This window comes from Sycon ciliatum, chromosome 5, assembly GCF_964019385.1.
Source record: "Sycon ciliatum chromosome 5, ocSycCili1.1, whole genome shotgun sequence".
NCBI classification, from domain to species: Eukaryota; Metazoa; Porifera; class Calcarea; order Leucosolenida; family Sycettidae; genus Sycon; species Sycon ciliatum.
Genome location: NC_088647.1, coordinates 2,476,510 through 2,611,492, shown reverse-complemented (window position 1 = coordinate 2,611,492; position 134,983 = coordinate 2,476,510). Strand labels below are relative to the sequence as shown.

Here is a 134,983-nt window from a genome sequence, read left to right as displayed (position 1 = left end):
CCAGCACCGGGAGCAGTCACAGTCGACGACAAATCAGATGCTCAGGTACATGTAACTCCGTGTAGAAGGATGTTCTTGCCTGATGATTGCACACAGTGGCATGGTGCTCAGAGTTTCAAACCGCTACACGTGATCCATTGTTATTGACATGCCTCTACCTATATTATTATGTATGTGCAACCCCCCCCCCCCTCCTCTCCCTCTGACACACCCAGCAGCTAGGATGTAGGCGTATCCTTTACAACATTCCGCTCCGTTCCTTAATTCATACGTAACCATGTTTGCTGAGCCGTTGATCAGCGGGCTTGTACATGTACTAATGTTATACAGTACTGCCGGGTGCTGAAGAACAGCCAGGCTCAGTAGGATTTCACCAAGCACAGCATACCAATGTAAACACGGTGATCCACTGTTGTACTTGAAAATTAGAAAGGCCTAGGCTAGGAGGCTACCTCCCCCCCCCCCCCCCCCCCCAGTCCTTCGGCGACCGACCATACTGTCCTGAAATTCTACAGTGCACTAGTTGTGGTACCGTACAAACAATGTCCAGTTTTCCGGAATATCCGTCTGTCGTGTATGCTCTCTCCAGCGACGACGCGCCCATCCGGAGAAGCCGCGTATCAAGTACGTGGCCAGGCCCACCGCGCCTAGCATCCCGGCTGGAAAGCAAGCACAGGGTTTCGTCGAGTCTGCCAACGGACAGCTGCAGCCGCACAGGTTTCCTGAGGAGGCCCATGATCCGACCATTGGACCAGCGTACTATCAAATACCCGATGTGAGTGGAATAGAACGGAGATAAGTTACATACATGGCTAGATGGTACAGTGTGCATGGATGCGATGTGAGTGGAATAGAATTTACACAAAGAGTTGGTGGACAAACGATTGGTTAGCCGCTCTTATTGTAGAATCAAGTCCATTTTTAGACCAAGAGTGGTCTAAACAAAATAGAAACAAAGGACTGGAACTTACAAACATGCATGCTGGTCAGATGGCACAGTGTGCAGGGATTCAGACCCGGGCAGACACCGGTTAGATTCACGGAGCATGTAGTTGTTCGACAGGAAATAGAAGCTGCGTCGGTCATGGTTCGAGGGTGCAGTGTCAAGAGCTAGGCATGCTTGATCCACAGAGCGTGCAGCGGTGCATCTGGACGATTTACCGACAAATTCCACCATGATCCAATGTCTTGTTGATTCATCATCTCACTACCTGTCACTTTTTGTTTCGAAAAAAGCAGTCGGTAACCCCGGATTACCCCTTAGGGGCTATCCACAATTATCACCATTTATTGCAACCGTGCAAACGTAGACCTTTTGACTCTTTTGAGATCCCCCCCCCCTCCCCCCTAAGGGGCCCCTCCCTTCTCCCCTCCCCTCCCTCCCCAGGACAGCATGTGTATAGTGATTTCATTATAACAACCCTGTACGATAGGTGGCGGTTTCGGCCTGTTCGCATACGCATCGCGGTACCTCTCCGGCACTCCTGCACCCTCAAACAGCATACATTGAGTACGATCATGATGAATGGCGACAATTATGAACGGCCCCGTGTGTTGTATTTCTGCATTATTGTTCACTGCAGGAAGAAGCTGAGCCGACAAAGAGGTACAAGGGTGCACATTTCTCTAAGCGCACGGCACCGAGATTCCCTAACCGTAAGGACTGCTCTGAGCATACCGATACTCCTCTTTTAGCGAATAAACTAATGTTTTAAATTAAAAGTTTTAATTCCCAGAGCGCCATGTGCAGTTTGTAATACGAAACAAACCAATGGTAACCCAGCCCAACCGCCCTTTCATCGGTGGTGCCAGTGACGGAGCTACATGTACGTTGATATTGTAAGTATTTGGGCTTTTATACGCCGGGTTAATGCTTCAAGTATGTGTCTGCTGTCCACTGTCTGCTATATCTGCGACTTGATCCTTGGCCGGGCAGTGGTGTTGCTGCGGATGAGGACAATTCCGCCTGACTGAGTCCCGCTCAAATTGTGACATATTTGTGGGTTTGAATTTTCTTCTGGCTGTCTACTGTTTTGTACTCGTATTGTGTATTGTGCAGAGAAGCCCAGCAATGCACCACCACCAGGCCACTACAATGTAGAGCCTCGTAAGCCCAGGGTAAGTAAGCGTAGACGTACATGTACATTGCACCCGTGTGCACTGCACTGCTATAGATGACTAGTGTTGCGCACACAATACGGAGAGAGAGAGAGAGAGAGAGAGAGACAGAGAGAGACAGAGACAGAGAGAGAGACACACACACACACGCACGCACGCGCGCGCGCGCACACACACACACAAGGGGGGGGGGCTGTGCTGAAACTCAGAGTTTTGCTTTAGTTCCCGCACACCAGGCGCCTGCGTTTATATCAAGTTTCAACACAGCTCCACACAGCTCCACACAGCTCCACACAGCTCCACACAGCTCCACACAGCTCCACACAGCTCTTTACTGTGTGGAAAGGTATACCATATAGAGGCATTACGCAGTCTTGGGGTAATGGAACACCCTTTACTGGCCTTTAGACTTGCTTAGCCAGTGTTATGAATCATTGACGCAACAGTCTTTGTGGAACGGATGCTTTCTTCATGTTGTTGGTCCTGCCGCGAGGATGCACAGCATAGAGTGAGTACGTGCACTAGTGAGCTTTGACTGTCTCTTCCCTCTTTGCTTGCCGCTTGTAGCCGCAGACTGCACCACCACCGAAGGAAGAGGAGAGAGCCATGGTAAGAATGGGGAGGGATGTGAACCCACAAGAAGGATAACCGTTGTGTACATCGGGCTGAAAATGATGTATCATGTGGCATGCTTGTTCCAACTGGCAGGGCGTGGGGTTTGCTGTGTTTTCGGGCATCGTGCCATGCACAACACAATGACATGAAAACAGTTGGCATTTCTGTAAGTTGTGTGTGACCGCAAAAGAGAAGGAAGACACAATCCACTCACACCTGTCTTCAATGAAGAATTCCCGGCTCTATCACAAAGGCTGTGTGCGTGTTATGGTATGGCTCTGAGCAGGGTTCACCGCCATCATCCGACAATTACAAAATCATGTCATGTGTACAATCATGTAGTCTGCATTCCCGTATCGCGTTACTGTGACGTGTGACATCACGATTCACGATTCCTTTTTGCGCATGGGTCAGGGACGTTGGACACGCTGCGGTCACTACGGTATTGACCGTGCCACCATTTTTGGCCCCAGCCACACTGTGAATCAATAAAACTGGATTGATTTGGGCTCTACATTTCCGAATTTTTCAGCATAGCCCCTCACCCCTCCCTCCCGCTTCAGATGGTTGACCACACCACCCTAAAATACCTTCCGACACCCATGTGGGTGATCTTGTTGTTCTGGACTCCACTTTCCTTCTACGATCTAAGAACGTCTAGCTGTCTGGACTGAAGGACTGCTGTGTTTGTGATTACGGTACATTACGGTCGCACTGTGCATGCCGAGTAAGAAAGGGGTAGGAGATTACGGTTCATTTGTTTTCGCAGTGCACTTCGTAACCCCTTCGTTGCTTGGAGTTTGTAGTGTGTGTAATGGCTAGCGAGGGTAGCAACATGTCAGCTGAGAGCGCATGGAAGAGAAGAGGTGGAAAGCCTGTTGCTCTCAATACTCCCCTCTAATGTTGTCTGGTATTGTGCTTAGTACTGTGATTGGTAAGGTGTGTATCCGGCATGGATATGCTCTGACAAAGTCCGTGTGAAAAACCCCATGGTGATCTATTTGGCTTGTTGCATGCGTCCTTGTGCTCAGAATGTACGTTATCACGAGCTGTTGGAGAAGCAGGAAGCAAAGCGGGTAAGTTGAGCCAGGAGAGGTCCTGAGTCTCCTGACCCAACACTCCGTACATTGCACAGTCAGGGAGTGTCAGCATTTTGCGAGAACTGTGACAAGAACGTATATCATATGGGCTAGTGCAAAGGCAGATAACTATGTCTGTGCCTATAGTGAAGTAAAGTGAAGCTAAACAAACAACAAATAGTATACTAGTATTGCAACTTGAAATGGCTTGACTGAATAGTATTTGAATGCCTTTGAAGTTGATCTGCGGAGGTGACTGCGCTGGATTGTTACGCCACAGCTTCATGCACGGTTCGCGATTGCACCCACATAGTCACAAGGAATGTTTGTGTGTTTATGTGTGTGTGTGTGTGGGGGGGGGGGTCTGTGTGTGGATGTGTTTGGGGGGGGGAGGGGGTAGGCACCCATCATACTTCTTGGCACTGAATCAGCACAATGGGTTGTCCGTGCACATTAAAAACGGCATGCTCTCTGTTGCTCAACATCGTTGCAGGACATCCCTGGCCCAGGGCAGTACAATGTGGGCACGGAACTTGGCAAACCAGCTCCAGGAGGCAGTAATCACGCAGAGCCGGCAATCACTGTACCGTTCGGAGCACTGAGCACGGTATGTACTGTACATGACTGTATTGAATACTACAGTACTGCTGGGTGCCGGAGAACAAACAGGCTAGGATTTCACCAAGCACAGCATACACATGTGTACATGAACATAGTACATGCAAATTAGAACGGCGGTCTAGGCTAGGATGCTGCCTCCCCAGTTCTTCGGCGACCAACAGCACTGTATTGGTGTACAGAACTCTGAAATCACAGCACAGTAAGCAAGCATAGCACATAGCATAGCAGACATGTTTTAAAGGCACTTGGGCAGATGTTCATGACAGATTCTAACATGTCAGTGTGGCATGATCGTCAGTTTCACCGCTGATCTGTGTCACTTGGAGAGGGAGGTTGCCACTCTGCAGGCCAGTGTTGATTGCTGCCCGATTCCCTGGCCTTGCTCTCTGTGCCACCATGTACATGTACAGCGTTTTGTCGGACAGAAACCCCAGTGTCCGCCGGTCGGCACATATGATGACAACCGTACGTCGCTGCAGACAGTCAAACGGTAAGAACAAGGGAAACTATACATTTGTCACAGTGCTACCGGCCAACTGCGGTTGTGGGTGATGCTAGTAAAAAATTGCGGAAGACATCAGCCATAGACATTCCGTGGGGTAATGCGCTTCTGAGGTGCCAGCTTTGCCTTACAAAGAGATGCCATCAAGGAGTAGGGTTCTAGCCAGGTCAAAATAGTAGGGGCGGGGCAGGGGAAAAACCCATTTTTCCGTTTTTCAAAATTGTATTGCCATGTGAAACGCAACGTATGGGGCGAACCCCGGCCTCACCCCCCCCCCCCCCCCCTCGGCCTCACCCCAGACAAATGTGCCTTTATAAACCCTCTAGTAGTAGTGACTGTTGACTGCATTTCTCGTTGAATGGCATGAAAACACAAACTGACGACAAATGATTAGGGCGCCACTTTTTCACAGGGGGCACTCAATCAGAGTAGGAGGGCGCTGCACCCCCTGTCCTCCTTTGGCTAGAACTCGGATGGTATACACGAAGCTGGTAGGTCAACAACATCTCACTGACATTACTCACGGTGTAGGTCTCTCTCTCTATTTCTCTCCCTCTCCCTTCCCCCTCTATCTATTTATCTCCCTCTCCCTTCCCCCTCTATCTATTTATCTATCTATAATCTCCCCGTTTTGATCCTAGAGGGTGGTGGCGTTCCCACGGCGGATGCGGAAAACTCGGCTTCCAACCGAGTCTCACGCGAACCGTGAAATTTATTTATTAATTTAATCTCCCCGTGTCCCATTCTCCCCTGCTGGCTGTACAGGGTGACTGGGATGAATAAGAACCCGTTTGGACAGAGTACGGCGCGGTTCAAGCACGAGCGACCCAGCAGACTGCCTCCGGGTAAGTGTATGTATGGCGAAATCAATGTTAGAGTGGAAACTTCCTTTGTCTGGAAACCCTTTGTACAAACTAAGATTCAGATGGATTGTCATTGATTAGGACCGTGCAACATTTGAATTGATCTCAGTGGAAATGTCTGTCCACGTGTGTGTCAATCACACTGACCTGTGAATGTGTTTGTGATTCTGTGTAGCCCCATCAAAGTACAATACAGACCACGGCACATCCATCGTCGACAACTGCATCCGCAATGCACAGTAAGCAAGCATGTACTGCTTGTGCTGTCATGTAATGGTGGAATGATGTCATCGTGTACAAGAATAGTTTGATGAGGTCATGGTGACATCATACTGGGATCACTCCCAAGAGATTGGAATCATTGGGATGCTGTTTGGCTGTGACTTCAGTTCTCTCACAAAGCAGTGATCAAGAACAGATTGCATCAGTCACCCTGCACCATGCAGTGAAGTTTCTGAAATACTGCTTGAATGCTACTAGTACAAGTACATTACTGCTCGCTCGGTGGGATATCATTCCGTGTGTGTGTGTGTGTGTGTGTGTGTGTGTGTTTGTGTGAATATGTGATTTGTGCACACAGTGTGGGTCGGAACGGAGCATTCGGCACCTTGTCAAAGCGTGAAACAAAGCTTGGCGACAGCAAGAAGGCACCGTTACCAGGTACATGTAGTTACACATAGTACCTGTACTGGTGATGAACACGTTGATCAATGAATGAACGGATGTTTTCGGTATTGCTGGATTCTGAGGGATGACAAGCTAGGGGAAACGGGCCCTCCTTTTGATGGTTTACCTTAGGAGCAGTTGTGATATGGTAGCAGGAGACCCAGTGACTGAACCACCATGACACCCAGAGTTTTCTCTATGCAGCGGTGTACTGCTGAACTCGCAATATTTTGATAGACACGGCTCATCCAATCATAGCTCAGAAGTTGCGATGGACTCGACCATTTATCTGCTATTCATTCGTTGTCTTCCTCCACTGAGGAGCTCTCAATGAACGAAGCAGCTGTCTGGAGGATATGGAACATCTATCTAAGAACGAACTTCCTCGCTATGGTGTGTCGAATGTGGGCCAAAAGCGCAGTGTGGGGAGGTGGAGAGTTTCGAACGTACTAATCATGGCGCAGCAAATCTTGAATTCCCTCTCTGACACGTGCGTTGTAATCTGGATCTCTCTGTCCTCAGGCCCAGCTCACTATCATCCGACACAGAGCGGCACTGACGGTGGCGCAGGCATCACAGGGGATGGTGTCCATGTGACGGCGGTGAGAGTCAGAAAGCCCACGTCGCAGTTCATCAGCCACACTAAACGCCTGGACGAGCTGAATCGCAAAGGAAAGGTTAGCCAGAGCACAGATGCCCACATGTACACCTGTATGTACGCATGTGTGTTCCTGAATTCAGCCTTGACTCGACTCACTAGATCTGTATACCGGCCCCACTTCTGTGAATGGTAGACCGTCTGAACGTCTGAACAAGACGCTTGGAGGTCCTGTGAAGCATGATAGTTTTTTCTGGTTGTCCGTAAACTTTTTATAGTCTTCCCCAAACTCGCGAAAGAATGGTACCTCCAGCTAGTGGACTGTGCTGGTCTTATCACCTCCTATCCTGTGTTGGGAGAATATATGACCGGGTCTTCTGTGTTTATACATACACTCGTATCTCTCTTATGGGGATTCTGGGACCGGGCGCTGCCCATAACTTGGAAATGCCCATATCTTCGATGGGAAGGGCCAGAGATCTGGGTTATGACGTGGCTATTTCAACAAAACTTGGCAAACGAGTAGTAACCCTTCCACTAAACCTCACCCACGGGGTGCCGGGTGGACCGAGGTGCCCGTAACTTGGAGGTCCAGATAGGAGAGATACGAATCCACAAGACTTAATTGCGATTGACTGGAAGATTAGTCTCAGGCTTGGCTTGTACAGCAGCTAATGTGTACTTAACACTTTAGGGGTCATAGTACGGATTGATCCGTACGTTAGACATGCAGTGCTGCGATCGCCGATTTTCGTCGATTCTTTGACTTCTTCAATTGAATTTTTTGGAATTCTATTCTGAAGCCATTTTTCTACTCGAAACTCGTGTATTCCAGGTAGGTTGCCACTAAAAGTTTTGAGCTACAGGCTGGAAGAAAAAATATGAGCCTGTTGACTTCCTGCCTTAGCAATCATGAACACGAAGCGTGCAGGACAGTCTGCAGCGTTTATCAAGGCTTGTTTTACTGCTTTGTAATGCCAGATATCAGGCAATAGCTCAATGTTCCTCCAGCGATAGAGCATGTGGACAATCACGTACAATAGTACTGTGTTGTTGTTTTTGGCTTTGTCGTGCAGGAAGCACCACCTCCGGGATCGTATGAGGTTGCTCAGTCATTTGCAGCCATGCACAGTTAGTTTGTGTGTGTGTGTGTGTGTATGTGTGTGGTGTGTGGTGTGTGGGGGTGGGGGTATATGTGTGTGGTGTGTGGGTGTGCGTGTGTGTGGGTGTGTGTGTGGGGGGGGCTTAGGAGTTCTTTTGCTGGCGCAACAGCGGCAGTTTTTGCTTTATCACTGTTAATGCGACTGTGCTTGTGTTAGCATCATGTCCAACTGAGTCAGCCTGCACATTGTACACACGTTCTATCCATGTTGGATTTTTCTCGAATAACTCCATAGTGAACCCACAGTAGCTCTTGTGCAAGTCATGGCTCAAACTAATGCATGGACAGTAGCCTTTGAACTCTGATAAAACACACCCATGGACTTCAGGAAGGTGTTCTTAGCATCCAAGGTATTCTTAGTATCCAAGGTGTTCTTAGCATCCAAGGTGTTCTTAGTATCCAAGGTGTTCTTAGTATCCGAGGTACTTCTTATCCAAATGTCATACTTTACTATGGGTCAATAGACTCAATACCCCCCCCCCCCCTGCTCCAGACAATGTCTGTATTAACCAAGAATAGTGAGGTTCTGCCACACGGTATAACGTGCCAAAGTACGTATGGAAACTTCGCCGCGGTACGGGATTTAGTTTGATACGGATTTTTTCATACTGTTTTCCGTGTGAAGCGCGGTTCACACGGACCGGACTCCGTGTGAAAAGTGAGCGTACAGAGTACATGTGGCGGGGTGTTCGCGCATGGTTCGAGCATGCTACGTACAGCAGAACCGGTGCAACGTACGAAAAATCCGTGTCAAACTTCACTGCAGTTGACACGGCGTTTGGTACGTAGTTCCGTGTAGCAGAACCTCTCTAATATGCCTTGTCATTGTATGTTGTAAGTGAGCTCCACTATACTTTATAACCCGAATATCCTGATGGTCTTTGCCACTCCTTCACTTCCGCCCTGCCCAGCTCAGCAGAGCAAAGCCAAGCCTGTAACCATGGCAGCGCAGGCCAGGCAAACGTCCTTCCTCGCTGGTCAGAGTCGATTCTCCGAGGCGGGCATGGAGAAGAGAACCGGCGACCCCAAGAATCCAGGTAACATTGCTGGCATTCAGTATCTGCTCCAGAGCTGGGTCAGGCGGGTCAGCGACCCGGTTGGGGGTACTTGAACCCGTTTATAAAAGAATACCAGGTCACCTGTGACCCGGTTGGGGGTACTTGAACCCGTTTTGAAAAAGAATACCAGGTCACCTGTGACCCGATTGAGAATACATTACACATGTACATCAGGGAGTCCTGACATATTTACAACTCCCAGATGTACATGCAGCAGCCACACTTGAACGGACCTGGCTCCAACCCGGTTGCAAGGGTTGTGCCAGGTACACGTGTACCTGGTTGGTTTGAAATCCTATAGAGCAACACTGGGCATTGTAACACACACAGAGCTGTGGCCGGCAATGTACATGTGAAGAGCTGGAATGCGAACCCGCTAGATCCATTTCATCACTTTTCGGATAATGGCCAACAAGGGGTTCCTTTTATGTGCGGTTTGTATCTGAATCCATATTTGGGTTCCAGTTTTGAAATGGTTCTTGTCAGATTTTGGATATGAAATTTTGCCCGGTGTGGTGCCCTGAGACGTGTTGAGTGCACGGAACTGAAAATCGGCTTTTCTCAAATTTGGCGCTTTTCGGGTTCCGGATCTCAGCTCTTCATGCGTAGTGTGTTTCCAGCATATATTATGACATTGTACATGTCTGTACATATATATGCATAACCACTCTCGTGATTCATGTTGCGTGGCACACACGTTTGTGTTGTGTGAAGTTCCACCTTGTCTCTGGCTGTATGTGCTCATGCTCACAGCGCCGGGTCGTTACGGTACTGAGCAGTACCAGGCAGTCGGCAAGAACACTAAACTGAGTTTGATGGTGACCAAGACGGATCGGTTCAATAACCAAGTGAGCAACACCCCGGGACCGGGAGCTTATCAGGTAAGTGGCTGATGCTGTGCTGTGGGTGGATTGCAGCACGTGAACAGTCTTGTTGATTTACTCTTGCCGTTTATACCATTGTGTATGTGTGTGTGTATGTGTGTGTTCGTGTGTGTGTTCGTGTGTGTGTGTGTGTGTGTGTGTGTGTTCGTGTGTGTCACGGTGTCCGTGTGTGTGTGTTTGTGTGTGTAACTGTTCGCATGTGTATGTGTATGTGTGTGTGTGTGTATGTGTGCATGCATGTGTACGTGTGTCTGAGTTTGTGTGTGTGTGTATGTGTATCACATGGTGTCGTGGTATATGCAGTCCATTTCTGATCGAGAAGTTGTGGGTCCAACTCCCGATGATTGTAGTCACGCACGTCTCTCTCCTTTTTCTCAGTTTTCTCTTGACTTTCTTTTCATTCTCTTGAGGGACTACCAGCAGCCAGTGCATATCGGATTACGGTGTATGATGTGCGTACGGAGAAAAAGGAAAACCAAAAATTAGGGATTCACTGGCCAGAAATACCACTTCAAATCACTGTGCGATGTAGACCAGGCTGAATAGTGGCGGTCTTGCAAGCTGTTGAATGGTGCAATCCCAGCACAAGTTGTTGTGGCTTCTGCTGCAGCATCGCTATCATCGCCTCCAGCGATGGGCGTCAAAGGTCAATGTGTGCGTGCATGTATATATTTGGGTGGGTCGGTGTTGAGGACTGCAATGGCACAGAGAATAGCGGCAGGGGAGCATAGTGTCACTAGTTAGCACAGTCTGTCTGTCTTATGCTCTACAGACACTATGCACTTTACTGGTCAGACCCGATCTGATCAGCATAGTGCTTATCATCATCTTCAGTTGGCCAGTCCATGTTTACTAGGCCAGACCGTCATTAGTTGGCTGAAGCGGCTGTGAAGGGGTATCACACACCTGTGTATGCTGCTGTAACTGATAGCTTGTGTCGGCATTGCTTTATCTTTGAACTTGCGAATCAATTTCAAGTTAAGCTGACTTGTGCGAGAAACACTGCGGCCGATATGAATCCAACCAACAGTATTTTACTTTGCCAAAATCTACTTGTGTGCTGGTATGCCAACACTAATAATTCCATGCTCAAAATCACGGATTCCCCATCCACCACTCACTCTAAGTTGTTTCTTCCGTTTTGCCTGTTCTACCGTGTACTCCTTCAGCTTCCTTCGTCAGTGCAGCACACAGTACTGAAGGGAACTCATAACGCCACACTGAACAATCCGCTCATCTCAGCGGACGATGCCAGCAGCGGCACAGGGAGAGCGGGTCGCAAGGCCGGTGCCAAGGCAGCTAAGTTCAGCGTTGGACCCGTCTGAGGGCGTGGCACGCTTGCGTTTGTTGACCAACTGCGCATCGGAATACCCAACTGCCATCGCTGTCTCAAGTCGACGGAGCTGAGATTATCACGGCAAAGTAATCGCTCAGCATCACCCAAACCACCTTCCAAAACGTCCGCAAAAGCACAACAGCAGCCGTGGACCAGCATGCCAAAACAAGCAATACGGAAAAAGCCGAGAAAAACAGCCCTGAAGCGGTCGAAGCAGCAGCGCTCAGGTCACCGTCGTCAAGTGCATTTTGAGTTGAGACCCGTGAAGAAACCGTCTTCTACTCCTTCCACTTCCCAGGGTAGCAGGTCAGCGCCACCAGAACGAGCAACGTCTGCACCTGCGCAGTCCAAGTCTTGAAATGAACACAATCACGTCCGCTTTGTCTCTCTGATGTGCATGCATTTCACAGGTGAGAGGGCTTGTGCAGTCTGGCTGAGGAATCAGTTCTACATGTAGGTGGCTGACATGCTTACGTATTTTTACCCTGTGAGTGTCTGTTCGCAAGTGCTTACACGGGATTCTATAGGAAACTTCTGTTGCGGCCTTTTCAAGCCCCTAGTAGGTCTATTTCTGGTAAACGACTAGGTCTCCTATGACTGGAGACCTTGATTGAGTAGGTACATTCACATGTGGCGACGGAAAAGTTCAAATTGTCATGTCAATTTGAACTTTTCAAGTTGAAGTACGGGGTATAGTGTCACATCCGTTTTATTGTTAATGACTCAGGATCCGTTCCTTGCTTTGCACATGTCTCTTGCTAGGTCTTGATTCGTATTCGCTATTGATGTCCTGAACTTTCTATTCGAATCTCAGCGTAAGATTGACTGATTGCCTGGATGACAAAATTGATGTACTGGTCACATGTGCCTAACGTTAATCACCATTATCTCCATGGTGACAATTGTCCCTGGATCTCCCAGGATCCCTGGATGCCTGTTCAGAGTGCAGTGGGCAAGAAACTGATGACGTCGTCGTACAGTGTTGGACCAAGGTCCATCCATGATAATTATACATGTACAGGTACATGTATCATGCTGGACAAATCCAAGTACTGTATAAGCAGAAAATTTCGCTGGTCAATAATTTCGTCCAACTCCAAAGAAAGGGAGTTCGTCCGGTTGAAAATTTAGTTCATGGACCACAAGAGCGTATTGAAAAGCTGGACAAATCAACATTAGTCCGGAATTTAATTTAGTCCAAAAGATCCTTGGACGAAAAAGACGAAATTAATTTCCAGACGAATATTTTCTGCTTATACAGTACTGACATGATTGTAGAGTATACCAAGTACTGAAGTAGCCTGTCAAGGCGACCACTCGGAAAAGGTGACCACCTGTCCTTGAAGACTAATGAAACCAGGACCAAGAGATGCTATTTCCGGTCAAATGACCCTGGATAAGGAAACCACCTGGTAAACAGAGACCACGGTTTGAAGGTCACCCCTCAAAGGACCTTCACGCCTTGACGTCTTAGACAGATTTCATTGTATCCAAGCTGCCAAGTTGCGTTTACAGTGCTGCTCATTGAAATCCGATATGGTGTGATTCAAGGTTTATGTCTACAACGCGTAGGGCTTGCCACAAGCTCGGATTTCATCGGATTTCATCGGATTTCATCAACTGTGGCAGCACTGTCCATGCGTATCCTGCATGCTGCAAGATTCGTGATTGCAGTGTGAGAGCAATACCCTCATTATGGTCATTCGCATCCAGAACAGATACTACTAGTACAAGTAGTACATGTATAGATTTCTAATTTTATTCAAACCGGGAGGGAGGAGAGAAACAGATGGTACAGAAGAAAGGCTGAAACGGAAAAGTGAGGAGAAAGTTGCCATAGTGACTCAGAGAAAGGAAGCGGTGGTAACTGGTAACCACCACTTGTTTACCGGTGCAACAACACGTACAAAATGTACAATGTAACTTAGTGGCTAAAGTCGTAAAGACAGTAATGCCCTCTTGATTATTGTCTGCATCATGCGCACGCTACCCCCTCCCCCTCCCCCCCCCCCCCCCCTGTGTTATAAACTGCTAGCCAAATAAAGGTTGTCAGTTGGCAAACCTCCTTTTCTTCATAACACCGTTGCGTGATGTCCACAACTTACTTTCTTAGTGTTATCCAAATACACATGGTAAAAGCCATTCTAAGAAATGGTAAAAGCCAGAATAACAATTACTGCTGTAGTATGTAATCGTTAGCTTACAACAACAGCTTGTTAGCTGACAATAACTTTTTAGCTTTTGCAGTCGACCCTTGCTCTGAGTTCGTATAAAAAAGTACTTACAGTAAAACCTGTAACTAAAGACCACCGTGACTAGCGACCAGTCTGGTACTAAAGACCACCGTGACTAGCGACCAGTCTGGTACTAAAGACCACCGTGACTAGCGACCAGTCTGGTACTAAAGACCACCGTGACTAGCGACCAGTCTGGTACTAAAGACCACCGTGACTAGCGACCAGTCTGGTACTAAAGACCACCGTGACTAGCGACCAGTCTGGTACTAAAGACCACCGTGACTAGCGACCAGTCTGGTACTAAAGACCACCGTGACTAGCGACCAGTCTGGTACTAAAGACCACCGTGACTAGCGACCAGTCTGGTACTAAAGACCACTTCGTCAGGCACGGACGGTCTCGTTACGTACATGTACATGGTTGTGCGGTGCAAACCTCTAACCCCTTTCTCTGGCCCCAAGGCCCAAGGGGTGGTCGTTAGTCACAGGTTTTACTCTACATGTACACGGTCACATCATTTCCTGCACTGGCTACAGCCCGAAATAGTTAAACAAATCAATCATGCAATCGGTCGCCGTAGGTCTACGCGTAGCACATACCGGTAACCAGATACAGTGGTCCCTCTAAAATCCGGCACCATTTGTGCCACGGAAAATCTGCTGGATTAGGGAGGGTGCAGGATTAACAAATCGGATTTACTGCTGCAAGTGCATGAAGAGGACATTTTGGCTACTGAAAATTGTGCTGGTTTATCGAGGGTGCTGGTTTATAAAGTGCTGGATTAAAAAGGGTGCGACTGTAACAGTGTCATTCAGTGTTAGTGGCACTCTGTGAGGCAGTCCTGTCAGTGCAGTCCTGTCAGTGCAGTGCAGTCTGAGTAGAGCGACCCTGCGCCACGTGCCCACGACCATGGCATAAAGCCTGAAGCCTGATGACCACAGAGGTAGTGACCGAGCCAACAGGCTGCAGGCTGCCATTCATTATCATGCCATTCATGGTAGTCTACATGACACACGTAGCAAGAGTCCACTAGTCACTACCCAATGTGGCAATAAGGTTATCATGCTTAGAACTCTTACTGGTCGTGCATGGTAAGCATAAGCACCGTAACGACCATACAGCCCATAATAGGCATAACGGTCTGTAGTTGGTGCTGGTGCGCTGCGTGGGTTGAGTGGGTTGGCACACTGCACTCAGCTACTCGTACTCGTACCCTTACTGGCCTTACAAAATGTAGTCTTAGATCTACTCAACAGCTTTGTGTCACTGTCTCAGTGTCTGTCCACGTCGCTAGCCAGCCATGCAGAGATACAGCTCATTCTGTGCCGCTACTCTCCGGCAGATCACTTGATTAGTCACGAGTTGCTGACAGATGAACAAAGCACGGCGTGGTGGTGGAACAAAGCCTCTTTGACGAGCAAATGAAATAATGAATCATACACGTACTGCATGGGCATTGGATGTCTGCATGCTCTCTATATATTTTTAAATTATTATGATCTAGTCCTTCCAATTTCCATAGTTACAATCATATCAAACCCAGCCATGGTATGATAATCTAGTCAATTCGTCGTAAACAGTTAGGAGTCCCGTCCGCAAAATACCTCAGTGTGTACCATGGTGTACTGGTATGCCGTGTCCAGTTCCTTTCTACAATCAGTTCTGTGTTCAGGATCGAAGTTGAACGCTTGAAATTACACCGAGACAACCATCACACAGGGGATACGTGCCCACACGGCAGTGCACACTGTACACACACACACACACACACACACACACACACACACACACACACACACACACACACACACACACACACACACACACACACACACACACACACACACACACACACACACACACACACACACACACACACACACACACACACACACACACACACACACACACACACACACACACACACACACACACACACACACACACACACACACACACACACACACACACACACACACACACACACACACACACACACACACACACACACACACACACACACACACACACACACACACACACACACACACACACACACACACACACACACACACACACACACACACACACACACACACACACACACACACACACACACACACACACACACACACACACACACACACACACACACACACACACACACACACACACACACACACACACACACACACACACACACACACACACACACACACACACACACACACACACACACACACACACACACACACACACACACACACACACACACACACACACACACACACACACACACACACACACACACACACACACACACACACACACACACACACACACACACACACACACACACACACACACACACACACACACACACACACACACACACACACACACACACACACACACACACACACACACACACACACACACACACACACACACAGAATGGAACACAGTGGTAGTGATTTTTGCTTTCATTGGTTTTTTAATTTAAAAGAAAAAGAATACAACGGTACAAGCCGGCGCTTCGCGAATCCGTCTGTTCAACGATTCACAAACCGGGGAAAACTCAAAACCACGCTGAGTGTCGAAGGGGGGAAAAAGCGTGACTAGATTCAGGCAAGACAAATCAGCAACTGGTAGCAAGCAGAGTATTCAACTTTTACTATGTACATTGTACAAGCACCTGCGGTCGCATGATGGAGAAGGGGATTATACAAACATAAGAATCAGTGAAGGACATGCGACATGAATCATTTGTACAACAGGGTACGTCCGCAGGAATATTGCAGGAAAAAGTCAAGACAATCCAGCACCGCTTCTTGGCAAGCTACAGCCATGTAGGTCAATTGTACACGAGGATGAGGGGGTGATGCACAACAACAGGTACTGTTGGTCAAGCAGCATGTCACTGCTGTTCTGTAATGTTTGACGCAACACTACTATAATCACTGCATGATCAGACCACATGGTGTGGAGTCATGAGATGCAATCATACTCGCACTCTCACGCAGCACTCGTATCCAAGAAACACCTGCAGCTGCAGCCGCCACAGCGTTAGATCTTGGGCAGCTTGATCGCAGCAACGCGTGGATTGGCCTGCTTCAGTTCTCGGCGACCTTGTGTCTTGTAGTCAAACGTGCACGGGTGACATTCCGGGTTGCGATGCTTTGTGCACAGGAGCTGTCCACAGCGGCAGCTGAAGGTACCGGCGAGCGTCAGTTTCTTACCACACTGCGAACAGCGCTGACGAGGCGGTCGGCCGTCTTTCGTCTTGGCCTGGATGATGTCGACCTTGGGAAGTTTGGTGACGGACGACGAACTTGCCGTTACTTGCCCGGCCAGACTAGGGTGTATCGGTGGTAGCGATAGTGGCGTGTGATCGGCCTGGACTAGCCGAGTGTCTGTCTTGTCCTTGACTGCGCGTGCAGCGCCGGGCAGGGCTGTGCTGCGGTGTTTGTGAGGTGCAGTACGGGCGAGCATTGACGGCGGAACGGGCGCCGGATGCCAGGACGACTCCGACGGCAGCAGCTGTGTCGGCGGCGGTGGCGGTGGCATGGCCTCACTGTGTTCCTGTGTCAGCTTACTGTGGTGTACACGTTTGCAGGCAGACGACGGCGGCGGCGGGTTCTGACGCATGCTGCACGGTATTCTGCTTTCCCGCGCGGCGGCTGGAGCTTGATGGGAAACTCTCTCCCACTCTGCAATGTCCGTCAGCGTTCCGCCGCCAGTCGCCTTGCTTGTCTTCTTGGACTGAAGCAGGTTACTAAGGTGACGAGATGGGTTGGAACACGCTGCCGCCGTTGCTGCCGCTGCAGCACGGTTGCCAGGCTTCTGCTCCGTTGTCCTGGCAACACCTCTCATGGCCTTGTGTTCAGGGTTGGCTGCGTTGCTACTGGCAACGTAGTGGTCGATGGTGCTGCCGCGCCAGTAGTCTTGAGCGCTACCGGAGCTGGATTCCCACGGAGGACGGCGTTCGTGCGTTGCCGAGTGTTGTTGTGTGCGACGTGCAGTTGCTGCTGCCGCTGCCGTTGATGCAGCAGCAGGGTTGGACGGCGACGGGCCACCAGCGGGCATGGAGAGCGGTGACATGAGAGAATGACGACGTGCGGTCGTGCAGGCTGCAGCTGTCACACAGTGCGCGCCGGCGGAGTGATTGGCGGCCGCCGCGGTGGATGCGGGGTCGACGTGATGATCCAAACTACTGCCGGTGCCCGCACCGTACGATGCTCTCAACGGCGTGGGACCTTGCGCGCGTGTCGGCGCGTCTTCGCACGAATTGCGTCCGGTCAACGGGGACTGCGTGTCGCTCAGCACACCGAGCGGCGACAGAGAGTCAGAGTGCGTGGGACTGTGGATGTACACGTGGCCGCTGTCGTCTGCCTCAGCTGTCGTCGCCGTCGCCGTGGAATGCTTGATACTGCTACCCATGTTGCTGTGGATCTGCTTCAGCTTCTTGACGTGCGACATGTTGGCGCGGAGACGCTCGACTTTGACCTCCATCTCCTCTCGCTCCTCCTGGTCACGTCGTAGTTTCAAGCCGCTGTAAGACCGGGTGCGAGGTCTACTGGAGCACATGGGAGAGGAACACGACGGGTTGTCACCCTCACCGTCTCCGAACAGCGGTGAGTCCGCCGAGTCTGCCGCCAGGTGGCCGTAAAAGTCGTCAATGTCCATGTACGCCAGTCGTTGCATGTCCATGGCCACGTCGTCCTGCACGTACACGAAGAACGGCTTGCCGTCCGTGCCGGGAATCAGGTCGAATATCTCCTCGTCCAGCGTTATCGCACCGACTACGTCCGTACCGTCCAGCAGTTCCAGTACTATCTCCGTGTCCGGCTCGATGGATGACGCTGACGCGGCGCGGCGTGCGTTCAGCGGGCCGCCGCGTAACGTCACCACGAGCGTAAGCACGGCACCACTGTCGCGAATACCGTACTCTTGCAGCTCTTTATCGTCGTCGTCCAGCTGCTGGCGGCCGTACAGCAGGTTCTGCGTGCTGTACCGCAGTCCATGGCTGTCCTGTATGGTCATCTTCAGTGTGCGTACAGTGTCGCATGGCAGAATGCCCTCCACAACGAACTGTGTGCCCACCAACGTCTTCACGACCAGGTTTATGCCGGCCAGCGTGGGGTGGTACAGGTCATCCATTGTTCAAACGAAATTCTTCGCACTCTACACTCCGCACGCACGTATGCAGCACACTCGACCGTGTAGATTCCTGCTGAGAACCGTGATCACGCTGCTTCAGTCCTTGTCCGTCAGCCGCAGCGGCAATTACACAAGAACAAGACGTATTGCACGAGTTCGGGTGTCAAGAAGTCTCCTTTCCCGCGGAATGAGCGAGACGCAACGTGCTCCCAACGAGTTGCAACTGTTTGTGAGCGCGAACTAACAGGCAACTATTTCAATACTCTCCGGGAACAGTTTCTAAGGGAAAAGTAGAGAAGTAGTGTTGATGTAAGGGCTACAAGGAGGTGACTGGTTTTCGTTACGGTAGGATCAACGATGCACACAGCCAGCTCCGATGGCGAACAATGAACTCTGAGCTTGCACGACCGCACGGCCGGGCAGAAGTTTCGCCCAGCTCACACGCCACGATACGGCCTCCAGCGGAACGGTGGGCTCAGCTTGAAGTGGAGGGGCTACAACAGCGTACACCGTGTGGCGGCGAATGGCCTCAGCTCGCCAATGACTTCACACGTTTTTCTAGCTCGCCAAGCTCGCAAGCGCTGCTAGCGAGAGGTGCTCTCGACAATGACCCAAAATGTCAAGTGGTCGTGTAGCTATTCACCTTTAGCGATTGATCCGTGTACTGCTTGAACAGGCAAGGCCAGCCGGCTGCGCTGCTGCTCGTGCGACGACCTCACTGCACACTACTGTCTGCGCTGTTGCTCGTCCAGACGATGAGTCAAACTGCTCTTCCTAGTCAGCTACCTGGGTGCTGGATGGGGCACTAGCGCTGCATGCACTGCAACTGGCCCACGAAATCGCGGAAGCGTCAAGCGCGCTGCAAATAGAAATAGCTAGATAGCTGATTATCAAACGGTTGCAATGAATGTGACACTGCCCAAACCAAGCAAATCCTTTTTTTACTAGCAGGCGAACACTGCGGCCTGTCTAGATTAATGTCATTCACACAATTCCCCAAGCAAGTCGGCCTGAGCTGGAGGTAATGCCGCCGAGAGGGAGAGAAAGGCAAAGCGTCCTCGCGGAGCGCTGATTGATACACTGACTCAACGCCGATTGCGCCGTGCGTAATATCAGCTGAGTGTCACTGCTGCAACCATGGGTTGGCGTAAAGTCGTTCTGCTGAGTAAACTGAGCCAAGAGAGCGACTAGCACTAGTTGCAGGCTTGTTGAGACTTTGCATAAACTGTGCTGCGCTGCCTCTATGAGCTGACACTGCGATAGTGACGGACGATGTGCAAGACCGTAGAACACACGCGAACGCAGCAACAACACTGCTTCTAGATAACACTCAACAGGCTGATGCTGAACAGGATCAGTTCTAGAAGACAACAACCGTTGGGGAGCTCCCTTACGTTCGGCTGTGCGCTGTGGAGAGTAGGACTGGCGGCTGCTTGGGCGGCTGCTCCACTATCGCTGATCTCTAGCTTCTCGTGTGTCAAAGTTTGGGGTTGGGACTTGCGCCTAGACTCGGGAGGCTTACCAACTACAGACGAGTACTCTGAACTGCGTTCCACGGTCGGAAGGAGCTAGCTGTAAACAGTCCGGGACAGAGCAGCTCAGTCCTCCCTCTCGTCTAGATCTACAGGAAAAGGACGTGTGGATTTTCCTAGAGACTCCGATGCCATTTAGCTAGTCTCAGATTAGCTGCTTGTCAGGTGTTCACCGTCCATAGTGTTATTATTACTGTACGAGTGAGGCTATCTCTTGTCTCCGTGACATGGCCGGCCATGGGACTGCGGACTGACTCAGTGATGTTGTTGCCTTGTTGGCGTTGCAGCCGATCTGTACTCCCGGCCGCGTTGTCCGAGCTCGGACTGCATCATGTCACTATGTGTTGGCCTGCTTGGTGGTTGGCGGGGTTTTGTCTTGTCCCACGTGCAAGTCCGTACACATACATCATGACATACATTGACGTAGGGCGCATGTACATGTCCATTATGTATAATGTACATGGCCAATGCACTGGCCAGGTTGACAGTCTGAGTGTGTGCACCACATGCACACAGACAAAAATGACAAAAGTAAAAAAAGCCTTGGCTTGAGAAGAACGGCCTGTTTTTTAAAAGTGTTCTGGTTTACATGTATTACTAGTGTTGGCCACTGGAGCTACAGTAAAACCTGTCAAGGCGACCACTCTGATAAGGCGACCACCTGCCTCAGAAGACCACTGGAACCGGGGACCCAGGGATGCTATTCGCAGTCAAACAACCCTGGATAAGGAGACCACCTGGTAGCAGAGACCCCATTTTGAAGGTCCCTTGAGCGGTCGTCTTAGACAGGTTTCACTGTACATACATGTACATGATTGTAGTTCACTGTGGAAGTGCACACTAGCCCTTGCTTGGTGTGTGATCTGTAGTGTAGACTGGGGAGTGTAATAATTGGAAATGAGCTACAGTCATGTACATGTACATTGTATATTACTCAATCTGCGGACAGAACTGTTTCGTCCTTTGTGGACTCGTCAGCGCAGCACAGAGGAAATGAGGCCGAACCTGATAGCAATGGAAATAAAAATTTCCAATCATGTACATTATGTATGTTCACACCACCTGACAAATAATTGGCGGAATCTTGTACATGTACTTTTTCTGGTATTAAAACGTTAATGTTTCATGCATGTCACAGTATTGTTCGGTATGTGGATGAAGAAATGTAGCAGAATTCAAGAAAGTCCCTGCAGCCCTGCCATAAGCCGGGTTTGCATGGTTCTGCCATTTTCACTGCTTTTCCAGCAGAATCTGCCTATTCATTTTGTGAGCATTATCTGCCAAGAGGCTAGTGGCAGTAGTGCATAGGCAAGTGCACATACATGTACATGTAGAACTACATTGTACATGTAGAAGCAGATCTAACAATCATGACGCCTTGAACGTGAAGGCTTGGTGGCCGCGATGCACTGCAGCTGGTGACAGTCACACAGACACAAACTTTACAAAGAGATTATGGTGACTGGAAGCCGCGGGCTGAAAGTCCACTCAAAACTCCTGACACAATGTACATTTACACTACGTGTACATCCATGGCAAGGGCTCAGGACTCATTATCATACAGGTTAGTATCACTATCTGTCAGTAGTATGCTCTACAGTACGAACTCACATCTTTTTGTTGGCAGAGTGGATCATGGTGGACAGCGCCTTGCAGCAGTGGCCGGCTGTGTCAATATTATCAAGCATTCAAGACAACTCAGACATGTCGATCACCCAATGGCCAACCAGACTGCTGTGCCCAACCCTGCAGTGCACATGTGCCATACTGATACAATCATGACAGTGTACACAGTACATGTACATACAGTACATACAGTATCTACATCTACAAGGCACATCATCAGTACAATCATGGTGGTGGATGTACGACAAGAAGAAGGAGAGGGTGAAGACTGTGTTGTAGCTCCGAGTTTGACGCACCACCAGGTGATCATCAGACAACAGTAAGTACAATGTAGGGAGAAACTCCGAATACTTCCAAGGAACCTACATGTATACAAATTTGGCCGGCCAGGGCCTTACGTTTTTCATCCCAAACTCCCCCCCCCCCCAGTCAAGGCTAAGTGACTTTCCCGAGACCAGTTACCGTTACCATGGGAATTTGCTCCCGTAGCAGACAGGTTAGGACTCTTCTCCCTGGTAATGACCCTACATGTCTGTTTTATCCTAGCACAGATCCTACACCCACCATGACAGAGTACTTCGCACGTCATCGGAGTTTTAAGACCGCGAACAATGCAGTTGTGTTTCTTTGTCAGTCCCTACTCATCTGAAGGTCTTCTGCTGTGTCCCGATTACACTGTACTTGGACACTATCGTCCGTGAAGTTTACACCTTGAAAGGTGATGATTCTTTCGCGCACTAGATCCACGCAGAGCCGACAAGCAATAGGGATCTGCCAGCCGAGTGAAGAGAATGTTTGGCTGACACTGACAGTGACAGCCCAAAGCGGCGTTGGACTAAGACTAGTAAGAGGCTGCCCTCACTTCATTATTCAAGGTTCCTCTTCCTAAGGACCTAACCCAGACCATGGCAGCTCTGCACGGACGGTGGCAGTCGGGCTGTATGATTGGCTCGCTGTCCATAACAGTAACAGCGTGACCTAAGCATACAGTCATGTACATGTACAATACATGTAGACATGTTTATTTAGAAAGTAAAGTTCGCACGTCCGCGTTACAACTGAACCGGCTATGCAATTGTGTTGAGAAACGCAACCAGCTTAGGAAGTAATTTTCACTTCTGCCAGGCCACCACCATGCCTGAGATACTGGGGACACAATTATTACACGTGCATGCACTATTTGTGTGTCTAACTGTTATCTACAGCCGTGTGTGTGTGTGTGTGTGTGTGTGTGTGTGTGTGTGTGTGTGTTTGTGTGTGTGTGTCTATCTACAGCCTGTCCGTCACTGCCACCAGCTCGACCTGAGTACGGATCGGTGTCACCACTTTTTTAAACGTCTTTGAGCCAGGAATACATGTACAAAAGTAACTACACGTCTAGCGCATACTGCCTGCCTGGAACAGTCAGCAGTGGTCCAGACTTTGAGTTTGAGTGGCCACCGGTAGCAAACTGGATCATTGAGATCGGATATGGGGCGACTTCAACTTCAAAAGTGCTGCACAGCCTTCCTAAAAGTTAGTTTATTCCTGATGTACGATGCCCTTCGGCGTGGTCGGAACCAGCTCATCACCACCATGGATGGTATGGTTCCTGGCTTCTCTCACACTGCAAGGGGAAGTTTGGGTACTGCTGAAACGGTTAGAACTAGCGCACTATGCAATACATGTACTTACTGGAGCTGATGCGTGGCGGGTTGAGGAGTCATCTTAGTTCGATAAATGTTCACCTTGAGCTGCTGTTGAGGGCTATACAAAGCCATCTACTTGTAGAAGCATAACTCATTAATACTAAGAGTGATACAGTCATGTACACCATCGAGTATGAGCTACAAAGTACAATGGTGTTGACGTTTCTGCAAATCCACATGGCACAATGATGCGGACCATCTGAAGTAACGGCGTCGGCGGATTGACGTGATGCGCGGTCGATGGCCGTGTATTTGGCGGCACGTGGATTGAAGAGACACCCCTGGAAGCCATACACGCGGTAATGCACTATCGCAGTACTGCAGCAGGGACATCGGCCAGGATAGTGTATTGAGTCTATATCTTAGTCAGATATGTTAGAGTGAGATTACAATGACGCATTGGCGTATGATTCACAGGCAGCGGCAGCCACTTGGAGCAACAGGAAGCGAAAGCGCTGAAAGGCGTGCGTCTGCCCAGCCGATCAAGCACCATCTTCCCCATACCCCAGTCAGACTCGCCTGGCTAGGATTGGAATACGCATACACACGCACATACACACGCACACAAACACGCTCACGCACACTATGCGGTGACACAGACATGACTGCGTGAAGTGGAACAGACGCGTGGAGAAGAGCAGCGATGACTGCCGGGCGGACGGCGCGGGTCATTCTACGAGAAACATAGGGGTGGACAATCGCCGTGAAAGTGACATTGACAAACCTAGCTCAGCAAAGGATACCAACCGTGGTATATACTATAAGAACATGATAAAATTTTAATAGCGGTGCTGGTCTGAATGGAGATACGTGTAAGTGCTGTTACGAGTGCAATGAACGCCATGCCGATGTGAGAAGCGATAGACACGGCTCATTCGTACTCCCAACTACAGTCGCCAAACATGGCACCATGTCCCCACTCGTGACTCCGTAGGCTAGACTGTGGCCCTAGTGTGGGCGGATAATCCTGAAGTCTAAGTGAAGATATCAATATTATCATGGTAATCGTCCGCATCATGCATCAAACCTGTATTGCAGCTGTATAATGTATCAGTGTATGCAGAGACTGAGACTCGGTGAGAGTATCCACAAATGTCACGTGACAAAGACAAGGAAACACGACCAAGACTCAAAGCAAGAGCGGTGAGACTGAGGCATCCCATGGCACCACGCGTTCCGGGGATACTAGTAGTATGCAGTACAAGGATACATAACTGTAGATACAATGATTCCGTACATGTACATGTAGGTGCGACCAATGATCGATCTGTAATCACGTGATAAGCAGCAGGACGTCCGCTGACCACAATGAGCTAGAGCATAATTCAATTAATTGCCAATGCATCTATCCTGTCGTGCATTTAGATCTTCAGTTCAGCTACAGCTATTATAAATCTGAACAACGGCTATACCAGTACAGTAGCTAAGACTAGCCTAAGAGTATACCATAAATACGGATAGATTAGGTGCTACTCAATTGATCAAGTGACGCTCCACTACGCCCTCCCAAGCGCAGATGTTCGGCCCTAAGTCAAACAACAATCCCGATGGCGAAGTGTTCTGAATTGAACTCAGCAATGTGCGTGGTTGGTGATCTGCACAGGAAATGAGCTACGTTCACACCAGATGAACGCAGTGATAGGCGGACATTGCCAAGACGAACTGCTACAATCACGAAATGATCGGGCGACCGCTTTGTGAATAAAACATCCACCTGTGAGCGGTTCGCTGGCAAGCTGTGACAAATAACCTTTGCGTGCAGTGTCAGGCTGTCAGTATGGGTTGGACATTTCGTGTGGTGAGGGAAGTAGTTACCTTCCCTTCCTTCTCCGTTCTCACTTGTTGATTACCGTGATGAGCGCTAATATTAACGCTGTTCATGGGGTGTCGACCTCCCATCGCCTTTTCAAGTTGTGGAATACTCACGATGTGGGAAGCTGTGGCCCTTTGCAGCCATAGCCCATCATCGACAGCCGCGTTATCTGAAGTGAAGGACTGAAGCTTAGTCAGTGCAAATGCTGTGTTGTTTACCGTAATCTCAATGGTAGTCATCGCCATGATCACATATCCTGTGCCTAATGAAACGTTAGTGCTGGCGCTTCGATCTGTGCTTCTATTATTGGAGAGAGCTGTTCACAGATAAAGCATTGGTACATACACAGTTTCTGGGTGCTAAATGTGCTAGTACTAGTAGTAGTAGTGACGGCAGAACAACTCCTGCTGGCCCTTGCTGGGACTATCAGAACAAGGCAGTAGTGTTGTGTGATTAGTGAAGTTTGTAAACAGTCACCATCCGACTGGGACTTGACGCAAAACAAGGCATACATGTACAGTACCCTGTTTTCTTCTCCAGTGTTGACTGTTGTACATGTACACGTCGTACATGTATGTATTGCATTTTAATCCATTGGCATTGTGTTAGGTTTTGCCCGGAAAAGAGGTCTGCCTACATACATCACGGTATACATTGTCAATGTACATATACATGCATGACTGTATATTTGCTTGAAGATATTGCACAATACAGCTACGGTGCTGAGGAAGAGTGTGAGTGTTGTGACTCATTCTTCTTTAGAAATGCATACAACGTACATGGTAGGTCTGGCTTACATGTATGCTTAGCACCGTCGCTGTATTGTGCACATGAGTCACCGAGTGTTTGTTTTGTTCGCCATCTCTCTTTCTCTTTCCTCTACACACATTGTGTTGTATCACACTCACAGCTTTAGTGCTATGTTCACCACCATTGTTCTTTACTTTGTACATTCACTTTACACATGTATTTGCGAATGGGTTTATTCACCACGACACTTCTACAATGTACTTGAAGACTGCCTTTGCTATTCTTTGTTCACCACTCAGTACAACACTACATTACTGATGACCATCACAAGAAAACGTTATTTTAGAGGCTATTAGAGCAACAGACTGGTCCATGGATGACGTTTGCAGATGCATGCCTGTGTAGGATGACTGCGCATATTACTATTCAACTACAATCATCACAGTCATCACATTAGTTAGCCACTCTTACTTAGTACTATCCGGACCAGGGAGTCGTATAAACCGGGTTTATACGAGTCTTTGTGGTCCACTTCACAACAATAACACACACAGAAGTCTCTGCTGTGAGCACGGTGGCTCGGCAATCCCAAAATCGGTGCGATTTTGCATGAGCCCAAATGTTCAAGTTACCCACAAAGACACAAGCTTTCCAACTCTCTTTGGCCGTTGGAAAGCGTACCCTCTCTGGTACTATCCTAGATCTCCATGACCATGAGCTATGGTGACTAACTGGTTGATTGCTAATGAGTAATGATGGCGGCGCGGCCCACCTAGTACCTCCGGCTGCACGGTACTCGCCAGTGCACGGTACAGTCTATCACTGTTGCAGTGTACATGTAGTGCCAGTAGTGGGTCATGGCTTGGGTAGGATGGTAGCGAAGAGGTGAACTGGGGGACGACCAGGACGACGAAGGCGACTGCTTTCTGAATAGCTCACATGTGCAGTTTACACCTGTTGTCACCAGTTCGGGGGATACATCATGTTCATAACTTTGCATGGATTATCAGTAGACATCTGGGCCTTTACCTCGCGGCTGTAGACGATGTCGGGGCGGGCTTTGGCACAAGGGCAACACCTACCTTCACACGAGTGCACTATCTCGATCTGAAACCCACGTGGTACATGTACATGTATGCAGTCATGTACTACTGTACTACTACTTGATGGAACCTGCACTGAAAGACAAGCACGAAATGACCTAGGCTAGCTAGAGGTATTGAAGGAGTCTTGGTGGATTCGTGACAGGTTGTTGAGCCGAAAACTTGCTTTTCTTCACGCTGCCAGTTTATCAAAACCCCCTAAAGCGGTCATCATGCAGTTGCACTAAGGAAGTGTCAGTAGCTAATCTCACCTGTCATGCTGTGTGGTCCCTGTACACGTGGTGGCTTTCATCGCTCAGAGCATCAATGGTATGTGACGCAAAGCGACTGTAGGCTTAGCGGCATGCACTCACACTCGCAGCATCCATAAACCTAACACTAGTAACAGTTAGTGTCAAGTGGGCAATCATGGCAGATAACATCGCTGTGGGTGAATAGTGCTTGGTGATGCTAAGCATGTGTGTCCCACTGAATACTGAATACTGAATACTGAATACAATGTACATCATCGCCATGTACATGACTTTGTACATGTACTTGGAGAGACGCCTGCGATTGCCGCAGGGCCGTGATGAACCGCCCTGGTGGTACTGGTCGACATAGCATGATGATGGAAGTGGTTTCGGTTTCAATTCAGGTGGTTCCCCACTTCCCAGGTCTGGTAGGTATGGAACGTCCTGGAGGGAAAACGTGCTAAGCTGCTTCACTTAGATGCATGTATACCAGCGCTGCCTCTATTCCATCATCCTTGTCTGATGATTGGTTCAGCCATGAAACTCTGAGTCACAACGGAATTTGCCCAAGCCAAGGTCTTCATTGTGTGCCTTTGTGTAAGCTGCTTCAATAAGTGAGAAAATGGAATATCGGGGAAGGTAAGCGGGGTGATCGGTGCAAGATAGTGTAGGGTGTTTAGCACATGCCCCCAACTAACCCTTGGTGGACAATGTCGGCAGGAAAATTGACAGACCGGTTACTTTTACTTAGTAGTTGGTACTTTTGCTGGTACATGTACATGTATGTGTCAAGCGTGTTTGGTATGTGGATGAAGAAATGTAGCAGAAGAAAGTCCGTGCAGCTCTGCCATCAGCCGGGTTTGCATGGTTCTGCCGTTTTCACTGCTTTTCCAGCAGAGTCTGTCAATAAATATTTTGTGAGCATTGTCCGCCAAGGGCTACCCACGCCTACATTGTAAAAGTATACATGTAAATGTACAGTAGGTGGAAGATATCGTGAGAAAAACGAGCGGCTCTTCGCCGTCATACAGGTACACCGTACAGTACATGTTTGTACATTGTGCTGTCAGATGAAGGTGTCCAGAAGAACTGTTTCGACGGACTCGCATTTCACTTGCAAAAGGTCATCCAGAAATGTTCCTTCATCCCGATTTCCATACACTCTTACAGTACATTGTATGACATGTTGACATGTTCATGACTGTATTATGTACACAATGCACACAATATACATGTACATGTACATATAAATCCACGTGTGGATCCAAGTGTACATGATTGCATATTTGTAACAGGAACTTCTGAGAGATGTGTGTGACATTCACCATGAAGGACAAACACATGTGCTATGCGCAGCGTCACCGGACTACTATCACCGGAACCCAGGATATCTGGAGAATCACCAAAACCAGCCCGGGTACGTGGTTATGATCTACAGCCGGTCCGGTGTACTCAGTTGTTTTCTTGATTCGCTTCCGGCTTCGCTGCAAGTGTCCAACCACTGGGACAGTGGGGTACCGAGTGCCAGCTGTTGACCTCAGCCTGCTGGGAACACGTGCGGAAATTCTTGACGAAATAGGGATGCCTCCACCTCGGCCCGGAGCCACACCTACCGGAAGATGAAAATACTCAAAATACTAGTAGCCCCTGGACATGTACATGACATTCTACATGTACATGTAGATACTACAAGTGCGTGCAGCAGCAGTGCATGCAGCAGGGAGCTGAGTAGCCCTTGGCAGATAATGCCGGCAGAATTAGTTGGTACTTTGTCTGGTACATGTACATGGTATGTTTCATGCATGTTTGGTATGTGGATACAAAAACTGGAGCAGATTTCAAGGTAGTGCCTGCCATGAGGTTCGCACAGTTCTGCCAATTTCACAGCTTTTCGAGCAGAATCTGCCAGTTTTTCGAGCATTATCCGCGGTCGTGGGCTAGAGCTGAGTCGTGATCACGCTATACTACATGTACCGGCATAGTACTGACTGGGCACTTGGGAAGCAATTATTATTATTAGTTGGGTAAGTTGGGATATCGCAGCGTTCGGCAGGCAGACGTCTACACACAGTCATGTACGGGTACTACCACTATCAAGACTGAAGAGTCCATGACAAGAACATGGGGTCTGGGCTAAGAATCCATTACGGTAATTGTTATTTTGGACTCCTGAGTCTGTTGCTACATGTACATGTACATGTACCGGCGTACAATCATGTCCAAAACTCTCTCTTGTGTACATGACTACTACTCCATGTACATGTACATGTTGTTGATTTCTATTTTTACTTCGCAAGGCCAAACGGGCAGTGGTGCCCAATTCTATGGAAGCGAATCTCAAAGCAGGAGAGAGCGAGCGAGCGAGGGGAGAGAGAGAGAGAGAGAGGGGGGGGGGGGGGGAGGGGAGGGGGGAGAGAGAGAGAGGGGGGGGAGGGGAGGGGAGAGAGAGAGAGAGAGAGAGAGAGATACAGAGATACAGTCTACAGAGAGGGAAGTAGTGAGGTTAGGGGAATCGGGGAGACGGGCTAGTGCCGAGTGGTGCATGGTGGGCGCATCAACGTGTGGTTGGGGGTAGCAGCGAAGAACAAATTGCTATGTGATATAGTACGGGAGGTATGATAAGCAATTTTGCAGCGTCGACAGAGGGAACACAAAGAGTTCATAGGTGCCCAAGCACGGAGAGAGAAATACATGACTGAGTGTGTGGACAGTCAAAGTCAGAAGGTGTAGCCTACTACTAGGGGATGGAGGCGAGCTTAAAATGAGCAGCCTTGATCTCCCTTTCCTCCTTGGGAGTGCATTCCAGGCCAGGGCTGCCTGAAAGGCCAGCCGCGATCTGCCGATACGACTTCAGATTGCGCCCAGGGGACAGTGAGGCCCCTGGAAACCTGGTGTCGGGTGGTCCTACCATGTACCAGCTGATGGTGAGAATAGATCCTGGAGGACACTGCTGGCTTTCCCATTGACACAGCGCCACACCAGGACTAGTCGCTTCTGGGCGTAATACTCGCGAACTCTGTACAGGGACATCCGTTCGAGCAGAGGCTGGGGAGAGGCGTGAGGCGGCAAGCCGTATACCGCTCTCGCCGCTCGGTTCTGCAGGACCGGGACGGCGGGAGGCGATTAAGCGGTGAAGCCTTGAGGGAGGAGGGGAAGGCGTTAGATCCGTATATGAGGTCAGGCATGATGACTGACCTCACATACTGGATGCGACTACCCAGGCAGAGGCATCTGCGGACCGCCATAGTGCTCCAATCTTCTGCACAACTATGACTTAGGCCTCGCAATCGCGTCGACATGGTGGTCCCACTTCACAGCGGCATCAAGGGTCACGCCGAGGACATTGTAAGTACAATATGAATACAATGCACATGTATTTGATTGTACTACATGTATAAAAATACAATAATTCAATGTAGTCCTATTTCGGTACAGAAGTAACAGTTCAGTCAGTGTGGAACGGGCACTGTACCAGTGTATACGTGTGCTGTCTCGTTGTACAAGCAGTACATCACAATGATCACACGCGCCAGTGAGACCGTAAAAGAGAGAGAGGGGGAAAGCAGCAGCAATGGTACCCGTGCACATTGTAGCCGCGTATTGTAGTACATGTATTGCACAGTATGTTGGGATTTCAAGGCGTTCAAGCTACGACTCGAGTATGATTGTAAGTATTAGTGTTAGTTAGGCACGTCGCTAGTGTTCTCAGTGGGATTCTGGAGTGGATTCAAGTGGCCGTTGCGGAACGCTTGCCAGCTTTTGTCGGAAGGCCTGTGAGGCGTCATGCGCCAGTTGTACGGCCCCAAAAGAGACCATCGACCCCCATTGACTTTGCTGGCAGCCATTCTTATCTTCCTGTACTCTCCACAGTTACCCAATGACTATGTACAAGGACGAACATAATTGTATGCTATGCACGTGGACGCCAGAAAGTTATTTTTAAATCGGACTCCAGCTTCCCAGATCTAGCTGACAAGGATCTACGAGTACGACTCAGCAGATCAGACTCTGTAGATGCTGCTGGGCTCAGATCATGCCACACCACAGTACACCACAGTACACCACAGTACACCATGGCATGGCACACAGTACACCATGGCATGGCACACAGTACACCTGGTACACCATGGCATGGCACACCACAGTACACCATGGCATGGCACACAGTACAGTACACCATGGCATGGCACACAGTACACCATGGCATGGCACACCACAGTACACCATGGCATGGCACGCAGTGGAGGTAGCGACTTTTTTAAAAACTATTCTAAGTCTTGCTACACGTGTGTACATAAAGCATGCACGTGCAGCAAATCAGTGCAGGTACTCTGCTGTAAATAGGCTCATAAACCGGACGCACCACAACACTGCCAAACAGATAGTGTCTTAGCGAGACTGTATCATGTATGTTACTAGTACGTGTACATAAATAGGAGATCCCCCAGATAGGCTTTAGCCGTTGGGTAATCCTGAAATAAAGATTCTATTATTATTATTACATGACCGTACACCACAATTTTATCTGTTTAAAATACCGTACTACTGTTCAGTGGTCGTTTCTGGTCCTCGAATAGAAGATGCCCGTGGCATTCACACTGTTCCCTGGACACTGGGCACACGATTGTCTTCACTCAGTGTTCCTCTCAGCTGATGCTCGAAGCAGATAGGATGATTTCCTGCTAGCTCACTTCGGAACTGAGTGCAGCAGAACTTTACTTTCTTAGGAGTGTCTTCCGAAGGTATTGATTCAATGCGATACATGTAGTTTTGTGCCGACACTCGCTGTGTCATCATCCTTTCAAAGAAGACGAAATAATCGGCTCTGAAATGCTGCTACATTGTATTATTCACCCGTAGAACTAGAGGACAAAGAGGACAATCACACAGTCATTATGCCATACTCCTACGTTGAGTCCTTGGCAATGGCTGCGAGTTGCTACTGAGTGGATGCTCAAGTACACGCACATGTACAGACAGTACAGTCATGTCCATGTAGATCTACAACTGTAGTGTGGAGTGCGTGGGACTCAGTGATGATATCATTATCAGGCAATGGAAACCAGCTGTAAATCACCCTGAAGAAGGCGCCATGCCGGTACGGACGCCGGGCAAAGACAAGTATGGCCCTATCCGTGTGCATTGCCCTAAACCCAACTGTACCATTTGCATACCGGTACTGGATGTTCTGACTACCGTATTTTCCGGAGTATAGTGCGCACCTTTGTATAACGCGCACCCCCAATCTTCATTGGGGGTGCGCACTTCAATCTTCATTGAAGTACATGCATTTCATATTCGGAGCATAGTGCGCACCTGCGATTTAGGGCCTAAAATAGCACATCTAAAGTGCGCACTATACACCGGAAAATACGGAATGCCATGATCCGTCCAAGGAGAAGCCACCTGTGACTCAACTGTGTGAACCCAGATTCGTGGTCATGTGACAGGCTTCCTGATTAACTACACCTTGGACCTTGGACTTTGGACACGCTGCCATATTCTGGCTATGCGGAAACTACGGGTACCCAATGCCAGGGCTAATAATAATTATGATATTATACATGTAGGGTTGAAATCTCATTGCCCCGTGGCTTGTAATTATGCCAAACACTCATTTCGATATGTGCAAAAGTTGAATTCAGGTACTGAGCCAATAATCAGAGACTAAACGTGGGACCTCCAAACATAAATTGTATATATAATTATAACAGTTATTATCTTGTATAGAAGTTATGGCATGATGTACATGTATACTTGAAGGTGCCTGTGATGATGCAAGCAGTTTCCTTTTGAAATAATAATTGATTTGCAATTCTGATATTGTAACGTATAGAATAGCAGCAGTTTCGTAGACACACATGCACCAACATGCACACCCACATACATACATACACACACACACACACACACGCACACACACACACACGCACACATACACGCACGCTGTACGTAGCAAACCAGTTCCTACTAACTGTATATCAATAGATCAGCATGCTAAGCTTGTCATCTCAACAATAAATCTAACCGCCCAGTGTCCTCGCATAGGTCAGTAGATCAGTAGTGCTTCTCTAGAATAGCGTCGCTTCCATCTGCATTCTTCAATGTACCGTGCTTCTCGATGTACAGACGGCGGTACGACGCCTTGAACTTCAGAATGAAAATGCATGTCATGATGGAGGCCAGGCATGCTGAGAAAAGGACACCGTACACGGGATCATGGGGCGTGTGCTCCTTCGTCACGCTGCACTTGCTGATGCGAAGCTGTTCGGCGGACAAGTCTCTTTGGAAGACTGGCAGTTGGCTGACAACAACCAAAATGAAACCCATCAGCTGACTGCAAGGTGGCAAGAAACGCAAATTGCATGGACATGTAAAGAAATATGAATCTATAGTAGAATCGTGAGTGTTGTAAGGAGGTACGCACCGGCCCGTTTCGAATCCGGATTCATTCCGGTCAGACTCTCCCTAGATCTCAGGTTTGCAACCTCTCTCTATCTCTGTCTCTCTTTCTCTCTGTCTCTCTGTCTCTGTATGTCTGTCTCGGTCTGTCTCGGTCTGTCTGTCTCTCTTTGTCTCTATGTCTCTCTCTCTCTGGAGGGCTGTTGGTCTGTCTGTCTGTCTGTCTGTCTGTCTGTCTGTCTGTCTGTCTGTCTGTCTGTCTGTCTGTCTGTCTCTCTGTCTGTCTCTCTCTGTCTCTCTCTCTCTCTCTCTCTCTCTCTCTCTCTCTCTCTCTCTCTCTTTCGTTCACTGTGTGCCTTACTGATGAATCCAAGAGGATAAAGACGGTGCCCTTTGGAGATTGAGAGAACATTATTTGATGTAACGATGCAATGATGTAATGATGTAACGATGCAATGATAATGATAGAACGGTCTCCGTACTTACCCACACATCCACAGAATAGCGGCGGAGACACCAGTGTTGATTGGGTAGGTGACCTCCATTGCTAGCTCCATGAAGATGGGAAGAAGACCATAGCCGAAGAAACCAAACATGCTCAGAAATCCAACCACCGGGACGTTCATGTGCGGGTGAATCGACACCTGGAAGAGGCAGAAAACCGAACAGCAAGACCAGAGATACAGTGATGGTCCCGTTCAAGAGTGCACCAAAGTCCCAGTCCACCGACTCTAGCTCTTTCTGGACAGGACATTTTGTGGCCAGTGCATGCTTCAACATCATGACATTTCGCGTTCAGAGCCACATCTACATGTACCTAGTTTAGCAGATCCTTGCCTGTTGGCCTGTTGCCATGCACCTTGTGCATAGAGCTGTAGTATACAGTCATGTTCAACTGAGTACACGCACATGTACTTGTACATGCCAGTACATGTATTTCACGGATCTGTGAAGCACGGCTACGGGCTCTATGTGAATGATGATCACAGGAGACTTAGTCGGCAAATGAATCCGTTCGACTCCAAAGAAACACAGTTTTCCTGGTTGAAATCACAGTTTCATCTACGGTGGCTGAAGCTCACAGAAATGCTACACAATTCGACATTTAGGCCTGCAATAAATTCAGTCTGAAAGCTCCTTAAAAAAGGTGGCAGACCAGGTAATGACGAAACAATTCCCGGCAAATATTAGAATTTCTGCTTGTAGAGGTTGTAAAGTGCTACTTACCATGATGTAGCCATGGTAACCAGCCATGCTCAACAACACAGTGTTCACTTACCATGATGTAACCAGTCATGCTCAGCAACGCAAACACATAGCAGAACTTCAGTGTGCTGACAAACTTCTTTGTGCGGTCCAGGTAGATGCTCATGATAGCTGCACCGACCAGGCCTGTCAAGCTCATCGCCGCGCCGCACCAGCCGGTGAATTTCTGCAGCCAATTTGGATGCACACAATACCAATACAGAGTATGATATGTGTGTGTGGGGGGGGGGGGGCTAGAGAATGGAGGATGCGGGGGGGGGGGGGGGGGTTGGATGGCCATAAGTACCGGCAACCATTCCTACTGTAATTCGGAGCCGCATTGAAAAATCCCCCGAGAGAGCTTGGAAGCTCTGGGCCCTACGCTATGCTTTTTTGCCTAGCGAGTGTTAACTTTCTCTTCGCATTCGAGGGTAATACGACACCATCTACCACCTTGATGACCTAGGCAACAAAGCATAGGGATGTTATAAATTTTTCATTTCTCCAATTTTTTCAAGACATAACCTAGGATTCGAACCCGCACTATCGCCGTGCATGCATTCCCCCGATACACTCCGCATACATACTCATTCTTCCAAGTTGCTTCACGTTATGATCTTGCATTTGAAAGCCCTATTTGAATATTGTGGCCAACTGTCCTAGATGGTATGGTACACGACAGGTACGGGATAGCGCCAGGCATGCCGTTGGGAATTCCCTAGTAAAACAAGAATAAATAATAATAATAATAATGCCGACGGCACAAACACACAAACACGGAATTAAAGCTGTGTGGACCCTGGCTAGCGCCAGACGTTACCGAGGTAATGTCTTTTGCATAGCTACGGGAATTAAAGCTGAGTGGACCCTGGCTAGCGCCAGACGTTACTGAAGTAATGTCTTTTGCATAGCTACGCGAATAATACTGGTATTGTGTTACACCCTGGCTGTGCTGCATTACGACATAATCCACATTGACGGTCCAAAATCAGAGTGTATTTCCCAACAAAGGGGTATATTTTCGGACTCACTACAGGGCTTCATAAAGGGTTTAATCCATCAAACCTGGGGGAGGGTGTTCAGACCAACACATCCACGGCTTACTCACATCTGAATATCCGTACGGACAAAGCATCTGCTGAATCAGAGTTATGAACACGTTGAAGTTGCCAATACTGACACTCCACATAGCCATCATGAACAGGAAGGTCTTGTTGCGGAACAGCTACGCCAGGCATACAGCAAACATAAATACATTTACATGCATGGATGCACACAGATGAACACACACGTGCGCACGCGTATGCGCACACACATACCAATGTGTGTGCATGTGTATGGTCTCATGTACATATGCATATGCACATACACACACACACACACACACACACACACACACACACACACACACACACACACGCACACACACACACACACACACACACACACACACACACACACAAACACAAACACAAACACACACACACACACGCACACACACCGTAACTCAACACTAGCCAACAGCTGGGTGCAGACTCCTGCTCTGCTTGCATAAGTAACATAACAATAAACAATACACGTCCTACTTGCAATGTAGTAATTTGATAGGACATGCATGTGCCAATAATAGCCCTATGGGTCAGCATTGCACATCTACTGATCTATCTGTATTCCTTAACCCTGACAACCCCAACCAAGGATGGCGGAAGGTATTCTAGAATGGTACGATAAACCATCTGACGTTCTCCTCCAGGGCTAAATCTAGCTTCTCATTTCAAATTGCAGTGTGTGTACCACCTACCTGCGCTATGCCTTGCCTGAATGCCACCTTCACATTCCTCTTGGCGTCGCCGGAGGGAGATGGCGGTATATCGGGTCGGTTCTTCCAGATGAACAGTGTTAAGACAAAGCTGATGGATCCCACGCCAGTCAGGACAAGTAGCTGCACAGAAGGCAAAACCAAAAGAAAATGATCACTCGCTGTTTTAAAAGAGTCGCTGAGTGCAAGACTGTGTCAGTGCGTGTGCATCTAGCATATTGATTGGATTGGATTGGATTGGTTTATTTAATGTCGAATAAAAAACCGGCAGTGTTGCCATATTACATGAGATCGACTACATGCACACACATATATAAGGAAAAAGGAAAAGAGTTACGAGGTCTGAAGAAAATGTTGAACAGTCTCTGCTGGGATGACGACTACACCATAGCTCAGTGGTTAGAGCATCGCTGACTACAAGCGAGGGTCCCTGGTTCGAGTCCTGGTGGTGACAGTCAATTTTCTCTCCAGACTTTTCACGTTTATGTCTTTCCCTCAAACCAGTGAAAAAGGGAAAAGTTAAAAGAAAAAAAGAAAATGGAGTAAAAAAGGAATTACAATGGAGCTGTAATAACTTATAAGACCCACCCAGCACATGGGGAAAAAGAGAGGCTACTCAGTATCCAAAGTACCGTTTTGAAGTTTTGATCCCAACACGCGCTTTGTCTGTGCAGACGCCGAGACCACCAGGGTCGGCTGAGCAGCAGGGCCCCACCACCACTTTCCGCATTTATTCGGGAGCATAAGTGGACTTGGTATAAAAACAAGATAAAAAAACATACTAGTACTTTTGTATGGATGAATATACCCGTGCTCCAGGCTAAGTCCGTAATAAGCAAAGCGAATGTTTAATCAGAGTGCAGGAAAACTTGTGTTTCCCGGACCCTTCACCAAGCAATTTTCTGCACTGACGTGCTGTGGACCGAACTTGCATTCCAGGATCAATAAAAAAAAGAAGTTAATTATCGTGTCCGTTCCCGAAGGGAACTCACGACGCCCGCTAACACCCGGTAACCCTAGCGGCAGATGCAGTGCCTAACGGTGGGGTGAGTGGATAAGTCTCACAACCACTGGCATAAGTGCCGAGAATGACCCCATCAGCCGCATTCATGTAGCATTCCTGGATCAATACAGGCTTCTAAAGACAGATGCATGGTCCCACTGTCCCGCAGTGGCTGCTTCACCGTAGACTGTGCAAGAGAAGAATGACCTGAGCATGCAGGGGCAGTTTCCTTTAAGGCTAGAGAACGGCTCAGGTTGCACAGTGGCTCAGCGGCAAGCTATGCTGGATTGCATGAATAAGATGTCGAACATATTGGCTCTGTCTAACTACCAAGAGTTGGTATACTTGTAGGGCAACCATACGGAAGTAGAGCCATGTGAAAATTCATCCAGACACAGCCCTCTAGCCCAGCCTTACCAATGTTCGGAACGAGGAATTATATGATTCCATGTCGCCGAGCGACACGACAATGTTGGACGGGAGGACCATGCCGACAGCCAAGCCCACTGGGTTTGCTACATGGACATAACACAGAGACACCGCAGAGATATCGCGGGGACACCACAGAGATAGCGTAGAGATAACACAGAGACACCACAGAGATACAGTCAGACCTCGCTTATCTGGTCCTCTTTTATCCGGATCCCTCGCCATCCGGAAGAAAATAGCTGGTTACAGATTTACAGCATACATGATGCATCCAACAAAACCGGTGTTTCATTATTCGGTTCCCTTGCCTATCCAGATATTTTTGTGGAAAACGGATGTGTGCGGTTATGCGAGGTCTAACTGTACCATATAGACACAACAGAGACAGCATGGAGATGCTAGAGAGACAAGATAGAGACAGCACAGGGCTAACACACACACACACACACACACACACACACACACACACACACACACACACACACACACCTGTCCTGTCCTGTCCTGTAGAGTCACTGCCGCAAAAGGGTCACGTGATCCCATCACTGGGAAACTTGAGAAGAGAGAGAGAGAGGACACGACGCTCGATGACGCTCCAGGTGCACGGGTAGTCGCATCCGCTTGCCGCATATGCACACGTGCTGGAAGGCTGAGCGCTCCGCTGCTGTTGGTCTATGAGCCACCCTTGAACAGCGATGCCTTCCCCGTCCCCGGACACCGCGAAAGCAGCGACCACACCTGTCACAATGCGCGGCACAACATCCCTCCGCCGGTGCCGACGCTCCGGTAGTTCCAGGTGGCACTGCGGCATCCACCGTTGAGGCACACACATGCCGGACCAAGCCACCGCGGCTTCTCAGCCACCGCCCACACCGCCCGCACTGACTGGCGCCCCGCTGCTCAGACACAGGCCGCGCACGCTCCTCCAGACACTTATGCCGAGCCATGTCTCCTTTCCGTGCAAAATCCCGTCCGCATACCGTACATACCACTCGGGGCGGAGGCTCAGGCACATTGTCAGGCTCTTGGTAGGTGCTGCGCCACTCCGCGCGAGACTCACATGCAACATCATACCATGATGCCTCCACGCCACGGGCACGTAGATCTCGGACAGCACAGTCCTTCCATCTGCGGCGTGGGCCATGTGCTGGGCGACGCTGCAAGAAGGAGCCAAACAGTACCTGTTTTGGGATGCGGTTGTCCGGCATCCGCGCCACATGCCCCAACCACTCCAACCGCCGATGTGCAATTTTGTCTTTAATCGTCTCGGAGTCTCCCCAGCGCACCAGTAGCTCTTCATTGGTGATGTGTTCGTCCCACATCCGGCTTCGAGAGACCCCGAGGATGGATCGGATGCACCTCATGCTGAAGGTTGAGAGCTTCTGCAGGTCATGCTGAAGGGGCGTCCAGCACTCAGAGCCATACAACAGCAGGGACAGAACGCAAGCATTGAATACGCACCGCTTGGTGTGCATCAGCAGATGTGGATTGGAGAATACAGACCTCCGAAGAGCACCGCAGGCCCTGGAGGCTTGGGCAATCCTTGCGGCGATGTCCCGAGACGAACGGCAACCGCTGTCCACTACAGAACCGAGGTATTTGAAATGCGGTACGCATTCCACCTCCGCTTGACCAAGTTGGAGGGGAGCGCGGTCAGTAAGCGTGATGCCGGGGCCAACAACTACAAACTGAGTCTTCGTTGCACTGATGGTCAAGCCGAATCCCGACGCCACCTCGTGAAGACAGCACAATGCTGCCCCCGCTCCAGACCGAGTCGTAGCGAATAAACAAGAGTCGTCAGCAAACTGGGAATCTGTTAGGCAATGGTGTTGGTCGTCACGGCGGGGTTTACGGTATAAATCGCTGCTGTATGCTGAGCGGAGCTCGAAGCCAACCCCGTCAACTCTCCTGACGCGGTGTTGCCACTGGGTCATCACGGCCCACATAAAGATATTAAAAAGGACCGGCGCCATAGAGCACCCCTGGCGAAGACCATTGCCAATGCTGAACGGGTCTGATAATATGTTGTTGAACTGCACACACACACGGACATCAGTGTATGCTAGACACTCTAGTGCAGATCTATAACACAGAGCGGTGGGCAGATACCGTGAGTTCTGTATGGACGCCTTTGCTCACTCACAAATGTTCCAATTAAGTTAGTATGCCTTGACCATGCATTCCGGAATTGTTAATGAAGATACCCCCCCCCCCCCACACACACACACTCTTCGCTGGCTCTGGCGGAGGGGGACGAGGACGACGAGACAACTTCCTCCACTCTCCCCTGTCTTGTGCCACATCATACAAGTCATTTTCCGGGATCCCCCCCCCCCCCCCCCCCGCACACACACACACACAGGACACATCTGCCTGGCCACAGTGACATTCCAGGGGGGGGGGGGGGGGGGGGGGGGGCTGTACCGTACAAATGCAACTACCCGAGGATGAACAAAAAGCGAACACTGAGCAGATACTGACCAGGTAGAGAGAAGAGAGAAATACATCAACAATCACGCTTACACAAACTGCGGACAAAACTGTGTTTTTTTTTCAGCCATGTCTTACCCATGCTGCAAATCATATTGGCCAATGTCCGCCGCTCCTGCGGAAACCAGACATCTGCTACCTTGGCAGGTGAATATAGGCCAATGGGGTTGGCCAGTGCACACAGGATTTGACCAGCCAGGACCAGGTTGAAATGTCCATGCTCAACACCATTCATATCCAGGGTTGGTTTGAGTGTGCTGGCGAAGCGTAGAGTGGAGCCAGTGCAATTCAGTATCACACCCATCCACAGCTATTATGCCATGACGGATTTGTGGGCAAAATCAAACACACGCACACACACACCCGCACACACATACACACACAAACGCACACGCATGCATACACACACACACAAACATGTAATACCCACAAACATGTAATACACACAAAAAGCACGCATAAACAGTGAACACACATTCGCTTGCATGCAACACACACACACACACACACACACACACACACACACACACACACACACACACACACACACACACACACACACACACATACACACACACACAGACAGACTCGGGCATGCCCATTGCGGAAGCGATGATAGCGAACAGCTATGTTAGACATAGCGACTCGTGCTGGGATTACACAATTCAACAGCTAGCTTGCAAAGCTGATGAATTGACCGCCACCAAGAGTCCATAATGGACATATGGACTCTTGCCGCCACTAAGTTTAGCTTAGTATCCACCACACAGCTGATTGAAGTGACTTTTTTCTGGCCAGTGAATCCCTATTTTTCCTATTTTTCTTTTTCTATATTTTTCTTTTTCACACACACACACACACACACACACACACACACACACACACACACACACACACACACACACACACACACACACACGTACGTTCATACATTCATGAAGATCAAATACGTAAAACTAGAAGAAACTGCTGCGAACGGGGCTGGTCACACCATAAGGAGTGAAACCCGAGCGTCGTCACATGTGATAAGAGGCAACGTTTGTGACAGCGTGACTCAGTTTCTCACTGCCGTGTGGCTTTAACTCGAATACAGGAGAACTGCCCTTGTCCGGGCAGGCTGGAACCGGGCACTGCATGTGATTAGGAATTCTCGAAGAGTGGTGGTATTCCTACGGATGCGGAAAAATCGCCTGAGTTTTTTTTTTTTTTTGAGTCTCGTGTGAACCGTGAAATTTGATTTCTTTTTTTCTTTTTTTGGTCGAACAAACATAGGCAACATCATGTGACCCGTTGATACAGGGAATGACGGTTTGGTTGGAGGTCAGCAGGAACATAAAATAGTGGATGCACTGTATGCAGTCCACGTGGTTGCAGCGGCTGACAGAGAGCTCTATTCCTAACATGCATCCATGCCGTAACCCCAGCATTCACAGCTACAGGGCCGGACCTCTGAGTCTATAAAAAGTGCTAAACAGCAAGGGGGTCGGAAGGTATTTTAAGTGGTACAGTCAGCCAGCTGAAGAACAATTTACTCGTGGAGTCGGGGTGGCTGCTATGAAAGCTTTGGAATTTGGAGCCCAAATCAGTGCCTTTTGATTCCCAGGGTAGGTCTAGTGACTAGTACCATGCCTGGCACAAAGAGTGGTACGGTCAATACCGTAGTCACCGTAGCGTGTCCGACACCCCTGGTAAAAATAGGGTTAATGTAAAGCTTGGGGTGTTGCCGTCAACTTACCGCTATACCTACACCTTTGGTGTCCATGAGCCATGCCCAGCCGAGACCCGTGATCAACGATGCCGCCATGTACACACTCGACAGTTCGTTGACTTGCGAACTACGCACATTGTAGAACGACTGCGTGTGGTCAGCTATGGAGACAAACGTCACCCAATTCTGTGCAGTAAGTTGGAGCACAAGAGATGTGGAACACAGCACACAAGCATGGAACTGCAATGAAACCTCAGTCATGAGCAGGGAGTAGTAAAATACCAGGTATTTTACTACTCCCTGCTCATGAGTAGTGCCCCCCCCCCATGCTGCATGGTTTTTTTCCTAACCTGCAGATACATGTACAATGTGGTGGTGTGAGCATGTGACCTTGTGGTCCTTACGAATCAAAAGTACGATCCCTTCTCTGTGACACAACAGCATGTGGAATGTGCAGGGTCGCCATGGTTTCGGAGACTGCCACCCGCATTCAACGAGCCGGCGCACTGCACGATAGGCAGATCCCCTGGGTGATCACCATGGTAACTGAACAGACTTAACCAATGCCACTGTAGCGATGGTGCCAATGTCATGAAAATCCGAGATTTCGAAATTACAGTGCAACTCTCTTAGCTAAGGGCAGTACTCGCATAAACCAGTTACACGCTGACAAAGTCGGCTTTGTATCAATCACAGTTTGCGTTTTTTTTAAGTTAGGTTCAATAGCACATTATTTGTTTCACTTGTCTTTGGCATTTTATTGGGTGTGCGCTGCATGAGTTTCATATGCCCATGGCACGTTCCTGACGACCGCGGTCTGACAGGTCATGTGTGCATGCAGGATCTATGTGGTGCACAGCTCTGTGTTGGAGCTGTCTCGATCTGTACCACCACGTGGTTTGGCCAGTGTCTAGTCCCACGTGCTTCGCATGTACGTTGAGCGACACGCGCTGTACCACGTAGGTGCCATGCCTCTTGGGCGTGACATCCCACGTAGATGTCATGCCTCTTGGGTGTGACACACACACATCATGTGATGCATTGCCGGAACCCGGTCAGGTAGGTTCACGCCTGAAATGTTCTACAAGTAGTTGTAAGAAGTTCTTCACTTCCTGGAAATTTATGTCAAGGCTTTGTGCAAAATCATGTGACTGAGAAGTCCTATCGATTTTCATGATCCCTTTTGCGCTTCGTGCAAGACACGAAGGGCCGTGCGCATAAAGAATGAGAGCAACGTGCAAGAAATGGGAGTTGAGTGCAAAGAAAGGAGAGTCGAATACAAAGAATGAGAAGCGTGTGCAAGAGAGCGGGGAACTGTGTGCAAAGCCATGAAGAGTCTACGGAAGAAGTGGCACCCGCAGTACAACGACGCCGCCGTAACCCGCGAAGGGCCCGCCGGTGAATGCCCCGAAGGGCCCGCGGATAAGGCAGAAACACCGCCGCCGGAGTTACACTGTTCTGTCACGTCGGGTGAGCGGGCTCTCCGACGTGGCCCATATATCTAATTGTTTATGCGGCTTAGCTGGTCAATCTGGTTATTCCAGATTGACATTCCAAGAAATCTATAATCACGCCATACGTTTTGCACAAATTTCTATCAATATTACCGCATAAAAGGGGCGTTACTCTCTCTTGATTTACTCATAATCCTCCCCCAGATCTGAATATTAACCTGAGCTCCTCAAAACACTGGAACTAGCTCTCCTCTGGCGTGTGCTAATCAAAGTGAGCTGAGAATGAGGTTTGGGTCGTCGACTATATTGGTCGACCACCTGGCTGTTGGATTAGGTTGAGTTGTGCGCAATCATGACAAGCAGCGGACCTCGCAGGGATGCGACACCCATAAGCGGGATACCATGTGAGAGGTACATGTCCCTTAGTACATACTCTGATCAGACATGTACAATGTACTAGGGGTGTCATCGATTGGCGAATCGAGATTGAGTGCGAGCAGGCAGTGCAGTCCGAGAAACGCTGGCCCAATCGAACAAAACAAGGGTGTAGTTTGCAACATGTACGCATAAGTTATCGTACAAATATTCAGTGAAAGCTGTCAAAAAAACATAAAAGTCCATTTTCACCCCAGCCACTCCTGGTGTGGAGGCCGGTGTGGAGGCCGGTGTGGTCGGATTCCACACCAAGTACATCTACTCCGGATTCGGCCAATCGATCACGCTCACTCGGAGCGCACTTGCTCGGGATTCGAACAATCGATCATGCCCTAGTACTCTTGCTTAGTACGGACTCAGGAGCGCGGGTGTGTTACTATTGATCTCGTACTGAACTGTATATTGTTGAAAAAAAGTACCTTGAATACTCGGATGGTCAGCCAATTTAATTATGGCAATAAAAAAGAAATGGACAAACATTTTAGCCATTTTGTCGCGGCACTCGCTGACTGTATTATGATCTGGTTATGTTGGTGGACAGTTAGTCATAACTCGTAACATTTTGTTCTTCTAAAATGGCAATAAATAAGATCACTCGTGCACTCATAACAACAGCAAAGAAATGAAGAAAGTTAAGTTCCATAACGTTTGCTTGTGACTTTCATCAGATGAGTGCACAATTGATCTTATTTATTGCCATTTTTCGACTATTGTCTTCTCGTCGATTGTTTAAATATTTTGCTCTTCTCCTCTTTAAAAAAAACCTTGGATACTAATTACACTATTGTGTTACCCATGGGCATGTAGGGGTACGCGACTACGTACATGTATTATTCGAGGTTTACAGTAATTCATTGCTAGGGTAGTAAATCTGCAGGTACTTACCACTGCACTACTGAAGTTCAGAGCAGCAGCGGAGGCCAGCACAATCCATCTTAACTTGCTGGTCGCGTATTGTGGCTGCGTTTCGTCGTGCACCGACACGGCGCCATTACGACTCGGCTGGGAAATGGATGGCTGAGCAGGCGTCAGTAGGCGTGTATCCTCGTCTGCGTCCATCCTGGTCGAAGCAATCGCGTATTCGTCAGGAGTTTGCAGCCTGTGCTGCGCCATTCCACTGCTTGCGATTACCAGTGGTTCTGCGGTGTGCTAGTACCAGTCCTTCTAGGAACTGTGCAGACTCTCCAAATCAGCGTGAAGATGGTGTGCATGCACAGCCACTGTGACACTAGTCTTTGACCAAGCGTCGCTGTCGGAGAATCGATACACGCCCGCGGCACGGCACCTGCCTGGACGTTGCTCAGCAAGGAGTTCTGCCCCTTCGACAATTTCAATTGCTTGGCTGTGAAGCCACTGAAGGTGTTCCAGCGATTATTTTGATCTCTGTCACAGACCCAGGCAAGTCGAACTGTTGCCAGTACTGTGTACTGTACACTGATGTACACGCTCGTCTGCTTACTGACTCTCCGCGTGCTAGTACCAGTGGTAGTCCGGGCCTCTAGCGTTCATTAGCAAAATAACTGGTCAGGATTCACTTGGCCTTGGCCCCTTCATTCAGGGTGGCGTCAGGAAGGAGGAGCAAATTTGTTCAGACTGTCGGGTCTGGCTCGCTGGCTCATTGACAATGTGAACAAGACGCGTCCCTGGCCCGGTCTGAAGATACGGATACTGGTACGTGTAGTTCATTCCGTGCGCGCGGTACTGCACTGAACCTGGTGCCAGATACTTAGTAAGGTACGGTGAGAAAATGTATCTCAGCTGGTCGTCACCATCCCCGGATCGCGACCGCTTCGTACAGACAGTCAGCGCAGGCCGCAATTCCAGCTTGACACTTTTATTTGATCGACCGCTAAATTGACAGAGTAACCCACTCTGCTCAGCCAGCGAGACCTTGTCAAGAGAAGAACGGACTGTCAGCTTCGCACACACGCACAACACAGCACGCAAACTCCTTGCACGATCCACACTGCGGTCAGTGGACTGGGTGCCATGGGTGATCTACTCAGTAATCATCCGTCTCTCAGTCTCATTACTTGACGCTAAAGCTCGCTCCCTTTTCCAGCTAGCTCAGAGTCTGATGCGGAAAAGTGAAAAATAATTCGCTCCTTTCTGGCTTTATTTGGTTCAGCTTCCATCAAGGATTCATTTCGACAAAAGACGACTTGTCGAATCCGGGTAGATCGGATAGCCATTTTCAACTACATGCAGCATCTAACAACTCTTGAATGTATTTTCATGCTCGTAACTTCGTAAGTCGTAGATCTACCGCCGGTAGCGCAGCAGCTGTTACCATGGTTACAGTGACTCTGACTCTTCATGATATGACTGTCATGTACATGTAGTCGCTAGACTTCAGTACAGACTGCCCTGCCCAAATGCAACATGGAGTCGGACTTACAGGTACATGTAGATGTAGATGACTGTACAAGTCATGTACATGACTGTTTCCCTTTGACGGTTTGACTTACATAACTGTAGTCTTTGAAATATTGAGTGGCATGGCATGGCACAGGACAGGAGACGTCCAGCCTACAGCCTCATCATTCATGTACAGTCAGTGCTGGCAACTGAAATCCGACCCCCTTCCCGGCGCGCCGCGCAGTTGCCAGCACTGTATATCCCCTCACTACACTTTATAGTGATACATTTATATGTACTAGTGTTGTGTTGTGTTGTGCAAACCCTCCTTCTACTTCTAGTCTGTCTCATTTTGCCCCGAGATGTTTTGATGCATAGTGATTATGACGCTCATCATTTTGCTCCCTTGTTACTGGACAGTTCTGTCAGTTTGGTTTTAGCGAATTCAAATAAAGAAAGAAAGCAACACATGATGGAGGGCAGCCATCACCCCATTCTGATTCACCATGTTCACCAACGATCCGTCCGACTCCATGCCATGGCTGGGTCCAGGGCGCAGGCATGGGTGGTTTATAGTTTATACAACTTCCTGCCGGCTAGCCGAGTGTAGCTGGCCTGGGCCAAAGCTTGGCGAGAGGCAAACCTAGCTTCTGCTGCAGGGAGTCGTGAAAAATGAAAGCCACGACACTTGCTGCCATGCCACGACTCTTGAGCAAGAGTCTTCTTGTCTTGATACAGTAGATCTACAGTAATAGTATATTATTAGTCCCGGAAACGGCTTCCTGCTAGCGCTAGCTGCGGCAGCAGCTGGGCCGCTGCCGCTGGCTTAGCCTGGCTACTGGTCATGTGCACGTGCAGCGCAGGCCAGACGGAGGGGGTTTCCCCATATCACCGTTTTTGTTTGAAACTTTGATTTGAATTCGACTTTGAGTTTGAGCGTGTATTTCATGCTGTTCTTGTTCTCTTTCTTGTCCGTAATGTTGTTGATTGCATTGTTCAGAATGCTCTCACTTAGAAGTGGACGCTGCTTTCGAAGGAAAGTGGCGAATGGAGAAACTCTTCTTCTGCTCGCATCTGTGCTGGCAGTGTGTCGATTCGTGCCCGTCGAGACTGTGCAGCCCGAGGAGAATGTCGAGCCTGCAGATACTCCTGCGAGTGAGAGCATCATCATTAGTCCGCAGTCGCATATGTGGGGCCCTGGCCTGACATCAGCACGCAGCAACACCCCTGTGAGGTATTTCTTCGTACATGCCGTGCAACAAACAACCGGTGAAAAGTGAGTATCGGTACACATATCTAAAAAGCATTTTATGTACAACCCAAAGAAATTTATCTGAACCGTCTTTGAAAAGAATTCTGCACTTTGTTGTTACGGATATTCACAGCTGGCTTACCAGTGGTCTGTGTCTGAGTGTGAGGGTGACAGTGCTCCGAAGTGGACATGATGAAAGGTACATGGCAAAGTGCAGTTGGTACAAGTCTACGTTACCAGTACAATCATGGTATTAGATCAACAAAGTTACATACCGTAGAATCCTGCGGATAAGCCCATGGACTTATCTGTTGCACAGGGACATTTCAGTGGGCTTATACGCGGGCATTATAGGCTCATGGGCTTGTACGACGAAGCTTCGTGATGTTCAAACTTGACCTGGGCTTATGCGCGAGCATGGGCTTATACGCGGGCATGGGCTTATACGCAGGATTCTACGGTAGTACAACCATGTACATACACACCATGATCATTGTCCTGTGAATTCTGTGCTGGAATATATTTTTTAATAAACCCTGGCCCGACGTTCTCTCTCTCTCTCTCTCTCTCTCTCTCTCTCTCTCTCTCTCTCACACACACACACACACACATGCACACACACACACACACACACACACACACACACACACACACACACACACACACACACACACACACACCAGGGGCGTAGGAGGGGTTTTGGAAGTGGTACGACCAAAGGTCGGCGCGGCCGAAGGCCGTTTTGGAGGGGGGTCCGGGGGACCTCCCCCGGGAAAAATTTGTAAAAAAGACACAAAATCCTGCGTTCTGGGAACTTCTGGCGCAGTTTATAAGTCATAGAATTATTTCACGGGCAGAAGAGACGTGCATGGACATGCACAGATGCATGGCAGATTTTCGAGTACGAGTCTAGAAAAAGGTCAAAGTCTGATGCGCATATGCATCGATGGATCCTGATTTTTTTATTACGGTTTTGCACGTTCCGGACGGACAACACTTTTCGAAAAGTGGTACGGCCATGGTCGTACCAGTCGTAGCGGGTGCTACGCCCCTGCACACACACACACACATGCACACACACACATACGCGCACACACACACACACATAATGTACATTTGTAGGTAATATGTATGAGTATGTGCATGTGTGACTGTGCGACTGTACATGTGTGGGTGGGGGGGGGGGGGGGTGGGGGGGGGGGGTGTTACCGTGTGTGCATAAGCGTGGTCAATAGGCGGCGACCACGACGGCTTATACAGTCGTCCCTCTCTAATCCGGCACTTTATAATCCAGCACCCTCGATAAACCAGCACAATTTTCAGTAGCCAAAATGTCCTCTTCATGCACATTGCAGCAGTAAATCAGATTTGTTAATCCAGCACCCTCCCTAATCCAGCAGATTTTCGTGGCACAAATGGTGCCGGATTATAGAGGGACCACTGTAGTGAGGTGTAAAATTTGTGTAGTGCGGAAAGTGACAATGACCTGGTGTGACCTTGTCGCATGCTTTGTGGACACTACTTTCCTTACTTTGCACTTTAGGTGCTATCTTACACTAGTACCAGGTGAGAATACAGCTTGTTTGGCACTCACTGTCCTGGACATAAAACTGCTGTTTGGGAACTTGCGTTCCATCATTGTGTTGTTTTACTTTCCTGGAGATGACAACTCGCCAGGATGTTCTGCTGAGGATTAGGTTCAGACTCGGCAGTCCTATGGAAATGGGTGTGTTCGCAAGAAGTCTTGTTCTAGACATACGGCTGCTGTGAGTTCATCTATTGTGTTTCTTCTTTTCCATTTACTTGTTCTGCAGCTTTACTGCATCGCCGGGCGCGAAAAGTATTTTCGTTGATTTCCTGGACGGCACGGACACCCACACCGGAGTACACTATGAGGTGTTTGATCGACGTGACGGCTCACTAGCGGTTCGTTACCGTCTCTATCGCAGCTACAAGCAGCTGCGGATAGTCGTGAGGAACGTGGAAAATGAGTGGATTGGATCGTCTCCGTACATCCTTGATAGCGTTGAGAGTGAGAATTGCTTTTGTCCAGCACCACTGGATGCATTCAAGATGTCGTTTCGTTGCCCGCTGGAAGGATATGAGCAGATTAAGGTGGACTTGTCTCGCTTTGGTGATGTCAATTTGACGCAAACCATCCCCGAGACGATATCTCGCTTCTCCGATGCTCGCGGGGCGTGTTTTGCGCACTATTCGATCATCAACAACAAGGTTAGTTTAGTGCAGTCATGCTGTGTGTGTAGGGGGGGGGGGTGGGGGGGATGGAGATAGAGATAGGCATGCATTTATGTTTGTAACACACACACACACTCACACTCACACACACACACACACACACACACACACACTCACTCACACACACACACACACACACCTTGGACCTTGGACGCGCTGCCATATTCTGGCTATGCGGACCCCATGGGGGGTTGAGCAGGTTCGGAACAGTAGGGGCGATGACGGGATAGGTCCTGTGGTCTACTGAAACGCCGACCGCAATTGCAAACGATACAGAAGGAGCTACGGTCTGTGTTGGTTGCTCTGGCCGAGCCACGGCTGCACTTGTGACGTTTCATGCCTTGGCGCGATAGCACACAGCGGTTGCAGCGGGCGCAGTGGAAACTGCAGCGTTCGCAGGACATATTGTTTGTAACCGGTGACTCAAGTGTGTCAGAAGATGCCTCTGCTGGTGATGTTGGTGGCGAGCACTTGTGTCGGGCAAATCCACCCTTGCTCCGGAACCATCTGTCGCACTGATCGCAGTGACAGCTTCCTGGCTGTTGGCTTACGGGTAGGGCACGCGTAGCTGTACACTTGTGTCGCTTCCTGTCACTTACACGACTGAAGGAGCGGTGACAAGTTTGGCACACAACCGGTGATGGTCGAGGTCTGTTCTGCTTGTCTGGCAGACAACGGTAAGCCTGGCGCCATTTGGAGCGAGAAGAGGTGGCCACTTCATACCAGTCGTCAAGTGGTTTGACGTCACTCCGAACACAGTCTCGCCACCTTTTCCGCGGACCATGGGCAGGTCTCTTGTTTGGAAACGAACCGAACAGTAGAGCCTTCGGGATGCGCTCATCCTCCATCCTTGCCACATGACCAAGCCACTCAAGGCGACGTCTGCTGAGACGACACTCCATGTCCAAGGTATCTCCCCAGCGCTCCAGAACTTCAACATTAGTTATCCTGTCATTCCATACATCTTGACGACTGATGCCCAGAATGGTGCGGACACAACGGAGATGAAAGACAGACAACGCATGAACATCAGCCTGTAGCGGTACCCAGCATTCGGACCCATAGAGCAGAGTCGACAGCACACTGACCGTTTGATGGATATTGTCAGTGTTACATCGTGGAATATCGATTTCTTCAGAGCGCCAAACGCTTTGGCAGCTTGTGCAATCCGGGATGTGACATCATCATGACATCGGCCGTTGCTGTGTATGTTGGATCCAAGGTAACGAAAAGACGACACATGGGCAATCTCCATAGTTCGAATCGCGAGCGGCTCTAGATCGTCGTTAGAGATGTTGGGGCCAGAGACCATGAACTTGGTTTTGGTGGCACTGACGGTGAGGCCAAAATCGCTGCATACATCCACAAATACCTCCAAGGCTGAAACTGCGGCCTGGCGTGTCGCGGCCACAAGAGCGGAATCATCAGCAAACTGACACTCTGTCAGCTCCAGGGATCTATCACGGCGGCTACGGTGGTGGAGTAGCTTCCCATCTGGCTCGAAGAAGACCTTTGCGCCTACACCAGGGATAGGCTGCACGTGCTGGCGCCAACAATGCATCACTGCCCACATGAAGATGTTGAATAGGACAGGGGCCATGCAACACACACACACACACACACACACACACACCACACACACACACACACACACCACACACACACACACACACACACACACTCACACACACACACACTCACACACTCACACACACACACTCACACACACACACACACACACACTCACACTCTCACACTCACACTCACACACACACACACACACACACACACACACACACACACACACACACACACACACACACACACTCACACACACACACACACACACACACACACACACACACACACTGTGCTATCTGTACATGTTTTAGATATCCGGGCAAGCCAGACTGTGAGCGCTTATCTATTCATGCTCGATCCTGTGCAGCTGTATGCCAAGGTACACGGCCCTCACACCGGCTTCCGCATGTTCAGCGATGCTTTCCTATCTTCACTCGTCAGAAAGGTATCGCCATTGTTGTTAGCTTGAAGCTAGACTTACTTTCGTCCAGTGTGCTCTACAGTGGAGATTGGATATAACAACACTCCTTCGGGAGAGAACAAAATGTCACTATAGTCGATCTCTCACTAAACCCGATCTTCACAAATTGACTTACTAAACGATTTGGGCAACAGAATTGTGTTGCTAAACTCAATCTGTCGTTATACGCAAGGTCATCATATCCGATCTCCACTGTACAGTATATTAATTTGAAACTCGGGTATTGAGCCAATAATACAAGTAGAAAGGAAAAGGACATATGGAAACGAGTTATTAAGAGTCGAATGTCTCAGTACTCTGTCAGGTTTGTGCCTAGTTGTTGCACTTTCTGACTGTATATAGTATCTAGTTACAGTGGTGGAGAGTTACTCTTAACTCGTTTCCATATGTCCTTTTCCTTTCTACTAGTATATTAATTGTTCGGATTGAGAGCCAAGGATGGAGCAGGTCTCAGGTCATTGAATGGCAGCATCACATCAGTCAGTATCACATCCGTCAGTTTTGTGCTAATTGTTGCACGTTCTGACTCACCGGCATCTTGCTTATATTTGTTAGTGTTGGACACAAACAACGGATAACTTGTTAACCTTCGGTCCTTCTTTTTTCATATTAATTTTCTACTAATAGCAGCGGGCAGTTTGTTGCATGCTCGTCTAGACGGTAATCGGAAGTTCTTCCAGGGAAATCTACGGAGGTCTCATCTGTCATTTTCGTTTCATCTCCTACCTCGTCAAGTCGTGCTAGTAAGATTGCATGCGCTGTTGCAGCGTGGGTCTAAACAGTGTGCATGCGTGCTGTCAAGGCCCACTGTGATCAGATTGTTCATATAATCCATATCCGGACAGCTACTAGTGGCTGTTTCGACACCTTGTTGTAGGCCTCATCAGTGGAGCTGAGAGTGCCTGGTCGAACCGATCGCAATGAAGTCTGATTAAATCGACCGAAAGCATCAACATCACCGTGCTCAAACTGCGAGAAACACCGCGTGTCTTGCATGATAATTGTTTATGTATATGTGTGTGTGTACAGGTAAAACTGGCGGATGTGGAGTTCATCGTTAATCTTGGTGATTACCCGCAAGAGAAGCGACTACACAGTGCTGACAAGCTACCTGTGTTCAGCTGGTGCGGCTCGACCGAGTACGCTGACATCGTCATGCCAACGTACGACGTAACCCAGGCAACCGTTGATAGCATGTCAAGGTGAGTGAGCATTGAAGACTGTGCTGTCAGATGCTGGATATTTAAACGCCGTGCTTCTAAAGGCAACTGATCTCTTGTTGCAGTGGTCACTCAAGGGACTCAACACGGGTTTTGATGTTTTGTGTTCTTTGTTGTTGCTGTGCTGTTCTGATGCATACACATGCACACGCGTACACACACACACACACGTGCCGACACATTACGTCATCTCTAGGGTTCACGTGGACATGATCTCCAGTCAGTCTCGGCTGGAAACTGGTGACTGGGAGCGGAAACTTCCCAAGGCATTCTGGCGTGGCCGTGATAGTAGACAAGAGAGGCTGGATCTTGTCAGGCTGGCGAAGCAACAACCCGATCTACTGGATGCCGGTCTTACAAACTTCTTCTTTTTCCGCGAACAGGAAGAGGAGCTTGGGCGAGTACCGTACGTCTCGTTCCAAGAATTCTTCAACGTAAGTGTGTGTGTGTGTGTGTGTGTGTGTGTGTGTGTGTGTGTGTGTGTGTGTGTGTGTGTGTGTGTGTGTGTGTGTGTGTGTGTGTGTGTGTGTGTGTGTGTGTGTGTGTGTGTGTGTGTGTGTGTGTGTGTGTGTGTGTGTGTGTGTGTGTGTGTGTGTGTGTGTGTGTGTGTGTGTGTGTGTGTGTGTGTGTGTGTGTGTGTGTGTGTGTGTGTGTGTGTGTGTGTGTGTGTGTGTGTGTGTGTGTGTGTGTGTGTGTGTGTGTGTGTGTGTGTGTGTGTGTGTGTGTGTGTGTGTGTGTGTGTGTGTGTGTGTGTGTGTGTGTGTGTGTGTGTGTGTGTGTGTGTGTGTGTGTGTGTGTGTGTGTGTGTGTGTGTGTGTGTGTGTGTGTGTGTGTGTGTGTGTGTGTGTGTGTGTGTGTGTGTGTGTGTGTGTGTGTGTGTGTGTGTGTGTGTGTGTGTGTGTGTGTGTGTGTGTGTGTGTGTGTGTGTGTGTGTGTGTGTGTGTGTGTGTGTGTGTGTGTGTGTGTGTGTGTGTGTGTGTGTGTGTGTGTGTGTGTGTGTGTGTGTGTGTGTGTGTGTGTGTGTGTGTGTGTGTGTGTGTGTGTGTGTGTGTGTGTGTGTGTGTGTGTGTGTGTGTGTGTGTGTGTGTGTGTGTGTGTGTGTGTGTGTGTGTGTGTGTGTGTGTGTGTGTGTGTGTGTGTGTGTGTGTGTGTGTGTGTGTGTGTGTGTGTGTGTGTGTGTGTGTGTGTGTGTGTGTGTGTGTGTGTGTGTGTGTGTGTGTGTGTGTGTGTGTGTGTGTGTGTGTGTGTGTGTGTGTGTGTGTGTGTGTGTGTGTGTGTGTGTGTGTGTGTGTGTGTGTGTGTGTGTGTGTGTGTGTGTGTGTGTGTGTGTGTGTGTGTGTGTGTGTGTGTGTGTGTGTGTGTGTGTGTGTGTGTGTGTGTGTGTGTGTGTGTGTGTGTGTGTGTGTGTGTGTGTGTGTGTGTGTGTGTGTGTGTGTGTGTGTGTGTGTGTGTGTGTGTGTGTGTGTGTGTGTGTGTGTGTGTGTGTGTGTGTGTGTGTGTGTGTGTGTGTGTGTGTGTGTGTGTGTGTGTGTGTGTGTGTGTGTGTGTGTGTGTGTGTGTGTGTGTGTGTGTGTGTGTGTGTGTGTGTGTGTGTGTGTGTGTGTGTGTGTGTGTGTGTGTGTGTGTGTGTGTGTGTGTGTGTGTGTGTGTGTGTGTGTGTGTGTGTGTGTGTGTGTGTGTGTGTGTGTGTGTGTGTGTGTGTGTGTGTGTGTGTGTGTGTGTGTGTGTGTGTGTGTGTGTGTGTGTGTGTGTGTGTGTGTGTGTGTGTGTGTGTGTGTGTGTGTGTGTGTGTGTGTGTGTGTGTGTGTGTGTGTGTGTGTGTGTGTGTGTGTGTGTGTGTGTGTGTGTGTGTGTGTGTGTGTGTGTGTGTGTGTGTGTGTGTGTGTGTGTGTGTGTGTGTGTGTGTGTGTGTGTGTGTGTGTGTGTGTGTGTGTGTGTGTGTGTGTGTGTGTGTGTGTGTGTGTGTGTGTGTGTGTGTGTGTGTGTGTGTGTGTGTGTGTGTGTGTGTGTGTGTGTGTGTGTGTGTGTGTGTGTGTGTGTGTGTGTGTGTGTGTGTGTGTGTGTGTGTGTGTGTGTGTGTGTGTGTGTGTGTGTGTGTGTGTGTGTGTGTGTGTGTGTGTGTGTGTGTGTGTGTGTGTGTGTGTGTGTGTGTGTGTGTGTGTGTGTGTGTGTGTGTGTGTGTGTGTGTGTGTGTGTGTGTGTGTGTGTGTGTGTGTGTGTGTGTGTGTGTGTGTGTGTGTGTGTGTGTGTGTGTGTGTGTGTGTGTGTGTGTGTGTGTGTGTGTGTGTGTGTGTGTGTGTGTGTGTGTGTGTGTGTGTGTGTGTGTGTGTGTGTGTGTGTGTGTGTGTGTGTGTGTGTGTGTGTGTGTGTGTGTGTGTGTGTGTGTGTGTGTGTGTGTGTGTGTGTGTGTGTGTGTGTGTGTGTGTGTGTGTGTGTGTGTGTGTGTGTGTGTGTGTGTGTGTGTGTGTGTGTGTGTGTGTGTGTGTGTGTGTGTGTGTGTGTGTGTGTGTGTGTGTGTGTGTGTGTGTGTGTGTGTGTGTGTGTGTGTGTGTGTGTGTGTGTGTGTGTGTGTGTGTGTGTGTGTGTGTGTGTGTGTGTGTGTGTGTGTGTGTGTGTGTGTGTGTGTGTGTGTGTGTGTGTGTGTGTGTGTGTGTGTGTGTGTGTGTGTGTGTGTGTGTGTGTGTGTGTGTGTGTGTGTGTGTGTGTGTGTGTGTGTGTGTGTGTGTGTGTGTGTGTGTGTGTGTGTGTGTGTGTGTGTGTGTGTGTGTGTGTGTGTGTGTGTGTGTGTGTGTGTGTGTGTGTGTGTGTGTGTGTGTGTGTGTGTGTGTGTGTGTGTGTGTGTGTGTGTGTGTGTGTGTGTGTGTGTGTGTGTGTGTGTGTGTGTGTGTGTGTGTGTGTGTGTGTGTGTGTGTGTGTGTGTGTGTGTGTGTGTGTGTGTGTGTGTGTGTGTGTGTGTGTGTGTGTGTGTGTGTGTGTGTGTGTGTGTGTGTGTGTGTGTGTGTGTGTGTGTGTGTGTGTGTGTGTGTGTGTGTGTGTGAAAGAGAGGAGAGGAGAGATAAATGACTAGTTACATGTGTTGTGGGTGTGTACGCGGGGAGAGCATGTCGTGCAGTTTGTGATTGCTGCCAGCTTGCATGTACATTGTAGTGCACTGTACATGCATGAACACGCATATTTGTTAGTGACTGCAATTGCCTTCTCACAGTTTGTTGCATTTTAATGCTTGGTGTGTGTGTGTGTGTGTGTGTGTGTGTGTGTGTGTGTGTGTGTGTGTGTGTGTGTGTGTGTGTGTGTGTGTGTGTGTGTGTGTGTGTGTGTGTGTGTGTGTGTGTGTGTGTGTGTGTGTGTGTGTGTGTGTGTGTGTGTGTGTGTGTGTGTGTGTGTGTGTGTGTGTGTGTGTGTGTGTGTGTGTGTGTGTGTGTGTGTGTGTGTGTGTGTGTGTGTGTGTGTGTGTGTGTGTGTGTGTGTGTGTGTGTGTGTGTGTGTGTGTGTGTGTGTGTGTGTGTGTGTGTGTGTGTGTGTGTGTGTGTGTGTGTGTGTGTGTGTGTGTGTGTGTGTGTGTGTGTGTGTGTGTGTGTGTGTGTGTGTGTGTGTGTGTGTGTGTGTGTGTGTGTGTGTGTGTGTGTGTGTGTGTGTGTGTGTGTGTGTGTGTGTGTGTGTGTGTGTGTGTGTGTGTGTGTGTGTGTGTGTGTGTGTGTGTGTGTGTGTGTGTGTGTGTGTGTGTGTGTGTGTGTGTGTGTGTGTGTGTGTGTGTGTGTGTGTGTGTGTGTGTGTGTGTGTGTGTGTGTGTGTGTGTGTGTGTGTGTGTGTGTGTGTGTGTGTGTGTGTGTGTGTGTGTGTGTGTGTGAAAAGACCAAAAATTAGGGATTCACTGGCCAGAAAAAGCCACTTCATAGCTGTGTGGTGTAGACCAGGCTGAATAGTGGCGGTCAATTCTTCAGCCTTGCAACCTGTTGAATGGTGCAATCCCAGCACAAGCTGCTATGGCTTCTGCTGTAGCATCGCTATCAACGCCTCCGGCGATGGGCGTCCAATGGTCCAATGGTGTGTGCACCCATATGGTGCAGTGGTATGTGCAGCGATTTCCAATCGATAGGTAGCGGGTTCGATTCCCGACGATTATGGTCACACACGTCTTTCTTCTCTTTCTCAGACTCTTCCTGACTTTTCTTTCATTCTCCTGGGTGGTTACCAACAGCCAGTGTATGCCGGAGTATGTGGTGTGGTGTGTGTGTAGAAAAAGAAAAAAAAGAAACAAAAAGAAAAAAAGAAAAAATGGAAAAATGAAAAATAGGGATTCACTGGCCAGAAAAAGTCACTTCAACAGCTGTGTGGTGGATACCAGGCTAAAAATAGTGGCGGTCAATTCATCAGCCTTGCAAGCTGTTGAATGGTGTAATCCCAGCACAAGTTGCTATGTCTAACATAGCTGTTCGCTATCATCGCTCCCGCGATGGGCATGTCTAAGGTCTAAGGTGTGCATGTGTGTGTGTGTGTGTGCATAAAGGTGCACATGTGTTTGCTTTGTCAATAATACGGAGACGTCTCACTTCGTCTAGATTGTAATGCACAGTAGAAAGAGAGGAAGCTGTGTTGGAACTCGAAGCTTCTCGTTAACTCACACTCGTCAGGCAACTGGCAGCGGTAAACTCTGAGTTACAACAAGGCTTCCCATCCCTATCTGCTGTGTGGAAAGCTCTGCCTAAAACAGGCACTGAGTACTGTTGGGGCTATGGAGCACCTGCTGGCTGGGGAGATTGTAGTGTCGTCTGATAGTTGCCGTGCTGTTTTGTTGCAAGATATGACTGTGTGTGTGTGCGCATGCGTGCACATCTGTGTACTGTACGCTGTTGTTGCTGTGATCTCCAGCACAAGTACCAGATCAACCTTGACGGGACCGTGGCCGCATACCGCTTTCCCTGGCTGTTGGCGGGAGGCTCAGCCGTGCTCAAACAAGACTCTCCCTACTATGAACATTTCTACAAGCACTTAGAAGCATGGACACACTATGTGCCCGTAAAGCGTGATCTCAGTGACTTGCTCAAGCAGATCCAATGGCTGAAAGAGAATGAAGAAAAGGTAAAACCTGTTCTGTGATGTGTCTGTGTAGATTGTGCTATTTATTGAGTTTACTATCGTCGCTGTGCGTGGTGTGCTGTTTGTACATGTACATTGTGCGAAAGACCTGTGTGTGTCTGTGTGTTTGTGCGTGCACGTACGTTTGACTGCGTGTACGTATGTGTGTGTGTGCACATTTCTTTTGTTCTGCAGGCCAAGGAGATAGCGCGAAATGGCGTTCAGTTTACTCGGGATCACCTCATGCCGGAGAGCATCTACTGCTACTACGCACTGCTCTTTCAGGTAACCATACCGTGACTGTACTGTTACTATGCACTATGCGCTGCTATTTGATTGCTATGCACTGCTATTTGAGGTAACCATACCCATGTGGGTCTATTGATAGCATCAAGAGTACATAACCCCCAAGAGTGTGCAACTGTCTGCACAACCTCTATGCTGTGCTGCGACGGCAGAACTTCACATCAGGTGACATGGTTCAAAAGGTTACACTGGCAAACAGTGCAAAGTGACCACAAGAATTATGTACCCAAAGCTGGGTTGCGCACAGCCCTGTATCAATCATGCACAGAGTGCAAATAATGTGGACGGGTTCATCACGTGATGTGAAGTTCTGCCGTCGCAGACCCCATAGCTGGAGTTGCACACTCTTGGGGGTTATGTACTCTTGATAGCATTGTTACTATGCACAGTGCATTGGTGTAAGTGTGGGTCTACCCGTACATAATGATGCACTATACAAATTTCCCAACACTCGTTTCCGTTGCAGTAGCTTCTGCTGCTAATGTAGTGTCACACTGAGTAGTCATGCCCAGTTTCATACTGCTACTGTTGTGGGCGTTGGACTCCGTTAGGAAATCAAGCAGCCACAGGTCGCTGGCCTTGCAGCCGTGAGCAATGCAGGTTCCTTTTTGCAGTGTGTATGTGAACTACAGTGCGTGTACGCGCTAAAAGCAGTAAGGGCGCCGGCCCCGCTCATTCCACCTGATGTCAATGTCCACAACATTATGTGTAGAGAGGTGTGTAACCACATTATTATTATTTATTCATATTTTAATAGGGCAGTCCACATGGCTGCTCTAGTCATTAGCCTTAGGTCAGAATGTCCTTTACCTCCATGGCCCTTAGCATGTGTTCTGTGTTGTGCTGTGCTACAGCAATACGCTGACAAACTGAGAACGCCTGCGACTGTTCGTGATGGCATGGTCGAGGTGGAGCAGCCCAAGTCCACTTGTGATTGTAATGAGGTAAGTACAGTCACCCCTTGGGGCCAGAGAAAGCGGTCTTTAGTAGCAGGTGGTCCTTAGTTAGAGGTTTGCACCGCACAACCATAATAATTAATGTGAGAAGTACCAGGCTAGTCGCTAGTCACGGTGGTCTTTAGTTACAGCTTCTACTGTAAGACAAAATTCGATAAGGTTTTCTACACTAGCTCCCATGTGAGGGTGGTTCATGGCTGAAGATTTGGTGGAATTAGAACCGGGGACCAGAGACGTGAAAACTAATCCTGCCTCTAAAAATGCTTTATAGTGTGTGTGTGTGTGTGTGTGTGTGTGTGTGTGTGTGTGTGTGTGTGTATGTGCATGTGTGTGTGTGTATGTGGTGTGTGCATGTGCATGTATGCGTTGGCAGAATTCAAGCCCCCGTGATGAGCTCTAACCGTGAGACTAACTTGGCTACGAGTAATGGCTAGTACCATGGCAGGCAAGGGCAGCGCAAGACATGGAGTACAGGGGCAGACCCCTGACTCTCACCCTGCTCGCTGAGGTAGCTTCGTCATGCAGTGCTCAGCAGTTTAGTGATAATGCTTGGAATGCTCGCTGCGGCAACGGCTCACGAACAGAGGTATGCTTTCAGCCGGGCACCAATTTAGTGAAAGCTTCTAACATGCTGCTCAAAGATGATGTGCGGAATTCAGAATGCTGTCAGCTCTTCAAGATCAGGTGATAATCTACTTGCTGTGGAGAAACGTAGGACGGTAGGTGGCAGCTGGGCGTCACTGGTAACCTTCCTGCACTGGAAAGTTCCCAGCAGGTTCTGGGATCCTCTCTGTAGGTGCACTTACTGTGACTTAGGCACGGTAGCCCATACTGTGTGTAGTCAAGTGCATGTACCCACCTCTACACACCATACATGTATGTACCTCTACACACCATACATGTGTTTTCAGTAATAGGTTTAGACTTCCTTTATGAGTCGGTAGGAATCGAGGAATGAAGTCGGTGACTGTTGCTTGTATCTGTGCTGCTAACATATAATTCTACTAACACTAGCAGAGTAGGAATCCGTATCCATCCCTGCAGTACATGTACATCAGCAGTACATGTACACATCACATTCTGCCACCGTGAGCACACGCCACCACTACCTGCAACGAGATGGCAGCACGCATTGTTGATTTTACTTCAGTAGGGAAATTAAGGTCAGGAGAAGAAGCAGCAGCAACAGCTGTCGGCCTATATTAATCAATCATTGGATTAGTGCAGCCTTTCACATGTTCATCATCAGCATGTTTATCCTAAAAACGTTATTGGGAAAAGGTAAAAAAATGGAAGAATACATGAAAGTTTGTTTAACTCTATTTGCTGATGAGTGATGAAGGATATGATCAAAAATGGAGAAGAATAAACGAAGAATAAAACCTAAGCTAAGAAACTAAATAGGTAAGGTTGACACTAAAAAACAATGCCGTGTGAATTTCAGGCAGTGTACTGTTCTAATGGAGTGTGGGGTTGTCAGCCGTGTGCACTCCAGCACTCTTGCAGATCTCTTGTCGGTTGACTCTGAATGTACGAGCAGTTGTATAATCGTATCGTTGCATTGGAGTCGTCGTCCATCACTGGCCACCACGCCCAACTCTACGCAGGTAGCTCTCCGCATCGTCAGCCTTCACACCGGACATTGCGGAGCTCTTCGGTCGGCCAGTGGCTGGCTCCATACCCAGCCAGTACTGAGGATCACGTCTGAACAACACACAAACACGATCCAGGTTGAGGGACGTGAAAATGGGGAAAAGCGTGAAGAAAAAATTGACTGCCATCTGGACTGACCCAGGGACCCTGTATTATGTGGGCTGGGATGCTCTACCACTATGCACTAAGCTATGGTGTAGTAATCATCCAAGCAGAGGCTATCCCTCAATACATTTAATAAATTTACCAGTTCTGAAATAATTAAACCAGTTGTTGTTTGCTATGGATTTGCAGATTCCATGCCATTTCGGCGGCGCACTCAAGTTCAGCGCCAACCACGTGAGCGTGACCGTTTCAGCGCCGGATTTTACAGTGCCAAATATTTCAGCGCCGAATATCTCAGCGCCACATAAATCAGCGCCGTATATTTCAGCGCCAATTTATTATACAGTGTGTATGTGTGAACATGGCCTGTAATGACTATGACTGTACAAGCACTTCGAGTACTGTATTGACTTCGCGCTCTACTGTATAGCGCTGTACTTTATCGCACTGAACTGCTTCGCGCTATAAGTTATAAGTTTACGTTTTCGCGCTGAGTTGCTTGCGCTGATAGTCATGGCGCTGAAGAAGCGGGCGCTGTGAAATCAGGCGCTGAAATGTATCGCGCTGAAACGGTCACGCTGAAGTGGCAAGTCACCTCTGTTGCATTGCCCGTATCAGTATGGAGAGATAGCAGCTCACCTCTGTTACATAATATTCAGGTTACATCACCACGCCACACTGCAGTCTTGGCTTGGCTGACTCGCTTGACCAGCATGACCATTTTGAGCAAAATTCAGTAGGTATACTAGTATTTAAATTTCACACCTAGAAAGTGCTCCAGCAGACACACCTCTGAACCAAGCATGCTACCCTGTCCCCACAGAATAACGCGGACGAAATCCTAAAATTATGTGCATAATTATGCAGGCGAAAACAGGCCATTATGCGGCAAATATGCGGTATAATGCGGTAATTATGCACGAATTCTCTGTTATTTGTACAACTTTAGCATGCAGTTTCATGCAAGTATACAACTTTGTCGTACAAACTCATGCAACGGTACGACTTTGTAAATTGTAGTACATTTTCAACATTATTATAAATGTACTATTTTCTTGTACATCCCATGAATAACGTGGGTTTTACGCAAAATCTCTCGAAAACGCGGAAAATTGTGCGTCCGCCTGGGGACAGGCTTCCCTTATTCAGGACACAATTCACTGTTCCCAGTCAAGTTGTACTGATTCTAAGGCAACTCTACAATCCTGACACCTTCCCTAAAAGGATAGATGAGTCTGATCCCCACCGTATCTGCAATTGATGGGTTCCATTGATAATATCCATCATGGCAGATAGTCAGTCCCCTATCTGAACAGACTGATGTTATCCGATTGCCAGAGTATTGACACTACCTACCGGACACCCAGTCAACACTGTGATGCAGTCAGAATGTTCTTGTTCCACCCAAAACACTATTTCTGAGAGTGGATTGAGCATGCACAGTGCCCACTAAACTTACTTTGTGACCTGTGAGCGCTTCTTGGCCTCTTCGAGCCACGTGCCGTAGCGCTGTGTGACCGGTGCCATGATGCCGCGCTCGTCTTGCAACTGTACATTGTTGTGTTATGATAGTGTGCAGTCACGGTGTCAGTGGGGTGATGGCAAGGAGACAAGACAGGACGTGAAGACACACACACACACACACACACACACACACACACACACACACACACACACACACACAGAATTGGTGCTGCTGCAATTGATCACACTGGCAAGTGAAATTGCAACAGGCACACGCTCCATACGCCCCAAAAAAGCAGCCTCCAACGCACAATATATACTCAGCCATTCTAGTCATGCATGACTCATACAACCCAAACAAACAGACTAAGGGACCATCCGGCATGATCGATAAATTTCGCGCGAAGAACAGTTTGATGCGTGTCTAAGGCAGTAAGCACTCACCGCCTCGGACATGGCCCGGATGTGCCTCGGCTCAAATCCACAGCAGCCTCCGATGTAGCGAACACCTAGGTTGAAGGCGTCCACAGCATATTTGTGTGCATCAGTACGACTTATCGTTCTAGCATCCAGAGCTGCAGGGTTACAACACAATTCACACAAAAACATGACATGCAGGTTTTGAATTCTTTGCAGACTCTAACACAGTCACTAGCAAGTACTCGTCCACTCATTAGACGGGATTCACAGCAGCATGTTTGAGGTGCAATGCGCGATGCGACATGATCTGCGATGCCGGAGTACGATGCAAACGCACAGAATGTGGTTCACAGAAGAAGTCAGCAGTGCAACCTGGCTCTGATGACCATGAACATGTTGTAATCTATACAGCATGCCTCAGACAGACTGCAAGTACTGTAAAAGCAGAAATTATCGATGGTGTAATAGTTTCTGTATTCTCCAAAACCGGCGGTTCGGTGGAGGGAAATTTTCGGTAAACCCGTTTTCCAGGTAAGTGTACTACCAAGAGTCCATAAACAAGAGTATGCAACTGTGATCTCTTTTCTATGGCCATAGTATGGGCCAGATGCGCGGCGCGCTGCCTTCATTACATCATTCAGCTGCAGCCTGGGCACTGCGGAACATCAAACACCGCACTTTCCCTCTGGTTTGAAATGAACTTTTGTACGGAACTGGAGTTCACGCGGCAAAATTTAGAGATCGCGTAGGTACTGGAACAAATCGAGCAAAACCGGATGGGCTCGTACGAGAAATTGTGGGTTTGAGTGCATGCTTTCAGAGCGTGATGAAGGCAAATTACGTAATGAAGGCAGCGCGCCGCGCACTGACCCATAACCACAGTTGCATACTCTTGTTTATGCACTCTTGGTACTACTTGTAGTGCTAGTAGTACCAACATTTTCGGTTGTATTTTAGGTAAAAATTGTTGGCGCCGAAGTTATCGAAAATAAAACCTCACCGAAAATATCTGCTTTTACAGTAAATACAATACATGCAGCAAGTGTTGCTCACCAAATGGGAACTCGTACATGGACTGATAACCGACAAGACCGGCATCGGGAGTGTGATAACCAAACGGCTGCACTGCAAGGTAGATGTGATTCATCCCGGCTGCTTCCAGTCCCTGCTTCATCATGGCCACGGTTTCCAGGCACTTGGTCGGCCCGAAGCGGCAGTTGACACCCACCACGTGAGCACCGGCCTGTGCAAGTCGTACGGCGCAGTCCTGAGGTGACACGCCGTCGATATCGCCCTCGGGTCCGATGCACACCGTTGCCATCACCGGCTTGCCGCAGCGTGACAGAACCTCCACGGCCCAGCTCGTCTCCTCAGTTGTGTCCAGATACTGCAGTCATAACAACAACAATAATTATTGTTTTCACATAGAGGGTTCAAAGGAGGTTTACAGAGTCTGTTGCAACTCCGAGTGCATTGTGTTGAGCCCTCTTTGCTGGCTACAGGAAACCTCTTTGTGTGAAACAAATTTTTTAAGTATTTATTTCACGGCTCTCCCGAGACTCAATCAGAATAGAATTTTCCGCATCCGCAGGAACACCACCCTCAATACCAGCCTCAAGGATCAAGGCGCAGGTGCAGCTCCTAAAGCGGCGGGGTTGAGTAGATCAGACCCACCACCAAGTGGTCGCAGACCGAAAATCCCATTCGATGATGGAAAACTCAAGGTACAAAGGACATGGATTGATCAAAATTCAGCACCTTTGAGGGAAAGGGAAGCACAAAAGCAGTGCTATTGATAGTTCAAGACGTTGTAGGTCTACTCGGGGTCCTTGTCGCATACATGAACTTGAAACACTGGAACATTCACTGCATCCACACTGCTTGGAAGCTCGTCTCCTAGGGCAGTGACTTGATAGTACACACAGCGGTGTATTGTATTGACTGACGTGAACAAGGTAAACCGCATGAAGCAGTTGACCAATGCCAGGTTAAAACTAAGCTATGGTAGTGGTCATGAGATGGTGACAGGGTGTGCGGGAGAGCGGAACAGTCTGCTGATCCTAGTAGTGGGCATATTTAGCCAGGCTGGTGTTTAGTGTTATATGCACAGGCTCCTCTCTCTCTCTCTCTCTCTCTCTCTCTCTCTCTCTCTCTCTCTCTCTCTCTCTCTCTCTCTCTCTCTCTCTCTCTCTCTCTCTCTCTCACACACACACACACACACACACACACGCACACTGCTCAACCTTTCAGATGTTAGATCAAAGGCGAAAGTACAGGGTGAGGCATATTGTGCCATGGACCAGGCTTACCTCGGCGACAACAAAGTCAAAGGTGTTCTCCATGTAGAAGTCCAGCTGCTGCTGGAACTCGGCTTGTACAATATCTTTGCCGGCGCCGTTCTCATAGGACTCTGTCTTGGTCACGCCACCGGCTATCAACACATCGGTCTGTGCCCCGGAAGCAGCTTGCATCACTATCTCACATGCCGCCCTGTTGATACTTCCCTATGGACAGGACAGATTACAAGCAAACAAAAACAAACAAGCAGGCTCAAACAAGTACACCCTTGGATACAGCATGATAAAAAAAAACTTTCAAGAATGTTTTACAACTTAACACATGAAGTTACACATGGAGACACCTTTGATGACGAAACCTCATCCGATGGTATCATCAGCTATCCGCACTGCACGGGGTGTGTTGGTGCACGTGTGTTGCTGTTGTCAGAAATGAAGTCTTCGTCGTGAGTTTGTCATAATGCAGTTGTGTTTCCGTCGTTTACTTATCTTTCAAATGTGACTATCTCGTCCAATTGTCTAAATGTGGAGACGGCACAGGGCTGGGAGCAGGAATGAATAACAAAAATACTACGCAAGACCAAGTGTATTTTGGAAAACATCGATGTGTGAACCCCTGCATGAGAGTTAGTTCTGTGTAAGACTTCTCATTGACTATCAAACTGGGATTCGAATATACATGTACCGTAAAATCCCGCCAGAGCGCCCCTACCTCCTCGACGCTTCAGGTGGAGAGGGACGGATGGGCGAGTCCTACTTGCCGCATTCAGTACTGTACATGAAAGTACTCACCCTACGAAAACTGCTCGTGCATCTCGTACACCGACCAAAGGTCAAGAGCCAGGAGTCGTACAGACCCGTCAAAACTCAGGTTTTGTGCGATCCCTGGTCAAGAGGGTGGGCACTGTTACGTACATTTCCAATGGGGTCGAGCACGCGTCTGCAGTACAGTACGGCATCACAGACTGTGACAGGGTCATACGAGGATACAACCAATCACGTCCCTGACAAGAAGTCAGGGAGGGGCGGATGGGAGAGACGGGGCGCTCTGGCGGGATTTTACGGTACATGTACATGACTGTACTCTTGAGGGGGTCCCCAATGGCATCCAGGCACTTTCCAAAAACTCTGAGGCATTGCTGAAGTCAAGAACAAACAGACGTGTCTATGATGCATGTACCGTATTTTCCGGAGTATAAGCCGCACTTTAAAGGGGAAGTTAAGGCAAAAATTAAAATTTCACCAGTTGTAGTCTTCGGGGTGCTGAGTCGAATGGTCTTGGTCCGAGAAAGCTGAGACGCTCCCTTCCTACTTGAATCCCAATCGAACTCGCGCATTTCCACCGAAACTGGGTGACTGCGCCCTACTAGATGGGGATTTGTATGCAAAATGTCACTAAAAGCGCCATTTCGTTCTTATAAAAGCACGGATGACCACGATTGGCCCATGTGTTGTAGTCTTTTGGACGCTGAGTCGACTGGTTTTGGTCCGAAAAGGCTGCGATGCAGCGTTCCTCCTTTATTCCAATCGAACATGGTTGAACAAGCGGTAACGTGCTCCTGGGTGCCCAAATCACCTGGTCACCACGCCAGCAGGCGACAACTTTCACACCAAGGTTCAACTCGAGTTCAACTCGAGTGACAGGACTGCACCCAAAAAAGGTCAAACAGGCTAGTAAGTTGTACCCTGCAGGCACGGTGACCAGGTGACTGGTGTACGCAGGAGCACGTGACCGCTTGTTCAACCATGTTCGATTGGGAATATAGGAGGAACGCTGCATCGCAGCCTTTTCGGACCAAAACCAGTCGACTCGCCGTCCAAAAGACTACAACACATGGGCCAATCGCGGTCATCCGTGCTTTTATAAGAACGAAATGGCGCTTTTAGTGACATTTTGCATACAAATCCCCATCTCGTAGGGCGCAGTCACCCAGTTTCGGTGGAAGTGCGCGAGTTCGATTGGGATTTAAGTAGGAAGGGAGCGTCTCAGCTTTCTCGGACCAAGACCATTCGACTCAGCACTCCGAAGACTACAACTGGTGAAATTTTGATTTTTACCTTAACTTCCCCTTTAAACACCAGTCATTCACCCAAGAAGTCGGTGCGGCTTATACAGTCAGACCTCGCTTAACCGCACACATCTGTTTTCCACAAAAAAACATCCGGATAGGCGAGGTAACCGGATAACTGAACACACATACTGTGTATGCATGTGGCATGTCAAAAGCAGTGACATTGTACACACATGTAGACGGGTCCTATGCAGTACAACTAGCGTACACAGTATGTAAAACAAGCGAGAAAAATGACAAGTGCAGGCAACTGAGTGCTGTCCGCATACACCCAGCAGGTCAAGGACCTCATTTGCTTGCACAACTCCCTGATACTAGCTTCTGCAAGCGCTAGCCAGCCACATGCAACCGGATACGACGAAGCTTTTTGTAGACATTTTAACCAGTTTGTACACAAAATCATTCACCGGTATGCGGATCGCGAGGTCTGCTTATGTTGTATGCAAACATATGCTGCACATCGGTACCCAGCGATTTTCTTCCGGATGGCGAGGGATCCGGATAAACGAGGTCTGATTGTACTACGATGGTCAAATTAATGGCGATAAATAGGGCGGATATCTGTACTTGGTGACAACAAATCTGGGTGCGAATTACTGTAAACCGCCCAATATTCGCGTCACTAAATTTTCGCGATTTCTCAGAACCAGCAAGTTTGCGATGGCAAAAGTTCGCGAAGCACTGGGGCCACTTACATACACCCACTGTTGAAGTTGGATTTCACGATGGTTAATATTCGCGTTATGCTCTTTTGAAGTCTTTTCCGCGGAAATAGTGAACATTAATCCGTCGCGAATATTAGGCAGTTTACAGTATACTGGAATGTGGCGTACACTCTGGAAAATAGTACAAAATACACTGCATTGCTGTATCATAGATACACTTACGGTTGTAGCACGCTCTTCAGCGCGTGCCGACCAGAAGGTACAGGCCTGGAGAACGTCCGCTCCGTTGTGAATGAACTCACGATGTACCTGCAGCACTGTGACACAGTGCACGATGGCCGCCCGAACAACAACAACAACAACAACACAACAACACAACAAACAAGACACATCATCATGGACTTTGTATGGGAGTAGATGGGGAATAAACAATTTCTTTCTTGTTTCTCCGCAACAACGAATTTCTTGCCAGATTTTGTTTCCAGTCGGGATACCGGTAAGGTGCGATATGTCCCATATTGAAGTTTGAAAAACATCCGACATCTTTGGGACAATGAACAGCCAACATAATGCTATTTCCCCATCTATTCCCATGCTAAGTGCAGTGCAGTGCACTTTATTGTAGTAGGGTAGGACGTGTGCCCCCCCCCCCCCCCTCTCTCTCTCTCACACACACACACGCACGCACGCACGCACGCACACACACACACACACACACACACACACACACACACACACATATGCGTACAGACCTGCAAAGCTACCAAAGCGGTTGAGTATCAACAATGTTCCCCTGTGCAGCGCCTCTAGCTTACCTGTGTCACGGTGCTCGATGGCTGCCTCCGGAGTGAAGCCAGCGCTTGCATAGCCGCGTTGCTGCATTGTCCAGATCATGCCACCGTCACCGACAACAACACCCTCAGACAGCCGCTGCAGCAAGTCCTTCTTCAAACTCTGCCGCCGGATAATCGTGGAAGAGTAACACCATAACAATGCAGAACAGCTTTCGACGTTGTGTTGCAAAAGAAGGATCCACGAGCGGGATTCGAACCCAGCACCTTGTCTTTCCGGGACAGTTCCCTACCGATTAGGCTACCGGAGATCACACACACACACACACTCATGGGTCCTTCTTGCTACACTGCTCCCTCGCCCCAACAGGCTGTGTCCTCACGTCATACCTACTCGCGCGCGCGGGGGGGGGGGGGGGTACGATGGGTCGTGCCATTGCCAGGCGCCAATGTTGCAAAAGAAGGATCCACGAGCGGGATTCGAACCCAGCACCCCTGTCCGTGTAAGGTTCCTGGACAGTGCCATTCCGATTAGGCTACCAGGGGTCGCACACACACTCATGGGTCCTGCTTGCTAGAGTTGGTAGCACGTGCACTTAATTTAATTTTTTTAATGTTTTACTGAAGACACAACTTACTTGTAAGAAGAGGGAAGAGAAGTAGCAGGACAACACAGCACTGGGAAGAGTAGGGGCTCCAAGAAAGAACCTGTGCTGGTGAGGCAAGCCAACAACGCCGACCTGTGGTCTCGGCGTTGCCGCGAGCTTGCGCACCATGGGAGTTGATGGGGAGAGGGGAGGAGCATGCACAGTTGTGGCCAAAGAAATTCGACGTGCGAGTCGAAAGTAGCGCCGCATTTCTATTCCAATTAGTACATCATGCACGATCCAAAAGCGCATCCGGAGGCCGCAGGAGCCGCATGAGACTTGGCGCCGATTTCGGCCCATGGGTTAGATTTCTTTGGCCACAACTGTTCCTATAACAAAACCGAAAAAGATTGACAATTACGCATCGCAGTGAGTGCGTTCGATTATGCCAGCGAATCGATTCGCACTATTCACATCACGTACCCAATGTGAATAGGGTGACTGGATTCTGAATCGATTCCAAGGCTCATGACATGAAATTGAACGGCGAGAATCCATTCATGAATCGATTCAAGTGCGTACTCGAACGCACTCAGTAGCAGCTCGTCGTATGTCACGTATCACAGAAAAGGTCTCAGTCACACAGTGTGGACACTGGATAGTACTGCTTGACACATCATGTGATATCAACATGGACATAGCCACAGGCACGGCAGTCACCACCCGCATCATGGCAGGTGGTTTCTTGCAGAGCTTGCACAGAAACGAAACATTCACTGAAGTGACTGCTACATTCTGAATGTACTCGGGTGGAGAAAAAAAATCACGGTTTAGCTATACACATAACACACCAGGTCGGTCACCAGAACGTCTTCTATATTGACATTGTAGAGGGGACGGTTCGATACCGGAACGGTTTGACAGCCAAAGTTGTATAGACCCAAACGGATCATCAGCGTGGATTGTTCACTCGAAATATGTTTGTGGAAGGAAACTGGCATGTTGAAGTTTGCTCTGAGGCCAGAGTCAATCCAACTGAGCCACTCCTTTGTGTTGGCCCATTGCCTCCAAGTTGTCCAATTTTTCGCTTCAAATCAGATGTGGCTCCAAACCGGAAAGGTTTTAGAGTTCACGTCAAATTCACTCTGAGTTCTGAAATTAGGTAATTGATATCGCTCCACGACGGCCAGTACAGAGTAGGAATAAGCCTTAAGTGTGCTACCATTAGTTTTCATTGGTATCGTAGGTGCTTTATTGGCGAGAGGCGAGCCGCTGTTTACCTGCTACAATAAGTTGATTTTTCGAAACACGTAAAACTCAAGTCACAGTGCGAAGCAACACGTCACTCACCTGCTTGGTATGGCGCTTCTGGTTATCGCAGAGCCATGCAATTTTGGCTCGGAGTAAAACACATCGTCTCACTGAGTGCGTTCGATTATGCCCGCGAATCGATTCAAGTGCATTCAAGTCGTTCGATTTTCACGCCATGAGCCCTGGAATCGATTCGGAATCCACATTCACCCTATTCACATGGGGTGGTGTGAATAACGTGAATCGATTCATGAATAGATTCGCGGGCATAATCGAACGCACTCACTGTGACATATGTTTTCTAATCTAAATACCAAGAGAGAAAGTGAATATTGAGTCCGTTCCTGTTTGCAACCTATTTCCCATTTGAACCCGTCCCCTCTACAGTGTATTAGGAATATAGCAGCCAATGTAGATCTACACAAACAGAAGGACGAATAGTTGCAATTATTTCGTAGCTTTCGTGAAACTCTCTCAGAGTTACGAAATTGGGATTGTTCGTTCCTCCGTTTGTGCATTCCGCTCTTTGCCTCCGGCAAATAATAATCGAGCCCTCTACGCGTGTACCTGGTATACGGACGGTGGATGAACCTCACATAGCAGCTAATGTATTTCCATTTTTCCCCGAACAGAGGACCTAGGGTGGTCTAGCCGGCTCACTGCCAGATCGCTAGTGTCCGTGTTGTTGTGGGATGGATATGATTGAATAGTCACGGTCCCCGCTGGCCGCAGTTGCGTTCCGGCACTCACTCACCCTCTTCGCTTCTGGCTCTTCTGCCATTGGCATGGGTTCGTCCATTCCGTCCATGCTTGTTCACGTATTAGTCTAGCCTAGCACCTGACCGGCGAGCAGTCTCTACTCTCCTCTAACTCTCTACTACTCTAGCTACCAACGCAACGCTCGACGCAGAGTCACCAAGCACTGACGGCCGCTCAAGAAGAAGGCACTCCTGTCGTTCTGACAACTGGTTGAGAGCCCCGTGTTGTTTTTGACTTTGAAAGAAGGACATATTAGGTCCAAATCTGAGCAATACACAGCAGCGGGACTACTAGTCGACTGGCTCTGCGAACCACTCCACAACATTCGAAGTTTACCGCCAAAACCAGGCCGAAGTCGACGATATCGATAGTCGATAGGGCTTGGGTAGCCGGGACGGCGGGAGTAGCCGGGGCCGTGAAAGCGGACTTTTGAAGTTTTGTGTGCGAAATGCGAATGCGCATATGCATAGTCGACGCGTCGCGTCCCTAGCATGCTATCATGGATCAGTGTGGATAGCGCTGCGGCAGCCTGCGGAGAAGTGCGGGCCGACCACCAGGACTTCTGGTGTGACGTCACGCTTCCTGCAAATAATACCGAAAAAATTACTTCTTTCCTGAACTTCGAATAGAGTTTGAACTGAAAGTTGGCGGGAATCAACACGCGGCGCCGATTTTCGTCTGCATGCTGGAAGGTGAAATCCCAACTCGCCAGCCAAAGCCGAAGGCAAAGCAGCTCGCATTCCTCTGCCAGGCTCGTGTGCTTTCATTCACCTCTAGCTCTATAGTTTTATGTTTCTGCTCCGCAGATCTGCTGGTTTTGCTTCACACGAAAAGTAAACAACGCATATTATCGTGACAGAGCCGGTGAATCGTGACTGATTTCCCTTTCGCTGAGCAGCTGAACACTTGTAGCTGGTTGGTGCAATTGTTGTTTGTCAGCGTAGTAATAGCAGTTCAGTCCTTGTACTCAACCCGTAGTAGCAGACAGACTACGGGTTCCGATAGACAATAGGAAAAGTCAGTAGAACTCAATACACCTAGCGGAGTTATTCTGAAAATGGCTCCGAAAAAGAGAAAGGCATCTCAAGCTGCTGCCGAGCCAGAAGCACCCGCACCCAAGCGAGGGAAGGCCGCTGCAGCAGCACCCAGCACAAAGAAGGCCACCGTCAAGACCACTCCAAGGGGCAAACCGAAGGGTAAAGCGGCCGCTGCGTCCGACAGCAAACCCGCAGCTTCAAGCAGCAGCTCAGCAGCCAGCACCATAGCACCAATCTCAATCCCTGGCGCTTCTGATGAGGTCATATCTCTTGTCAAAGAGAAGGTAAAGTCCTGAAAAGCTGCCTGGATCATGAAGTGATGTGCTGGGTCTTTTTGTCCAGTTTTCAATCATTTCTTTGGGATCACAGTGATCCTGGATATCTGCGTGCATACAGTAAGACTGTTGGTTTTCAGATCACCAAAACAACACCACATTCAACCGGTACTGAGCTGTTTGAGACACGCTCGTACTTTCATTAGCTACTAGAGAGGTTAAGTTTCACGTAAAATTCCTACTGTCGTGGACATGGAAATCCGGCCGCACGTCTAGCAGCCCCAGGGCGCTGGCCATGCAGGCTGCCGTGTGAAGCGGCACACACATCCATGTATGCGCTGCAGCGCGCTGGTCGCATCGGATCAACATTACTGTGCACCGCATGCAACGTTCTGTACGCGCTGAGGGCGCCGGCCCCGGTCATTCGACTGGATTTCCATGTCCACGACAGTACGTCCGTGAACTTTTACCGTTTGACGTGTTTTACGTGAAGTGCTATAGAGTCCGCTGGTACTGGAGTGGGTGCTGCAGTTGAGTCCCGTGACATCATCAGTGCACACGCTGTGCAATGATGAGGTCACCATTGTTTTCGCTGAAAAATTGCTCCATGCATTTCTTGCTAAGCACTCTGGTGGCGTCCGCATTACGTTTTTGATTCCGAAAAACTAATACTAAGTGTGAATGTGCTGTTCGGAAGGTGTCGTTCAGATTTACGAGCAGCTTTCCTTGTGGAGTTTTCAACCTGTGTGTGTTTAGTGCATACGCACATCTCCCATCAATGCGATGACATTCGCTACAAGCTGTGTATGGAATTGCCGCCCGGCACACATAGTGGGTGAATGGTTACGATTACACGTACTTCGTTTGTCTCTGTGTATGCGGGCTTATTTGTGTGTGTGTGTGCGTGTGTGGGCTTATGTGCGCGTGCAGTGTCGGTTACCAGACAAGTCCGGCGTTGCGCTGTTCTCTGGTGCAACTTGCTGGGATGAAGTCGGCCGTTCCAAGGACTCTAATGGTGAGTAGTGTGCACATGTCTTCACTCTGCTAACCTGCATTTGAAGTCCACCTTAAGGCCTGGCCGGCGTATGCTCTTGCCAGCTGACTTCAGGGCCAGCGAGTGCCTGTTTTGTTCGGCCTGTGTACTGGAATAGATACGCATGCCGGTATACTGCTGAATACGACATTTGTATTTGTATTTATTCAACATTTCCTGGCTCGTCAAACTACTGCCAATGACAAATGAATGTGAAATGAAGGGTGATAGCCAACCACGGCAACTATCCCAAACAGTAAAAAAAGAGTAGAAGGCATGCAGGAATCAAGACATGCACATGCATGTCAGCACCAAGCACTTGTCCAGTAGACCTTGTTCTACACAATCATCCAGGTTTAGCTTTTTAGAATGTAGAGAATAGTGCTCATCAAAAAGGAGAATTGAAAAAGGCTGTGAGGATATCTTGGAGGAAGGGATGGGAATGACTTGACACGTTGGCATTCATGCCTTGTTGCTGTGTTATAATACCCTTCTGTGTGTGTGTGTGCGTGTGTGTGTGTGTGTGTTTGAATCTATGCTTCTTGTCTCTGCCTTTGCGGACAGTCGTCTCTCCGTACTGCCTATTGTCTGCACACCGCGTGGACGCGCTGAAGGACCTTCGCTTCCGGCACATTGCGTCGGGCACCGCTGCTTGCCACACCATTCTGGTAACGGAGGACGGCACACCGTATGTGTGGGGTATGTAACCATGGTAACTATGTGCACTATATGTGTGGGGTGTGTAACTATGTGCACTCTATCATACCTGCCAAGTATCCAGATTTTTTTCGGGATTATCCCGCAATTTTGGATGAACTCCTGCGATCCCGAAATTCCTGTTGATTATCCCGAAATTCACTGTACAAGAAACAAGCTTGATATTGTACTTGGAGCACTTCAAATGACTGGTCACAGGCCAGTAGTTGTCCTTATTGATTCCGGACCGCCATAGCCTGCAGTACCAGTGGATCTACTACTAGTGCTCCTTCCATGAGCAGTCTCTGAAAAACCTCCGCTTTTTAGTCTTGAACATGTGTAAGTGTGATCCGATGATCACCATCGCGATATCGATCATCTATTATCGAAATGTTGGTGCCATCAAAAGTTGAAAAAGGATTTTTTTGGTAAAAATGTGACATATCCCGAAAAACCAAGGCAAATCCCGCGATTTTGCCATGGCGATCCAGAAAAAGCACTCTAAGTACTTGGCAGGTATGCTGTATGTGTGGGGTACATAGCCATGTGCACCCGATGTGTGGGGTATGTAGTGATTTGCACTGTACGGAGTCTGGTTTTCAAAAGGCCAGGTTAAGTGAACAGAAATTTTCGGTAGAGAGAAGCAGTTCCCTATTGGATTATGTGTGTTAGTGGTTGTTCGGTGTATTGAAATTTTAGGTATGAAACAGACGCATCGAAAGTACCGAAAATTTGTGAAATTACAGTATCCGGAACAATATCATTGGTTACCAATTTACAGCTTATGTGACAATGTCATGCATACATGCAGTATGTGTGTTCGATTATCCGGTTCCCTCGCCGATCCGGATATTTTTGTGGAAAACGGATGTGTGCGGTTAAGTGAGGTCTGACTGTACTGGTATTCGTAGCATTGTCGATTCCCTTCCTTGTACCATGGTGCACGTGGTGCACTAGAAAATGCAGGTACTAGAGCTTCGCATTCCAATACCCGCACCTTTCCACACTGACACCCCGTTGACTGCAATGGTGTGGTGCTGGCTGCCATTGGATCATTACGCGTATCTGTTGTCCAAGGGGTGCATCGGAAGTGCACGCAGTACTCCGGTGCCAACCAAGAATCTTGCCACTTGCCTCTCCATTGCTTTGCTGTTGGGGGTGCTTCAGAAATATTATTCAGTCGGTCGACTCTTCTTCACTTCAAAACTGTTGTGGCCTACAAACTATGGTGGGAATCATTGCCATGTAGAATTCCCGCCCGAAGGCACTATGTGCGTGTGTGCGTGTTTCGTTTGTTTTGCTTAGGACGTAACGATCGTGGACAGTGTGGAGCGGCCGCCTCTTCGTGCTGGTCTGTTCCGCGTCTGCTGCCCGGATTTCAGAAGATCAAGGTTCGCCAGGCGGCATGCGGTCGCGGGCACACTCTCGTTTTGACGGGTGAGTAAATCTTGTACTGCCTTCCACTTCACGATAGTGTCCTTGATGCCTTTTTGAGCTGGTTTCAGTGTCCCATGTCCACTACAACAGCAATACATGAACACACTGTGATTCAAGGTCATGAACTGTGCAGCTAGGTCATACATGTACTCACTAACGTACTGCAGCTTGTGGAACCTGCCAAATACCTCCCTACAAGGTGACGGCGTATTTGCATACCTCCCTTGCCAGTGTGTATAGGCTGCAAGCGGCTGTACATGCGTGCGTCCTCGGTTTACCAGTTGAGCTGCACCGTGGCGTGGCCTGGGTGTGGATAATCACCTCATGCTTGTAACAATGTGCCATGCACACCATGGTGAAGTAGTTCTAGGCGGCGCATTTGGCCCTATACAACATGCCCTGGATGCTCCTAGCTCCGTACTTGTGCAGCTTGTGGTTCTTGACTCTGCGATTACGTGTACCAAGCAATTTAGAAGGCGAACAACAATTCAATTTGTTCATTTTTTTGCCGTGTCGTTCTTTGTACTCGTCTTCTATCATTGTATTTCTTTACAGAATCTGGCCTTGTTTTTGCGTTTGGCGATAACAAGGCTGGACAGCTGGGCCTTGGCCATCAGAATATAGTCACCAAGCCATCACATGTGAGTAGTGTGTGTGTGTGTGTCTCTCTCTCTCTCTCACACACACACACACACACACACACACACACACACACACACACACACACACACGCACACACACTGGCAGTAGATATGACTTGTCTGCTTATCATCATCCACTACAATGTAGGCCTTTACTGCATTAGGTAGCTGTGTATGCACTGTTGTTGATCTGTTCTACCCACCATGGATGGGACTGTTGTTACTCCATTCTATCCACCGCCTGATTGTACTGTTGTTGATCTGTTCTACCCATCATCTGCTGGTACTGTTGTTACTCTTCAGGTGTCCACCGAGTCTGAGTTCCCCATGGTCAAGGTGGCGTGTGGCGTGGAGCACAGTGCCATGATTGACAGTAGTGGCTCTCTGTTCACATTCGGTTGTCCAGAGTACGGACAGCTGGGCAACAATACGGACGGAAAGGTCAGTACGATTCGGTAGTGACTGTCTTTGCGCTATCTCTCTTGGCACAGGTTTTATCTTGTTGACATCAGGTGGATGCTCAGTGTTCATGCAATGCACATGTATAACCCTACATAGCTACAATCATACTTGTACTGAAGTTACCAGAGGCTACAGTTCACCACTGTCGCTTGCCATTAATTTTGATGATTCACTTTTTGTGCAGTGAAGACCTCACAATTTGCTTTTTGCATCTCTTGTTGTTTATGTTGGTGGTGGTGGTGGTGTTATTGTCGTTGTTGTTGTTGTTGCTGCTGCTGCTGCTGCTGCTGCTGCTGCTGCTGTTATTGGTGATGGTGGTGATGGTGGTGGTGGTGTGTTTGCTGCACATTGAAAGGTTTACTCCGAGCCGAAAGCTCTGCTCCACGAGTTGTTGTTTGTCTCACCTCTCAATCTTTCTATATCTATATCTGTTGGGTTCACCTAAGCCTGAAAGTGATGTATTGGTTGTGTTGTGCTGTGCAGTATTTCATCACGGCGTGCAAGATGTCCTTGTTGTGGTGTGTGTGCTGTGCAGTATTTCATCACGGCAAGCAAGATGTCCTTCCACTACGTCACACGGCCGGCTCGCGTCCCCGTCTTTGTGGAGAAGGACCCGAAGGAGGGCACGAAGATCATCGACTCTGTGTGCATCGTAGACGTGGCATGCGGCAATAATCACACAGTAAGCTGCTCCTCTTCATACAGTCTGTTCACACATGATTAATCTCTGGACTTCTTCAAATCCGATTTTGACCGAATTATGTTCAAACCAATTCTAATTCTGCTGGAAATGGGTTTGGGACCAGCATTTCTGTGCGACTATCAATGGAAAACCTGGCCGAAGAGCACAAGCGAGATTATCATCTTCTCCTGTATGGACTGTGATATAGTGCCCTGGCCGGAGAACGGGCAATGGCAGTGTGTTGTTACCTCTTCATTACTTTGTAGAGAGATTCCAGGCTGTCCAATAGAGTGCTCAATACCGAAAGGCACAGCTAGTTCAAACAATAATAAGGGGATGAAAAAAGTGTTTTTACTCCGAGTTTCACGCACTAAGCGATCATCAGAAAACTGTAATGAGTAAATCCGTATACTAGTACTGGTTTATACACCCACAAAGCAAAAGTAATGGAGTAATTTGTGTCTCCATTGCTGTTGCTGCTACATGAAGTACTTTGCCGTCTACCGCCTCAGGTTGTCGTCAACGACAAGAAGAAGGTATTCACGTTTGGCTTTGGCGGTTATGGTCGTCTGGGACATGCCGGCACGGCCAATGAACTCGTGCCGCGTTTGCTGCCGCAATTCGGTTGGCGTGCCGGTCTCGGCGTGGAGCAGATAGCGTGTGGCTCTACGTTTTCCATGGCAATCAGTGAGAACGGCCAGATCTACTTCTGGGGACAGCAGAAGATGACCGGCGAGGCAACCATGTACCCGCTGGCTATGCCCGACTTCTACGGCTGGAAAGCACGCTCTCTGGGTTGCTGGTAAGTTGTACGTGTGGGTAGGTGGGTGGGTGTACATGTGGGTGTGGGTGGGTGGGTGTATGCATGTTGACTGCATCATACATGTATTTCTAGTCTGGCCCAGCGACCCACTGAGAATGTACCGATCTCTGCTATTGCTAATCAAAGTATTCCATTGAATTCTACTGAGTTGGGTATTGTAATACAGTCAGACCTCGCTTATCCGGTCCTCTTTTATCCGGATCCCTCGCCATCCGGAAGAAAATCGTTGGTTACCAATTCACAGCATATGCCATGAATACAATACAATATGTGTGTTCGATTATCCGGTTCCCTCGCCTATCCGGATATTTTTGTGGAAAACGGATGTGTGCGGTTAAGTGAGGTCTGACTGTAGTGGCACATCTTACTCCACCACACTGTAGTGCCTGCTAGAGTGAGATTCTTCCACAGTGTGTGTGTAGTGTGCTCAACCTGTTGTCTTATCTTCTGTGTGTGTGTATGTGTGTGTGTGTGCATGTGCGTGTGCACACAGCTACAAGAGTGTTATTGCCGTGGCTGATGAGAGTGTGATCGCGTGGGGATCGTCACCGACGTTTGGTGAACTGGTAAGACCACTGGGTTGACTGTGCCTGACTACCACATTCTATTGCACAATATATTGACCTTTTGATAAATACCCACACTCATAAGTGACCCCACCATCAACAGTATCAAATTCGAATAAATTTGCTTTGACTCAATAAATACCACTGCACATTTCCATGCAGCACTGCACTTTTCCCATAAAACCTGCTCTAATGGGGTATTCACACGACAGGCACTTTCACGTTTTACAGGGAGTGACATACCAGAAAAGTGACTGTGTGGATTCACACAGCTGCACTTCACGACAGGCACGCTTGCATTTTTGAATGCTTCGCCGACCAGTAGCCATGGGTATTTCAAAATTTCAAAACACATAATAATAATTATCATGCTCTAAAGAGCCGCGTAAAAAATCAAGTGTTGTTTCGTGCTTTTTGGTGTAAATGTACTCGTGCACGCCACGATTATCGTGAAAGTGGGCCCCCAGCTCGCTTTCACTTGTCAGCCACTTTCAGGCACTTTTCTCGTTCACAGGTAAAATACCATAGCAACTTTCCGGTGCACGTGGATTTGCCTGTCGTGTGAATACCCCATAACCCGGACGCCTTTGGTGCATCCGAAACTGACAAACTGTCCTGGTGTGACAGGATTCCGCTTGATCCAGCGGTGCACGTTCAATCCGCAGCACTTCGGTGCTTGAAAATTCGGCCGGTCTACACAGGATTCTTCCGCTTGGCACAGGATCCAGCAAACACAAGTTGTACTGTACGCCCAAGCCTCTAAATTATAGGACAAATATTGATGGACCGGTCGTACTAGTAGTTGTTAGCTGTGATTGGAGTTCTTCTTTTCCGTACTTTATACCCAGTGGGTTTAGTGAATTTTACCACTGGACCTTATGTAAATACACAGTCATTTGTCCAATAGAGCCATGAACACGGCAAGGCCATACCGGAGTGGAATGTGGTAAGATTTCGCTTGTCGGTGTTCTTCTCAACGCAATTTTGTTGTATTCCAGTACTGTGTACATCCAGTATTCTTGGTCCTGTTTACCAACTCTGACTCTCTCTCTCTGTCTCTCTCTGTCTCTCTCTCTCTCTCTCTCTCTCTCTCTGTCTCTCTCTCTCTCTGTCTCTCTCTCTCTCTCTCTCTCTCTCTCTCTCTCTCTCTCTCTCTCTCTCTCTCTCTCTCTCTCTCTCTCTCTCGTTGTCTGGCTGTGTCAGGGTTTCGGACCCGCTGGCAACAAGACATCTGCCAAGCCGAAGATTGTGGATCCTCTGGACAAGATCTACGTCCACACAGCCACTGGCGGCTATGGTCATGTGATCTACTTAGCACGTGATGACACTGATACAGATAAGGAAGAGATCGCCAAGCTGCCAGAGTTTGAGTGCCCAGAGTAACTGCGGAGGTTTTGAACCATCTCTTGACTGTGTGTACCCTAGTAAGCCCAGCAGCGTAGGCTGTGAGGCGTTAGTGAATGAGTATGTTGTGCCTGTGGACTTCCAGTGGGCTCTGTGTGTCGGCTTCCAACTCTCAGGACATCTGCTACAGCGTGTGTGTGTGTGTGTGTGTGTGTGTGTGTGTACAATGACTTATGACTCCGCACGGATCACCGTGGATGGCTTAGAACGGAACACATTGGACAGCTTGCATGATATGCACAGCAGTGATAGCAACGCGCCCGGCCGTGTATTGCAATGTACTTGTGTGCTGCACTGTGCAATGTGCGTGTGCATAAGTATGATTTTATTCGCTTTCCTAGTGTGCATCTTAGTTGTGCTATATCTCAGTTTGACACTGTTTGAGCGCGTGTGCTCTTCATTTTTTTGGCCAGACTTCTGCATTCTCGCTGCCCCCTTTTCACGTCAGGCTGCCGTAATGCGGTGATACTCCGTACAGTCCGCCTGGTCACAAAACACGAACTATCATACAGCACCGATAGCGCAGTGGCACTGTGTAGCTCTTTACTTACTAACTGAACAGCATCAGTTTTATCTTCTCTTTTCCCACGCACTGCTCGTGTTTCCGCAGGCACCCGTTTTTAGTCACGTTTTCTCTCTTTGTTTTATTTTATTTTATCTCGACCATTGTTGGCGTTCAATGCAGTTGCTAATATTATGTAATGTTAAGATTGGCTGGTGACTGGTGACACTCAACAACATAAGACTTTCGGCACATCGGCTTTCCCGTCTCACTATGATCCTGTACAAGTGCATGCAGTGAACCCAGTGTTTGTTGTTGTTGTTGTTGTTGTATATTTAGTACAGCGTGCATGAAATTTAAAAAAAATGATACCGGTGTGTGGCGCATTCCGAGTGTGTTCGACTTGATTAGAACGTGCTGTGCGCATGAACTGTGTATGCAAACATGCAACATATCCAGACTGAGCACCGTCTTGAAATCATATGCATCTGCATGGTAGCATAACAGATGCTTTCAACACATTGCGAGATGAGGATAATAACAAAGTAAAAAAATTAAAAAATAGTGGACATGGGATAGGGAACAGGGAGGAAGTCAACGTCCAGTTCATGATATGGAATAGTCTCAACATCAAGGTATTTGCACAAAGTTAGCGTGGGCACGAGACTGGAACTGGTAGAGAGAGAGAGAGAGAGAGAGAGAGAGATTCATCATGTGTCCAGTGGACAGTGTTCAAGTTTTGGATGCCTTCAGGCCGATGTAGGCAAGTCCAGCACCAATGACGATCACAGCTAACACTAAGATGCAGAGCATCTTGCGACTCGACTTCTGGTGCTTCTCAGCCTGTGTACAACAGACAAGACAGGAATGTGTATACAGTGTAGCAGTAGTATGAAGTGAATCTGTTCACTGTGACTATCGGATTATTATAGTCTCTACAACGCGTATAAGCTTGTCCCCAAGGAGAACTCACTAAGAAATGTGTGGATCTCACGCCACTGCATTATAAAAAGAAGGGGGGGGGGTGTGTGTGTGTGTCAAATGACAATTGCCATTCACTATGCATGCATGTTTTGATTGTTTTCCCATAATCCCCATGACACGCACATGTTTGTCGCAAGCTCTGTATTGACCTGGCGTAATCCTTTATCACTATTATCACTAGTAATCAGAGGACACAGTACTACCGAGTACCGTGCAATCACTGGTGTTCTGTGCGTTTTCGGCCAAAGTGCGCAGGTGAAACTGTAAGCAACAGCGACCTACAGTCAACATACAGGATAGTCTAGTGTGTTTCACCGAGTGTTCAGCTAGCACACGTACTGGTGCATTTCTGGCTACTGGCTAGCACACACCGTATGTCAGCGGCTTTAACGCCATGGCCTTATATTCGAAACACCACTGCTTTCCTAGCTATTTTAGATGTAAAATGACTCACCCACTACGCCATGCCAACAAAGTCAAAGTCTGTAAGACATACTGTAAAGCGATAATTTGTTTGCGGTGCGCAAAGTTCGCGTTTTCAAGAATCGTGCTCGTTCATGATGAGAAAATTTTGCGATTTTATCTCTTCAGTCGGATCTTGTACTGTCTACAGTCAATGTACAGAGCAGTGTCACTGTGTGCGACGATTAATAAGAGCATATCACAGTTTATAATTGCGGGAGAGTTCACAACGGACCAACAAACATAGTCGGCTTACCTTGACAAGCTGCTTGTGACCGTCCTCGATCTTCACCGCCGCTAGTTCTATGTTGTAGTCGATACGATCAAGGACAGTGCCCTAAGTCACATACAAGTAGACAAAAGGAAGAACCATGGACATGCGCCCTGAAATGCAGGTTGACGCTTGCACACACCACCGCCATGATGTCACCAAGGAATTGCCAAAACAAAGCATACGACCCCCCCCCCCTTCTCTCTCTCTCTCACTCACACACACGCACACACACACACACACACACACACACACACACACCTCAGACCTCAGACATGCCCATCGCGGAAGCGATGATAGCAAACAGCTATGTTAGACATAGCAACTTGTGCTGGGATTACACCATTCAACAGCTTGCAAGGCTGATGAATTGACCGCCACTATTTTTAGCCTTGTATCCACCACACAGCTGTTTGAAGTGACTTTTTCTGGCCAGAGAATCCCTATTTTTCATTTTTCCATCTATATACAAGTATATTTTTACACACAAACACACACACACACACACACACACACACACACACACACACACACACACGATGCCAACGTAATAGCAGTAGCAGACATTCCGCTCACTACAGTCATGAATCCATCGTTTAGAGTGGAAATTACCTTTTTTAAACAAGCTATCATTTCAATTCAACAATGGAAAATCACAGCAAATGGACAAAAGGGCTGACCATGCTAGAGTGTGTCTTGGAGAGATAGAGATAGAGAGAGAGAGAGAGAGAGAGAGAGAGAGAGAGATAGATAGAGAGAGAGAGAGAGAGAGAGAGAGTGTGTGTGTGTGTGTGTGTGTGAGAGAGAGAGAGAGAGAGAGAGAGAGAACTGTAGAAAGCACACCAGCACGTACCACCTTCCAACCACAGCGCACTGACTCACCTGCTCTGCAATCATAGTGGCCAAATCTCTGAAGATCTCATTCAGGTCGCCTATGGACTGCACGATGGAGGTGATCTCACGTTCTCTCTCCTCCACCATGGCTGAGTTGTCCTCCAGCGTACCCAGTTGTGATGTTGTGAATGCCTGTGCCAGAAAACCACACAATCAGATAAGTGCTCAGCAGGGGAAAACATGATGAGCACGGTGCTAGTTGCAGTACAGGCTAAAGCATATGTGAGCTGGTTCGCAACAAGTAGCATTGCCAGCAGCGGCTTGTTCACACTAACAACAAACATGCCAGGCAAGGTCGTTAGAGAGAGGGTCTACACCCAAAGATCACTATCCACTCTAAGACTGGCAGCAGACTCTACCGGTTACGATGCCACAAGCAATGGAAATAATTGAACCATTGCGCCAGGCACAGAACGGACAAATGCAAAAGGATGATGAGGATATGACGATCTTCATCTTTCTGTGAGAGCTGGCAGCCGTGCATGTTCGATTGGTGAAGTAGAATACAATCTAACAACAAGGGTATCCGGTGTGCTAAAATGGTAACCTGGCGCGCGCGCGCACACACACACACACACACATACACACACTCGATATACAGTTGTGCAGAGTTCTCTACCTTATCATAGACCTCATCCTCCGGTACGACTTCCTCCTGGAACATGGCACTGGACATGCCACCAGAAAAGATCTGTTGCTCACGCTCCTCACGGTTCTTCAAGCCTGAATAGCATGCAGCACCAAGTGCAGAAACAACACCAGCCAGCGGAGGAGAACGTACACACACACAAACAAACAGACAGACATACACAGACAGACACACACAAAAGTCCAGGAAAAGTGAGACTCAGGTAATAGGTAGAGAACAGACGGTAGACGACTGAAAGTGTCTCTTTAAATCATCTGAATAAGGCATACTGCAGAACCTATTGAAAGATAGCTTCTTCCACATGGTGGGAGAGTGACAGTTTGTGTACATGTATACAACCTATTACTGGTGCTAGAACATGATGATTGCTTGCCGCATGAAGCTCAGAGTTAGAGCAAGACCGTTTTCTTTGCCCTTCTCTGGGCATGAGTAAGACTGCACCAAATTGTATCTCTCTCTCTCACTCTCTCTCTCTCTCTCTCTCTCTCTCTCTCTCTCTCTCTCTCTCTCTCTCTCTCTCTCTCTCTCTCTCACACGTATGGACAACTGCAGTTCCAACATCTACATACAGCTGTATACGGTCAAGATTGGGTGCATTGTGATTTGTAAAACTAAGTTTCTGCGTACACAACGCGGCGCTTACGTTTCAGGTAGGCGGACTGCGTCGAGCGGAAGTTGACGGACATCTCCTGGAGCGACAGTGCCATGGAGGACATGACGTTCTTCGTCACCTTCTTCTCCTGGCTGCTGGACATCTGGCTGCGTTTGCCGATTTGCTGGATGGACTTGTGACTGCGGTGAAACATCTGCATGGGCACAAGACATGATGCACACGGAAATACAACGACGATGAAGAGCTGGGTCGGTGGAGGACGGGACATGCTGCAGTGACCCTACATGTGTCGGCGCCTACTTGTATTTCCCTGGTCACATGCTTCTACTCCACACCTGGCTCCAATCTTGGATACATGTACGGGTGATGTATGGTGGTTGTCATTATTCACCATCTACAAGACTTAGTGTACAGTACTGTCTGTCGCCGAAGAACGGCCAGCTAGAATTCCATTAAGTACAGCATACCAATGTAAACACGGTGACTCAACTGCCCATAGACTGTAATACATGAAAAGTAAGAACGATCTAGGCTAGGAGGCTGACCCCCCCCCCCCCCCAGTTCTTCGGCGACCGACGGACAGTACTGTATGCTGATAGCCAGTACAAAATACAGCCTGCACTTTAACGCATATTCTCTAATACAAGCGCCGTGCTTATATTTTTTCAACACCCCCTACCCCGTGCTTATAATAGAGACCGTGCTTATATTGGAGACCGTGCTTATATTTTTCATCCAATATATCCATACAGAGCCAGGAGAAATATACACAGAATTCCACTTCGAAAGAAGTGCCAACAAAGAGAAACGAACACACACTTGCACAGAAACAAGGAAGATACCAGGTACGTGGCAGATATCATGCATGAAAAAACACTGAATTCAATGTATAGACATCAGTAGTGGCCCTAGTGGGACTTTTCAATGTCCAAATGCTACAATCGCCGGCAAGCGGCCTGGATAAAGGAGAGCAGAACATGAACACTATGCCCAGAGCTAGTCTTGCCTGCTAACCGGGTATCAATGGGTTCAGTTTGAAGCTTCTGCCTACACGTACCCTCTGCAGCCCATCAAGCAGTACTGGTACCGGTATGTACAGGTCAGTGTTTGCAAACTTACGCTAGTGATTTCCCTCGTCAGGATGTCAATCTCCTGTTCACCATCGCCGTCGTCGTCAAGCGTTGGTCGGTCGAGGTGCTGCCGATGCAGGGTTTGCAAGTCGGCCACTACAACACACAGTGCCACACACACACAGTGCCACACACACACATACACACACACGCACACATACACACACGCACAGTGCGCACAAAGCAGACAGAGATCATGGGTTTGCAAGTCAGCCACTATAACGCACGTACACACACAGTATGCACAAAGCCAAGACAGAGATCATGGGCTGCAAGTCTGCAGACCAATATTATACATGTACTTCAAAATAGACTGATGGCATCAACAAGAGAATAGGGCTTTGAGGATGCAAGGCTAGTGGTGTGGAGACAACGTAACACTTCCACTCAAAGTCAGAGTGTGGAGGCTACAAGTCACTACTGCGGCATGGAGGACAATCGAACGCAACCATGTCAGTTGTTGATATTTAAAGCCAAGTGAACCTGATGAGACAGTGAATACAGAACAGATACTAGTGCACACTGGCACTGAAGTACACTGATGTTGATCAGTAATGCTTACCCCGTTGTTTGATCTTCGTCAGCTCAAATTGAATCTGAAACAATAGCAAGCCAGCACAGACCAGATGCACGATCAGCTAGCTTCTCATGGAGCCACACACAGCTGTGACAATGACAAAGACACCATACACATTTTGCAGACAACCCCTGAACCTCGAGCACCACTAGTCCACTACAGTCTACTCTCCCTATGGTTCGTAGTCCCCTGTGAACAACAGACTGTCTGAATGGAGCGCCGTCAAGGCTTCGGGCATCATGTGGTGATTGCAAAAGGCTTTGAGAATAGGACTACACCATACAGCAATCACACTTAGAAATGTAAGGAAAACAGTGCATGCCTCAGTCCAACACACATCGCACCATTGTACCCACACGCTCACCTCCTCAACACCATCAACCCTGTGCAGGAACAAGAATGGAAAATACAGCAACAACACAGTAAAATCCTCCATAATGATCACAGCCATGCAAAACCAATTGGGGCAATTACTGTCCGATGAAACTACTTGAGCTGAGTATGAAATTTGAAGCCTTCTCTTTCGAAATCTATTCCAGGTACCTATACTCAAAGTACAGATGTGGTGGGTCGCAAGCCTGATACCATCCCGTGACAGGGGTGATCAGTTAACATTAGGCATGATAATCAGTTTGAAATGACAACACACAAGGAGGGCAGGCCCGCCGGAACCGGTTGATCAGGTGATCACCGGACCAACTTTTTGGCCACCAACACGTGTTTACTACTGTGCAGAGTGATTGAGTGATAAGCTTGTGTGTGTGTGTGTGTGTGTGTGTGTGTGTGTGTGTGTGTGCATTTGCGTACTTCTCTTGTCATGGGTGTATACATGGCACACGGTGTGTGTGTGTGTGTGTGTGTGTGTGCTCGTGCATGTGTGTGTGTGTGTGTGTGTGTGTGTGTACGTATGCGTGTGGTGTCAGGTTAAAGTGACTTACCATTCCGGTGGCAGGTTGTGTGCTCCGTGCCGTGTGATAGTACTGGCAGCAGGGCCAGCAGCACCTGCCTGAGATCCAACAAGGATTGCCCGATCATTATCAAAGTCCACCTGCAGCATTGCATCACATCGCAGCAGCAGCAAAGTTCCGGCTACAGTTGACTACACACAGCGCTGATACTGCCAGTCAACACCTTAAGTGCTGGTTATGTACTCGTGCTGATGCTGAGGGGAACCTCTAAGTGCTAGTACATGCACTGCGACGTCCGAGACATTAGCGGCCCGAGAGACTGGATCTTCCTCTTGCCAGCTACTACTAGTCTACAGCTGTGGTCAAAGAAATCCAACCCACGCGCCCACAGCAGCGCCAAGGCTCATGCAGCCCTCGGATCAGTTTTGGGAACATGCATGGTGTAATTGAAATGGAAACGCGCCGCTACTTTTGACACGCGGGTCCGGGTTGGATTTCTTTGGCCACGACTGTAGTACAGTCAGTGACTGTACCAGGACTGACGTCATGACGGGTTGGTCTGCTATACTTGGTGATCTCAAGATGTACATGTACATGTAAGGCCACACGTTTTTATTTCTATGTTTCTCGTCACCTGCGCGCATACGATTCAGGAGTCTGGAAGAAGAAAAAACTGTGCTGCACTGACTGTGCATGTGGGGACCAGCACACTCATGCACATGTACAATCATAATGTGGCCTGGACTGCGCTATACATGATGCAAGGACGGCATTTTTTGTGCGCAATCTAGCTGCACATGCACAGATTGTGACAGAAGTTCCTACCACATACTACATGTACTTAGTATTACTAGTTGCTAACTATGGATGCTATTTTGCATGGTGTATTGGTGGATTATAGTGTGAACAAAGGTCTAATAAACTTTTTTTATTTTTCGGTCATTTTTTATTTTTTCCACCTCTCGCATACGTTTTTAGATTTTCAGGTGACGAGAAACATAGAAATAAAAACGTGTGGCCTAATGGTGTAAAAAAACTGTAATGTCGTTGGCGTGCACTTCTGCTCATCGGCTGCATGACAGCGCCTTGGGGCCCAACAAAAACAAATTATAGTTTGAGCCTACTTTGAAGTGCATGTTCATCATAATGGTCAACGGGTGGAGGCAAGAGTTCATAACCCCCAGGGGTTATGAACTCTTGGTTGAGGGCAATGCAAAGGGGAAAACATACATGTACTGCGAAGTAAATCATTCATTTTTCAAATCTACAATGTGTTGCTTCGGTTGATTGTTCAGAGAAGGTCATGTCCTGGACATTCACTTCCACTGACTAAGTATGACTATTTTATACAGACAGTCAGTCAGTATTCAATTCACTTCTCACCGTCATCGAGGTGCTGTCACCACACGAGCTGAGTTTTCGTGCAGCCACGGCTTCATCGCGAAACCTCTGAAATAAATCCGTCCTGGATCTTGTTGCCATTATGCCGGTATGTTCTGACCCTAGCAGACTAGTTCTTGCTTGCACGAGTTCACAGATTCCTGGGAAGTGTCGATGGCGGAAGCCGAAGTGACCCACATCGGATTTTTGGTTGCTGCGACTTTCAAGCTTCACCTCAAAAGTCAGATCCGAAAAGCTGTGGACCTGGTAGTAATTCCTGAAGCAAGTGAGTCGTAACAAAATGACTACATCCTGCTGTCACGATCGATCGATATCGCGTCGCGATCGCGTGGCTGCATCGGTAACCATGGTGATTGCAGATTTTTGTTGTCGTAGGTACTAGGTACGCACTGTACGCATGCGTCATGATGCGCAGCCTTGTACGCATGCACGCAACACAGGCTAGCCAAATGCGCTAGCCAGCACTGTTTTAGCCCTTTTTCTCCTTCGTTCCTGAGGTGCCGGAGCGAATTTCTCTGGCGTCTGCTTGTTTGTGGCCTACACTACTCTGCAATCATGAGGTAAACTGCTCTCTTCGCTTATCAATGATTTGGTGAATGTTATCTCATCAGTTTTGGTTCATTATTTATTTCGTTCCCGCGTTTCCAGTAAGGTTTCAAGAGACGCACTCTACGAGTGTGTAACTGGAGTCTTGAAAGGTTCCATTGAGAAGCAGCGCAAGTTCGTGGAGACAGTGGAGCTTCAAATTGCCTTGAAGAACTACGATCCTCAGAAGGACAAGCGTTTCAGCGGCACTGTCAGGTCAGTTTGTTTGAATCTGCTCATGGTATTGTTCACTTTTCAGTCTCATCCAGGATTCCATCTTTGCCATTCTCAAATAATTTTGTCAGGTGGCGTAATTTGAATTCTATATCGGCGATCCGTCAGTTCGCGAAAAGGGAACTGGGAGATGGAAACCATAAATGATCGCTCTACGATCGCTCCATGTGGAATGTACCTCACCCTTTGCACTTACTGTCTTTGAACGAAGTTAGAATGAAAGTAATAATTGTTGAATTCTGTTTTGTGTGTGTGCGTGCGTGCGTAGGCTGAAGCACATCCCTCGTCCCAAGCTGCGCATCTGTGTATTCGGAGATCAGCAGCATTGTGATGAGGCGAAGGCTGCTGGATTCCCGTTCATGGATGCCGAAGCCCTGAAGAAGTTGAACAAGAACAAGAAGCTTGTGAAAAAGCTTGGTATGTCCATGTGCTGCTTTGGTCTTTATCCAGTTTTACTTGACGGCATGTACATTTTATGTGCTGCTGATTACTTTCTAGCTTTACTACTGTCCCACATTGCATGCGTACACCAAAATAATAATACCACTAATATACGGTGCAAGCTTTACTTACTTATAGCCGTACCACGTCTAGGTAGTTTCAGGCTTTGATATGTTTGTGTTATTATTCCCCTCGATGTATTGTGTATGCTACAGGCAAGAAGTATGATGCCTTCCTTGCCTCAGACACCCTGATCAAGCAGATTCCACGTCTTCTTGGCCCTGGCCTCAACAAAATGGGAAAGTTCCCGACCCAGATAACCCATGGTGAAAACATGAAGCACAAAGTCGAAGAGATGCGCAGCACCATCAAGTTCCAGATGAAGAAGGTATGTCAAACCAGCCTGTGTCAGCTGTTGCTGGTTGTGTGTGTGTGTTGCCATGCTTTCTTCATGTTTTGGTTGTGGAAAGGCCAATTAGGTATTGAATGGAGCTTGTGGAGCCCGTCAATGTCTTCGCTGATTCTATTCATTACTATTGCAAGACAATAAGCTTTGCTTGTTTTTTGTTGTTGTTGCCAGGTTCTCTGTCTGGCCGTTGCTGTTGGTCACATCAAGATGGGTGAAGACGAGCTTGTGTCTAACATTTTCATGGCTGTCAACTTCCTAGTCTCCCTGCTGAAGAAGAACTGGCAGAACGTGCGCTCTCTGCACATCAAGAGCACCATGGGAAAGCCCCAGCGACTCTACTAAGAACCCGGCACCATTTTTCATCATTGTTCTTTGCAATATGAAAGTTTTTTTACAATTTTATTTCAGTCTACCCAGCTGTGATGGGGACCGGCTTTGTGCTGGGCCGTTACCTGCGGTCAACCAGGCACTCTGTGGCTTGCCACAGAGGAGTACATGGATGCTGGGATGCATCTCGTACGGGGTGACCAGAATGGGTAGTGGCTTGAGGAGTACATGGATGCTGGGATGCATGTTGTACAGGATGACCTCCACAAGAGTGGTTTGGTGGTGTACTGCATGGTTTTTGGATGCCTTGGTGTTGGACCCTGGATCGGAGTACGAGTGCCAGCTACTACTACAGTCGACCTACCCTTATAACGATATTTGCGTCAGACCAAGAAATATTGTTATAAGGGTAATATTGTTATTGGGGTAACTGGTTCATTTCATACACATACGTCATAATGCATGTATTCTGTTCATTTTTTACACTCTTCGTAGCATAAAAAACTGATGTACATGCACATTATGTACACAGCAAGGTGCCCACTGGTGCCCCTATTGCATTTCGTCATGTCCCAGCGACTTATCAAGTGAAGCTTGCCCTACCTGGATAGTGGCCTCTACATAGTCCCTGCTAGTCTAGTAGTGCTAGATATTGTTATAAAATGGAAAATGTCGATTGGTCAGCCCATTTTATATCGTTATAGGGGTAATATCGTTATAGCAATATTGTTATAGAGGTAAGGCATTGTATACACAAGTCAATGGAGTGATTTGGTTTGGCAGAAAAATATCGTTATAAGGGTAATATCGTTATAGAGGTTATCGTTATAAGGGTAGGTCGACTGTAGTAGATTTGTATATGGATGCTGGGCATGGGATGCATCTTGCACATGGTGCACTACAGGGGCTATGTGGTGGTTGTTGGGTATACCTCTGCCCCTCCAGGAATTTGCGGAGACATTTCGGAAATATCGCGGAAAAAGTTGCGAGGTAGAATGCCGTAAATTGCAGGGAATATTGCGGGTTTTGTCAGATACTGCGGGATCATTGTGGTAAAATTGCGGCCGATTTTGGTACTTGTACTGTAGTGCTGTACAATGTTATTTTCATGTCCCGCGATTTGAACAAAAGTCCGTGATATCCGCGATATTTGAAAAATTATCCGCGTTATTGTAGAAAACTGTCCATGATACTTGAAAAGCAACTGCGATATTCGAGTCTTTCTTCGATGTTGTTTAGTTCTTGAAGCTCGTCAGTAGTTTAATTGTGAGATCGACACCAGAATGGAGAAGTTTCTGGGCAAATTAGCGGCTGACAAGTCACAAAATAAGGCTCGCGTCGAGTGTTGTCCGAGGATGGAGGAAAGCTGTCTTGCAAGCTCCTGCCGGCATGCCAGGCAGTTGAACATAGTTTGTCCCCGGGGGAAAATTGCGGAAAAAAATCGCAAAAAACGCGGCATAATATGGCATAATTTGCGGTGAATAATATTAATGTGCGGCATTTTTCAGTGAGTACGTAGTGAAATCAATCAGTTACAAGTCTCTGGTGTAAGGCCGCGGTCACACCGAGCTCGATTCAGCCGTTCAGCCGAAACAAGCGCGAAGGACTAAAGGGACCGTCACTTAATTTTTGCCGACTACCCGCCAAAAAAATCTTTTCGTTTCACGTGCCAGACACGTCCGCGAGCGCGTACGACTCGCGCTCGCCCGGCCGGCCGGCCGCGCTACCTTTCACGTCAAGCAATCTGTTCACGCCACATGGCTGGATTGGATAGCGCGTACATGCAGACATGATTGAAGACTTGCAAAATCAATTTTTTTACAAGTCCATCGATATCCAGGCGCTAGGCGCTAGGCCTAGCTAGGCAGTACTAATGCCAAAGGCTACCTACTATAACCCCCAGGCAGCTGACTTTATTTTCGGAGAAACACTACTCATTGTAGTAAAAAGTAACAATGAATAGCGACATCATCTAGGAAGGATCGCTACCCTCACGCAAAGGAAAGGCCTTGTGCGGCTGCTCTACGAAGTGTTGAAGAAAGACTCATCAAAGTTAGTTGGTGGACGAACAACTCGCTGGCGCCGGAAAACTTGGCCCCCACCGATGGTGTTTGGTGAATCATCAAGCATAATGTCTTGTAGCAGTGTTCACCGAGGAAGGAGAACGCTCTAGCCGCTGCTGTTGTCCGTTTCATCCACGTTGGGCGTTAGCTGCACCGCGCCTATTGTGTTTTAGTATTCCATGGACACACATTAGCATTCAGAGCGATTGTGGAGCCACAATTTACTTCACACAGCGTTGTATTGTCCACGAGCGCAAACTTCATTATCAGCAGTAACTGTTACTCTTCATCCTACATGTAGATTTGGAGTATACACGGCCTTGTCATGACAGCGACAGCTCTACAGAGTGTTCAAGTGAGAAACATTAATTTCAATTGTTGGTGGACGAATACATGGCTGGTTCCGAAAAACGCGGCCTGCACCGATGGTGTTTGGTGGATCATCAAACAGGGTGACCAGCAGTGTTCACCGAGGAAGGAGAATGCACTCGCCACCACTCCGATTCATCCAAGTGGGCGTTAGCTGCGCCGCGCCTATTGTGTTTTAGTATTGCATGGACGCACACTAGCGTTCTCAGCGATTGTGGAGCCACAACATATCTTCATGCGGCGTTGCACTGTCCAAGAGCAGAAACGTCAGCAGTGACCCATCATCATACATGTAGATTTGGAGTATACACACCATGCGCCAATGGGCCTTGGCACAACAGCGGCAGCTCTACGGAGTGTTCAAGTGAGAAACATTTGTTTTGACTTTTGGTGGACGAACAAATCGGTTGTGCCGAAAAACGTGGCCTGCGCCGATGGTGTTTGAACCATCGAGGGCTCCGGAAGCAGCAGCTGAGCCAGATCAGCCAGTCTTGCCAACTCTCAGTTGCCGGACTCCGTGCTGCAGTTAGCAGCACTGGCACCAGCCGGAAATATTTTTCCGCCGATACCCGTTACTTCCAGTTCTGTCAAGGGCATGACTGGAATCCATTGCCGGGTGATGACTTTTTACTTTATGTGTTACTTTGCTGCCGAGTTGTTCAGAACTTTTCAGCCCCAATCTGTCCATGTCTACATGTCGGCCATCCGCAAACTTCAGGTGGAAGTTGGCTTTACCTACCCGTCGGGCCCAATGACTCTCCTCGCAAGGTTCCTGTCGGGCATCAACAGGTCATCATCGACACAGCGTCATCGCCTGCTGATAACCACTCAACTTCTCAGGGAGATTAGCCGGCATGCTGCCTTTCCACGGATGTGGCACCCTCATGACAAGGCCATGCTAAGGGCAAACTGACTGCTTGATTTTAGCTTTACATTACCGCAGTCAGTCCAGCACAATACGCCAATCGTATTTCACTATAACTCGCGTGTCATAATTGGGGATATGGGCTGCTCCGCCCTATATCCCTGATATGCCAAATAGACGAAAAGTGTGTTCTGAGCCTGTATCGCGTATAATAGGCTCATCGTAAAACAAATAATAAAAGTCTTAAAAATCAGGGTTCACGTGACACTCGGGTTCCAGCCAAGTTTTCCGCATCCGCAGGAACGCTACCCCCCTCTTGAATCATAGTATAGTGGACTCTGCAATGAACAGATTATGAAACTCCCTGCAGATTTACTACGGTCATCTCTGGTGACTGGTCTTGGGGCACCGTGGAAGCTGTGACTGGTTGCCAAGTTTAGTTTTGTGACTGATCATGGGGCATTTGTGACTACTTCGAAGCACAGCTCTGATTGATCACAGAGTCTTACTGTTGTGAATATTTATATCGATTGAGAAGTCAAGCAGCCACGGGGCGCTGGCCTTGCAGCTGAAAGACCGAATGTTTGAGCTAATAGTCTTTTACTTCACTCTCATGCTGCTCATATAATTATACCATACGCCAGAAGACCCTAAGTTAGTTCTAAGATTTTGTGGACCATGTGACCATGTGGTACTTTCATTCTACAGCCAAGTCAACCTCTTCGTCAACACACAGGGTTTTCCTCAGACACAAGCGAATGGTTTACTCCACTCTGGAGAAGAACACAGTTTGCTCTCTCGAACACCAACCGCATAATGACTACGGAATGTAGGAAGTGCAACAACTGCTAGAATATTGAACTGTCGTCCACACAAAACAAATAAAGACAACTGAAAACCAAAACACATGCAACTGCCAACATGCATGTAACAGCGACTGCAAGCCAGAACTACAGACTCCGCGCAGGGAGGAACAGGGGAAACAGAGGTAACGCTTCCGACTCTGAGAGCTTCGAATAGCAGCGGATAAAACAATACATCAACCTTACGTGTCACCTTGCGCTACCGCAAACGAACACCTATGGATGCACAGTGCAGCACAGACTCAGTGCATGCACGGTGTAATAACTGGAGTACATGTAAACCGACAACGGTCACCTTGCACCCTATGCAGTAAGTTACATAGGCTTGACGTGAAAGGTAACGCGGGCGAGCGCGAGTCGTACGCGCTCGCGGACGTGCCTGACACGTCAAACGAAAAGATTTTTTTGGCGGGTAGTCGGCAAAAATTAAGTGACGGTCCCTTTAGTCCTTTGCGTTCGGCGAAGGACTAAAGGGACCGATTCAGGGCAGATCGTGACATGATGGTGACTCTGATTGGTGACCCATGCGAGAACACACATTACACTTGCGGGTGGCCTTGCACTGAGTTAACCGGTGCCCTGTGCGCAAACACACAAAGCAACGCTTCTGTTCAATCAGTTATTCTTTCCGCTGTGCTACTGTTGTATATTTCGCGCAGTCACCACATACCATGCTTGATGTTTCAAGCACCATCGGCGCAGGCCACGTTTTTCGGCACCGACGATTTGTTCGTCCACCAAAAGTCAAAACAAATGTTTCTCACTTGAACACTCCGTAGAGCTGCCGCTGTTGTGCCAAGGCCCATTGGCGCATGGTGTGTATACTCCAAATCTACATGTATGATGATGGGTCACTGCTGACGTTTCTGCTCTTGGACAGTGCAACGCCGCATGAAGATATGTTGTGGCTCCACAATCGCTGAGAACGCTAGTGTGCGTCCATGGAATACTAAAACACAATAGGCGCGGCGCAGTTAACGCCCACTTGGATGAACCGGAGTGGTGGCGAGTGCATTCTCCTTCCTCGGTGAACACTGCTGGTCACCCTGTTTGATGATCCACCAAACACCATCGGTGCAGGCCGCGTTTTTCGGAACCAGCCATTTATTCGTCCACCAACAATTGAAATTAATGTTTCTCACTTGAACACTCTGTAGAGCTGTCGCTGTCGTGACAAGGCCGTGTATACTCCAAATCTACATGTAGGATGAAGAGTAACAGTTACTGCTGATAATGAAGTTTGCGCTCGTGGACAATACAACGCTGTGTGAAGTAAATTGTGGCTCCACAATCGCTCTGAATGCTAATTGTGTCCATGGAATACTAAAACACAATAGGCGCGGTGCAGCTAACGCCCAACGTGGATGAAACGGACAACAGCAGCGGCTAGAGCGTTCTCCTTCCTCGGTGAACACTGCTACAAGACATTATGCTTGATGATTCACCAAACACCATCGGTGGGGGCCAAGTTTTCCGGCGCCAGCGAGTTGTTCGTCCACCAACTAACTTTGATGAGTCTTTCTTCAACACTTCGTAGAGCAGCCGCGCAAGGCCTTTCCTTTGCGTTACGGTAGCGATCCTTCCTAGATGATGTCGCTATTCATTGTTACTTTTTACTACAATGAGTAGTGTTTCTCCGAAAATAAAGTCAGCTGCCTGGGCATTAGCCTTTGGCATTAGTACTGCCTAGGCCTAGCGCCTAGCGCCTGGACTTGTAAAAAAATTGATTTTGCAAGTCTTCAATCATGTCTGCATGTACGCGCTATCCAATCCAGCCATGTGGCGTGAACAGAATTGCTTGACGTGAAAGGTAGCGCGGCCGGCCGAGCGCGAGCGCGAGTCGTAGATCTACGCGCTCGCGGACGTGTCTGGCACGTGAAACGAAAAGATTTTTTTGGCGGGTAGTCGGCAAAAATTAAGTGACGGCTTTAGTCCTTCGCGAAACAAGCGCTTGTTTACGTCACTATTACCATGGAAATGGCTGAAAAATGTCCTACAAGTACAAGCGACTTTCAGCCGTGGCTGACTCTCAGCCGTTTTTTTCCGGCTTGTTTCAGCCATAGTCCATCGGCCAAGTCTCAAAATCGAAAGTGGTGATGCACTGAGCTTCCAACGGACCGTATGCGTGTTAAAACAAAATGGCGTCACGATTTATTGAAAGTGGTATAGTTGGTGGAACGAGTGTTCAAACCCATTTGAACTTCATACTGTTCGTCTTCTTTTTGACATGCTCTCTTTCCATCGTCCTTAGCTTTTGTTTGTTGAGAGCTGTTTTGGCTTTCTCCTATACCTCTGGGGGATGCCAAGTGATGGTTTTGAGAGGCTGGTGATGGCTGTGAGCGAGAGTTTGCCGATCGGCGTCGTCCTCGCTATAGCGATGAAAATACTAGTTACTGCGCACCTGGCAGATATCACAACACGTCGGAGCGTCCAGGAGCAAAGGAATCTTGGGTTTTCACTGGAATCTAGTTCCTCCAGCATCGTGTAGCCCACCGTCGGTGAATGGCGGTCCAGAAAGGTCGAAACTGGTCTTCTGCAGCATCTCGCAGTCCTGCGAGGCACACTGAATACGCCTGTCATGTATTCTACAAATAAAAATCACGAAGTAGTGGACTTTACAGTGATGAGTCTATCCTGTATGCTGCAAAAGACGCAGGAAATGTGACTGGTGTCCGTACACTGGACGCCAATATCATCCCAGTCTTCTCCTGCAGGATCTGTTTGACATTGACACACCGGTATGCAGTGGGTCGACATTGGCCTGGTTTGGCAGCTATCTGCCTGGGTGGATGTAGCAGGTTTGCATTGGCGCATCGTCCAGTCCGACATTTTCTTGTAACTGTGGAGTACCGGCAGGGTTTGAGAGGTTGCTCGTGCTGTGAACACATCTCTACTGCCTGTCTCGTCCTGGAAGTGCCGTCTCGCCGCTTCCTTGCTCTACAGTCACTCCGTTATTTCGCTTTGTTTCGTGGTGCAGCTCAAAACCTGCCCAAACAACTGTGACCTCGCAACATGGTATGGACAAATTGCACCACTCATGCTGGTTAACTAAAACCGGGATAGTCGAGTAAGCGAGTTCACTCCCTGGGCCATGGCAAGATCTGTTCAGCGCGGGCTATTCCAACCTCCAAGTGCATAGTCACCGATCGATCCATGCGAATGTGGTTGACCTACAAAGAGCCAAGGTCTACGAGTACTACTATTGGATGCTGTCTACATGCAGTCAACAAAATCAAAGTACCTCAGTACGCCCCAGAACAGGGCATGTGCATCTATAGCATGACACAACAGGGGTTCTGGCGGCACCTGTCAAACAAGCAGTAGCGACTAGTGCCAGCTACCTATTGGAGGCTAGCCGCTACAGTCTGTCACTGGAGATAATTATTATGTTCACTGTTTAGACTGAGCACAATCAATGATGCCCAATTAATCTGCCCAATGTGTGTTCTGTTCCACCTAATTATAACGTCTCATCGCATCAACCCTACTACACGCACATGTCGTCACTCTAGCACGACTTGTGTTATTATTGTTTATTTTGATTCGCACGATAAATAGAGCACAATAAACGTTAACTTGACCGAAGGTTAAAGGCGACTGCAGATAGAGGAACACATCGAGGTACAGGTACCGGCATCAATACAGTATCAGAGAGAAACAAACAAAAATGAGAGGTACGCAGAAAAAACTCTCGTAAGCCCAAGGGGAAGTGGTTGATGAGGGATGAATGCACTTTCCACGCTCGTCTACACTGTTCGTGGAAATGCACACATACATACAATAATATACAATAATATACAACATAGCAATAGCATGCACAGAACCGAACAATTTCATGTTCACACATGCAAGCACAGACCTGAACATTAGTACCAAAAACCGATACAGACAATATCCCCATACACACAGACGCACACACACACAATGTCCCATGTGTGTGCCCGTGGCGAGAAAAGCATGCAAATCTAAAAATGCACTGGATGTGAACCCACAGATTTTCTCTTATAGCAACGATAGCGGATCTGATTCTAAATGAAACACACACACACAATACAATCATTGAATGCCCATCCGCAGATGATGGCAGGTCCTGAAAGAACAGGCAGTGTTCCAGTGATGGGGAACAGAACTTCGAGTGGTGAGTGAGGTATACACACACACACACGTGCGTGCGCGGGCACACACCAAAGTATGAAGAAATAGAATCGACATCGTAGTATTCATTGGTTGGGGAATGGAAAGGAAAATAAAACATTGCTGTAGGTTATTGTTGTAAGGACACTGGGAGCACAACAGAAAGGTAAGCAACTTGCTTTGAAGCAAAGAAAGTTATTATTCCACGGATCTCAGAAGGAAGGAACGTTCCAGAATGCTGCACTGGCAACAGGCGGCCTGCATGTGCGCGGCCGCTGCAGTCGGTCCAGCTGCCGGCCTTGCAGTGCTGAAAAGAATGTGCAGTACAGCATGTCACATAGTATCGCAGCCTGGACAAATAGGCGCTGGGAAGTCCTAGTTATGTGCTCACCTACACCACGATGCACCAATCTTCTGAGCTACTTTGGCAACAACTTTGTCCACTTGAGACTCCCATGAGCTGAGCCAGTTGTTGAGGGCTGCATCAAGGTGGACGGCAATGACCGCTGATGGCAAGGCAATCCATGACACACAGTCACTAGGGCATCGTCAACATGGCGCTGAGGCTGGATCGATAAAATCAACCTTTAGGCTGCCGCGGGGTTGACAACGAGGCCGCTGTCTCGAAGCTAGTCAGTCAGCCTGGTCACCGCCATTGACGAACCAGTCGCCACCGCCAGCAGTGGCGGTAGGTTGTGACAAGTGTGGTGCAATATTGTCAGCAAATTCAGTACTCAGGATAAGATGAGTGACAAAGGGAACGTTGTGTTTGATAATATTGAAGTGAACAGGGATGATCACAAACCCTGCGCGTACTCCGCCGTGAGTTACAAGAAAATTCCGGACTGGACGACGAGCAAACACCCTTGAACCTGCTACATCCAACCAGGCAGATACTATTACGATAGCTGCCAAACCAGGTCAATGCCGACCTACTGCATAATGTCAATGTCAAACAGATCCTGCAGGAGAAGACTGGGGTGTTGGCGTCCAGTCACTGAGTGTACAGACACCAGTCACATTTCCTGCGTCTTTTGCAGCATACAGGATAGACTCATCACTGTAAAGTCCACAACTTCGTGATTTTTATTTGTAGAATACATGACAGGCGAATTCAGTGTGCCTCGCAGGACTGCGAGATGCTGCAGAAGACCAGGTTCGACCTTTCTGGACCGCCATTCACCGACGGTGGGCTACACGATGCTGGAGGAACTAGATTCCAGTGAAAACCCAAGATTCCTTTGCTCCTGGACGCTCCGACGTGTTGTGATATCTGCCAGGTGCGCAGTAACTAGTATTTTCATCGCTATAGCGAGGACGACGCCGATCGGCAAACTCTCGCTCACAGCCATCACCAGCCTCTCAAAACCATCACTTGGCACCCCCCAGAGGTATAGGAGAAAGCCAAAACAGCTCTCAACAAACAAAAGCTAAGGACGATGGAAAGAGAGCATGTCAAAAAGAAGACGAACAGTATGAAGTTCAAATGGTTTTGAACACTCGTACCACCAACTATACCACTTTCAATAAATCGTGACGCCATTTTGTTTTAACATGAATATCGCGGACTAAACGCGACCATACCCAGCACGTAGAGAATATATCAGAGAACACTATTCCGTTTGTTGGACGTGCCGAATTCAGTCCAGGGCGTCGATACGAAGCGTTCTTCGTCGCCGAGTTTTTTACTGTGCGCTCTATTTGAGAGTGCGCAGAGTTCTGATCGAGAGTTTTTTGAGCAGATTTTCAAATTTTTGAGGCTGTCAGCTGACAGCTGTCAACCCTAAATGGCACTTAGTATGTGACAGGCAATAGGTTTTGGTGCCTCCGTATGCCTTCTATCTTCCTTCGTTTCACTTCGCTGCTTCGCCCACCACCTCAGGAGATGACAGCGTACCTGCACTAGTCAGCTCTCGCTAACCCTGTCTCTCTTTCTCCGTCTTAGCGCTCGTCATTCGTGTCCTTCTGCTGGGGCGAGCTTGATACTGTTGTGTCGTAGTTTTTAGGCAATAGTGGCTGCTGTTCGCGTGACGATCAGGATTTATGGAGAAAGACGACGACTCGCCAAGTTCCCATGCAGCCACAGACGGCGTAGCAATTCTTACCGCCAACCCTTCGAGCAACGGAACCGGCCTGAGTTGGAAATCGTGTCTGTGTAATTGTGCCACGATACGGATGAAACACACAGGCTCACATGTGACGAGATGAAGATACTCTCAACAGGCTGACGGAAATCCAACAGGCTCACGGGAACGCTGCAGTTATGGTTGGAGACGCGGAGTTATTTAGTCACTGGTAAATGTTGCATCGAGTGCTGTGTGCTCTAACACAATTGTAAAAATCATGAAAAAGCGAAAATAATGCAATGGTGGGGCTGAGTGGTATTCTGTGGAGGAGACGTCGCTGTCTCAGTATTCAATGCCGGACCCTGTATTTCAAGTCTGTGGTCATGCTCGATCATAAGTTCCTGTATGGCTCCAGTGCCTTCTCAGCATTGTTGGCGGCTAAGCACCTGGATCGTCTCCAAGTACTGCGGCTCTGGTGGCTTGAGGGATGTACGGGTGCTCGCCGTGCACCCCTGCCGGCAATCTGCTAGTGAAGCTTGGTACCTACTGTGCCCGGGAGATTTTCATCCAGAAGCTGATCTTCCTAGGCTGGAGCTGCTGCTACTCCTGTGCATGTGCTAGCCCTCAACCACTGGTGCTCCTACTCGGCTCCAGTGTGGGCCATTAACCACCCTGCCCGATTTCGCACTGTTGCTATTCCACACCGTCAGCATTTAACTCTGAGGTCAGACCTTGATCCCTCCCACCATATGCTATCTGTCTGTCTGCCTCTCTCTCACACACAGATGTGCGCGCATACACACAAACACACATGCACACACACACACACACACAGTGACACAAACATACACATAGCCAACTTCTCTGTGTTTGGTGATCATCATCTGTTTTCTGATGTGCAAGCTCACCTCTGATGCCGATTACTTCCTTGCTTAGACCCGGTCTGCTATTAGACCAGTCTGCTCTCCCTTCACTCGCTTGTAAATCCTACTTGGAGCAGTAAGGTTGTGTCACTGCTCCTACTGATGTCATTGTTGTGAAAGCAATATCATCGCCATTGGTGGTAATTTTCCACCATGCATGAATCATTAACAATCATCATCTATGTGTCACGGCCTAACCATCCTCGTAACTCCCCTCATTGTGACTAGTTCTGAACCGTTGAAACCTACTTTGCTTCTGTGTATACTCGCCCCGGGCAAAGCTCTTGTTTTGTTGCATAGTGATCTGACGCAGTGTGCTATAGCCTGTCGGGTAATATGGATAAGATTAGTACAGTCGGCATCGCCTATCGAGTGACCAGGTACATGTATAAGGATACTAGTACATGTATACCGGCTTAACGATATCGGAACACAAATAGCACTATGTGTGCAATATTCCTTTCTAAGCTCACGCTGTGCGGTGCAGATAGGTCATGTGTCGTTGCTAACTTGCCGCATGTGCAGCAGGAAGGCACCACATATGTACATGTCGACTACTACTTATACTGTACAGCATTGTGTGCTTACATGCATCTACGGCCTTGTGGATGCAATTGAGTCTCACATACATGTACATGAAATATTGCGTGTAGTGCGGCATCAGTTAACATACAGTGGCTAAATATTTTTCTCGCAATAATGACCGTATTCACCACAAGTGTGTTTATGTCCAGAGCCAACTCAAGTCCTGTATTATTTATGACCATGACAACAATACTTCCGGGCTGAAATTCTTCTATGACAGGCATGAACACTTGCCTTACAATTGTTCGTGATTGTACGAAGTACATATTCGCTGTTGCATCAATTTTGCACCATTTACATTGTAGTGCCACTAGTGGTATCACTTGCATGCGTATTGAGTCAAACAAGGTTACCTCTGTATAATTATACTTATCGTGGCTATCAAGAGCTTCGATGCAAATTCCCAGCTGACGAATGGTGTTCAGCTCAGCTGGCACTCACAACTCATAATAATTGCGTTCTAGACGCCAGATGAGATGTTTCAGCTACAATGTAGACACAACGTCCGTGTTCAAGAAAGCCGTCACTTCATCTTCTGTCCATCCTCAATAGCACGTTCAAGCAAATACGTCTGAAACACAGTAGCGACAATCCGACAGCGGCGACACGCCGTCTTCTCCGAATGAGCTTCTACCGTTCTAATTCAGATTCCCCCAAAAATGTCAAAATAAATAATAGATTTCCACCAAGCTCGCTAGAATCTTGCGAACCGTCAACATGCAGGCATTTCAAGTGTTCGAGCGTGCGTAGATTCTGCTCAGCGGCTCAAGAACATTCGCCAAGCGAAAAAAAGTCGATGAGAAAGATGTAATGGTGGACGAAATTACGAAAATCGGAAGGAGGTATTCGACCCAGTTCGACTATCCTGGACTGGATTGGCAACGTCCAACAATCGGATTCGTATTCTATGGGCAGGGGCGGATACAGGGGGGGGTTCAGGGGGTTCGGACGAACCCCCTAAAATAATTATAGCAATAAAAACTGCTTTATGGCAGTTTTCAAAAAAAAGTTATTGTGTTCTAGTCCATGGACCCCGTCTAAAAAGTAAGAAATTAACGAAATGTGATAGCCGAAAATTAAAATTTCACACAAAACCTCACAATAATCACAACACTTGAAATGCTGTTTTCAGCACTAAACCTGTACTGCACCAACAATGGGCAACATGCATGTCATGCATAGGAAAGAGGATCACGAGGGGAAAAGGTCTTCTACATGTACATGTACATCCTTCAAAGCGGTGAACCCCTTGATAGGCGACAAGCCTCTGGGTCATCCTAATAAAGATTATTATTAATATGTAGCTTTTCATTCTGTGACTGTGTGTGATTATTGTGAGGTTTTGTGTGAAATTTTAATTTTCGGCTATCACATTTCGTTAAGGTAGCAGTACTGGAAAACGGGTGTCAGATTTAGCCAAAATATCAATTTCACGGGAACTGCTTCAAGTGTAATTTTTCTGAAAGAAGAAATACCAAAGGGTCTACAAATGAAATTTTTTGGCATTCGAGCCAGCCAAAGCAGAGATATGGCCCTTCAAAAACTGAAAATACCCGTCAAAATTTTAAAATTGCACTGATCAGCTGATCGATGTCAATCTATTTCGAGAGGGTTTCTGTACAATATCAGCGCATCCTGGCCAATCTCGGCCTGATTCACACTATCTGTCCAGCTAAAACCAGTTTAGAGCTGGGCTGAGTGTCGCGATCGCCACATGCAGCGCCTGCCTGGCCCAAGCTAGCTGGCCTGATCTGACAGTGACTGGCCTGCACTCAACCCACGCAATTGTATTTTCAAAAATGATAAAAAAATTCTTTGTTCTCAAACTGTTTGCCAATGGCAATGCGCATGCGACGAGCGTTTGTCATCGACGTTGGAGCTCTGCGCTTGAGTTGTTGTGCTGGCGCTACTTGGTCAGGAGACGGGTGATGAACACAAACGAAGGTCGCTCAGCAGGCCAAGGAAAAGCAAATTTCCTAGAGTTACGTCCAAGCTCGTTTCAAGGCCCGGAGTATTTGAGCCAATTGAGGGGAGTGAAAGCGAACACGAGTCGCAGGCTGATGGAGCTGGTGAGGGCGTAGAAGATGACTCTGATCTTCCAGCTGATTTTTTATCCAGTGATGCCTCGTGTGATAACGATGGAGATTAGTCTGAAGAGGATTGCGATGATATTCCATCAGGAATTCGAATTGTTCACATGGAGAGCTTACAGCAAATGTGACGTCAGCGTGTGTATGTAGTAATTATCAAGAGGGCAACCTGACTATCAAAGATAATTTTCGTCATGGCCTCGCCTCAACGATTAGTTTGCAGTGCGAATCGTGCTGCTCATCAACCAGTGTAGCCCTGGCAGAAAGACACCCACTTGCTAAATTGTACGATATAAACCGCCGCCGCAGTGTGTTTGCCATGCGCCTTATTGGTAGTGGACGAGAAGGTCTGAACAGTATCTGTGGGATATTGGATATGCCGCCTCCTGTTAGCAAGTCCAATTCTGGGCACAGCGATGCGCTACACACTGCTGTGGAAACTGATGCTAGGGACAGCATGAAGAGTGCTGCACAGCGTCTTCTTGTTCGGCGAACAAGAGAACAGCATTCCTACCCGGAGCATGTTGCAGTTAGCACTGATGGAACGTGGATGAAGCGCGGATTCTCATCAATGTTTGGTATGCCAACTGTTGTGTCCTATGAGACAGAAAAGGTTCTGGACGCGGAGGTGCTATCAAAACACTGCAGTGGATGTGAAACTTGGAAGAACAGATGGCAAGCAAGAAAGATTTCTAATGCTGAGTACGAACAATGGAAATGTTTTCGGCTGTGCTGGAAATGATGAGCTGCTCTAAGGGTTCACTTGCCAGCTCTGGTCTTCTCAAGTTGGATGAAGAGAAGCAGTATCACAGGAGGAGAAGGTCCAGTGAGGAGCAAAAGTCAGCCAGGAAGAGAAGAAGAGCCATTCAAAAGGGATTTGCTGACACGATACAGCAAGCAGAGGTAGTCACATACATTGCTGGAGGGTTCTCAGAGTGCCAAAAGTTAGTGTTTTTTTGGCCTTCCGACCAAACTTTGGTACACTATATCTCCAGACTGGCTCATCACAGCCCAATAAACCTTATATGTAGATTGATCAGTGGAAAATTTCCCAGATGCTGAATATATTTATAAAGCCATAGTTTTTTGTTTGGCGAATGTTAGCTGCCTCAGTAGTAATAATCTTTTTCGACGGTGACGGGCGTCTTCACAGATGATGTTGACTGGGTGGTGCTATTTGTGTCCTATCTCCAATCTGTTCTATTCAGCATCTGCTACTGTTGTAGACTGTCGCTTGTGATGCATTTTTAACACTTCAGCTGATATTATGTTGCTGCTAGCATGTACCAAAAATCTGAGATGACGGCATTTTTTTACTCTCCAGTGCAGTGAACTTTTGGGACGATGCGAAGTAAATAAGTTCAAGGTAGTACTTTTATTAGGTGGTGGCGTGAATCATGAATCTGTGCTCAAAATTTTGTGGGAAAAGATTCACAGACACCGAAGTAATACCCGATTTTAGTTGTGTGTATTTGCGAATGGCATATTCCAGTACTGCTACCTTAATTTCTTACTTTTTAGACGGGGTCCATGGACTAGAACACAATAACTTTTTTTTGAAAACTGCCATAAAGCAGTTTTTATTGCTATAATTTCTTTTGTTTTTTCTGTCACCATGTACCAATCAATGGAATGTCCTACAGTAGAGTCGCGCGCTGAAGAACGTGGAGCCCAAGAACGTCCAGCCTGAAATTCTAAGAACGCAACAGCCTAAAGCTAAGAACGGCGGTGTTGGTTTTCTGGCATCTTGTGGGATACATATGATCCAGTACGGATTGTTTCTAAGAACGTGCTATAAGAACGTAACCAGATTTTATGAAAAATAAGAACGTCCCAGGCTAACCCCTTGGAAACAACGTTCTTGGGCGCGCGACTCTACTGTATATCAATATGTAAATGATGGGCTTCACATCATATCAATACCGTATTATACGCATTGATGTGCAAGCCTTTTCTTGCAAAAATGGCACTAGCATGTTCTTCTGCGGGGAAACATGTGAGTAGTGGTGGACCGTGGTGATACTTTTTTTTATACGGAGGTCATTCTGTGCATGTTGCTGTTGTAGAATTTCATGACTCTGTCATAAAATTGTATTGCCTTTCAGATATTTCAGATTTATTTGAGAAATGTAACCAGGTGCGTGTCACAGATGTTTTTGTTGATTCTGTGTTTATAATGGTTTATAATCATGGGTTATCGTGATAAGGTCATCCTGCATTATATTGCACTGAAATCGTAATCCTGTTGATGTCGATACAACTTTTGGAAGTAGTTCAATGACTTCAAACTGTTAGTCCACGATTTTCTAAAACAACACAGCAAAGGAGGAACAATAAACATGTATTAAAATGTAAACAAATACATTGCTGAGTCCGACACCTCGTTCCAACAACTACACTGATCCTGAGGATAAAAGGGGCAAGGCTATGGTTGGAGGTACTGAGAGATAAACAAGGCACTCCATAATAATAAAATATTACACATATTTTGGTGAGTATGAATGATATCCAGTCTAACCTCTTTAGGACGAACACCAAGGGACCGATGGTATTTATTCTGTGAGATTGTCTTAACCTATTTTATAACCAGTGAATACAATTATTTGTCCAATAGACATACAAATAGATTTCTTCTACAGCGAAAGATTCTAAGCCACACCAACTCATTGACTCGTCTCGTATGAAAGAAATGAGTCACTAGAGAGGTTCTGCGAAACGAAAATGCGTACAAACTTTCGTTCTACGTCATGAAGTGCGAAATTTCGCACGAACTTTCGCAACTTTGGACGCGAAATGTTACTTGCAGGGAACGCGAAATGAACTGTCGTACACACTTTCGTGAGATAGGGTCATGGCGTACGTGCGCTTGGCCCGCGCAAACTACGAAAATGTGCAGAACGCAAAGTTCGTGCAAAAATTCGTACACACTTTCGCAAGGACTGTCGCGAAACTTCGTTCGAATTTTCGTTTTGCAGAACCTCTCTACTGAACGTTTCTTTAGCAACATGACGGCAACTGAAACAGCAACAGAGAAAGTACCATCCATGTACAGCACATTCTTGCAGGTACTACAAACAGATTGCAGATCGTAATTCTTGCTTTGGCGGCACGAAACTTTATTTGGGGCAGTGCAATCTCGGTGGTACATGTACTCACAAATAATAAATCAAACAGCCCAGACTCGAGTAAACAAATCCAATCATACAAGTACGAGATCTTCACGAGACGAGACTGCACCCATTGGCTTGTTTCGTATGAAGCAAACAAGTTTACTGAACCTCTCCACAATGGAGATTTTCCTGATATGCGGAATTTATTTTGCAAACTCGGTCAATGGATCCTTGAACCTTTCCCTCCAGATTGGGAACTGCCAACGATAGTATGCCACTGACCAGTGCCTTACTTGTAATGTACCAATTTACAATGAATAATTATGAGTATTTCGACAACACATCTAACATAAGCCTTACCGTCAAGAAGGTGAACCCGCGTTCTTCGCACACTGTAGACAAGGGCAAAGAGATAAAAATGGATCTAAATCCGAATAAAATCAGCACACGTTTCCGTAAATGAAAGGGTGAGCATAAGCAAATGAATCGAAGGAAACCGGTCAACTCAGAGATCACCTGTCATCGAGTATTCCGTAAAAGGAGGCCTCGGCAGCGGAAAAGCTAAATTTAGAAAAGAGATCCTGTCAGCTTTTCCATTATTTATTGCATTCCGCCCAAAATCAGCACACTTTTCGTAAATGAAAGAGTCAACACAAGCAAATGAATCAAAGGGAACTGGTCAACTCACCTGTCATTGAGTAATATTCCGCGAAAGGAGGTCTCAGCAGCGCCGAAACGAAATAAGCCATGCCAGGAGACGAAATATCCGAAACAGCTCATACAAGAAGCAGTTCCAAAGGAGAAAGTTCCTCGCGCATGCACATCCAAACACGGACTGCACTGTACTGCAACACAATGTCTGCCGTGCAAGTGCAGAGCACGCGGCTACCACCCGTTGGTAGATCTAATACCGAGCACCTTACGTAGAGACTTACGTAGCCTAAGTGAAATACCGAGCACCTTACGTAGAAACTTACGTAGCATAGCGGTGTCGTTTTTCTTGCCATGTGAACACAATAACAGATAATAGAAAAGCTGACAGGATCGCTTTTCTAAATTTCGACCATGGGTCCAGTCGATTTTTTGTGATCTCCACGTGCGCAGCCAGCGAAGTGTAGCGTACATGCAGCGATACGCGTATATAGTATATTATATAGCCAGTAGACTTCACTGGCAATCCTGCATGCATGCAGTAGTCACGTACAGGCAGCGCAGGTATACACGTCACTGCATGCATGCAGTGGTACATGGTCGGGACTGTTGTACGCGTACCGTTCGAATCGAAGGGTCTGTAGACTCTGTACGCGTATCATATGACTTGAAACGATCGACAGTAACATTTCAAGTGGTGGAGCAAAAGGAGGAAAAACTGCCACTTTGCCTCCTTCCTTGTCGTTTTGTTTTATTTCGCGCTGGCTGGACTGTAGGTTTCCTCCGTAGCAGTACGAAGATAATGTTTGTGTTTGTCGTGTAGTTTGCCATGTTGCGGTGGAGCAAAAGGTGGAGAAACTGCCACTTGTCCTTCTTACCTTCCTTGTCGTTTTGTTTTATTTCGCGCTGGCTGGACTGTAGGTTTCCTCCGTCGCAGTACGAAGATAATGTTTGTGTTTGTCGTGTAGTTTGCCATGTCGCGACGTCTGCCAAAGAGGCGAGCGGCCGATCAGTTGCCATTGAGCTTGGCTTCGTTCCGCCATGTACGGCGCGAATGTGACGACACGGAGTCCCAGCCGGACGACAGTCAGAGAACTTCGCCTTCCGTCAGTTCGGAAAATGCTGCAGTCACGGCCTTAGTTTCTGCCTGTGCTGCAGCTTTGTACTTTGTAAGGCTCTAAACGCATTACCCTTTGTCTTATTGGCCAAGCAATGCAAGGGCTACCGTGACAATAAAGATTTTGCAACTCCCGGTGTACACGGCTGTTTTTTTTCGCGAAATTTGGACATTTAACAAGATGGCAGCCAAAAGTCTCGATTGGGCTGGATCGGCAAGGAAATTTGAATTTTCAAATTCTCAGCAGCCGATTTCGCTGTGGTTTTCGCTCGATTTAGAAAGCTACCAGGCCAGGTTTACCCGGAAAACAGGTATTCCGTGTTCCTCTTGAAACTAGCTTTCCGCTGGTACCTCACATGGCCAACTTCGTCTCAGGAACAGTTTGTTCCGCGTTGCACAAGTCAAGCCTTCTTTCTCGCTCGTTCCTTGATTCATCGTTGACATGCCTGCGTCAAGAAGCCCTTTCAGGAGTTTTCCCAGTCTAGCTTTCAGTTTTCCCAGGTAGAGGACTATCTTCTGGCTATCTTCACCAAGTTTTATCACGTCCCGTGCACAAACTTCAGGTCCCGTGCGTTCGATGCTGAGCTACCTTTTCATGCGATTTAGGGGACAGATGGCATGGCGCTGGAGTCGCTGTTGAGTCCAGGAGGCCGAGGCCTGGTGGAAACTGCCCAGTAGACATGTGGGGTATTGCTGAAAAAGGCAGCAAGCACGCAGATAGCCCCGAAATTGTGATGTAGATCCAATTGTGCGTGTGTGCGAGTGCATATCGGCAAATTTGAAAGTTGCACCCGTGATCCCGGCGAGGAGAAGCTGAAAATCAGTGCGTGCGTCAATATCCAGACTACCAGGGACAGCTTGGAGAGGTTCGAAAAGGTCAGGATGCTGGTTGACCACGGCAGGAGTTCCTTTTACCTTCCTTCTCTCTCAAATTGTCTGGATATTGAGTATCTCGCTCGAGCGCTTTCAAATATTAAATCCTGGTTTGACTTGCGAAATCGTGGAACCACACGGAGAGTGACATGAGTTTCATCCCAAAACGCGAACTCCCATCGTATTCACGAGGTTTGCACCGCGTTACGTAAATCGCACCGAACGACTCCATATTGTTAGATGTCCGTGCGCGAACAGCCGTGTGTAGTGAACGAACCGAAAACAGTTTGAAGCGAATTTAATTCTGTGCACTCGAAAAAATTTGAACCCCCCCTGAAAAATTCCTGGATCCGCCCCTGTATGGGGTCTCATGAGCTAGTGTGCCAAAGGGCGTTTAGTTGGAGCTTCAGTGCATCACCTTCGCCGAAAGAGGCCCTTTCTGAGATTTGGCCGATGGACTACCACAGCTTGTAGTAAAGTTGTACAAGCGGCTGAAAGCCGAAATTCAAAAAATAATTTTGAGTGCGCTTGGAGCTCCGGAGCACACCATGTAGCTAGTTGACATGATGAACTGATATTGATGTTCTTTCTTGTGTCCGTGGAACCGTGCTATCCCTGTGCCTTTGGTTTTGACCGTGAGTCTGTCTACCCCAACTACACTGTATTCAGTTTGATTTGGATTTTGTCCGACGACCATGGATTTCTGCCGCTGTGCCTCTAGACTGCTGCGTAGATTGTTGGAGCTGTGGTTTGCGGCCAAGACAAGGCACCACACTCACGACCGAATTCATGAAGAAAGCCGGGTACGAAGAAGAGAGTGGATTGCAACTGAGTTCAATAACGGCAACCGGCGGGGCAGAAAGCTCGACATCAGGAAACACCACCCGAACCATCGCGTCCATGCACACCGAACAAATAAAAAGAGCACGACTTCGCAATTCAGAATCCGGGCTTCCTTTGCTTCTTCATCAAAACTGAACACTAGAACAAGTACAGTTTTAGATCGCGAACGTTCTGCTCTCCAGTTTCTTGCAAACATTGGTGTGTTTCGAGATATTCAAAATTTGGCGGGTAAGAAAAACAAGCCATTCAAGCTTTGCACTCAAGGTCTGGTGTGACCGCGTCACAGGGATCACGCAAGCCAGCTGAGCGCCAGCGATAACAAGCCCAAAGTGGCTTGTTTCGGTGTGACCGGGGCCTAAGCACTCGTCATATTTGAGTAAAAAGCCGCTAGTCCATCAGCCAAGAACTCAGAAGTCGTCAAATTCAAGGACCCTGTTGCACTTAGAAATCGAACACCTGATTTGGGCCTCAATGGGGAGTTTAGGTACCCTAGAAACCGAATCCGTAAATAAAAAGAGTAAAGGACTTGCACGCTCTGCAGGGGGAAGTCGACAAAGTGACCTTTTTTGGCATTTCATCGACAGCAATTGTTGTGACCTAAACCCAATCTCCAATCAGTGCCATGCGCGTTTCAGGAATGAACTTTGAAATTTCTGTGAATTACGGGAGAAATCTTGGAAATCGATACGATTTTCGGTGTAAACCATTGCAGTTGCCGTACACGTGTGCCTGGATTCAAATAATTCAAAATGCAATAATTGCTGTTCGTCTACTTGTGGAGTGTTGTTCCATTACACATCTCTTTCGCTGTTCTATTTAATTGAGCATACGAATACATACCTTCAGGAGGATTACGATGAGCTAGTATTGAACTTAGTCTACTGTTGGGTTTCCGAAGTATGCACCCCGAGTCACGTCAAGCAGGTTTGAAGCGTAGTTTTTACTGTTTGCAAAAGTGATCTATGCTTCCACCCTGAATGGAATGGAAGAAGGTCCTGATCCCCGGCAAAAATAGAAACGTGGAGAGCTAAAAGTAAGGAATCTGCAGCGATGGATGTCCTAGGTAAGTCTTGTTACATACACCGGTAAATAGATGAGAGAATACCCACGAATCAAATGTAATAAATCCAAAAATAATAGATAAGAACTGAGTTTGAGCCTGAAGAAAGTCTTGTTATCAGTATGCATATACAATGTCATATTTCTGGACAGTTTGCAATTGTATAACTCATTTACGATCAGCTTGCTCACTTTCCAGGCAATCTGTGTACATTTACGTTGAAGTACGATCAAGATTACGCCTAACCCACAAATAAAATAACAAGTAGAATAATTCTCATGAAGCACAGCATATGAAAGAGCTCCCGATTAGGCACAAGGCATCAAGCATGCATGGGCCTGCACATGCAGTAAGATTATGTAATTTATATGAAAGTTCTCCGGCCGGTCTGGGCAGGACACGATTAAGTAGAATAACATTATAGGAGAGAGATTGCACTGGCACAATAGAATGTTGTGAGTTATTAAAGCACCCTCGGAAGCACATCGTATTAAGCTTCGCATGTGCCCGTCACCATTGTTAAAACATGTAGGTGATTCAATGTTCCAGTTCGTTTGATGAGAAATCTTCAGCTGATATGGTATCAGCTGTGTCGTTGCTATCTGTGCTGCCATCTCTGCCATCACTGTCTGACTCATCACTTTCTTCTTCCACAGTCACTGCTGTAAGTGCAGTCGCGGAAATCGACGTTGCCTGTACAAATACACGTACACCCAGACAGGAATGTTGTGAAGTAATATCTTACATTATGAAAGGCGTGTACATAATTAATGCATTCATAAACAAAACAATAGTAAGCCAGCAAGCATGGTTTCAAGAGACTACTTGCCTGTGTTTGCTGTACAGGTACAGGGCGATTCGTGCATGCCGTCAATGTGCATTTGCATACATCTGCACATGGCAAACCATTCTTGCGGCATTTGCATCTCCGATTGCTCATGCATCCTGTCTTGCAGCCACATGTGATAAGGTCACGGATATCCTTGGGGGTAGCCTCCTGAGTCATCCATTGAATTTGCAACATTCCTACAACGGGCATGTAAAATTTAATACAGGGACATGTGTTATTGAAAGGGGTTCACAGAGTTCCGCAAACAATTAATGATAATGAACAAGCAATGCAGCAATGTTGAAGTTCTTATTCTCATAAAATCATCTGTGTTTCCCAATAACATAATTTCACTAACCGCCTGACAGTTGCCTATATATGATTGAAAAGAATGACACATCATTGAGAGGCCTTACCATCGGATGATTGAACCCATCCATTTCCAACTGGAGTTGGCTGGACCAAGTCGTTGCGCAAAGCACCTCGCCAGACTGCTGCTTGGTAGTTTGCACGATGTACATGCTGCTTCAGTGCGTTCTGAGATGGTGGCAGTCGTTCTGGGGTGGTGGCATTAGCACACAGGAGCTTGTAGCGAACAGCATTGATTTCAGTTGAATCTGGAAAGCCATAGAGACGGCAGGTGAATGTCTCGCATGCTGCTAGGAGTGACGCATCCACGGTGAACGACTGACCAAGTCTTGACATAACAGAGGCAAGCACTTCGTCCGTCTTGATGATTGCTAGGCCACTGGACTTTCCTTTCCCCGAAAAGGCACTAACACTATCACAGCCAGTATACGCATGAAGACCAATAAGAGCATCCGATACGGCTGGGCCCAGTTTCTGAGCGATAGCATTGATATCCACAAGACGTGCTCGTTGTCTTGTTCCAGTCTTGAAAATCACCTGCAGGCAGGGAGCAGCGGCAATATAAAATGTGATATAAAGTCATAGCGATTTTGGTGATTTCCAGCACATAATTATTATCATGGAGAAATAGGCAAGTCCAAGGTAGACATATACTAGGAATCAGAATTGCATGATCCTCCATCAATTCAAAACTTAATCACGAGTGAGCAGAAACTACTACTTTGCTTTAGTATTAGGGTATTGACCAACAAACTGCAGTGCAAGGTCAGTTGCTTTTCTTACCTGCTGTTGAAGAGATGCACACAGCCCAATGGCTAGAACAGCCACATCTGTATCAGGGGAGGAGATGGCGACTGCTTCCTCTTGATGCTGAAAGCAGTGAGCTGCATGGAGTAGCAACCTACAGTCGGCTTCTTCATGGGGGGCAGCCAGCTGAGGTACATCCTCACGGTTGACGACTGTGTTTGACGCGTCAGCAACTTTCAGTAGCCAGCACCGTTGGCCAACAGTAACATAGACATGCCGGTTTGTTCCAAGTAGTGTTGCGAACTCTGTTGTCGAGGCCCAGTGGTCAGCAAAGAACTTGATGAGTTCCATCTTGTTTTGAGGATCACTGAGATAACGCTTCCATTGCTTCGGCGTCTCTTGATCGGGGCGCTGCACAAGCATGCGCAGTGGTTGGTTGGTCGATGCCCTTTTCACTCTCTCTGAAGACTTGATGGACAGTTGATGGTAGCAGTCAGAGACAAAGTCGACACGCTTGGAGCCAAAGCGAGTGAAGTTGGATATCAACTGCCTGAACACCAATTTGCTGAGGTCACCAAACGTACCGGGGACTGAAGTGTAGGATTGCAGGACTGCCATTGCGTCAATCAGAACTGCAGTGCCTTGAGGAACAGTCTCCAGAGGTGCAACATCTTTCTCAAGGTCAGAGAGCAGCTTTGACTTTGGAGTACTCACAGGACATCCGTCGGCTGTAGCTATTGACCAAGGCAGTGGACCTAGCTCAAATTCGACAAGGTGCTTGATGTCAATGGATCTGTGCTTGGCCAAAATAACGAGCGTCGTGAACAGCTGTCGTTCATTCTTCAAAGCTTGCAACTTTGATGATTTCTTCTTCTTCTTCTGCCCTGAAGTGCTGAACGTTGACAGACTGTGGGCAGGAATCTTGTCATAGAATGAAGCCGTCTTCTGTACCAAGCGTTCTTGGATAAACTTGGATACATCTGCTTCACCGATCGAGCCAGCATTTAGCAGATCATCATGTGCTTTTTCGGAACAAACAGTCCGAGACGAGAGCGATACAAGCTTGTCTCCGATGAATGGGTTTCCCCAGGAGTAGAGCAGTTCGCTTAGAGACACAAGATCCTGCTCATCTCTCTTCACCTGTGCCGTTCTCTCCTTGGTGACCTGCGTGGTGTGCAGCATTGGGCCAGCCAACTTGCTGCAGGCGCTCGTGAGGCTTGCTCGTTCATGGGTGGTCAGGATCCATCTGTGAACAGCACCAGGTTTCTTGCTGAATCCAACGATTCCGCCTCTCCCTTTGCTGTCTCTGTTGATGGGCTGTTCGATGGCCTGGTCCACCGGCACTCGGGCGAAGCTGTTGCGTGACCGCGAAACACAGAAGTCACCGCTGACAAGGGACTCTTGAGCCGATTCATGGCTTTCAGGCAAACACTCCATGTCGTTCACATAGTAGCTCCCATAGCGAGCGTAGTTAACGTGGTCGTACGCGAAAAACCATTTCAGCATCTGCCTGAAAGCTGTGAGGTGCAGCACCCAGTCACCATTGCGGCTCGCACGGATGAAGTCGAGCAGCAGACTGACCATCTCCATGTACGAGAGCCAGAAGCAGGCCATTGGTGAGGTCTTCTTCAAGTTGTCATTAAATGTGGTGAAACGTTCCTTGAGTGACTTGAAGGCGGATGTCTGTACACACTGTAGGCCTTCTGCGAAATTGCCAGTCTCTCGCATGGCGTCCAGCTGGCCAAGGAGGTCACTTGCAGCTTCATCAACATGGGGAGAATAGTCGTCTTCTAAGTGCTCCTCAAACAATTCCCAGTTTTGCTGCAACATTGCCTCAAATACCAGTTTGTGGCATCTGATTGCCCGGTTGTAATGCTTGCCTGCGAGGACCTGCTTGCAGGCATTTGGGCCAACCACACCGGCTTCTGTCAGCAGGTCGCCAAGACCCGCACCACCAAATCGTTTGCCCAGGACGACCATGAAAGCACACGCTGTGTGGAACGCACCTAACCGCAACACTACTTCACTGAACTCGTCCTTGTGCTTTGAAAGCACTTCCAGTGCCTTGGCATAGATTGCTTGATCACCGGTTATGATGCAATGCTGCTGGTCCAATCTCCGAGTTAGTGCCACAGAGCGACGGAGTACCTCCAGTATCGTGGAATGCTCTGTTGGAGGAGCTGGGATTACTGGCAGATACCCAATATTGGATGGCTGTCCCGGTTTGTTCTGGCAGTAGAGGTCTGCATTAAACTTAGACCACACCGGGATCGTCTGTGGCTCATCACTGGGCCGGCCAAATCTACTGGTGCTCTCTGCACTGCGAAGCAGGAACCAAAGAAAATCCTCACCGCTCAACCACTCCCGGCTTCTAGTTGGTGTGTTAGCAGTGGTAGTGACGGTGTGTGGTTCAGGTCTCGTTCCGATGATATACTGTGGGAACTCTTGCTGTACCACAGAAAGAGAACGGGCTGGCCTCTTCTTCTTACTGCTGCCCACAGCAGGTACAAGCTGTGGCTGTGCTGTGTCAGGGACATTACTTGCAGTGGGGTGCTGTATGACGATGCCGTTGGTGCAGTGGGTGGTGCCCATACCAGTCAGGGTCTCCTCCACCAGGTCGTTGTTATCCCAGCAGAAGAATACGGTGCCGTTCCCTGCCTTGATGTTGCTCGGGAGCGGAATATCCTCAGCTAGTGTGCGTTCAGCGATGCCAGTCTCGATCTCATGCAATTTGCTGTCCGAAACACCATGGCCAAATCGATTTAGCATTGACACTAACCGTGCACTGCGTGTTAAGTGCCTGGTTGCCATCGACAGTGCCAGCTGCTTGGGTGGGACAACGCGACCGTGCGACACAGCAAATACGATGTCCTGTGCAATAGCCATGACCTTTGACCGTGCTCTGTCATCAGCGGCATCCATTCGGTCACCTAAGCTACTCTCACCAGCGTTGCAAGCTTGAGGGCCAACAATTGTCCACATCAGGAAGTTAAACACTGAATCAGGGATCCAGGTCATGGACTTGGTGGGCGTGCACTGTGATATTTCTGGCACACTGGGGAGATGCTTGCAGGCATGCTCTATGTCACGGCGGAGTTTCATAGCCACGTGAAACAAGTCTCCCGCGGCGGGCTCCTGGGTGTGGCTATCAGAAGGTATAAATATATCCTCACCGGACCCATCGCTGCTCTCGTCTGCAGCTCTGCGCTTGGACGCAGACACACTTTTCCCCAGCACCGTGCATATCACACTTTCATCAAGGTCTCGTGCAACCAGGGACTCGCACTCCGTAACGGAAGACCGCACGAACATTACACCATCGTTGAAGTGGTTTCGCAACCGGTCCTTTAATAACGACGTACGGTAGTGGTGCGGTTGGCCACTCAGCTCATGTAGCTTTTCATTGTACGATTTTGGTCAGGTCACCCATGTCCATGGCACACAGTTGGGTTTTATCAGCAAGTCCATCTTCCACTTTCAGGACTATGCTGTCAAAGGCTTGCTGGTAGATGGTCTTCCGTGTCTCCTTAGTACTGGGTAGAGTTACGAAGTCTCTATAGCAGGTGAAGTGATACAGAAGCTCTGCAGCTATACAGTCCCTGGAGCCGTCCTGAACTTCAAGTAACACACGCTGGTCTCCTTTGATCAGTGCAGCTTCGTATATCTTGGTTCCCGCCTCCAGGGTTTGGCACTGCTTCAGATTCTCGCACTTATTTTTCTTTCTTTTATACTTCCTCTGGCAGAACAAGCAAACGTCCAAGTTTGTAGGTTTGAGTGACTGCCTTGTAGTTCTCTTCTCCATTACGACCAACTAGCAAACGCCATAGCTCTGGATGCTGACAGCAAACAGTTGCAAAGGCAAGGTTGCTTCGAGCTTGTTGCAACCAGATAGTAGTACAGTCACAGTTGTACTACTATCTTGTTGCAACATCGAGATTCAGTACTCCACACTCGTACATTGCAGTTGCAACCGAAGGAAAACAAGTTACTACAACAATTGTACTTCGAAGTAGTACAATTGACTGTAGTTATTTGAAAATGGCGAGCATCTTCATCTTCTTCCCGGTGCGCAAGTACGCATATAATTTGAATCTGTACGTGCTCCAAGCAAACTCACCTCCGCTCAAATTGACGGCGATTTATTCGCGAATTTAGCTCAATCGCCACGAAAAACCACACCAAATGTTGACAATAATCCACGTTTTTCAGTGAAGACGCATTGGATGTCCTAATAAAACGGATGGAAAACCTCGTAATGGCTGACGAAGAAGAAGAAAGTTTTCGAACTTCCGATGCGTATTGCGAACGGAGTGCAAGTGTTTCGCCAGGGAAAGTAGGCAGGTCGGATTCAGTGATGCTTTTGCTGTCGATTGATGTCACTTCCAGGTGTTCGTTTTGTAAGTGCAACAGGGGACTCACTTTGGCACCACTGGCTGATGGACTACGCCATGATGAGAGTTGAGACGTTGCTGACCGAACAGTGCACTGTGTGTACGTGTAGTCACTGAGTGCAACAAAAAGTTCAAAAACGCGGGAAAACGTTGTCTTTTAAAAAATCGCAAAAAACGTGGCCGCGGAATCACAATTTTCCCCGGGGTCAACCAGCACACGTTCTGTTTTGTCATGCATGATTTATGCTGTACGACTCGTGATCGTACATCGTGTACCACTACAGTACAAGTACCAAATCGGCCGCAATTTTACCACGATAATCCCGCAATATTTGACAAAATACGCAATATTCCCCGCAATTTGTGGCATTTTACCTCGCAACTTCTTCCGTGATATTTCCGAAATGTCTCCGCAAGTTTCTGGAGGGACAGGATGTACGAGTCGTGCAGCATAAATCATGCATGACAAAACAGAACGTGTGGTGCGCTGACTGTGTTCAACTGCCTGACAGGAGCTTGCAAGACAGCTTTCCTCCATCCTCGGACGACGCGAGCCTTATTTTGTGACTTGTCAGCCGCTGATTTACCCAGAAACTTCTCCATTCTGGTGTCGATCTCACAATTAAACTACTGACGAGCTTCAAGAACTATAACAACATTGAAGAAAGACTCGAATATTGCGTTTGCTTTTCGAAATATCGCGGTGCTTTTTTAAGTATCAAGGACAGTTTTCTACAATAACGAGGATGATTTTCAAATAAGGGGTCGTCCACAAATATCGATGTTTTTTTAGAGAAGATATTCGTTCGTTTGGGGGGGGGGGGGGGAGGGGTTTGGGCCCGGTTCGTCTCGTCTTTGCAGAAAAAAATATCGACTCTATCTATGGACGGGCGCTGTTCGACCATGTAGTTTATGACCTACACAAAGTGAAAGTCAACCTCGTGAGCATAGCCATGGCAAGGCTGTGCGACCGTGGCAACATAAACCTAGGTGTATGGTGAAATTAGAGTGGCAAGTGGTCACGTTTCATGAGGAAATTGAACTTCATTAAAAAATATCGATCTCTTGCATAAACACGTGTATGTTCGTTTTGAGGGGGGAGGGAGGGGGTCTAGGGAGAAATGAACAAATATCGTCTTGAAAAAACATCGATATTTACGGACGGCCCCTAACAAGGATATCACGGACTTTTGTTCAAATCGCGGAAAACAACGCGGCCGCGGAATCGCAAGTTCCTGGAGGGACAGACATGGAGCCCAAGAACGTCCAGCCTGAATTACTAAGAACACCACAGGCTAAAGTTGAGAACGGCGGTTTTGGTTTTCTGGGAGCTTGTGGGATACATATGAATGATTCAATATGACTTGTTTTTAATTTTAAAAGAATGTCCTAGGCTAACCCCTTGGAAAGAACGTTCTTGGACGCACGACTCCACTGTACCACACAACAACTCTCAAGATTTGAGGATCAAGGGGAAGCTACAGTAGAGCCATCAGCCGAACAACGCTGAGCCCAAGAACATCTAGCCTGACATGCCAAGAACGCCGTAGCCTAGAGTGGTGTTGGTATTCTGGTAGCTTTTCTGTCCCTCCAGGAAACCGCGATTCCACGGATGCAACAAATTTCGCGATTTTCGCCCAAACCCGCGATTTCCCGCGTTTTTTGTTGTTTTCTGCACTATATCTCACTTTTTTATGCACTTTTCACGCAGTGCTTTCCATGATCCTGTAGGTTATTTGCATAGTACGACTCGGACTACTCCCGAGTAGATAAACGATGCAACAAATTTCGTGATTTGGCCCAAATCCGCAATTTTCTGTGAATAATTCCGCGAATTCTTGGCAAGTTCTGCATCATTCCGCATTTTTTGTTGTTTTCTGCCGCAATTTCTTGCGCAAGTTTTCGAGAGTTTTTTCCCGCAATCCCACAGGGACAGGCTTTTGCAATACATAGGATTCAGTACCAATGGCAATTGTTCTAAGAACGTAGCCAAATTGCTGACAAGCAAGAACGCCCCGGGCTACATACAGGTGAATATCTCCTGTCGTAAACCGACACCACCGAGAAATCTCCTGAACTTGTGTCATCTTTCGTTCAGCTTGGCATTTTGACAAACTCATTACAATGAAAGGAGCTGTGCAACGTTCTGTTTATTATGATGACAAGAAAACGAAGTCGCACCAACCTCTTCTTCACCAAACTCGTGTGCATGAAGATATATTCGAACAAAGCAATCGGTCATGGTGTACTTGAAAGCAACTTTAAAAAAAAGGAAGTATAATGTACAAGGTTGGTGGAATACGCCAGCATATTCCAGTTACTGCTTTCCACCCGTTACACAAAGCAGCGCACCATACGAGACACAAAACCAAAAATTTCTATGTAATCAAGCGCAGGGTATTGCTGCTGTAACACATGGATCTCTTAAGTTGTACTCAAGCTTCTCGCAGTGGTTAAAAAATAAGGTTATGTCGGAGAACACTCAGTACACCGAATTTGTGGCAAAGGAAATATGGCTGAAGTTCACGCACACACACACACACACACACACACATACACACACACACGTCTTACTCATCTCAATGGCAATGCACTAGTCACAGCTTGCACGGGTCACCGACAGGACACAACATCCTTTAACCGCTCGCCAAGGCGAAGTTGCGCTGCGCGGGCAAGTTGCCGAAGTCGAATTCTGACCACCAGCAGAGAGATGACACCACTGGCTAGCCAGGAAAACTGCAGACAACACAACACCCACATCAGATAATGAGCAACGCAACCCAATGAATCAAACGACAAAAATTACAGAGATTATCGCACAGAACTAAATATATCAAAGTTGCAAACTGACTGAATAACTAGTCCCCAACCCAAACAAGCAGCTCTCTGCACAATTCCATCCAAACAGTTCACTCATTTTTCCATGTTCCACTATTGCTTTGTCACACAAAATGCAACATGTGGGTGCAGCGAGCACCCGGAACGATCGAATTGTGGCCGCATTTTCGTTGTGTGATGTGAAAAACACAAAAATCGAAAAGCGAGTACTAGTAAGTTAGCGCGCTATCAGAATAGCCCCCCTCCCCCCCCCCTCCCCTTGGCTAGAAACCTTATCAAGGGCACACTAACAAGGCAATTGTTAGATAAATGAGGACTGCAAAGAGAGAGAGAGAGAGAGCAGCAGCAACAGCAGCATTGCACTTAGGAATGCGATACGTACCAGGAATGCTAGATATCCTGCTGGAGGACCTTGCCATGGCGGTAAACAGCTGTGAACCAAGAACACAGCAGAGCTTGCACATTATGTGACGTGTACTTTAAACCTCCCTTACACACTCAACCAGACACTTCTTTCAGGGAGGTGGCTGGTATTTCGACGACTACAGGCATACGAATACATCACCATTATTCTTTGTGCAGTTACTCTGAATAGAAGACATAAAAAGAGTAGTGTTCAGATTTACAATCACCGTTCTGTCCCTGGGCTGTGTACTTCAAAAAAGTTCACACGCTGGCAATTGTAGTGCTGCATGTCTCTAGGGTTTATTGATTGTGCTGATTTCGACTCTGACTGAAATGACAGTTGGTAATGTCACGTGTGTCCAACAAAAGAAGTAAGAAACAGAATGCATTCTATGACCAGGACATGTCTACAGCATCATCATCATAGTCTTCAACAACAACATCATGTGAATTCCTGTAGCAATATTGGAATGCACTGCACACTTACCTGACATAGGTGTGGTTGAGAGTTGGGGAAGCACCTGGAGCCATCGGTGAGGTTGCTAAACTCGCATTCTCCTCGCATGAAACACGCTGGAAGTAGCCCGTACCATCGCAGTGATCCTCATGGATTTTCTGTGCCGGCCAGCAAAAACAGGAGATACACATCGAAGGGCTCACACACTGGAAAACTACACTGCGGAAGTATGAATTCAACATGGAGTTTTCATGGTGCGATGAGTTGGTTTCAAGTTGCCATGCAGTCTTCAATTCGGGATAAATTTGTTGCTGAGCGAGAGAGAGAAAGAGAGAGAGAGAGAAAGAGAGAGAGAGAGAGAGAGAGAGAGAGAGAGAGAGAGAGAGAGAGAGAGAGAGAGAGAGAGAGAGAGAGAGAGAGAGAGAGAGCAGCAGCAGCAGCAGCACATCACCGCAGGACCTGCCAAATAGCGCTGGACTACCGGTACATACCATTTCTAGATCAGAACACTGCTTGCATGGACTGTAGCTACAATGGTGAGATTCACGGGCATTTTGAATCAGCGGACGGGTTGGGTACCTGAACACATCTTTTGCTTTCCGAGATGGTAGGATGAAAGGCAAGCTGAGGCACAAAGCAAAGAAAAGATTGTAAAATAGTAGAACACCACACCCCACAGACTGGCACAGTCAAGTGAAGGCTGGATGTGTTAGTCGCCAACTGGGGCAGGTATTGCGGGCCTCACAGCACCACCAGCACGACAGGGATGGCATTCGCCACTGCTGCTATCAGCACCACGGTTATACATGGTGCTGGTACATGTACATACACCGGATAGGTAAATTAATTAATTAATATTACATAGTATGTAATTCTGGACAGGCATCCATTCACTTTTGGAGACTCCTTCAAAATATCTCACAAGCACAAAAGTTTGTACAACAGAAGTAGGGCGATTGCCGTACCTGCAGATGATGACAAGTTGCACTAACAGGACTAGCACGACGTTGGCTCGAGTAGCTCGGCACAAATAAAGCGACTTGGTCTCGGCTGTTGTCATACCCACACACTCAGTTTTCGATCACTCTACACAATGCATCTCATATCGAGGAACTATGAACTACAAGATGTTCACAGTCTGAAACCTTCTAATGAATCCGAGCGTCGTCAAAAGTAACAGCAACAGAACGGCAAGTAACAGTAGTACGGCTCACAGCCACTACAACGACAAGTACAAGTGTAGGATCTAGGAAAGTGCACACAATGAAAATTCTTTGACTGTTCATTTTCTTCTTGCTGCCGATTTTGATTTTGAATTATTTCTCCACGTTGCAACCTGACGTCATTACTATGCAATGACATGTTTCATGATGTTTTATGTTCACAAAATAATCTCATTCAAGAAATGAGTCACTTGACTTTTTCAGTTTTTGTTTTGAAATATTTCTGTCCTGTTCGCTTTCGAATTTCAGACAGACGTTTCAAACCTTTCGACCTGATCCTTTTGTTCGCTTTGTCACTTGTAGTTTATCTTCTTCACTTCCATTTGATCATGAATGCTCCACCGACTTTCGAATCGTTCCTGCTGCTCGAGGGAGAGAAGAAGCTGAGCATTGAGAAGGACACCAAAGTACCGAATGCTGCTTCTTTTCTAATCATGAAGGAGGATCACACACTGGGCAATGCGCTGAGAGCTCAGCTGCTGCGCGACCCCAAGGTGATATTTGCTGGCTATCGTGTGCCGCATCCCCTGGAGAACAAGCTAATTATTCGTGTGCAGACTACACCAGACTACACGCCACAGGAGGCTTTTAGCAACGCCATCACAGATTTGACCAGCGAGATCTCCTTGCTGGAGGAACGATTCAAGCAGGCTATCCAGGACAAGAGAGAGAATGAATAGAAGAGGTTTGAACTTACTCCCTGTACAGCATAACCCATGAAAGATATTTTATTAAAAAAATTGAATGGCCTTTTTGTAAATACAAGTCATCCTTTGTATATACATGTACTAGTATTGGCTGTGAACCCATTGCACATATTTCAAAGCCCATCGAATACCAAACACATATCCTCATTCTCTACTGTACATATCTTGAGAATTAGAAGCACACCGCACAAAATATACTGATCGAAATGCAATGTACAGTCAGTTAAGTCATGTTATTTTGAGACAGCTCTAGGTGAACCTTTCTTTTGTTGTGTGTTGGCAAGTTCGTTGTCAGTTTTTTTACGCGATCATTTCAGCGTTGATTGTACCCATCGCATAGTAACTGTATGTAAAGCGTTATCTGCTGTGCGTGTGTATGGTGTGTGTGTGGTGGTGGTGATGGTGTGTGTGTGTGTGTGGTGGTGGTAGTGGTGGCGGTGGTGGTGTGTGTGTGCGTGTGTATGGTGTATGGTGTGTGGTGGTGGTGGTGGTGGTGTGTGTGTGTGTGGGGTGTGTGAAACCCAGTTGATGCCTACACGTTGCCACACTTGTGTCCATGTTTAACAATAATTTACTTGACAATCTGATGCAACAGCCACTGCAGCCTATTGCAGATACCCAGCTACTGCCTATGTTCATACGTTGTATTTGTTGCTGGCAGCAGTCTTCGCTTTGCTGGCAGCTGTGATCATGGTGATGGGGTGATCATGGTGATAGGGTAGGAGGGGTGTAGCAGCGTCACTAGCCACACTCTATGAGAATAAAATTGTGGTCTGCACTCGATGCAAACTGGCCGATGATATGATACAAGTTTGCATTGAAGACCCAGTGTACACCAGGGAGTGCTCCCTGGTCACGGTGGCTGCTCACCATCCTGTCGTGCTGGGCCCTACCTACTCCGCCTCTGCTGCTCACAGCTACTCGCGGTTCAGCGTGTTGTTGTATTTGGTGGTGGTGCGGGTGGGGGTTTGCAGCTTGCCTCCCTTCACTTTTACTAGACTAACACTTCGTCCATGTACTGTCTGTCAGCTAACTGAAACTTACAGTCTTGTACATGTTTTCATGGTGACAGCGTGAACAAGGTGAGGACGGAATACTAGTATGGGAAACAGTGCTCCTGACTACAACCATAGACAGGTTCAACCGTTGGTAGAGTCTCGGTCTTGCGACCATTTGAACCGTATGGGGCTATTGGGGCATTATATACCAGGCTTGTACATTGTACAGAATTTATTTTTCATTGCTACCAGGTTCGGCCTCATTTCCTCTGTGCTGCGCTGACGAGTTCACAAAGGACGAAACAGTTCTGTTCGCAGATTGAGTATCAGGCTTGTACATGTACTTTACGAGCGATAAAATAGCAATAAATTAAATTATTTATCATGACATCAGAAGAGATCAGAGACACACAATGACATGGAGTGTAGAAAGCTGTAATTTCAATATCAGGTTTCCGTCTCGGCCTGGGAAGGACCTCCGGATCGCGGACTGTCCGGAGGGCCAGGGACTTATCGACTCTGACTCCCCAACCCCCGATACGACTCGCCCGAGTGATCTGAGCTAGCCGCACAATGCATGCCACGCCGCGCCGCACCCATCTTTCTAGCTAGCCAGTGACGTAGCGCACGTTGACATGGTGAACTGTTTTCTGCGTAAATGCCGGCTTCACATATTTTTTACGCCGGTTGCAGCTAGTGCAGAGACTTCGCGAGAAGATTTTGCTTCTTGTCAAATCTCGTTGTGATTTTGGCGTTGGAGGGAGTCGTTCATCGTGAAGCTCTCTGCTGAAAGATCATGGCTTCTGCCAGTCGCCTGGCGCATTTGCCGGTTGGCAGTGGGTATCGCTCCTCTTTCAATGGTTTGGTTGTCACGGTGTTTGGAGGGACTGGTCACATTGGTAGACATCTAGTCAACCGTTTGGGTCGCGAGGGTACACAGATCGTGACTCCTTGCAGGAGTGACGACTATTACGCCAAGGACCTGAAGGTTTGTGGAGATTTGGGAGCAGTGCGAATCCTTCCGCTGTCGCTCAATGATGAGAAGTCAATCTTCGACAGTGTCAAGTACTCTGATGTTGTCATCAACTGCATCAATCGGCAGTACAACCGTCAGCTTGGAAGGTGCACCATGGCGGAGATAAACGTGGACGGGGCTGAGCGTATTGCGCGCATCTGCCGCGAGGCTGGCGTTGAGAGATACGTGCAGATGAGCTCCGTGGGAGCCAGCGAGGATCACCCATCGGAGTACATGCGTACCAGGGCGGCAGGGGAAGCAGCTGTGCGAGGTGCATTCCCCGACGCGACCATTGTACGGTCGTGCGGCCACATTGGATACTTTGATCGCACGCTCAAGTTCATCCGCTCCAACTGGTTTGCCTTGTTAGGCTTCAAGCCGGTCGTCGGTGGAAAGTACCACACCACCGTCAAATATCCTGTTGCTGTGCCGGATGTTGCCAAGGGCTTGATCGCCGCAGCGATGCAGTCGGACGCGGCCGGCCGTACGTACGAGCTCATTGGACCGGACAAGCTGACGGTGGCGGAGATGTATGACCTAGTGTTTGCATCGCTCTTCAAGCTCTACATGCCAATGCCCGTCCCAGAGCAGCTGCTCCGCTTGTCCGTACTGGCACACGAGTTCTCGGCCCGCGCTCCGTTTTTCTCACGAGACGAGATCACGCGCCTCTATTGCAGCGAAGAGCCTACGCCTGGCGTGCCCGGATTCGAGGAGCTCGAAATAGTGCCAAGCTCCGCGAAGTTCATGATCGTCGATGCTCTGCGCATGTACAGATCTCACTACTACGAGAAGGTCTCGTATGAAGATGTCATGTTCGAGCAGCAAAAGAGTTCCTCAGGATAAAAAAAGTTGATGATAGTAATGGTGGCAAAGATCTCGTCGCAGCTGTTGCTCAGATAGTGCATCATAACGCCAGTGCGGTCTCAGGTCACATCCTTATTGAAAAGTTCTGCCTTCCCACGCTGTACACTGTACATAGTATTTATGACTCGGCCGGTCGGCGCCGTTTCCCCTCTCTGTTGACTGCCTAACTTGGGCAGCGGTATCCCTCATACCCTTTGGATGCCGGAGAGAATCAATAGTGCTCACACCATGTCACCATGTGTCCATGTTGCACTCAGTTTTTGCTTTAGGTTTGCTGCAACTGGTGGTCAAGATTATTATGCTAAAAATGCTACTGCTCGGATCTTTGAATTCGGCAGCATTTCTCAAGTTAGGTTTGCATCATTTTATTATTTTTTGCTTTTTAATTTCCATGACATGACCCAGTGATGGCTGACTTGTACAGTTTATCCCCATGTCTTCTTTGAGTATTGTTTTGCAATTTTGAATAATTGTATTTAGTAGTGTCAGATAATATTTGCTTCAATAAAGCGGGCATAAGCACGCTGTGAATGTAGTGAAATCATGGTAACAATCAAAATGTTGTAACGTTAGTACTTTGAAAGAGAGAGAGTCCATCCGAGTCCATTCTTGCACGCCTGATGCGTTCGGTTTTGCTTGATTTTTGTTCGCTTAGCTTCCCCTTCCAAAAGAGAGAGAGAGAGAGAGAGAGAGAGAGAGAGAGAGAGAGAGAGAGAGAGAGAGAGAGAGAGAGAGAGAGAGCTCGGAATATGATATTTGAACGATTGTGTTCGAGTTCCACTCTGGCCCTGGGGTTATGAATTCGCACTACCACTGGTATGGCCAAGAGTACATAACCCCTGGGGCCCGTGGGGGTTATGTACTCTTGGTATGGCTCACACTGCCATCTCGGTGGCTTGGTCACACACACACACACACACCTCAGGGGCGTGCTCGGCCCCCCAACTAAAGGGGTGCACGGGAGCCGAGGGGAGCCCCCTCCCCCCCGGCAATTTTCTGCAATTTGTTTGCAACCTTTCTTGAATTTTAGAGCATATTTGCATACATTACAATTGCAATTACCCAGATTGAAAATTTTTGGGGGGTGCACGTGCCCCCCGTGCCCATCGCCGAGCACGCGCCTGCACCTCAGAGGCCTTTGATGTGTAGATTGTGCACTGTGCATGGTATACACTGCAGTTGCTGCTGCTATACTGCACAGGGACGGCAGACACGCTACGGTCAGTACGATTTTGACTGAAATCTTCAGCTGGCCACCCCTTCCCAGTATTAATTGTACTTCAGATGGCTGTCCATGCTACCGTAAAATACCTACCGACGCCCGTTGATGCACCAAATCAATTGTCGGGATGAGAACGACGTCCAAGGCGTAAACCCCGGTTGCCCGCCCATCAGACACGGCAATTGGACATTATGGTAATTTGTAGCCAGGCAGTTGTACTTGTAAGTTGTAAGTAAGTTGTAGCATAGCTGCAATACGGGATGTTCCAGTAGGTGCAAGTGAGAATTTCGTACGAATTGAACTTCGAATTTGCATGAAACCTTTTTCGCACGGGAATTTACTTGGAATTACCAGTAATTATACAGGGTTTTGTTCGAAATCCTGCCAGGCGCCGGCGCCCGCCGCGCCGCCGTTGATGTGGCCGTGGTGGCGCTCCTCCGAGAGAGTGACTGTTTCTCAAAAAATCTCTTTGACAGCTTTCTTCGTCCGCCCATGCTAAACTGAGAAGAGAAAGTGCTGCGGGTGAAGTAGCAAACTTTGAGACTCAAACCTCGATGCTCATTTCTGTGCTTTGTGAGCAACGTGAGCGTGTAGCCTGTCTTCTGTTGTAGCCTTGAAGGTCCTGTAGTTGAACTCGATAAGTCCGTGTTTTTGAGACTGTGTTGTGAAAAGTAACAGCAAAGTAACTAGTTCTGTTACAAAAATTGAGATCTACGACCGTGCTGTGGGAAGCTGAACAGTCTACTTGGAGTATGGCGGGAAATTCTAAAATGTCCACTAACCCTTTGAATAATATTCCTCACCCGAATGCACGTAAGTCATTAGTTGTGTCTACGATTGCCCAGTTTCACAGGGTCTGAAACGAATAACGAACATGGTGTTGTTTCGTGGCAAATGACACACTAATTATTATGTATGGAAAAGAAAAAGAACCAAGGAACTACAAGTGACGCTATAATGTCCACTAACACCACCATCAGAGTTAATTATTATTTGGCGCTTATTTATTTGAAACCGAGAAATTGTGTATCTACTATAGTATAAAATTAATATGTTCAATTACTCTTTCTCTCCGGGTAGCCAAAACTAGGAATATGTAGTACAGTTTAGTAGATCCAGATCCTCATGGTACAATGCGTCAACCACACCAATCTCCCGGTTATATCAACTTACTTGGAGTCCAGAGATTTTGTGGTTGGCGTGTGGTCCAAAATATTCAAGTGCACGCCACGTGCATGTGTGTGTGTGTGTGTGTGTGTGTGTGTGTGTGTGTGTGTGTGTGTGTGTGTGTCTGAGGTGAGGTGTGTGTGTGTGTGTGTGTGTGTCATTGGCAGTGAGCAACAAGTACAGTGTGTGTGTGTGTGTGTGTGTGTGTGTGTTTGTTCTGTCTGCACTGCAGTATTGACGTGGGGCACGACTGCCTGCCTGCTGGTCGTAATGCTAGTCCTTGGCCTGCTGGTGTACTTGCCGCTCAGAAAGCGCCGTGCCAACAGTGGTCGTGCGGCCGCCATACAACGGCGCTCGGTTGACATTCAGATACGGGATGCCGATCCTTATGTCAACGGCGGTCGTGCCTCCGCAGGGAGCTCCCCACCCGCACCGCACCGTCATCGGCTACCTCGTGTCGGTGCGCACGGAGCATACACGCCACTGCGGTCCGACACCGATGCCGGCTACTCACCGGCGCGTCAGTACATGGGCAGTGAGGAGAATGCACTGCGCTTGCAGCGCGCGGCCGACTTAACCAACGTGATGAACACAGCCGACGCTTGAGTATGTGATAGTGCGCCGCTGTTACTTTACTGCTCCTCAACTTGATGGTGAGCCTCTGGTCAAGCACTGCCACAGAAGGTGTGCTTCGATTGGCTTGTGAGTTGCAAATGAATGATGTCATCATGATGGAGCATCTCAATGATGATGTCGTTATGAGGCATCATGAGATCTGATGACATCAGCTATGGCACCCTGACCTATGATTTCTAGCTACTGAGTACTGTGCAATAGGAATGTGCTGTCCTAGCCGTTGGCAAGTGTGCGTGGCATAACAGCTTGGATGTTTATGCACCCAATCTATCATGACTCGTTGCTGGACTTTTGTCAGCTATTTCACCGCAGTAGTGAGTCGTCGGCACGTGAACAAGCAGTTTGGGAATGGGCAAAGCTGCTTTGGCATCATAATGGTTCCCGGAACCCTTACATACTGTTGACAAGCATGCCGTGTTGGAGCTTTATCACGGTTTATCTAATGTGCCCGCACACACATCTTGCCTTGCGACTGCTTGCTGTGCTGGCTGTATGATGCATGGATGCTGAGGACGGTCCAGTTTTCGGCAGGATGCTTGAAAATCCACTTCCATGCCCTGTCCACACGCCATGTCCACACGCCATGTCCACACGCCGTGTCCGAGTGCTGTCAGTGCACTGTACGTGTACTAGCAGCGCAGGTACCAACTTACATGATGAATAAATCCCAGATTTGGACAGCCTGGAACTTCTCTGTTTTAAATCCCAGAATATTATTCTCTTCTTTTTTATTCGTACCTGTGTCTCGAGAACGCTCGCTTTTCATGCCATTCTGACGCCATGCTTTGCTGCTAATATGTTTTATATCATGTTTTCATTTTTTTTATCATTGGGAATTTTTTTTATCTGTACTAATGTACTATAACATACACTGTCCCTGCAACGGCAACTCTCAGACAAATGTCCTGTATGTGTGCATGTGATTGCCACGGTACTATTCGCGACAGCGTCCAGCGTCCGGGGGTATAGGTTGACCGCTGCATGCTCCAATCCAGCGCAGACGTCGGTCTCTCAAGTACCCAAGCCGCCGTTGGACACATTGACGCAAACCTTTGGAGAAGATTCAGGTTAGAACGTGCCGTGTAGACATTTTCCTACCTTGGCAGTTTCTCTCTACTCTGACCGAGGCGGTACCAAAAACGAACAAACAATAGCTACAATTTAACTCGGGGATACTGAGCCAACATAAATTGTAGAAAGGAGAAGGGACATACTATGGGGGTGTGTTGGAGCTAGGTGTCAGGATGGTGAACGTCTCAGTACCCTGTCAGTTTTCTGCCTAGGTGTTGCACTTTCTGACCGTACGTTATCCAGTTAGAGTGGTTGGCAGTTGCTCATCACTCGTGTCCTTGAGTCCTTTCTCCTTTCTACTCGTACAGTAGGTACACTGTAGAAAGATTTCACACATGACGGCTTAGTTTATCTACTGTATAAGCAGAAATATTCGTCTGGAATTTAATTTCGTCTTTTTCGTCCAAGGAGCTTTTGGACTAAATTAAATGTAGGACGAATATCGATTTGTCCAGCTTTTCTATACACTCTTATGATCCATGGACGAAATTTTCAACCGGACGAACTCCTTTTCTTTGGAGTTGGACGGAATTATTGACCGACGAAATTTTCTCTTTAGCTGCAACTTTGCTTTGGTACTGTGTCTATTGTGCGAAGGCAGGACAGAGGACAACTGCCTTGGTCAGACTATGAAGAAGTGGCCACTGTTTATAATGTTGAGTTGCGTTTTTATATTATCTGTCCTTTTGTGGTCTCTGTCTGCTCGCGCACTGGTCCGTTCTCTGCAACCGGTCTCTTTTGTCATATTGAGTACAGTGTAGTGCGAGGTAGTTCATCGAACCCTTACGTGGGTGGCTGAAAGAAGGCGTTTATGGATACCTCGACTGAGTGTCAAGAGTGTGCTGGGAAAGGTGCGTTTCACAAGACTGGAGTGCACGCTGACCAAGCTTGCTTTTAAGCACCAGCGAGTACCGGTACTAGAAACCAGTTTTTTTTCTTTCAGTTCTCCCTGCCCCTGGTGTGAACTAGTTACTTTGACTCTAGCTTCCAGGACGTGAATGGAAAAATCTGATAAAGTGGCACTGATTCTGCGCATACAAGAGAAATCAGGTGCATGCTACCACACGCAACTAAGGACACATTGCACCGAGGCAGTATTGCAGAGGGTACCGAAATTTAGAAAAGCGATCCTGTCAGCTTTTCTATTATTGTGTTCACATGGCAAGAAAAACGACACCGCTATGCTACGTAAGTTTCTACGTAAGGTGCTCGGTATTTCACTTAGGCTACGTAAGTCTCTACGTAAGGTGCTCGGTATTAGATCTACCAACGGCTGGTAGCCGCGTGCGGTGCACGTGCACGGCAGACATTGTGTTGCAGTGCAGTCCGTGTTCGAACGTTCGAACGTTCGGATCCGCGGATGTGCATGCGCGAGGAACTTACTTCCTTCTTTGGAACTGCTTCTTGTATGAGCTGTTTCGGATATTTCGTCTCCTGGCCTGGCTTATTTCGTTTCGGCGCTGCTGAGACCTCCTTTCGCGGAATATTACTCAATGACAGGTGAGTTGACCAGTTCCCTTTGATTCATTTGCTTGTGTTGACTCTTTCATTTACGAAAAGTGTGCTGATTTTGGGCGGAATGCAATAAAATTAATAATGGAAAAGCTGACAGGATCTCTTTGTTTCCTTCGATTCATTTGCTTATGCTCACCCTTTCATTTACGGAAACGTGTGCTGATTTTATTCGGATTTAGATCCATTTTTATCTCTTTGCCCTTGTCTAGAGTGTGCGAAGAACGCGAGTTCACCTTCTTGACGGTAAGGCTTATGTTAGATGTGTTGTCGAAATACTCATATTCATTGTACTGTACATTGGTACGTTACAAGTAAGGCACTGGTCAGTGGCATACTATCGTTGGCAGTTCCCAATCTGGAGGGAAAGGTTCAAGGACCCATTGACCGAGTTTGCAAAATATATTCGCATATCAGGGAAAATCTCCATTGTGGAGAGGATCAGTAACTTGTTTGCTTCATACGAAACAAGCCAATGGGTGCAGTCTCGTCTCGTGAAGATCTTGTACTTGTATGATTGGATTTGTTTACTCGAGTCTGGGCTGATTTATTATTTGTGAGTACCGCCGAGATTGCACTGCCCCAAATAAAGTTTCGTGCCGCCAAAGCAAGAATTACGATCTGCAATCTGTTTGTAGTACATGTACCTGCAAGAATGTGCTGTACATGTATCGTACTTTCTCTGTTGCTGCTTCAGTTGCCGTCATGTTTCTAAAGAAAGGTTCAGTAGAGAGGTTCTGCAAAACGAAAATTCGAACGAAGTTTCGCGACAGTCCTTGCGAAAGTGTGTACGAATTTTTGCACGAATTTTGCGTTCTGCACATTTTCGTAGTTTGCGTGGGCCAAGTGCACGTACGCCATGACCCGATCTCACGAATTTTCCTACGACAGTTCATTTCGCGTTCCCTGCAAGTTTCGCGTCCAAAGTTGCGAAAGTTCGTGCGAAATTTCGCACTTCATGAAGTAGGACGAAAGTTTGTACGCATTTTCGTTTTGCAGAACCTCTCTAGTTACTCATTTGTTTCACATGAGACCAGTCAATGAGTTGGTGTGACTTAGAATCATCTTTCGCTGTAGAAGAAATCTATTCGTATGTCTATTGGAGAAATAATTGTATTCACTGGGGGGGGGGGGGGGGGGGGGGGAATAGGTTAAGACAAACTCACAGAATAAATACCATTGGTCCCTTGGTGTTTGCTGTGTTGTTTTAGAAAATCGTGGACTAACAGTTTGAAGTC

At 48.0% G+C, this 134,983-nt stretch overlaps 12 protein-coding genes and 1 long non-coding RNA gene across 13 annotated transcripts in view; 7 read left to right on the top strand and 6 right to left on the bottom strand.

The window, feature by feature from the left end:
* Positions 1-12,425, top strand: part of LOC135817152 (sperm-tail PG-rich repeat-containing protein 2-like) — a 14,501-nt gene extending 2,076 nt beyond the window's left edge. The window contains exons 3-18 of the mRNA XM_065330275.1: positions 1-45; positions 590-775; positions 1,584-1,656; positions 2,060-2,118; positions 2,686-2,727; positions 3,765-3,809; positions 4,306-4,419; positions 4,844-4,923; positions 5,701-5,780; positions 5,974-6,037; positions 6,379-6,458; positions 6,987-7,141; positions 8,139-8,193; positions 9,136-9,261; positions 10,036-10,163; positions 11,336-12,425. The exon at positions 1-45 is cut by the window's left edge and continues 99 nt beyond it. Coding sequence (XP_065186347.1) covers positions 1-45; positions 590-775; positions 1,584-1,656; positions 2,060-2,118; positions 2,686-2,727; positions 3,765-3,809; positions 4,306-4,419; positions 4,844-4,923; positions 5,701-5,780; positions 5,974-6,037; positions 6,379-6,458; positions 6,987-7,141; positions 8,139-8,193; positions 9,136-9,261; positions 10,036-10,163; positions 11,336-11,491 — 1,488 coding nt within the window. The 3' untranslated portion in view covers positions 11,492-12,425. The remainder of the gene's footprint in view (positions 46-589; positions 776-1,583; positions 1,657-2,059; positions 2,119-2,685; positions 2,728-3,764; positions 3,810-4,305; positions 4,420-4,843; positions 4,924-5,700; positions 5,781-5,973; positions 6,038-6,378; positions 6,459-6,986; positions 7,142-8,138; positions 8,194-9,135; positions 9,262-10,035; positions 10,164-11,335) is intronic.
* A 4,052-nt stretch (positions 12,426-16,477) lies between these two features.
* LOC135817150 (uncharacterized) lies at positions 16,478-20,797 on the bottom strand. The gene has a single exon (XM_065330274.1). It carries the CDS (start codon positions 18,897-18,899, stop codon positions 16,806-16,808), a length of 2,094 nt encoding a protein of 697 aa, XP_065186346.1. The 5' UTR covers positions 18,900-20,797; the 3' UTR covers positions 16,478-16,805.
* Positions 20,798-33,267: 12,470 nt separating this feature from the next.
* LOC135817149 (solute carrier family 49 member A3-like) lies at positions 33,268-46,344 on the bottom strand. Its single transcript, XM_065330272.1, has 9 exons — positions 45,515-46,344; positions 42,768-42,926; positions 41,111-41,342; positions 38,531-38,628; positions 37,093-37,233; positions 36,400-36,516; positions 35,326-35,478; positions 34,533-34,690; positions 33,268-33,981 (listed from the first exon to the last, which is right to left on the bottom strand). The coding sequence occupies exons 1-9, from the start codon at positions 45,740-45,742 to the stop codon at positions 33,702-33,704; spliced, it is 1,566 nt and encodes a 521-aa protein (XP_065186344.1). The 5' UTR covers positions 45,743-46,344; the 3' UTR covers positions 33,268-33,701.
* Positions 46,345-47,914: 1,570 nt separating this feature from the next.
* LOC135817147 (protein O-glucosyltransferase 2-like) lies at positions 47,915-61,128 on the top strand. Its single transcript, XM_065330270.1, has 9 exons — positions 47,915-48,263; positions 50,054-50,471; positions 52,444-52,521; positions 53,587-53,759; positions 53,974-54,211; positions 58,647-58,856; positions 59,049-59,138; positions 60,014-60,103; positions 60,489-61,128. The coding sequence occupies exons 1-9, from the start codon at positions 47,935-47,937 to the stop codon at positions 60,513-60,515; spliced, it is 1,653 nt and encodes a 550-aa protein (XP_065186342.1). The 5' UTR covers positions 47,915-47,934; the 3' UTR covers positions 60,516-61,128.
* A 107-nt stretch (positions 61,129-61,235) lies between these two features.
* LOC135817148 (betaine--homocysteine S-methyltransferase 1-like) lies at positions 61,236-72,500 on the bottom strand. Its single transcript, XM_065330271.1, has 8 exons — positions 72,235-72,500; positions 69,607-69,745; positions 69,014-69,108; positions 66,067-66,261; positions 64,811-65,144; positions 63,782-63,912; positions 63,333-63,421; positions 61,236-61,819 (listed from the first exon to the last, which is right to left on the bottom strand). The coding sequence occupies exons 1-8, from the start codon at positions 72,286-72,288 to the stop codon at positions 61,693-61,695; spliced, it is 1,164 nt and encodes a 387-aa protein (XP_065186343.1). The 5' UTR covers positions 72,289-72,500; the 3' UTR covers positions 61,236-61,692.
* Positions 72,501-72,932: 432 nt separating this feature from the next.
* LOC135817145 (protein RCC2-like) lies at positions 72,933-82,055 on the top strand. The gene is made up of 10 exons (XM_065330268.1): positions 72,933-73,560; positions 74,482-74,566; positions 75,149-75,283; positions 76,586-76,717; positions 77,273-77,358; positions 77,662-77,799; positions 78,356-78,502; positions 79,015-79,304; positions 79,819-79,891; positions 81,095-82,055. The coding sequence occupies exons 1-10, from the start codon at positions 73,297-73,299 to the stop codon at positions 81,272-81,274; spliced, it is 1,530 nt and encodes a 509-aa protein (XP_065186340.1). The 5' UTR covers positions 72,933-73,296; the 3' UTR covers positions 81,275-82,055.
* Positions 82,056-82,361: 306 nt separating this feature from the next.
* LOC135817146 (syntaxin-16-like) lies at positions 82,362-89,911 on the bottom strand. Its single transcript, XM_065330269.1, has 10 exons — positions 89,669-89,911; positions 88,316-88,425; positions 87,742-87,760; positions 87,363-87,396; positions 86,790-86,896; positions 85,701-85,863; positions 85,028-85,131; positions 84,397-84,540; positions 83,500-83,580; positions 82,362-82,640 (listed from the first exon to the last, which is right to left on the bottom strand). The coding sequence occupies exons 1-10, from the start codon at positions 89,765-89,767 to the stop codon at positions 82,530-82,532; spliced, it is 972 nt and encodes a 323-aa protein (XP_065186341.1). The 5' UTR covers positions 89,768-89,911; the 3' UTR covers positions 82,362-82,529.
* Positions 89,912-90,111: 200 nt separating this feature from the next.
* LOC135817144 (large ribosomal subunit protein uL1-like) lies at positions 90,112-91,757 on the top strand. The gene is made up of 5 exons (XM_065330267.1): positions 90,112-90,246; positions 90,335-90,487; positions 90,774-90,922; positions 91,162-91,334; positions 91,527-91,757. The coding sequence occupies exons 1-5, from the start codon at positions 90,242-90,244 to the stop codon at positions 91,695-91,697; spliced, it is 651 nt and encodes a 216-aa protein (XP_065186339.1). The 5' UTR covers positions 90,112-90,241; the 3' UTR covers positions 91,698-91,757.
* Positions 91,758-114,125: 22,368 nt separating this feature from the next.
* On the bottom strand, positions 114,126-119,112 carry LOC135816571 (uncharacterized). The gene is made up of 2 exons (XM_065329765.1): positions 114,540-119,112; positions 114,126-114,320 (listed from the first exon to the last, which is right to left on the bottom strand). Exon 1 carries the CDS (start codon positions 118,549-118,551, stop codon positions 115,210-115,212), a length of 3,342 nt encoding a protein of 1,113 aa, XP_065185837.1. The 5' UTR covers positions 118,552-119,112; the 3' UTR covers positions 114,126-114,320; positions 114,540-115,209.
* Positions 119,113-121,755: 2,643 nt separating this feature from the next.
* LOC135817143 (uncharacterized) lies at positions 121,756-124,637 on the bottom strand. Its single transcript, XM_065330265.1, has 5 exons — positions 124,296-124,637; positions 123,822-123,954; positions 123,361-123,488; positions 122,851-122,899; positions 121,756-122,366 (listed from the first exon to the last, which is right to left on the bottom strand). Exons 1-5 carry the CDS (start codon positions 124,388-124,390, stop codon positions 122,244-122,246), a joined length of 528 nt encoding a protein of 175 aa, XP_065186337.1. The 5' UTR covers positions 124,391-124,637; the 3' UTR covers positions 121,756-122,243.
* Positions 124,638-124,743: 106 nt separating this feature from the next.
* LOC135817142 (DNA-directed RNA polymerase II subunit RPB11-a-like) lies at positions 124,744-125,898 on the top strand. The gene has a single exon (XM_065330264.1). The coding sequence runs from the start codon at positions 124,883-124,885 to the stop codon at positions 125,231-125,233; it is 351 nt and encodes a 116-aa protein (XP_065186336.1). The 5' UTR covers positions 124,744-124,882; the 3' UTR covers positions 125,234-125,898.
* Positions 125,899-126,949: 1,051 nt separating this feature from the next.
* LOC135817141 (NADH dehydrogenase [ubiquinone] 1 alpha subcomplex subunit 9, mitochondrial-like) lies at positions 126,950-128,758 on the top strand. The gene has a single exon (XM_065330263.1). The coding sequence runs from the start codon at positions 127,055-127,057 to the stop codon at positions 128,114-128,116; it is 1,062 nt and encodes a 353-aa protein (XP_065186335.1). The 5' UTR covers positions 126,950-127,054; the 3' UTR covers positions 128,117-128,758.
* Positions 128,759-129,744: 986 nt separating this feature from the next.
* On the top strand, positions 129,745-132,031 carry LOC135817140 (uncharacterized). The gene is made up of 2 exons (XR_010553515.1): positions 129,745-130,172; positions 130,759-132,031. It is a non-coding gene; the product is annotated as an uncharacterized LOC135817140 (long non-coding RNA).
* Positions 132,032-134,983: the final 2,952 nt, after the last annotated feature.

Excerpts from the sequence above, each read along its gene's own strand:
- LOC135817150 (XM_065330274.1), bottom strand. The coding sequence starts at position 18,899 with ATGGATGACCTGTACCACCCCACGCTGGCCGGCATAAACCTGGTCGTG.
- LOC135817149 (XM_065330272.1), bottom strand. The coding sequence starts at position 45,742 with ATGGCGCAGCACAGGCTGCAAACTCCTGACGAATACGCGATTGCTTCG. Across the intron at positions 42,927-45,514 it reads TGAACTTCAGTAGTGCAGTG|AATTGGGTGACGTTTGTCTC; the intron begins GTAAGTACCTGC and ends CTTACTGCACAG. Across the intron at positions 41,343-42,767 it reads CCAAAGGTGTAGGTATAGCG|CTGTGGATGGGTGTGATACT; the intron begins GTAAGTTGACGG and ends ATGGCATAATAG.
- LOC135817147 (XM_065330270.1), top strand. The coding sequence starts at position 47,935 with ATGCTGTTCTTGTTCTCTTTCTTGTCCGTAATGTTGTTGATTGCATTG. Across the intron at positions 48,264-50,053 it reads CAACAAACAACCGGTGAAAA|CTTTACTGCATCGCCGGGCG; the intron begins GTGAGTATCGGT and ends CTTGTTCTGCAG. Across the intron at positions 60,104-60,488 it reads CCACTTGTGATTGTAATGAG|AATTCAAGCCCCCGTGATGA; the intron begins GTAAGTACAGTC and ends ATGCGTTGGCAG.
- LOC135817148 (XM_065330271.1), bottom strand. The coding sequence starts at position 72,288 with ATGGACGGAATGGACGAACCCATGCCAATGGCAGAAGAGCCAGAAGCG. Across the intron at positions 63,913-64,810 it reads CATGTACGAGTTCCCATTTG|CTCTGGATGCTAGAACGATA; the intron begins GTGAGCAACACT and ends GTAACCCTGCAG. Across the intron at positions 63,422-63,781 it reads TCCGGGCCATGTCCGAGGCG|TTGCAAGACGAGCGCGGCAT; the intron begins GTGAGTGCTTAC and ends AACAATGTACAG.
- LOC135817145 (XM_065330268.1), top strand. The coding sequence starts at position 73,297 with ATGGCTCCGAAAAAGAGAAAGGCATCTCAAGCTGCTGCCGAGCCAGAA. Across the intron at positions 76,718-77,272 it reads GCACACTCTCGTTTTGACGG|AATCTGGCCTTGTTTTTGCG; the intron begins GTGAGTAAATCT and ends ATTTCTTTACAG. Across the intron at positions 79,892-81,094 it reads CACCGACGTTTGGTGAACTG|GGTTTCGGACCCGCTGGCAA; the intron begins GTAAGACCACTG and ends TGGCTGTGTCAG.
- LOC135817146 (XM_065330269.1), bottom strand. The coding sequence starts at position 89,767 with ATGGCAACAAGATCCAGGACGGATTTATTTCAGAGGTTTCGCGATGAA. Across the intron at positions 85,132-85,700 it reads GCAGTCCGCCTACCTGAAAC|GCTTGAAGAACCGTGAGGAG; the intron begins GTAAGCGCCGCG and ends CATGCTATTCAG. Across the intron at positions 84,541-85,027 it reads AGGATGAGGTCTATGATAAG|GCATTCACAACATCACAACT; the intron begins GTAGAGAACTCT and ends TTTCTGGCACAG.
- LOC135817144 (XM_065330267.1), top strand. Across the intron at positions 90,488-90,773 it reads CGTTTCAGCGGCACTGTCAG|GCTGAAGCACATCCCTCGTC; the intron begins GTCAGTTTGTTT and ends GTGCGTGCGTAG. Across the intron at positions 90,923-91,161 it reads GAAGCTTGTGAAAAAGCTTG|GCAAGAAGTATGATGCCTTC; the intron begins GTATGTCCATGT and ends TGTATGCTACAG.
- LOC135816571 (XM_065329765.1), bottom strand. The coding sequence starts at position 118,551 with ATGTTCGTGCGGTCTTCCGTTACGGAGTGCGAGTCCCTGGTTGCACGA.
- LOC135817143 (XM_065330265.1), bottom strand. The coding sequence starts at position 124,390 with ATGACAACAGCCGAGACCAAGTCGCTTTATTTGTGCCGAGCTACTCGA. Across the intron at positions 123,955-124,295 it reads CAACTTGTCATCATCTGCAG|CTTGCCTTTCATCCTACCAT; the intron begins GTACGGCAATCG and ends TTTGTGCCTCAG. Across the intron at positions 122,367-122,850 it reads CAGGATATCTAGCATTCCTG|TTTTCCTGGCTAGCCAGTGG; the intron begins GTACGTATCGCA and ends TGTTGTCTGCAG.
- LOC135817142 (XM_065330264.1), top strand. The coding sequence starts at position 124,883 with ATGAATGCTCCACCGACTTTCGAATCGTTCCTGCTGCTCGAGGGAGAG.
- LOC135817141 (XM_065330263.1), top strand. The coding sequence starts at position 127,055 with ATGGCTTCTGCCAGTCGCCTGGCGCATTTGCCGGTTGGCAGTGGGTAT.